The sequence below is a fragment of the Lipophrys pholis genome, assembly GCF_963383615.2.
Source record: "Lipophrys pholis genome assembly, chromosome: 4".
Taxonomy (NCBI): domain Eukaryota; kingdom Metazoa; phylum Chordata; class Actinopteri; order Blenniiformes; family Blenniidae; genus Lipophrys; species Lipophrys pholis.
The window spans coordinates 25,924,600-26,068,778 of NC_137637.1; the positions used below are offsets into that span (position 1 = coordinate 25,924,600).

At 41.4% G+C, this 144,179-nt stretch overlaps 4 protein-coding genes across 7 annotated transcripts in view; 3 read left to right on the top strand and 1 right to left on the bottom strand.

Moving 5' to 3' along the window:
• Positions 1–674: 674 nt before the first annotated feature.
• On the top strand, positions 675–18,007 carry LOC308108177 (CTTNBP2 N-terminal-like protein). Its single transcript, XM_080460939.1, has 7 exons — positions 675–781; positions 5,956–6,060; positions 13,841–14,074; positions 14,685–14,792; positions 14,989–15,177; positions 15,291–15,461; positions 16,286–18,007. The coding sequence occupies exons 1-7, from the start codon at positions 743–745 to the stop codon at positions 17,216–17,218; spliced, it is 1,779 nt and encodes a 592-aa protein (XP_080317065.1). The 5' UTR covers positions 675–742; the 3' UTR covers positions 17,219–18,007.
• Positions 18,008–23,820: 5,813 nt separating this feature from the next.
• Positions 23,821–36,007, top strand: LOC308108173 (protein Wnt-2b-A-like). Its single transcript, XM_080460933.1, has 5 exons — positions 23,821–24,440; positions 27,199–27,419; positions 28,154–28,428; positions 30,187–30,451; positions 33,820–36,007. Exons 1-5 carry the CDS (start codon positions 24,259–24,261, stop codon positions 34,047–34,049), a joined length of 1,173 nt encoding a protein of 390 aa, XP_080317059.1. The 5' UTR covers positions 23,821–24,258; the 3' UTR covers positions 34,050–36,007.
• Positions 36,008–41,054: 5,047 nt separating this feature from the next.
• Positions 41,055–62,366, bottom strand: LOC308108907 (suppressor of tumorigenicity 7 protein-like). The gene is made up of 15 exons (XM_080462216.1): positions 62,173–62,366; positions 61,725–61,807; positions 59,364–59,523; positions 59,230–59,284; positions 59,001–59,116; positions 58,231–58,309; positions 57,573–57,661; positions 56,898–56,998; positions 56,683–56,797; positions 55,286–55,358; positions 55,084–55,186; positions 47,320–47,470; positions 46,998–47,090; positions 46,773–46,912; positions 41,055–43,410 (listed from the first exon to the last, which is right to left on the bottom strand). The coding sequence occupies exons 1-15, from the start codon at positions 62,339–62,341 to the stop codon at positions 43,315–43,317; spliced, it is 1,623 nt and encodes a 540-aa protein (XP_080318342.1). The 5' UTR covers positions 62,342–62,366; the 3' UTR covers positions 41,055–43,314.
• A 36,320-nt stretch (positions 62,367–98,686) lies between these two features.
• The window catches only part of tox2 (TOX high mobility group box family member 2), a 97,215-nt gene continuing 51,722 nt past the window's right edge, over positions 98,687–144,179 (top strand). For 2 of the 4 annotated variants that reach the window (XM_080461013.1, XM_080461014.1), the window contains exons 1-2: positions 98,923–99,045; positions 131,934–132,026. In XM_080461013.1, coding sequence (XP_080317139.1) covers positions 98,953–99,045; positions 131,934–132,026 — 186 coding nt within the window. In that variant the 5' untranslated portion in view covers positions 98,923–98,952. Of the gene's footprint in view, positions 99,046–131,933; positions 132,027–144,179 lie in introns of all 4 variants that reach the window. The other 2 variants (XM_080461015.1, XM_080461012.1) reach the window with 2 other exon arrangements.

Genomic DNA, 144,179 nt, shown 5'->3' on the forward strand with positions numbered 1-144,179 from the left:
TAAGAACTAATAAGATAACCATAATATAATTATATGAGAAGAGCCTTTCAGAATATTAAGACATACTTTTGGAAAGGAATCAGATCAATTAAATTGAATATTATCCTTATAGTAAATGAAAATATAAATATACTTGATCATGCCAGCTGATTGTGCAGAATAGCGCCCTCTAGAGGGCTTTGTGAACATGGCACCGCTAAGTTTTACTGTAATTCTCTTCCTCGTTATGAATACGAAACTAATTTCACACTTTTTTTCTCTTTTACTGATGCCAGTGGTACAAAACTCGAGAGTCAATGTTGTCTTTAATCATCTTGTTTTATTTTGAGAAAAAATAAACTATGATCACAAGTGAATACTGGGTTTATTACTGTGAGATTAGGCGAAATGACAGGAAAACCTTTAACTGTGTGAAGTTAGGCGAAGCAAACGTTTCATATATTAACTTTTTTTCCTGGGAAGAAATGTGTAAAGTCGCTGAAATGTGCGCGTGAGAACGAGACTCTTGAAGAAGAAGCAGGAGGAACTCCAGAAACACTAAACAAAGAAACCGGGACGGCAGAGGCTCCGCCCATCTCGCGTTAATCTGGCCTCTGATTGGTTAACACGCACGGCTCCTCCTCCGCTCATTGGTCGGTTGGGCTGCCACTCAGCGCCGTGCTCGGCCGTCCAGTGTTTCTCTCCGTTGGGATCAGAGGACTCAAACCAAGTGAAGGAAATCTTCTGACAGCAGAAAAAGTTCATGCTGGAGTTTCCAAAGACCTCAGAGGACCACATGAAGGTAAGACGACCCGCTGACGACGCTCTTCTGTCGGCTGCGAGAAGCTCGCAGCGTTCCACCGCGTATTTTGGTCCAAATAGAGGAAAAGAAAAAAAAAAAAAAAAAAAAAAACGAGTAGAAAAAAGATGTAGCTGAGGTGGTCCAGGCTGCAGGCCGAACCGGACTAAGAATCGTAACATGTGTTTTAATTCCTGCAGAAATAAATAAATAAATACTTTTAATCTTCAAAAGAACAAGTTTCCTGCTCGTCACAGTGAGTCAGATGACTGCTGGGTCTTCTTCTTATGATTTCACACGTTCCAGTTGTTGAGTAACTTCCACACCACACAACAAATACAACCAGTCTGAAGACCCGCAGCCTCCCTGCTCGCATTTCTTCTGCCCGCGTTAAAGATCAGCCGCTCAAAGTCAGGAGAGGAGCAGCAGGCTCAGCGGGGACAGTCAGCAATAGGTGGCCTCCGCAAGAAATTAGGTTGGCGACCAAATCCAATTTAGTATCCAGACATGCTGCATCTGCTGCGGCTCCTGCTCAGCAGAACCAGGAGATCCAGCAGAGCTGTCCTGTCCATGCTTACCCTCAGCTGACCCCACCAGGCTGGGGTTGTGGTTTGTGGGTCACAGAGGCTCCTCAGTCCTGCACCACTTCTTTTAAAAAGGGGAGGGGGGGGGATCAGATTCACTGACTCATAAAGCACCTCTTAAAACAAACTGCTTCCACGTGATGCTGTTTGTTTACACCCATTTTTACCTTTCTACATTGATTTTCTTCACTGGTCATTTATTTCATAGTAATGTGTTTTAATGTGTTTTCTCTCTTGAATATTATGGTTTTGTATCTTTTAAAGAAAGCCGAGGCTTTTATTCAGTTGGTTTATATTGGAGTTGGTGTCGAAGAGGTTTAACAGTCTGTGGCCTGAATCTGTTCTTTTAATAGGGATGCAGATTGAAACCCCACTTTTATAGAGTTGCTTTCATGTGATGTTGTTCTTTTACCATTATTCTCTTTTGTCACTATTCTCCATCTTTTATTGATTTGCTATTATTTCTATTCCTCTTGATTAGATTGTTTTAATTGAATCAGATATTTTTGCCTTTTCCCATATTTTCAATCACATTTATTATTAAGAAAACTTTTTTTTTTTGTTGCCATTATTCAATTAGTTTATGACAGAGTTTGTTTGGCTCTCTGTGGCCTATATCTTTAGATATATTCTATTAAAGGTTTGCAGATTGAATGACTTCTTGTAAACTTCCTCTTAAAACTTACTTTTATAGATTAAACTTTGACATTCCATTCTTTTGGCATCATTTTTTCTACTTTTTATTTTCATAAGTTGTTGCTATTTATTATGATGCTTCCTTCATATTTAAAACCCTAATTATTTCCTTTTATTCACTTGAATGTCATAGTTCCTCTTTTATAGGAACCCGACGTGCTTCTGCTATTGACTTTGTTTACGTTGGCTCGATGTATTTTGATGAGCCTGATTTGCCTTTCCATAAACATAGTTGTTAAATGCATTTTCTGTACTGCCTGTTTTCTGTCGGTAAAACCAACTGGAAGCCATGGCTCGCTTAAATCTAAGTAGATTTGGTTTCTCTTCAGCAACTTAAACAAGTTAAACTGCAGCCTGACATATCTCTGGAAAATTGTCAGGGTGACGTTTTCTGTGATTCAACAAAAATTAACAGCTCAGACGCTCCTCTGGGACTTAAAAAAAAGAGTGAATATTTAATAGACGTTGATGGGATTACAGTGAGGGAGAAGGTTTTTTTTATTCACAGGGAGTCACAGGCAGCGACTCTTGACTGTTGTGAAGTGTATGTTTTGGAGGTAAACGCCGCTGTGTGTTTTTAATGAGTTTACAGTGTCGCAGACGAGGCGCACGCCTGACCGGGTTTAAAACAAACATGGATAAAAGGATTACGGACACGGGGCTCTTCGTCATCGGATGTGGAGCTCGGAAAACGTGTGGGAATATTTGTCTTTCCCATGCTATCGCTCCATGTTTGTGTACCGTCCTGATAAGCAACTCTAACTGGAGGCACAGGGGGGGATTAGGTGTAATAATATTAAAATGATGAGGATCTAGACAAAGTGACACATGCTGGCTCCCGCTGGACCAGACAGTTCTAATAACACGGCACACACTCGTCTCTCAGTGATTACGGTGGCCTGTGAAATTAGCGAGCGGGCCTGTAAACTGAAACCAAAGGGAGGTGTGCACACTGTAGTTTAATTAGCATTTTACCCCTGCGGTTAAGCCACAGACTGCGAGTGCTGGCAGGGGCAGAACTGAAACGCTCTAAGCCTTCTTTGTGAGAAGACGCTGCTGTAGGCCGAAGTCGCAGAGCTCGACTCATTCGCCTTTTCACTTCTGCATTTACACGCTAATCGAGTCATGTGAATGCGGTGAGTCAACACACTGTCCAATCACCAGCTGCTGATGCTTATTGAGAATGATGGTAAGATACTGTAGAGGTTTTATTTCTTTTTCTTTTTGCTCACACGTGAAAGGCCAGGGGCTTCTGTCTCTCATTATGCAACCAGAGCTCAGAGACAGGATGACTTGATGATGTGGAAGGTTGTGGTGACCACAGAGCGCGCAGAGCGGAGCACGACTCCCCTGGGTAAACGCTCAGGTGTGGATCGCAGTCCAGTAACACGGTTCAGATGCTGGAGGTGGGGCCTGAAACACTGAGCGGTTTGATGGCGGACTGTGGTGGAGCGTCTGGCCGTTTGTACAATCTATTAAAAATGTTTGCACTATTCTAACAGAGCTTCTTTACTGCACTTCGAAGGGTTAATGGCAAACACCAGCCAGCATCAACCGAAGTTAGGAACGGCGTCCCAGACGTGTTTCTTTTGGGTCTGAAACATGGTGGAAGGCTCCATGTCATTTTCCACCTTCTGTGAGGTCTGAAGTGGCCGTATTCTTTATTGGGTAAAAGTCTACTACATGGTCTGTTATCTGTTGAACAAGATGATACAAAATAGATAATGATCTGTAAATGTCTATATTTATTAAATGTCTGCATTCTCTTGTAACTTGACTGTTGTGGGCCCAGTTTCAAGGCACAAGAACTTGTGGCATCCCCTATTGAAAAGATACATAAACACTAAGAATTATTCAATGTTTCTTCATTGATGTTGTCGCTATTAGAAATAACTTAAATATTTCCGAAGAGACTGATCCAAAGATTACACTGGATGGTGTATTGATTCCCAAAAACAGTGTAACTTGTCATATCATTAATTACCTCATCTGCTGAGTTTAATGTTTTCTGAGCCGCTCATCAGTTTCTTGCTATTCCACTACTTCAAATCCAACTTGGTTTGACTTCCTGCCGTCTTCACTAGAAGAAATGGCTTAAGATGTGTTCGAAGAAAACCCACAAAATGTTTTTCCATATACTAATGAGAGCGTGATGCAACGCAGGAACTTCACAGAATGTGCAGCAAGATATTAGCAAGTGATAAATAATGAAGCCATCAAAACTAAAGTGACTTGCATTTGTGCATAAAAAAAAAAAGCATGGTTGAGTTTGTTAAATATGGTTGAATTTGCAGAAATGATTAAGAAAAAATGAAGCCAATTGATCATAAAATGGAATATTTCCCTCTGTCCATCCCAGTTTACTGAACATTTTGTTCTTTCTCATCAAACTTAACCGTACTGTAATGTTTCATTCATCTTGTTCTGGTTAAAACTGTAATTAATTTAGTAAGTTTAATATTTTTTCTTTTGTCTTGTTGGCCACTTGCCATTGAAATGGGCGACAGTAATAAAAATACATTCCTTGCTTTTCCTTTTGCAGAAAGTGACGTATTTAGTCACATTTTTCTTTACTTGTATCACAATATATCGCAATTATCGAATCATAAATCCTGTGGTCTGATATGATTTGTAACCGGATTCTTGCAAATACGCGGCTCCTTTATTACCAGTTCATGTGTAATGGTTGGATTGTGTGGGACTGAGGAGGAAAAACTACTAACACTATTTATTAATAGAATGCTAAATATCACTCAGTAGTATAAACGCTGCTAATTTTGCAGTTTTTCTTTTAAAAAAGAATCCTATACAATGACGTGAAACAGCACTTTTTAGCACTACCAAAACACTGACAGTGAATGTGATGATTATCTTTGAACTTTTTATACAGTCACATCTGTAATCCAGCCACTCGGAAGGACATTTAATCGGTTCAAGCTTCAGCCGAGTTTCCGTTTGTTATCGAGACGCCCGTCGGTGGGGCGCTCATCTACCCTACGCCTCCCTTCTGATGACTCTCATCCGAGAGGCGTGCTTATGGCACGGTAACATCAACCGCTTTGATCTTATTTCAAAGCGAGGCCCGCGTACGTTTTCTCGGGCGGAGTGCGGTTGGATGTTGGGAGACAAAAAAAAAAAAAAGACACCGCAGGGCTCGTCAACAGAACCAACACAGCTGTGAGATTAGAGCCTCGAGGCTCCACAAAGAAAAACCACATCACAACTTCTGACACTCAACCAGTGACTGTCGCAGCAGCCATTATGAGCGTGACACGCAGCGGGGGAAACAAAACGAAGCGATGTTATGTTGAACATTAGAAAGTTTCTGGGCACGTTGTGCAGACGGAGCAGTTTGGAAACTTGACTGTGAAAAGTGGCCCATTTGATGTGTGTGATCTGTCAACATGTCCGCTTGTTTATGAGCAACTTCAGTGGGAAGACGTTGACCTCACATCTCAGTTGTCGCTTGAGCTGTTGCAAACCACTTTGCCGAAGACGTTGGTGTGCATTCAATGTAAACACACTTTTTCTGAATAGGGAGAAAATTGCTCAACATATTATTCACGCTGACTTCGTCTTGGAGAAGGACTCTTTCCTGAGATAATAACTGCATACTCGCAGAAAGCTCGTAAATCGGTGGACCGGATCAGATGTCTGTCTGGATGTCTGATTTGGGAGAATTATGGGGCTTTGTTGAAAGACGAAATGAAATAACTGAGGATTTTTTTTTTTTTTTAGTGTCTTGAGAAAACACAAAATGGATGATTCATATTTTTGTCTGTGTGTCCTCTTCTGGAGATGTGCAATAATCTCATTAAACAAAAAGGAAAAATGTTACAAAAAGTAATTCTTCTCTCTCTCTCGCTCTCTCTTTTTTTTAATCCTTTTGTCTCACAGTCCAAACTGAACATGGAGAGTTTGACCAAGCCGGAGCTGCTGATGCTCTTCAGCATCCTGGAGGGAGAGCTCGAGGCTCGTGATCTCGTCATCGAGGCTTTAAAGGTACCCGTCATCAGAGCCGCTAACGGAGCTGCACATGATAACATGGCTCGCCGCACAAAAGCGTCCTCTAACATCAGACACTGAAAGAGCATCTGTTCAAAGCTGGTCCTCATTAAACAGCAGCTGCGATCGCATTAAAAAATATCAAGTACATGAAGAGAAAGCAGGTTTTCACATCAGCGATAAATTCTTCATGGAAGTGAGCCAAATCAGCAGGCATCACTGCATGTTGAAGATCAATTTTGCTCCGTTTGAATTCTACGGCGACTACGGTTTGAGGCAGAAAGGATCCACCTGGAATACTCATTTTGCCAACTGTATGAAAAAAAAGTGTACCTCTTGAGATACTTGCTTGAAACTTTAATACCAGAGCTCCGTGATCTGTATATGGCAGTCTCGTGTAGTGACAAATCTACAGAAATGTAGTCATATAAAGCTGAGGAAAGTAGTAAACAAAAAAATGTTTGGCAGACTGTAGTAGTGTATTACATAAGTTGGTTCAAATGGGTATTTTATACATTGTGTTTGTTGCATCGCAGAAATTCTTTGAAAATCCCCCGAGACTATTTATATTACTACCAACTGAAATCTGAACACAACACGGACCAAAGACCTCCGTACAAACCAGATAATGGAGAGATCCTAACTGAGGAGGATATCCTGTTGCTATTCAGATGCTGAGGCCAATCCCAGACGGTCACACACACTCACAATAATAACTCCGGGCAATTTGAAGTGACCAATCAAACGTAAACATACGTCTTTGACTGTGGAAGGATTACCGAGTACCCAGACGAAACCTAGGCATGCAAAGGGTGATCATGCAAACTCGAACCTGGCAACGTTCAGTATGAGGTAAAAGCACGAGCCACTACATCACGGTGTGGCCTGGATGTTTATATAGATGTTCTCATTTATTTGGGAATTGGTGTAAATACTTCCACAGTAATGTTATTACCAGTGTGCCCATGTGAGTGTATAATAAATGAAACCTGTCTCAAACGTAGAGAGAGTATCAAAGAAAAAGACCAGGCAGGAGCAAGATACCTCATCTGTTCCAATCTGCTTTGCCTTCATCGCTTGTGCTAAAAAAAAAAAAAAAAAAAAAAACAACCGCAATTTGAGGGCATGAAAATGATCTGTTGGGAAACGATGGGGTCCTGTTGGGAAACTATTCCAAAGCTTTTTGGACCACCTGTCTCCCCCACAGAGTTCATAAATCTCTTTTGTTGGGCTCAAATCATTCTTTTTGCAACGTTGTAGAAGTAGTTTTTGCCTCACAGAGAATCCCAAACCAACAAATCAAGGAAATGAATACAATAAAGGACTAATAACTTTGTACTACATGAGAAAACACTTCCATAGAGTTGCATGTATCACGATATACTTTGGTTTCACCTTCATGTAGGGCAACCAGATCACGGGCCTTTTTTTTTTCTTTTTTCTTCTCGTCTTTCATTGTAAATAATGCCTTTGTTCTTTGTACAGTGTGAGGAGAAAATGGCATTTATCCAAAGTGACTGTTGAAGTGATGGAAGCACTTTGTCATAAAACGAAGTCTTTCATAATGTGCAGAGCCATCTGTCTGTGACCGTAGAGCTAAAATTCCTAGGGGCTTCTTCAATTTAGTCTCGGCAAAATACTGTCTGTGCCTCCAGAGAACTGAGTGAATCTATTCAGGCATTTTCTCATATTAATGTAAGTCATCCCTTTCATGAGCCGGAATGAGTCAGCGCACCAGTGACCTTGCATGTATTAGAAATAACAGCAGCGTGGAGCGGACATTGTCAGTTCGACACAGAGCAACCAGCGTCAGCGTTAAGATGTCTTACTCTGCAGGATTAATGCTGCACTTCAATTAAAGGATTGTGAGGCTATGTTTCTTGTGCTGTGCCCTTTGCTATGTCACGTCCTGCAGCGGGCCCATTCACCAAGGCTTTCTTCAATGGTTAAAGGTGAAACCTTCAATGGTTTTCCATGGAGTGAAATGATAGAAAGACACTGCAACACCATGTCAGTGTGACGTCCCACCACATGTTTTAGAAAAGCAACTGAGATGCATTAAGGTTTTTGCAGGAAATGGATGTATTTCTAAAACTTGGCTCATTCTTTCTTATGGCTGTACAGCCGTTACATGCTTGGAGCACATTTCACTGTTTTAGTGTGAAATGCACCATTGAAAAACCAGAGAGGACCAGCCAGGGGACTAGAAAAGCAGTCCGTCTCCGAGATCCTGCTGCTGAATGCTCATGTGTTGTGTCTAGACCACATTCCTGCATCTCCCCCTGGGATCTGACCATCTAAGGCAAGAGGAGTTGCAGCACTCCCGAGTGCCTGGTGACTCAAAAGTGAGTGAGAGTAGGAGTGAACAAATAAACACTGGCCTTAACCGGAGCTGGAGGGGAATAGTGCTGTCCTCCTTTCATAGTTCCTTCTGCACAAAGTGTTAACCCATTCAGGACTGCAGCACTGCTGGGTCAAATCCTCCTGTGTTTTATTGGAGAGGAAATCACAGATCAGCAGGAGAATGAATGGTTGAGATGGATGAAAACTGAAAGTAAGATTTATATAACCAGTACCAGTCTTTTTTTATTCATGGTGTTTTAATCACTGCACATCAGAACGCTTATTTTCTCTTTGTCCAAAAGTTCAAAACGGCCCCATACCTTCCTGCACTGTTCTGCTGTTAAGGAATTTACCGTGGAGAGTCTTTGGTCTTGCCCTCACATGAAAGATTGTTATCACTAAAACATCGCCCGCCGATGCTTCTGTTCAGAGAAGAACTAAGGGCATGGAGCTGTCGTCACTGTTATTGATGGTGTTTGATACCGAGTTAGAAACTGACATTCATGGTCATCAGGGAACACATTCTTATTTGTTAATACACCTGCCGATAAACGTTTTGCCTTATGTAAGTAAATATATAGATATGCAACTTCTGGAAGATCTGTCAAAGTATATTTATTGAAGAGTCCCTCTAAATGTATAGCCATAGAAAGTGCACTGGTTATGACACAAGCCTTGCAGGTCACTGCAGTGGACACCGTCGTCCTCCTGGAAATGTGGAAAACACCCACACTGATGCTGACATGTTTTACTCAGTGAAAAATGGCTTCTGGCCTCTGACACGGCAGTTTGATTCAGTTGTCGACAGTCACACTGCCACCTATTGGTGACGTAAAGTGTCTGCCATGTTTACATGTTGAGACCTAAAGCACAAAGGGGATGGTGGTGCTGGCCCAAATATGGTAAATGCTATCAGCCCAGATCGATATGGACGAGCAGAAATGGCGGATCTCTTCATTGGATCTCTATTGGATGTCTTGCATGTCAGATATAACGGAATGGACAGAGCAAAGACAGAAATGCATGACAACCTCTGGATGTACCGAGTCACGTGCATAAAGGAAGCATGTTTTAGGCTTCAAGGTCGGGTTGACTGGCGCTTACGTATATTTCATGGCCACAGTGCTTCATTGGGTACCGTGGGTCATCCATAGTCCAAAGTGTCGTTGAACAAGACGCTGAACCTCAACTTGTTCCACATGGAGGTCGAGTACGATGCCCAGCATCCGGTTTCCCTTCAATGTGAGTGTGTGCGATTGTCTGTGTCCATCTTGTGATGGACTGCTGACCTGACATGGTGTAACCTGCTTTATCACATCGTTAGCTGGTCTGGCTCCAGTGTCCCACGACCCCATGTTGGATTAAGTGGTGCAGAAGATGGACATATGGATGCGCTTTTGGTTTATGGCCTCTTGCTTTCAAAATAAATGACTTCAACATCAGCCTCAGCTATGATTTGTTTCGCTCTTCTTTGGGAAATGTTAGCACAGAGGGACTAAAGAACAATTATAGACGTTTGTTGAGTCGGGTCGCTTTTGTCTGTCGACACTGATGAGTCATGGCTACCGTCGGTGTCGTGGGATTAACGTTCATCCAGAACAGAAATCGTCACCCTAATGACAAAGTGCAGCTTTGATTCCTTTTGGTGAACTGTCACGTGTGATGAAGCGTTCACTACTTAGCTTTTGATGTCTTTCCCATGTGGTTTGGAGTAGAGGAGGCCAGCTGTTTTCATCTGCACTCTTTTCTCTGTGTTTTTAACTCCCTGAGATTCTTATTAGTGATTCTCTACCAGATGTATCGTGAGCGCAGGATGTGAGGTTGGTGGTGTGGGTGTTTTTTTAAAAAAAATTTTTTATTGGTACGCTATATGTAATTACGCTGAACTATCAATGGCATTCTAACTATCTGCTGGCACCCCCCCCCCCCCATGTGACTCACTTCTGCAGCTGCTCACACTAGCTTTTTCAAAAGGAAGTGAGTCTCTGGCAATGCTTGTATTTGGCACGCAAGTTTCTGCAGCAGTCCAGGGCTCCTTTTTGGTTTGGGAAAGAAATAAGAGTCTTGACTTTAAGTTAAAAGTGGACTGAAATATGGAAATGAGTCTTTAATTAGCTGTCGAATTCAAGTGATGTGGTCGGGTAAAAAAAAAACGTCCACATTTTCATCTGCTTTAGACAGCCTTCCCTTGTGCCCCGAAATAGACTTTGTTTTCCAAACCAGAGATGCATCAGCTGATAGGATTCAGTCTCAGTTAATGTGGCATTTTATCATTATGCTGGATAGTGTTTTCTCAATATCCCATGCCTTAGCGAGAAATATTAATTACATGCGTGAGGATTTGAGACTCTTTAGCGGTTTGCCAGAGCAGCTTTGAAATATACAGGACTCCTGGGTAAGAAGTTCACATATCACCTTCCCTCGGTCTTAAAAAGATCCCGTTGCCAACCTCGCCCAGATGAAAGACTCCAGGCATGTGTCAGATGAAGATAAGCTGGATTGGAATCAGTGCAGCCATGGCACAAAGACGGCTTCCCATGCAAAAGCACACAAGTTGCCAAGAACTGTATCCAACAGACAAAGGCATGAATAATGAAGTGAGACTGTGATGCATAACAGTCATTCACCAAACGGTTATGGGTATTGCACACGCACAGTATGATGTAATGAATGCGCTCCGGTAGATTTGGGTGCTAAGTATTAAGTAACGTTTGCTGTAATCCCTCATTTCAGTTGCAGGGCGCTCTATTCGCAACAGTGAAGGATTGATGCGGAGGAAAACAGCCTCCCTTTGTGGAGCGGAAGTGCACATCATTCTGTCCGCTGAAGGGCCGGGGCCCGGGGTGGGGGGGTGGGGAGGGGGGTCAAACTGAGAAAGAGAGGACCTCAGTCTGTGTTTATGAGTGAACTTTTGTGTAACGGGTCCTCTGGATTTCGAAGGCGGGGGGAAAAAATCCTGATAATTTCAAGGCCAATTATCTACTTATAGTAATGTGAGCACAGTGCAGAGTGAATAAATAGAAAACTACGAAGAAGGCAATCATGGAAGAGGGTAAGAAAGGGAAAAAAGCATCATAAGGTTTTGGGCGTGTGGGATCTTTGCTCGGCGTTGGCTTTAAAGGAGCATCTGCAGGTAAACAAACAGGCCTGTAGTCACAGGATATCAGTCAGTTACTGATGTGTTGACTTGTGACGGGGGGGGGGGGGGGCTTTTGACAGCGCCCACATTTCGAGAGGCATTTTTGAACTCTCCCGGGCGCCCCGCGTTTTCCTGCTTTGCCCTCCGCGTGCCGTTTGATCCGCCTTTGCACCATCCTCAGCAGACTGGATCAAATAACGGCGGCAAAGCCTCGCGGCCGTGCCCTCCTCTCTTTGTGCCAGATGAAGCTCAAGATGTAGAAAATGACAATCACAAAGCCTCTGATGTCTCGTGAAAGGTTGTTTGAACTCGGCTTTTCTATCCGAAGCCCTTCATCAACGCGCCCCGCGTTTTCCTCCCAACAACTGTGTAGAGTTACCTTCAGCCTGAACTTTGTAAGAAGTATTTTAATTGGCTTTGGCAAGCCTTTCTTTTTCTCCACTACTACACAGTCGCAGTCAGTATTTTTAAGGGTATTTACCTGTGAGGCGTGCAGATCGGCTTTCGTCTCAGTTATCACTGCAAGTGTGAGCTCACTTTATTAGAGGTGCGCCGATATACTATGCACTCTTGTGTGGTAGCTGGTATTTGTCATGTTGACCTATCGACATTATATTAATCATGCTGTCCGTCACTGTATCAGTGACAGCAACTTATTGACTTAAGTTATGCTATAATAAATCATTTGAATTGGTTTTGGACATTTCACATGTGTGCTGTGTTTGACCTCGACGCTCGCTGAACCGAGGTACCAGAATAAATATTAAAACAAAAAAGAAGATTAAAACACATGGATCTGATTAAATATGGTGCTCTTTTGGGGAGGAGACATGGTGTATATGTGGGCGCTCAGCTGCAGCAGTGACCCACTCGGGCTGTGTGGGAACAGGAATAATGTCGGCCTGTTGCTCTGCGGGCCTGTCCACACTCTTGACTACACTTTTAACTTCTCACGTAATCTTGGTATCAGTCATCAGGAGCTCTGTCCTCACCCTGCCAGAGAGGATACTGTTCTCTCTAATCTCCTGATCCTCTTTTGTTGAAACCTCACGAAGACATGCTGCCAGCTTTACTACAGCCCTTCTCTCTCTCTCTCTCTCTCTCTCTCTTTCTCTCTCTCTCTCTCTCTCAGCCAGCCTGAAGGCATCTGCTGAACCTGAACAGTCTTGCTGCCATTATCCCTCCTTTGTCACGAGTTTAACACAGAACAGGTCTGCATTGGCCAAGGAACAGTCCAGAGCAGCTGTCCTGCTAAAGATAGACACACACACGCACGCACACACACACACACACGCACCATCTGTTGCTCCTTCCTCCGACAAGTTCAATTTCCCCCCTTTTTTTTTTTTTAAAACAGTTCCTCTCTCTATATTCCCTTTTTTTTTCTATCTACTGCTAATTTACTGTCTGAGTATTAGAGACGGTGATTATGTTGTTTCCTGATTATACAGGAGAGAAATAACAGCATGCGCCAAATAAAGTGTCATAACTGCCTGGGATTATCATGATTATCGAATAATAGTCACAGTCAGTGCCGTGGATTTCAGTGTGTTAGTTTTGGGAAATGCCACTTTGAATCAGTTTAGCTGTGATTAGATATTTCCACTTGATCCCGCATTTAAAATAAACCACACGATTCTTATTCTGGTATGCAGACATTTACTCGATGTTTCTAAAAGTTATTCCAAATTACAGACTCCAGTGTGTCACAGATCAGGTGGTAGTTGTTGGTTCCCCACAATTAGACAGAGTGAAACTTTAATCTGTGTTGCGTCTTTGTAATTTGCACGGTTAATCCTCCTGTTAGTTGGGCAATGCAGTAGTTAGTTCTCTTGCCTCACAGTGAGGAAAAATCTCCGGGTTGACTGAGTCCAGGATCCCTTCTGTCCGTATTGTTAAACTGTTCAGGTGGAAATAACAGTCCACTTATAAACATCCTGGTGTTCCTCCTGGACTGTGTCTAGGAAGTCTGACATTTTAATCTGAACCTGAAAATCTGATTGTACGTTTATCAGTTTACTGCATTCATTCTTCCTTATTAAAAGTGTGTGTTTTATGGTTAAACCATCACATTTTACGCAATGTACAGCATCTCGAGGATCAGCTCAGGTAATATTGCTAAACATATCCAACATCCGTTTATTTAACAGCAGTTTTTTGGCTGAATTTCTGGAAATTTATTTGACTCACTTGATACCAGAAGAATCAGAATCAAACCTATATTTAAATACAGTAAGTGTAATGAAACGATGATTTATGAAAAAAAAAACAACTCTTCTCTTATCACCTCAACAGGCGCAGCGAAAAGAGCTGTTCATCCAGGAGCGCTATGGGAAGTACAACCTCAGCGACCCCTTCCAGGCCCTGCAGAGGGACAGCGAGGCTGTGGGGGGGCAAAGCAAGGACCCCAGCTGTTCCCCCTCCACCACCAACCCGCTGGTGGTTCTCAAGCTGGTGGTGAGCCACTGCAGGAGGATGCAGGAGAAGATGCTGACTCAGCTGGCGGCTGCTGAGAGCAGACACAGGAGGGTGAGGCTCCTCGGTTAATAAGCACAGTTTCATATGTAGATAACAGCCGAGCAACGAAACAACATGGAGTCGGCGTTTTCGATAAGGAAACTGATAAAGCAGCCGTGGTCCAAAATTAATAACTAGCAGGATCTACATCGGGACCTTTTGTTCTCTGTGGGGTTTTTTTTTTTTTTCCTCTTTAACAGAAGAATAACAAGTTAAAATCAGCTTTGTATTCACCATGAGCTGTTTCCAAAAGTTACACATGCATCTATGATTACTTTACAGGTGGTAGGTAACAGACCTGAAGAAAGATAAAATACCAGAAGGCTGATGTCATTAATGCAGTCAGGCAGAAACTTTTTTTACATTTTTTAATTTTTAATTTAATTTCAAGTTGGTAACCCAAACCCACAGCAGGAAAGAGGCCTTCGTTTTATGGTGTTTTTAGTCAATTGACTATAAATGAATTATTAGGTAGTAATAATCAAACGATACACTTAAACTTGGTGAACCTGCCGACTTCACATTCTACTTGGTAAGTTGTTGGTCTCGCTGACCATCGGCTTTCGTAGTAGGCGACGCAGAAGATAAAACTTCATTCCTAAACCTGCTGTGTTGGTGGCAGGTCATTGCAGACCTGGAGGAGGAGCGGAGGCGGCACGCCGAGGACACCGCCGAGGGAGACGATGTCACTTACATCCTGGAGAAAGAGAGGGAGCGCCTACAGCAGCAGGTGGACGGTTAATTAACTACTGCAAGGCTTGTTCTGCTAAATATTTGTCCAGCGGTGGGACTTTTAATGAGTGGACCACTGAGGAATTTGGTGTGAACTGTAATCGTTTATGTTTGTGCAAAGCGGGTGAAAATAACGCGTCCAGGTAATGAGCAGCTCGCTGATTGTGCGTCCGGTCCGGTCCCTGTGATTGTAGCTGGAGTTTGAGCGGAGCCAGGTCCGCCGGCTGGAAAAAGAACAGCGGCGGATCACCGAGCAGCTCGACGAGGAGCGGGCGCAGCACAAGCAGCTTTCCTGCGCTTTAGCCAAAGAGTGCAAGTGGGCGAGCGCCCGGGCTCTGGAGGAGGGTCACCGGCTTACCGAAATGAGCCGCAAACTTGACAAGGTAGTTGCCCTCCTAGATCCGAGCTCGGAGCTTCATTAACTCCTCCGGGTTATCAGGCAGTCCCGTGCTCGGGCTGGGATTCATTCTGGGAAGTGTCTTTGTTTCCCGTTCAGGAAAAGGAGGCTTGTCAGGCTCTGAGGAAGGAGCTGGAGGACGAGAGGACGAGAGCTCTGAGGATGGAGGCGAGGGTGGAGGAGCAGCTGGCCGAGTTCGACACGGAGCGGGAACAACTCCGCTCCCGGTTAAAGAAAGAAGAAGCTCATTGTTGTCAGCTCCAGCAACAGGTGACCATTTTAGACACAGTCACACTGATGACGGCACATTTCACGCTGTGTGGATCCGTTCATCGGGCTTCTGGGCTTCTTTGTTTCACGTCGGGGAGGTCGGGGCACCTGGTTCAAGTATCAGTGGATTAGTGAATGTCTTCGTCAAATCTGTCCAACTTAAAGTTGCAGCACTTCATCACAGGGCAAACACAGAGACACTATTTATACCGATTGGACAAATTTAGAGTGAAAATGCAGATTTTTTTAGACTTCAACTGATGTCAGAGTTTGCAGAAATACATAGAGAGGCTCCTTAATCAGTGAGGTAAGGCGAGAACGCCAACTAATACGCAATCTGTAGGGTGCCTCAGGAATTTTTTAACCCGTAAGTTTCCTACTAAGCCTCGCCCACCATTCAATGTCTCATAGCAAACTCATCTACAATGGCTTTGTGATGCAGCAAACATTACAAACATTTATTGTTTCTATTCATTTTTATCATACTTTACATTTTACAATTTATTCTTGAACTCTTGCTGCTGTATATTATATTCACTACAAAGTTGGACAGTTATTTTGATGATATCTCCAAATGAAAATAAATAAAGTTCAGGTTTTGAAGTTAATTTGTGGTTCAGAAACTGTGTGTAGGTGCGAACATGATGGACTGGAGACATTTTTATTAAGCAGTATGGAAAATGATGGAGGGCTACGATAACAATTTTATAGGGAATCTTAATTCCAGAGCACAAAAAAACTTGTCAAAAACTAACTAACTTAACAATTTCATTGTGCTGCTGATTAAAAAGACTTAAAATAAAAATGGTCCATTTTGTTTTCAGGTAGAGGAGCTGAAGAGGAACCTGGATGAGGGGAACGTGATGGAAGAAACCAGAGGAGCTCCGACAGCTCCTGTGGAGGAGGAAAGAACAGAGTGGGCAACGAAAGTTGCTCCTGGAAAGACAGTGGTGGACACTATCGAGGTGGAGGACATGGAGGCAGACGGAGAGCAGCCGGAAGTCAATGGCCATCATTGTCCGACGGAGACAAACGGCTCCAACGGCGCCCTCTCAGAGAAGACATGTCTACAGAACGGGAGTGAGACTCCAGCGGTTCATCAGGCATCATCGCTCTCTCCCACTCTCCTTCCCCCCTCCCCCTGTGCCTCCCCCGTTCTCGCCAAGCACTCGCCCGGCAGCCCGAGCCCCGGGAGCTTCCCGTCTCCCTACCAGGCCGGGATCAACCAGCGTTTCCACGCCGCGCGTCACAAGTTTCAGGGAACGGCCGAACCGGAGCTGCAGCCTCAGCCCGCCCAGCCCGCATCCCCCCTCCCGGTAAAGGAGGCCCCCCCCGTGAGCTGCGGCCCCTCCCAGGAGGCCAGCCCGGTCAAGCAGATGGCTCGCAGCACGGTCACTCAAGTCCTGTCTCGTTTCACCTCCGTCCAGCAGAGCGCCGCTCCAAAGCTGGCCGCACCCAACAACTCGCCCTTCGGCACGGATTACCGCAGCCTGGCGGCGCCCCTGTCTCCGGTCATTGGCAGAGCTGCCGCGGCACTTCCCCCGGGCATCAGGTCGCCCACCATCTCCAGGGCGGATCGCGGGAACCCCCCACCGATCCCCCCGAAGAAGCCCGGGCTGGCGCAGGCCCCTCTGTCGCCGGCCGCGGTGCCCAGGTCTGCCAGCCATTACTCCGACAGCCCGCTGTCGGGCAGCTGCGGCCTCACATCCGGCCAGGATGGAGTTAAAGAACTGGACATGGTGGTCTCCTCCAATTAGGCGATTCGTCTGTAAATCAGTCAGCTGCTGCTCCGCTCCGCTCCGTCACGGCGATGATGATGGGGATTTTTCTTCTTGTACATAACAGGATTTATATCGTTTTCTTCTCGGAGCAAAGGTCCCTTCAAACACTGTTGTACTATTTGTATTTATTAGATTTATATTAAATGTGTGCAGAGGCACTATTTTAGGTAGCGATTCAAGGGCTGGTACTAATAAGTATTTAGTTTTCAGAAGGTTCCACCAGTGCGTCTAGCACACTGTACTGTTACTTTATATCTGTTTTATGGAGTCGTACTTCCAAAGAATCATCTTATTACCTGAAGAGATGTTTTATTCCTTTATGTATTCCAGTATGTTCCTCACTGTTTATAACAAATAATCACCTTTGAAACAATCTATCCTACAATGTGTTTGTTTTATCCGATACTGTTCAGTTACTTTTTTATAAACGTTTTTTTTCTTCTTTTTTTTTAGTTATTCATGCAAGAGAGTTTTACACTATGATCGATGCCGTCCAGATTGTTAGCCCTGAATAGTTCTGATAATCAAATAGACCCGAGATTAAATGCAGGCACTGATGGGACACTGATGTTTCAGACTGACCTGCCTTTGGTACCTGGAAGAAACTGTTAAATAAACCCGTTTCTTATTGTCAGCTGTTGCTTTGTTTGAAATCATAAACCAGTATTGGTGATCTGTTTTTTTTTTTGTTTTTTTTTATCAAATAATTTCCAGTACTCCATAGGTTGGAATGTGACGTATTTAATAAATCTATCCTGGATATTGTCTGGTATTCATCTCTTTATTTGTTACTCCCGCGGCAATAACAGAGGCCTGGCTATTACTGCCAACAGTGGTAGTAATCCGATGAGATAAAGCTGCTAATATCTGTGAATGTAAACGATTCAATCGCTGGAACAAACGTTTATTTATCTTCTGGACAAACTTTAGACCACAGGGGAGAGCTCAGCACTGACGAGAGGCGAGATTCAGGGTGAAGCCTGAACAATCCGCCAGCTTACCGCCGGGTGAGGAGAGAAAAGGCAGTCGCATGCACACACACACCAAATCACACACACACAGTCAAAATTTCACAAACAAGTCAACTGAACATACGTGTCCTAGAACTGGTCTGGCAAATGGCGCCTCTCTGAGTGAAGTTTGCACATTCTTTTAATCCCATCCTGGCACTGCTGACAGGATTTGGCACGGACACACAGAAATATTAGATCATCGCCACATATTGCAAAGTTTAAGAAAGAAAAAGCTGAATCCACAGCCATAAACTCTAAATAAGTCTAAACACTCAGTTCATAACAGGATTTATTTGCATAAACTGGTTATATTAGAAAGGATTATGGGAGAAAAGTAAATTAACCAGGGAACAACATGCAAACTACATACAGACAAGTGAATCAAAGATTCAGTCACAGGGATCTTCTCCAGTGCTTTCTATTATTTATATTGAATTTTAAAAAGAAATAAGATATCCCTTTATTTATCTCGCATGTGGATAAATTTGCATACATGAATACCAATAGATATTTTGGTTCAACTGTGAGATGAAATCCTGTATATTTTTTTTAAACAACTTTACGTTTGATTTAGGTCGTGATACTTTAAATTGTTTTCTAAAATCCCCAATACATTCCGTCCTGCACTAGAGGCACTGTGCTTCTCCAAACTGTCCACCAGAGGTCAGTGTTCAACAAGATGAAGCATCCGCGGCTGTCTCCATTCTGCCAGTCGTTTATTCATTCATTACACATTTTATACAGACTTGGGATGCATATTGGTGAACATAGATATTCCAGCAACACACCTTAGAGAAATTAAGAGCCAGGTACTGTCCTTTTTTTTTTTATGATTAACAGTTGGAGGAAACTGAAGTCCCCGTGAAAACCAACGTTGTGCAAATATCGTTTACATGTTCTTCCTGTGCTTGAGATTGCAGTGCTCACCGCTTGCTTTCTGTTCCACTCATGTTTCTTTCATGCATGCAATGAATTACATCATTATCTAATCTGTTTGTACTCTATTTACACAGCTAATGCAATAATAAGTGTGTAAAGCAGCAGTTCAATATGTTCCACTACTGTGGTGTCCCGACTTTGTCCTATACGGGTTTTCAATATCTCCCTGCTTCAAGTCATCAAGAAGCTCCTAAGAAAACTCAATAAAGAACCAATCACTGAACTGAAGTACGTATAATGAAGTTTAAAAATAAATAGCATTGGTCAATATCCCCGTGAGGAAAACTTATCAGGAAACGTAACATTGAAACTCCCAATCTTCTTGCTGTGAGACAAGAGTGGAAACCACTTCACCTCTGCTCCACAGTTTCTCCTTCACCTCAGAAATGGTTGTTCCTCACACATTTTAGATACTTATATCTGCATGATTAAGTTTGGAATCAAGGAAAAATTATAAAAACATGCACAGCACATTTATATGAATATAGGACTGTTTTGGAGGAAACATTTTGTTCCCCCCCGAGATTCACAGAGAAACAATAAAATCTTTAAATGATCTGAACAGTTTGTTATTTTCCCCTTCCATGTTGCTTCAGCTGTAAACAGCCTCCTTCTTGTTGGAATGATGCAACGTCAGAGAGAAATTGCCCGAGTGATGTTTTGCAGTTGCAAAAGTTCACACAAAATACAGAGGGGTTGTTAACTTGATGGATATGCTTCTCAGCGCAGTGTGTCTGTCTCTTTAACACACACACACACACACACACACACACACACACACACACACACACACACACACACACACACACACACACACACACACACACACACACACACACACACACACACACACACACACACACACACACACACACACACACACACACACAAAGTCAGGCAGTGTGGAGTGACATTGAGGGGCTCGCTGAGGAGGCTTTTCCGTCACACTAACTTCCCCTCCTGGTTGTTGGGGAAGGGTTGGCCGGTTAACGGGACGGGTCACCTCTCCTTTGCTCGGCTCACCTAATTAACATTCCAGTGTGGGACAGCGGAGCTGCATCCCAAATCCAGCACAGACACGCCTGCTCCTCCAGCAAAGCCTCGTCTTTCTCAGCCTCCATAAACACGGGCTCAGGTTGATGAGCTGTGAGGGGCCACGTCTGAGCCTGGAGTCACTGCCGACACGCTCACCCTGTGCTGTGCATCGCCGTCATCCACTGCCGGAGGACGCGGCGGAAAGTATCTCATATCCATTGTGTAGAAGATAAGATGAGTTTTGGTGTGTATGGATCAGTTGTATAGGCTTATATTAAGCTTACTTTTTTTTTTTTTAAATTGAACCTGACTTTCCAGTACTTTCAACTCTTGGAAGTTTGACCTTCTTATAATGTCCTGAAAGTTTATTTTTTTCCTCTAACGTTGATATAGAAGAACTTAAAAGTCTAATTTCAGTATCTGAACAGCAAGATTTGCATGAAAAATGACTTAGGTTCCAGTGACATGTTGTCGTCCCAATGTGGCCTTGAATCTTGAGATGGATCGACCCCCCCCCCACACACACACGCTTTCACTAACGCTGTGTGAATAATGCTTGTGTGGAAACAAAATATATATAAATGCAAATGGTTGAAAGAGATTGTTCCGGCCCATCTGAGCCCGTTTGACGCTGCACTTTATTCTAATAGCAGAGAGGACACGTGTCTGCAGTGTCATGTGTAAATGATATGAGGAAACTGAGGTCAAGGAGGGAGCATATAACCTGTCAGGTGTTAAACCACAAATTTACAGCTTTCTCACAGCACTCCCCCCTCCAATCAAAGCGCAACCTGCCCACTCGCCCATCCATTTCCTGCACTTCCAGTGTCGGCGGTTTTTATTTTGGACCCACAGCAATGCTTAAATGTGTGACCTAGCTTTTATCTGCTCAGCTTGTACAAACCCAAATCACTTTCTTATTCGCTTTTTTTTCTTCTCCCCCCCTTCTCCCCTCTCCCCTCTTGTGTCCCCTTCTCTCCATCCAAAATTAGCCCCGACCATGAGAGGGGCCCAGAATAGGAGTTCAGGCCCCCACACTGAGCCTCCCAAAGACCACAGCTGGAGCTGGCTCAAAGCGAGACAGAAGGAGAGGGAGGGCTGGATGATGAGTGTTATCGCCACCATCACCTGCTCCTTGTAAAGCAATTTGTTATTGAGTTGTCACTGTAAAATCCAACGCTTGTCCTGGGGTAAAGAAAGACAGGGTCACATGTAATGAGGATCTGAGCGTGGCTCCAAATCCAGATATGACATAACTGAAGGACAAACAGCTGGGTTGTGTTTGTCCGTCTGTGAGGCGGAAAAGTGGGGAAACGGCCCGGAGAACCACGGATTTCATACTCACCGCTACATCACGGCGCGCAGCCGCTCCGTGTGTGTGTTTGGCTCTGATCTTTTAAAACTCTCCTGCATCAATGAATAATTTAGAAGGTCCCCTCGCGTTCTTAAGACGATAAACAGTTTCCATTCACGTTGGAAACACACCATTACATTTGCCGTCTGTGTCGGGGTATTTTTAGACAGCTGCATTGTTACTGACCTTTACTTACATCCCTAACTAACACCCCGAGATTTGTGCTGATTAGAATGACCTCACACACGGCGTCTAATCTGTGCCTTTACCCTACCTGCTGGAGACACACTCTCACACACACACACACACACACAGACATAAGAGCCATGCCAGAAGTGTCCTTGAGGTGGGTCAGATGTTTCCACATTGGCTCGATGAGACAGACCGGTTTCTGAATCGGGACTGTTGATATGAGCTGAACTACAAACACGCACTCCGGTGGCATTACAGGAGCGGTTGAAGTGCCTGCAGCCGGGGACCGAGATGTTTTTACTTTGTCACTCCGGGTCACATTGGCATGAGAGTGACTTCATTAAGTTATTAATCATTTTCGAAACGGAGGACTGAACCCGGTGGCATACCCAACTTGGAGGAAGCAGACATCACATCACAGGACAGCTATGAGCGAGGTCAAAGGTCGAACGCGACGTGAGGGGTCGACGTTACTGGAAGTGGAGGCGTCTCTTCAAGCCTGTGACAAGTGACACACGTCTGATCAAATTTATTACACGGCCAGTGCTTTCTTTTCCCGTCCACTCTTTCCATCTCTCCAAAATAACCCTGAACTTTAGTCTCCAGCTTCACCCGCTGTGTTGTGAATGGAGATTCTTCTTCTCCAGAGCACACGGTTTGTCATCCTCATTGTGAATCCTACTTTTCAGGAAGGAGAGCAGTCTTCTTTCAGGGTCTTGGCTCTGGAGAACAGCTGTTGTATTTCAGGCCTGGACATCAAGCCGGTTTTTCTATTGAGTTCGTAAAGAAGAAAAACAAAAAGCGAGCCAATTATTGGATATGACCTCACTTTGCCCTTAACAAATCCTGTTTTCATGATAGTGTCATTTCCTTTCCATACGTTTTCACTCAATTTCATGTTTTAATTCAATTATAATTATTGCCATATCTATAGAATGAAAATACGGCCAGTACCTGTGTTGTTTTTTCTGCATGTTGAACGTGACTGTGATATATCCCAAAGACAATAAAGCTATGTAAACAGAGAGAGTAATTATTCTACACCTTATATTAATCTTTCCAAAGCGTTTCTGTTCACAGCATTAATATCTGGATAGTCATGCTGCATTTGTGTGACTGAAACTGCTTTTAAACAGTTAAACAGTTAAATTGCTCTTTAACCATTTAAGAGCAGTCAGCGAAGGTAAAATGTGAAAGTCTCTTGTCTGGGTCATCGCTGGAGGACTTCTGTTCTAACATTTTACTTGCAAATCTTTCTTACTATGATTTTATAAGATAAATTGTACACATTCAATGTACACTGCTGAGGACTACTGTACTACGTTATGACAAGAAAGCCTGACCTGTTTCCTGCACCAACTTAGTTCGCCATTGTTTATTATGTCATATTTGAAGTTTGCAAAACACAAAATAATCAACACCAACACCGGATACTGATATACTGCAACACATGGGAGTTCAGTTTTATTTCTTTTAACGAGTCAGCTCTCCATCCAAACTCTGAAGGTCTACATACCAAGGTGTGATTTGTTGGCTGGGTTGCATGGGGCTCTGTTTCCCACCTTACTGCTTGGAAATGGTTCAACTGCATATGTCTCTTCTGCAGAATGACCGCAGCTGCTTTTTCCAGCCGAACAGGCAAAGCACATAAAGTCAGAAGGAATCATTGCACACCATCACATTTCGGTGGGATATCAGAAGTTAAATTTTTAGAGCTTTTTACTTTGAGAATAAAAGCTATCTTGTATCTCAAGTTGCCACCTGTAACGTTTCTACTTTGTTGTGCGCACTGATTAAGACTGAAACATCTTTCTATGTCTATGGTGTTATTGTCAAATTACATGAAATAAAAAGGGAGGAACAGGCAGTACTGGGGTCGGGAAGCTTTGTGTTTCAATACATTACCACTCCGTACGGTGTCCTTTCCATCCAGTTGCGTGACTCTCAGTAATGTATTTGTCTAAAGGGGAGGGAGCGCGCGCTGCAGAGGCTCCGGGCAGCTGACGCACCGGAGCTGCGCGCTGCGCGCTTCTGCGCGCATCTTCATTCCCGACTGCTGGAGGAAAAGGTGAGCACAGCAGTAGTCCCATCCTCGGAGATACTTCTACCACTGATCTCTATCAGCATTATCCTTTTCTCACCCGTTTTGATTTTCATCTAATAGAATTGTTTAGTTGATCTCTTTCAGTGTTTTTTACAGAGTGCAAAGAAAAAAAACAAAAAAAAAAAACTGCGGTTAAAAACGTGCATCATAAAAGATTTCTATCACGGGGAAAGGGGGGGGGACTTATTGGGAAGAGAACCTAGAGCCAATGAAGATTATGGATGTACCCGCACACCATCCGCTCTGCAGAATCAGAGAAATCAACTGATGGAGTTTATCGCCACTTTCGCTGCGTGTGAAGTTGCTTTCCTCGGCCGATGATGGACGGCGGACGGTCGTCCAGGACTCTCACACCTGATTGTGCAGCCTGTGCCAACACATGAAGACAGGACACATGCTCGGTCTGCTGAACTCTCGGGGCTCGTCAGACGGCACCAGGACGATGGGGATCCGGAATAGGGCCAAAGCGCGACACCATCACCCCAGACCCATCTCCAAAATGTACTTCAGCTTCATCCTGCTCCTGCTCATTTTCACACCGAGGGTGGACTCTTCGTGGTGGTGAGTGCGAGCTTTGGAGGGCATTTGTTGATGTTTCGTGTGGCTGATCATCAGGAATTTGTTAACCATTTAGAAATAAGTTGGAGCGGTTTAGATGCGGCGGAGTGAAGATGCGCACAGGGACGCTACAGATCAGCGTTTTGCTCATAAGAAAGTCGAGTTAATTTACTTACCTTTCTTCAATTTTTAAACCTTCATAAATTGGAATTGCGTCTTTCTATTTAATGACTGGAACATTTCTCCCGTTAAAACATCTGCTGTTTATTGCCAACATTTTCTGACACAATTGAAAAATCCTAAATGTTTGTCGAAGATAAGAAAACACTTTCTTCACCTCTGTATGGGAATTTTAGGAACTTGTACTGGTCTTCAAACTTTTTTTTTTTTTAACCCCGCACATAGAGTGAGATGTTCAACACAGCAATGTGTGTTACAAGGTTATGAAGATTAATGGTGTGAGGGAAGAAGGGGGTGGGGGCGGGGGGGCTCCCCTATCCATCTATCTTGCCCAGGGTAAATGGCAGGTGCAGGCATTGGTGCATGAATAAATGCCCCTTGATGATTTCTCTTGAGGTTTTTAAATGCCCAGAGGAGAAGAAAAAAACAAAGAAAAAAAAAAGAAAAAAAAAAAAGAACAAGGGGAAGAAAAAGAAGAGAATTAATTCCCCTGTAATCCCTCTCACCTGAAATAGTTGCTCTCATCTTTTGGGTCAGACTTAAAAAAAAAAAAAAGACTTTGAATTCAACCCAACGAAGAATATTGGTTTTCTTCTTCATATCCTGCACCCTCTAACAGTTACTCTTTTTCGATAATGAATTTTGATTGGAGCTGCACCCATTGTCCTTAATATTATGTATGGATGGTAATTTCCCAAGAGGGACGGAAGCATATCTTATCCTACTCGCCATCTGTAATCTTTTTGTAGAAATATGCAAATTGTTGCAAGAACAAAAGAAAAGAAATGCTCAGAAGCTGTATTATTGATACTTAAATGATTCTGCTTTGTGGCTATTTTTAACCACGGTGACCATTTGGATGAGCACTGTGTATCTTCCTGAACAGAACCCACTTTTCTCTGTGTAAGTGTGTGTGTGTGCATGCATGTGTGTGTGTGTGTGTGTGTGTGTGCCCTCTTGGAGACAGTCAGGGGTCCTTTGGCATGGCCGGTGTGTACAACACACAATAAACACAAGTAGTGCTTCTGTTCTGCTTTACTGCTCAGGCAGATAGTCACAGTTCGCCCGGGACTGGGACAGCCATAACAGGAGTGGAAACTGCCTGCTCCGTCTGTTTCTGTCTCGGTGGCCAGGCGACACAAATGTGGCCGCGATTAGGGACTATAATGATATCCGGATGGAGAGTAGAGCGTGCAGGCTTAGAGAGGGAAGAAGGCGAGGGGAAGGGGAGGGGTGGGGTGGGGTGGGGTGGGGTTGGTGGGGCATCATATGGTTGATCTGTGAGGCTGAGAGGGGAAAGGCCTGAGTGCCCACTTGTACTGTAGATGACTGTCCTAATGTCCTGTTGTTAAAGAGACCCCCTCCCCTCAGTGTCACAATACCAGCAGCATGTGATCCACCCCCTCCAGAGTTGGTAAAAAGTTCAGGATTATGTCTGGGAGGGGGGGTGAGCGAGAAAGCAGGAAACAAAGGCTTTCCACTGAACGTGAGGAATTTAATAATCTCTTCTACATCCTGAACATCTGAGACTTCAGTGGACAACAACAGGAAAATATGCACACATAATCCAGTGACATTATAGGAAAAGCCTATTCTATTGTGCGGGGCTCATGTAATGAATGTATTTTGAATCTGAAGTTAGTAGACTGCAAACAGCTTTGCGCACTCCATAGAGACATTACACAAGCTGCGAATGGTAAAACAGTGGGAGGGACAAACAGCTTGCCAGTTATTCTTAGATTTGGAATTGGCTTCATCCAACACAATATACGTTTTAGTAACTTTCTTCACTTATTCATAGTCTCGCAAATACATGCTCATACCACTCAAGATTGACTTAATACATTTGTGGCTTTGCAGATTTTAAACAAGGTATACATGTGTACGGCATTTTCATGAAGTGTCACAAGATAAAAGCGACAGAAAATATTGGATCCTTCAGTTCCTATAACACAAAGCCAGAGACTGTTTTTTGTTGCCATCGTGTTGCAAATTCCATCTTTCAAACGTTTCATCCGCAGACCGAGCGTCTCTTTCTCTTCTTTTAAAGCCTATTTCATATTTCACTCGCTTAGTATGACTGAAACTGAGATATTCTGAGTGGCTGTTTGAGTAAACTGCATTGGTATGACTGCTCATTTAGACAATATAAACTTTGGGTGTGGTATATTAGCCTCTTTAAAGTGCTCCGTCACTGTTCTTGCACGCAATGTGTGAGCGGTGTCCTGAACCATATGCTGCTTGTATCATTTTAATTGCCAAGTTTAAAAAAAAAAGAAAAAGAAAAGAAAAACAATATTTGTAGACTGAGTGGTTGGAGCCCACCCTCACTCAAACTGGCTAGACGTTGCAGCGCCTCATCATTTTGTGCGTCAGATCAGTGGAACTAAACAAAAAAAGGAAGAAATCATGACTCACTCTCAAGAAGCTGATCAAGAGTCATTCTGTTAAGTTTTAAACGTTTCCAGTCTCAGAACCCGGGCCGCATAGAAGTGAAATCGACTTTATGTGAGAAATTCATGCAATTCCCCCTTTAACTAACTGTGTGTGTGTGTGTGTGTGTGTGTGTGTGTGTGTGTAGGTACATCGGTGCGCTGGGCGCTCGAGTGATATGTGACAACATTCCCGGCCTGGTGAACAAGCAGCGGCAGCTTTGCCAGCGGCACCCTGACATGATGCAGTCCATCAGCGAGGGAGCCAAGGAGTGGATCAGGGAGTGCCAGCATCAGTTCAGACACCACCGCTGGAACTGCAGCACGCTGGACCGGGACCACACGGTGTTTGGCAGAGTGATGCTGCGAAGTGAGTGTACTCGTGTGTGGCCTCCGGGTTCGTGCGTTGGCAGAGGTTGTTTATGTCCGCGACACTCGAGTTAATCGTCCTCGTAAATGTCTCCGCTGTTTCCCAGATAAGCAGAGAATGAATAGGTGTCCCATTAAAATCAACTCCGCTCGGGGATACAAACAGAAAGAGAGCGCGTCGTGGGCTTTTTATTTCTTAAACTTCTGTGGAATGAAGGGAGATTGGGAAAGTGGACATTCTCTGAAAACAAGTAGCAGATTGAGAGATCCACACTGGCGATGTATAAACAGTAATAGGAGATGTAAATATTTGGGTAGATGTTTCTGGCAGCCAGACAAAGCTTTACTCCCTGACATATCGCCTGTGTTCTGCTTCGTTGCGTGAGCAGGAATGAGAACAGGAGGAGGGTGGGACGGCCAGACCAAATAACCCCCAAAATCTCCTCTCATCTGAAATGAAAACACTGCTTAGGGACTGAGAAAGCTGCCATCTGTGCAAATTAAAAGGTGAAAGGAGACTGGACCGGACCGGGATGCTGCAGCAGCTTCTTCCGTCTCTGCCACCCACCATACATGGACTGATTTTGAATATTCTGATTAACAGCTGCCCGGCTTGATAGCAACATGCCAAACATGGGCACAAGAAGAACATCTCCAATCTCTAAAGTCATATAAATAAAAATGATTGCAATACCTTTCATTCCTCCCCCCTCCCCCATCCCCCCCTTTCCCCAGGCAGCCGAGAGGCAGCGTTTGTGTACGCCATCTCTTCAGCTGGAGTGGTCTACGCCATCACCAGGGCCTGCAGTCAGGGGGAGCTGAAGATCTGCAGCTGCGACAACAAGCGCGGCCAAGCCAGCGACGACAAGGGCAACTTCGACTGGGGCGGATGCAGCGACAATATCAACTACGGCATCAGATTTGCAAAAGCCTTCGTGGACGCTCGAGAGAAGATGGTGAAGGATGCCCGAGCTCTGATGAACCTGCACAACAACCGGTGCGGCCGAATGGTGAGCGGAAGTATTTCTGAAAACACAAACTGAATCGCAAGCCTGCGATGTACGTGAATTTATGCGTTTGGAGAGAAATCTCCACATTTTCTGTTTATATCGCGAATACTTTTTTGACACGTTTTGCCATTTTGTAGCTGCAAAGCATCAGTTTGGGTTCAGCAGCAGTGTTGAACTGATCAGTGCGTCGTTTCATACTGCATTTCCATTGGTTGATGGAGACGCAGCGGCAGTCATAATCACCCCTCATTTCCGACAGAATTTTATCGCAACTATGACAACGGACGTGCTTGAAACTTGTCTCAAAGTGTTCTCTCAGATTCTCCCATGGTTGTTATCTTTCATCTGGGATGGCCGAAAATCATTATGCATGGATTGTCACACACCGCCACTGGTGAAACAGGGGCTCATTTTATCGGAACGCTTAAACAACAAAGCAACCCAGACACAGAAACCCAGACGACCCAACAACCAGAACACATAGGAGACGCTCAATATATACCACAGCCAGCAGGTGAAGACAATCACACACTCAGGCACAGGTGAAACACATCAGGGCAGCAGTCGAACGCGAGGAGGGGAAATCAAGGGGTGCCTGAAACCAGAGACAGAATCTCAAAATAGCACAAGAAAGAAAATGTGTACGATGGCAGCACTAAACGGACTCACACAGATCATGACGCTTTGAAATTGAATTCCTGCAGCGTCAGTCTGGATTAACTGTTACTCTGAATCGTCCTCAACAAGGGTAAAACCATCAATAAAACAAGTTTTAAGAATATAATAAGTGAAAGAGATATTCTGCCTCATGTTCTAAAAACCACTTGATACTGATAACTTGTGTGTGTGTGTAGGGAACGAAATGAAACACTGCAAATACTTTGGAGCATATACATAAATAGTTTTTACTCGTGTGTAAGTGTCCCTAGACAGAGTTTAAATGAACAGTTTAAACAGTTTAAACATTTAATGTAAACCCGCACACGACGTATGGAACAGTATTTTATCTGCTCAACGCGGACACACAGTGGCTGTTCGGTTAAACGTTGTGAGATTAAAAGATCTGGGAAAAGCTTGTAAGGCGTTATTGAGTTTGGTCATGAAAACAACTATATAAAGAGTAGTTGACGTCCACCTTGGGAAGAGTAAGAGGGACTATTTTCTGATTCTTATACAAATAAGTGAGAGAATGATTTGGTTTTTCAAACTAGTTTTTTAATAAGTTCTATTTAAATGTCCCTCTTTTTGTTTTTGTTAAACATTTTTCAGTCTCACTAAATGTCAGATAAGGAAAAGTACCAATTGATTATATTTAAGAAGTTATGGAATTGCTCTTAAATTGAGCAAAAGATTAAAAAAGCCTGAATTCAACCAAATTCACAGGAAATGTAATATTTCTTTTGAATGAAAAATACAGTACATACGCCATGATTCAAAATATAAATGTACTGTTGACAACCTGACATTATTTGAGGGAAAAATAAATAGAATGACCATTTGTGCTCATATTAAAAAAGAAAATGAACTACGTGATGAGGAATTTGTTTCGGTTTTAGATATTGTGAATTAAACCCTCGATTAAAAAAAAAAGAAAAAAAAAAGAGTCTGTGACGCTTTTTAAAGTAGAATAGAGTCACAGTAAAAAAAATATTCATCGGTGTCTGTCTACAAATGTGCGAGCTGAGCTGATCGGACTGACATCGCGCCACGGGCAACTTCACAGGTTTAACACCCGCTGACCTCTGACCTCTGCTCTAGGCTGTGAAGCGCTTTATGAAGCTGGAGTGCAAGTGTCACGGGGTCAGCGGCTCCTGTTCTCTGAGAACCTGCTGGCTGGCCATGTCTGACTTCAGGCGGAGCGGAGACTACCTTCGCAAGAAGTACAACACGGCCATCGAGGTGACCATGAACCAGGACGGGACGGGCTTCATGGTGGCTGACAGGGACTTCAAGGGAAGCACCAAGAACGAGTTGGTCTACGTGGAAAACTCCCCAGATTACTGTCTCATGGACCGCGCAGCAGGTGCGTCAAGGAATGATGAATTTTACTATATACAATGCAAAAATAAGGGATATTTTAAACTCACAAGAGGTAAGCAAAAGAAATTTCTTTTAAGAAGTGTGGAAAGGGTTAAATAGAATTGTTCAACACCCCCCCCACAAAAAATCTCATGAAATCTTTTTTGTGCTACATTGTCAATATGCTTTTATTTCTGTTTTTAAATGACTTGTGAGGTCAAGTTGAGAGCAGGATCCACTGTATTATCCTGATCAGAAGTCACTTTTCTTTTTTAGTTGGCTCGTCTTGTGACTTGTATTCAAAAGCGACTTATATATCCGAATATACTTGTATACACCATCTGGGACCACTAGATGTCACTGTATGACAACAGAATGCTGCTACAATACAAATGAAAACCCTCCATCATTGCGATATTTAACTGAAGTAAAATGCCACCAAGAAGAAATGGAGACGTGAAAGAATTGAATCTACAATTTATATAGAGTTCAAGTTTCGGAGAAACTTGTGAGGACTGGCAAAAATGAGGGAAACTGTCACAAAAACTGTTTAAAACAATGGAGGAGGATTATTGATGATGCAGTTATGTCTTGGCGTGGAAAAACAAATGCAGCTTTTATATGTTTCTTTCTCTTTGTGACACATTTTTTGACGGATGCGACTTGTAGTCTGGGAAATACGGTACACCACCAGATTGATCTCAGTTGGAAAATTCAACTTTTGTTGCCTCTTTGCAGCAGAATCTATTGGACATCAATATATTTTTTTTTACTAATTCTCATTTGTGGCCTTCAGAAAGGGCTGTATGAAACAATTTTGTTTAATAATGAGGGAAGAATCTTCAAAAACAATTAGAATCCGTTTTATATAGTGCCTCTATAAACATAAGATTTCATACCATCAATATCTTACATCCAAATCCTTGGTATCATGGTGAAATACTGTATGATTTAAGACACTTTATTTGCTCTCCCGTGCTTTCAATTTCCATTTTTAATGACATTTCTGTGCATTGTTATGACAAGGTAAACAGATGTTTGACCTCGAGTTAGTTTCGCTAAATCTGTGAGCGCTAGAGTCTCGACCACCGAAGGCTCGCATTCCTTCACAGCTTAAAGTTCAGTGATTTGACCTTTAACATCGCCTTTAATTCCTGATGTTTGCTTTGCCTTGTTAGGCTGTGTCCCCCCCCCCCCCCCCCCCCAAAATCCAGCCTCTTCAGCAGAGCGTGAAGTTACTAACTCGGTGGTAATAGGTGCGGAGGGATAACAAGTGCAGGCGACTGCTCGCGTCTCTTCTTCCACTCCTCCCTGCAGTTAGCTTGGTTGCATTTTGACAAGCGAGGGGGTAATGAAGGTGTGTTCGCTTAAAGGAAAGCCCGTCTCCCCTTGTTAAAAAGGTGATCTTAAACAGAGCCTATGACCCTCCTCATCACTAATCTCCATTGTATAGGAATTCACAGCCCAAGGATACATGCAGGCTTAATTTTCAAATCCTTCCTTTGGTCAGTGTTAAGCTCCACTCCCAGGAGCCTGAGGGGAATAGCTCCTCTTATCCTTTTTTCTTTACATCAGGGATACTCTGTCATTAAACACGGCATCTGATCTAAGGCTTAAATTTTTACACCTGAGTACATGGAAACAATCACGCTGGGATTTTGAGACAGTTCTGTCTGGAAGACTAAAACCCTGCCGTGAAGAGTGTGAGAAAAACCGTTTCGGGTTTTCAGCGCGGACATCTCGATCCGCTGCTCAGTGCTGGTCAACGGCCAGCATCTGCTGTTCTGGACATCCCCGTCACCACTGGAGGTTTTCCAAAACATAATTAAGTGGAGCTGATATGCGACCAGGGCCACCAGCAGACACCAGGCAGAGCGAGCGAGAACAGAGAGGCTGTGCGTGTGACGGCGAAGGAACACATCATTCTGACTGTGTAAATAGAAGTCAGTTGTGGTTGCTTAAAAGTTAGCAATATTTTATACTAATGTTATTCCTGATAACTGTGTTTGTTGTGAAGAGGGGTCGGAGTGTTATCACTGTGTCCCGCTGCTCCTCGATCCTGCAGCCTGCTGCCTCACTGCGAAGGCTTTCTGGTTCTCGTCACTCTCGGCTCGGGCAGCTGCTTTCCAGTAAAAACATGCGCTCGAACCAAACACTAAACGTCACTTCATTTCGAAGGCATGCCACTTTATTTTTAGTTTATCTGTTTTTTGTCCAATGATGCAGCAAAACAGTCCCCTTTATGTCAAACACAGTTTTGCCACTGTTTTGTGATGGCGAGTGAAAGTACAAAAAAAGAAAAGAGGAGTAAGTGAATTCACAAAGAAAATTATTATGATATTAAATTGCATCATTTATGTTGTGTTGTGTTCATTGTAACTTGGCCACCTGGCTGAGGGTGTTAGAAGACATATGATCGAGCCCAGATGACTTGATTCAATTGCTTGGAGATGTTTCCTACCTGGAAAAACAAGAATATGCATTGACGCTAATTCAGAAATAATTCAACCAGATAGTTCAATTCTGAAATTTAATTCTCTGGAGAGTAAAAAAAATAACTCCCCCACAATCCTTTTTCTCAATCTTAGTAGTTTTTTAGATGTTATTTTGCTAGGAAAATGCAGGAGATACAGACTAATTATGACAATAGACCAGAGGTGGGAAACTAATTTACTGTCTGGGCCACATGAAAAACCTCAATGGAGACCTAAAGATCTAAGTCAAGAGTTAAAAGACAACTTTGAAGAATAGTAACCAAGGCACGGTAATATTTACTGGTAAAAATGTGTACTTGAATCCATATTTTGTATCTTTGAAAGTTTTCCGTTTATCAATGACCATTTTTCATTTGTCCAACTGAAGTTTTGAACTGCAACTGAAGATATCCTTCGGTCACTGGTTCAAAACTGGCTTGAAGGAGAGTTTTAGGGCGATTATTATTATACATTATATCAGGCAGTACAGTGGTGCGATGTTCAACATTGTCAACAATTTTCAATAAACGATTAAGGACAATGCCAGACATTGCCAGCTTCAGTGCCATCGAAGTTTATTCCAGATCAATGGTGCAGAATAATAGAAATCTGTTTTTCCTAATTCCGTATTAACTGAGGGAACAAAGAAAGTAATGATTTCTGGAGGAAGTGTGTCCAGATTGGATTTATAGATAATGTTGTCCTAGCTGCTCTAGTAGGGACTGGATGACTTGAAATACATACTGTAATTGTTCAAAGCCACATGAACATGACAATAAACAAAGGTGTCATCGGCATAACGTCCAACCCTCAAACTCCTAGTCAGATCCACCTCTGATAGAGAAAACATGAAAAAACGAAATAAACTGTAGTTTTCACTCTTTTCCTCTCCTCACAGGCTCCCTGGGCACAGCAGGCCGAGTGTGCAACAAGTCCTCAAGGGGCACAGACGGCTGTGAGGTCATGTGCTGTGGACGGGGCTACGACACCATGCGCGTCAAACGTGTCACCCAGTGCGAGTGCAAGTTCGAGTGGTGCTGCGCCGTTCAGTGCAAAGACTGCGAGGAGGTGGTGGACATTCACACCTGCAAGCCCCACAAGAGACCTGATTGGCTGGACATAACCTAGGCAGGACGGCCCAGACCAATCACAGCGTGCGGCTTTGTGCTGATGATGATGATGATGATGACCTTCTGGGATCCCGTAACTCTAATACCTCTGGTTTTCTCTGCTTTGACACTTCCTGAAGTCAAGACTTCACAAACATTCATGAAATGGTGGTGAACTGGAAATTAGGTCCAGTTACTGATCATGTGCTGCTTTAAAGTGTTTTTAAAAACAAAATGTCGAGCGTTTATAAAAACAAACTTTGAATCTTTGATACGAAACGGCTGAATATTATATTCTGATGTACATGCACCCTTTGATGAGGCAGATATATGACCCAATGCCTTCATATTTTATAGTATATTAAAACGGTGTGAGCTTAAGAGAAGACCAGTAATACTTAGTCTGACGTGAAGGAGTTGAAGGGATGGATGAAGAGATCTTTTTTGAGATATTGTAAAACCACTGACATCGTATCATTTAAAATGACATCAAGTCATTGTTTGGTACTGCAACAACTCACTTAATATAAAGACACTTGCTGCTAATTGGTGCAACAGTTGTACTAAAACAGAGTCAGAGGGGCGCTTGTGAAAGAGTTCTTTCTTAATTAAAGCCAGATATTCACACTGTGAACATAAAAGAGCCACGGACAGGAGATCGAAGAAGGACTTTTGAGGTAAAGAGTACTGGAAAGGAAAACAACACAGGAAAAAAAAAAAAGAAGATTACATTTCATGTGAGCTTTGAACATTTTTTTTTGTTTTATTTTGAAAGAGTGTTGTACAGTATGCTGCATATCTGACCATTTGTAACAGGTCTAACACATTCTGGTTGTGTCATGGACAACTTTCTAATTTCTACCTCGGTTTCTTTGTCTTTGTTTCAGTTCTCACTCCTCAACTTCAAGCATCTACCGTAGGTCGTGTTCAGAAAGATAACACTACTGCAAGAACTGACGTGGTTTCAGGGTCTTTTTTGTTCGCGCTTTGCTGCCGAAATAATGCCGAAAAGCCAAGTTAACTTTTGAAACAGTGACAGCGGCAACACTACATGGGCCAGTCATGTACACGGAGTCACATATTTGGCGTAGAGGATTAAACTCTGAATATCTCGGTTATGAACAACAGTTTTTTTGACTTATGAGAGGGCTGCAGAGGTAAGCCCTTTCCTCACAGTCGCAAGCCTTTTAGCATCGAGTTTGCATGTTCTCCTCGTGCCTGTATGGCTTCTTACCGGACACCCTGGCTTCCTTTCAGATGAAAGACGTGCATGTGAAGGTAACTCGAGAGTCTAAATTGCACGTATATGTGTGGATTGACAGTCATTTCCTCTGTTGGCTGGGACGAGCTTCAAGCCTGCAACCTTAACTTGGACGAAGCGAGTACGATGGAGGAATTTCATGTCCTTTCGAAGTTGCAAAGTGCAAAGTATTCTGCTAATCCAACCACCCTGGTACCTCAAAAGAAAGCTGTGCTGTGTTCACACTTGTGGTTTATATTTAACTTTTTGGGATATTGGATCAAAATATGCTTCTACAGACAGTTTCTGCAACAATGCTGTGTACGGGGACAAATCAACACTTGGAGGATTTTTCTTCATTTTTAAACAGCTGAGAACTTCTGATAATTTTTGCTGAAGGGTGATGGACGTTCTTTTGTTGTTCACACGGATGTAAACCTGCAAGCGGAAGTCGACGATGTCTTATATTTAGTTCATGTAACACTAACGCAGCTCTTCTGACCTCGCCAATTCCATTAATGTAGTGCATGCTGCTATACTTCAATAAATCCGAACTGAGGTAACTGAACTGAGGCTTCAACAAATTGTAGATCTGAGTTGTAAATGTATGAATGATTCAACGAGAAATGATACGATCTGTTTGCTCCTTCTGCCACTGCCAAAGCAAATCATCATCCCAGATTTGATGGATTTCATTTAAACGCTAATAAAAGAAGCTTTTCTCATTGCTTTGTCTCAAAACGCGGAGCCCAGCACAGCAAGTTTCTGTCATCAACTTGTGACAAAACACTTTAATAATGTAATCTGAGGCAACTCAGCTTTCAGTGCTTCGCACACATATCCACTGGCTGAACAAAAGCCAAGATGCTGCAAAGAAGGGCAGTGAAGTAGCTACAAGCCGTGGATATTTGACTCTAACATCTGGTAATGCAGCCAGACACCGTGTTAGGCCTCCGGAGACACAACCCTCGGCGAGGTTTATAGATCTAAACGAATCTGACAACAAGCTGTGAACGCTGAAAGTCAACAAATTGTTTCAAGTCCACGTAATAAGAGGAGAGAGCCAAGGCAAAGTGGTTTGAACGAGGCCAAATGACACACCGAGTCAAGAGTTAATTGCAAGCAAAAGAGCCTGTTCGGGATGTAAATGAAGAGCATGCTCGCTGTGTTTTTCTTTAAGATTACAGAGGTGAAAGCTGTTCACACAGCGGAAGCCTAAAATAAAACCAGAGCTTAATTACAGTAGTTTATCACCAGGAAACATTGTTTCTCCAATAAAATAAAACATTCAGAAATGAAGTCTGCACATGAATGAAGACATTGGTTGTTGAAGAGTATTTTTCGCCGTATTGTGATATGGTTCCCATGACTTTGCGTGTAGGCAGTCAGGGTTAAGTGCACCAGTGTCCTCGAGTGTGTGACTGTCTGAGGAGGTATTTTCACCTTGGAAATGCAGATCCCAAAATATCTTACTGCTTCTATATTAAACCTTGTCGATCCACCCTCTGTCACTCCTATTAAGAGATCTTCCGTTCTCTTCAGGCTTATATGGTCTGTAACATTCAGATGTGGCATGAAGGGGAGCAATAACGCCACAACAAACCAGGTTGGCGTTGGAATGCTCAGTCGGTTCGATGTTGATGTATGTTTTTTTGGGGGGAAAAAAAACGATTGAAAAACAAATCAAATTGAATGTGTGGGACATCTTGCAAATGAGTCACTGTCCTGATGGGAGAACGTTACTCACTGGGCGTTCACCTGAGCTGTGCACAGATTATTAACGCTCGAAATTTGTCACGGTGCCCGCGGCACGTTGTCCTCCGCTGTGTGTGAGCCAGTTGAAGTCTGTAAAAATAACAGGCGTGGCATCGCAGGCATTCTCTTCCATCATAGTGATATCAAACCGGCGTCTCAATGTAACAACATTTCTGAGCTAAAACAGTCCCAGTGGACGGCGCGCTGCCACATTCAGGCCGAACCTGAACAGCGGCATGAGCTGCAATGAGCGAAGAAAAAAAAAAAAGAAAAAAAAAAGAAGAAGAAGAAGCTACAATTCAGTGTTTTGACGTTTTCGCACCAAACATGTTTAGTTTCCTCCGTTTCTGATGAACCAACAAGGTCCAAACACTGCGCTCTAAAGCGAGACAGGAAAGACACTGAGATGTATACATTGTGAAATTGTTGCTCTCTGGACTATTTAGGAAATGAGTTGAAAATGTTTGGCGCAGCGTCCTCGTAGGTTAACTGCTTTTCTTGGACGTGGAGACGGCCCCTGTGATCCCATCAGGAGTAATTAAGAGCTACGCGTATGCGGACACGGAGTTGGACTTCACTATAACTGCTGCAGTGTAGCATATTTATGACTTGCCAAGTGATGTCATACACATTTGTCACTGCGAGAGAGTTAATATAAATCTCACATACTAGATTTTCCTACAGCAGACTTTTTAATAGCCCAACTAAATATGATTATATTTTATGTGACTAGTCGCCTCCCATGGAGACTCCCATGTAGCTGATGGGGAAATTAGAGTTCAAGTATCCTGGGTACCTCGAGTACATGTACACATTACATGGATAATGGGCAGGTGCTGAAAAATCTCAAATTCAGAAGCCAGCTGACAAGCAGAGGATTGATACTGTACCGGGCATTGTTTCTGTCTCCATAGCCTCAATATATATCAATATATTTTGACACTGCTGCTTCTGATAGACACTAAACTAAACCACCAATCAGCTCTGGTCCATCTCCAAAATGAATCTAACTCTATATAATCCCAATCTAGACAAAGTGATCCACGATTCCTCTTCTCCCACCTTGACTACTGTAGTTCTGCTTTAATTGTTTTTTTTTCAGCTGAACTGGGCTCCTGACATAAGGTCCATTTTAAAACGGTTAAATGGCAAATCTTGTGAAATCCTAACAACTGCAGCTGCCATGAATTCAACAACGACATCAACAGCAACGTGCGCCATTGACACAATGCCCGAGGAGCAGGAGCCGAAACTCCAATCGGGAGTTCGGTGGACGCGAACGACCCGTGTGGAAAAAAACCAGAAGACGATGCCTTGTAACGTGTGCGACAAAACTGGAGTTTGCAATTCCACTTATATTAAACAGAAACAATGTGAATGAACTGCGAGCAGAAATAAGAAGTCATGTTTATCTCCCCTTAAGTAAATATATAATATAACACTGCCAACAGGAACCCACTCAAAACAACAGCAGCCCGAGGAGAGAAAAAAAATAAAAAATGAAATATCCACCACAAACCCTCTGCGGCCCCGAAAACATGAGCGATCATGTTCCCCCATTTCTAAACTATCAGCACAAAGCAGGCATGGTGAATGTCAAACAACCAAACAGTAAGCACATGGGCAGATGAAAGCGGCTTGAGAAACACGAGCAAGTTTGCGTCACATGTGTCGCCGCCGTCCACTGCTGCAGGTATAGAACCTCCTGGAGGTAAAACACCCTCCGTATGAAAACTACCAGTGCTTGAGACCGGCGGCTGTTTACTAATAAGTTCATTTATCTGCTTTAATGCTTTAAAATGAATCAGCCAATGAGACACTACTATTAGCAGCAGGTGGTTTTCAGGAGAGTAAAACAAAGCGAAGGCCACAGTTATATATGTGTAACTCTGATGTGGAGTGAGTCACACGCCAGTGAGGTTATGTCGGATGTGACAAAATAAAAAAGAAAAAAAAGAAAAGTAAGAAAACTGTGTCAACGAGCCAGAAACTGCTGCTGGCTGTTCCCTGAGTATCACCTCCCTGGGTGGTCACTGGGAAATATAAATAGACCGAACCTGAAACACCTCATATTGTCAGGATTCATAAGCGAGAGAGCCGCATTTCGCACGGGGCCTTTATCTTGGAAAGCATCAGTGTGGACACAGTGAAACGGAGCCACGGACGGACAGAACGCATGCAGCCTTGTGCGCAATTTGTTCTTTTCAGGAGACTTCGGTCCAACACACACTACATGTGACCTTCAGGGACACACTTGGCACACGTCCCAGTCCTCGAGAGTTCATTAATTCATCATGCTGGAGAGCTTACGAGGTTGGCAGCAGGGTATTAGAGCCTAATATGCAGTGGGTCAACTGTCATGGCTGCTTCTTTCCACTGGAGAGTTAAAGTGTGTCAGTGTGGGACATCACACCCACGGAGGTATGACACCAACCGCCACCTGTGTGGGTTTTTTTTTTTTTTTTCTTTCTCCCCCCCTACACTAGCAAGGACCCCCGATATGATCTCCTCTTTCTGACACCAAAGGCTGAGCTCATAAACATTTCTCATCTGATCATTGAGAGCCTGCAGAGATAAAAATGAAAATAAAAGTTTGAGTCGTATTTTAATAAGATGCAGAGATGACCTGTGCACCAAGGGGGCAGTTTCAACAGTATTCAATTATCTCCACTGCATACTACACCAGACCAAATAACCTTCAATAAAAGGCTTTAAAATACAAGTTAAGCAGATCTGACACCTCTCAACTCTAAACAGACGACGGGTGTGTGTCCTGCCCTAAACCAGGCAACCGTGAGTTGGATAAAGTGGTATGTAGAAGATGGAAGGATTCCACAGCGCAGAGTGTTAAACTCACTTTAAGCTCAACTCAATTTGTTCTCGAGTGATCAGCCAGATGTTGATCATCTATGAATAATCTGCAAGTACATAACAACTCTGACTGATTTCCCGTCGTTTTGGAGGAAATACAAGTCGATTTAAATACAATAGCTCTACATAAAACTTAAAATAAGCAAAATATCAACATTATACTTTTTTTTGTGGAATGTCAAAATAATACGTCTCCATTTTTGTAGAAATTAAAAGTACAACAAATTACCTTTTTTTTTTCTTTTCTAAATATCTAAAGTATGAGGTTTGTATTTATCTTGTCGTTTTATCCTGCTGGTTTGTGTTTTCTTTGTTCTCTCGTCGCATCGCGTCGCTCTGACTTTGAAGCTCCGGATCCGCCGTGGAGGTCAGCCAGCAATCCCGGTTCCGACAGGCGGCGTGAGAGTGCGCTCTGGCAAACACTCGACGGTCCCGTCGACGGCCCTCAGCAGCGATTTTCATTACCTCCGCTCACCACTTCAGCCCGAGAGCTCAGAGCATGATTATGGCACCACGCCACGTAAAAGCATCTGCCGGGGGCAGCGGAGTGGTATAATCACCGCGACGGGCGCGATGGCTCCTCTGCTTTTTATAGCAGCAACGGGATGCCGGAGCGAGTCTTTGAACAAACTCTGGAGACGAGTTGAAATTACATCCACGCACTAAAGAAAACATTTAGATCTCTTCGTTATGACTCGATGAATGTTACCCTCTGCCGTGTCGGTCCTTTTTAGCTCCCTAATCGAAGCAATGCTGTCGTTATAAAGCGTTGAGAAATACTGAAGTTACAGGCCCGCTCTTACAAGCAGTTTTACTTTTTAAGTTGGTAGTTTTAAGTGAGGCAGCGTGACATACCTGATGTGTGAACGAAAAACATTATGGAAGGTTTTTTTTTAACATGTTGTAAAATGAGTAATATTCGACGACATACTGCGCAATGGTGTGGCAGTGAGCACTCTCACCTTACGTAGGTTATGGGTTCGAGTCCACACTGGATTTGTTTCTTGAGTGGAGTTTGCATGTTGACTTATAAACTTGAGCTTGTCTGTATGCTGGATACAAAATAATTGTACATATAAATACATATGCTTTTGGCATCTTTAATACAATAACAAATTAAAGAGAGAAACCCCCCCCAAAAAAACACACACGCAAAATAAACTGCACCAAAGAGTAATTTATTGAAAGTTTTGCTTTCAAACACATTCAATAGAAGTTACAGTTTGCTCAGAGAGTCTCCTATCTTCAGCACATACTCTTACATTTCCGCTGCTCTTCATGATCGCCTCACTGAATTCTTACACGTTATTTGATCAAAGTTTGGTCCTGTTATGAACTCACCACCGATACTGATAATGCTCATCGTTGGACAAATTACACTTTTTCATGGTGGCATGTTTCACACTTGTATTGTATTTGCAGGAACTGCCAAACAGGAGTAATGTGACGCACTAAAAGGCACTTTATTATCAGCACATTTCTTTCTGATCACAGATGTGAGTTGTCGGTTTAATGAAATGAGCTCTGCACTGATAATGTACCAAATCTTTCGAAAACGCCGCGGTAAAGTTGGAAGTACTAATATTAGTTGTTTTCAACCGGCAAATTACAAGAGCACTGTGATCAACAAGATCATATGAACTGGTGAGGCATCTTCAGCATTCGTTTTCAGCACTTTAATACATGACTGTTTATCTGTACGTGATCAAAAGTGAACTCAAAGATGAAGCAGAAGTCGTATGGTGAAGCATTAGTGAGTTTTTATACTCGCGGCAAATGGCTCATATCAGAGAAACATTTTCTACAGAATTAAAAAACAAAAAACAAAGTTGGATTTATATGATTTACTCGTTACTGTAATTTCCGGACCATAAGCCGCTACTTTTTTCCCCACACGATTTGGACCCTACGGCTTATACAATGACTCGGCAAATTTATGGATTTTTACAAGTTAACGGGCTTCATGCCGCCAGATTCCACTTCCGCTTCAGCCTGTGCTGCTTTGAGCGAATTTTCTTCTCCACGATAAATATTTACGGCTTACATGGAAACTTCTAGCTTTCCATTGCCTGTATTTTAATATTGGCTTCAAATTAAAAAGAATTTCTCTCAATTATAGTGTATTTTTAGATTTTTATTTTGCTTCTATTTTAATTATTCCATTTTTACATGACTGTTTTCAAATCAATGAGCTATTCTTAATGTTCACTCTATGTGTGAAAAGTGCTTTCAACATACATACAAACATATATCTTTGTATGAGGTTAAGGTTGTAGATATATGGTTATTTCTGAAAGGCTGTTACATGATCAGTGGTTTCTTGCTCCACCTGGTACTTTGTTTAACTAAACAGAGGGAATATCTTTACCACCAATTACAGCAGAATTTCTGGGAATTATTTTGGCTGTTTAGTTTTTTTAGGTCAAGTCCAGCTCCAAATTCGACTTTGCGGTGAAAGCGACTAAATCTGAGCCAGTGAAGAGTTAAAAACCGCTCAGTGAACTTCTATCTTAACTCAGTATATTTACTGAAATCACATGCTTTCCGGCTATTTATCATGTCTACTGCGCTGTATGATTTTCAGTGTAATCGAGGTTCAGTAGATCAGCAGAAATGAGCGATGCCACCAGAGGCCTCACCGTCATGGTCTCATTCACGCGGTGATGTTTCAGGGGGCGGCGGCGGCGGCGGCGGTGGCGGAGGCCGTTGCCACGGTGATATAGTAATGCGGTGTCATGCCTTGGTAACAACTGTTGAACTGCGGAGGCGATGTATACACACTGCAGCCACTCTGAGGCTGTAAATCACAGCTCTGCTTGCAGGGAGTCTCGCCCTTTTTTAAATGTGACCTGCTGAATGTCGGTGGGACACTGCGGTCTGACACACATTCGCAATTTCAGTTTTCATGACTCCGTCTCACACGTGGATAATTATGCGGAGAAAAGTATTTTTCAACACGAGGCTGCACAAGCTTTAATCAAAGTCGTCCAATTGGAAAAGCGCAGACAGGATTTTTTTTGGGGGGGTAAACACGAGCGCTTCGGACCAAATTTATAATCCGTGTTTGTGGGATGCTGAAAAGTTTTCAATTTCTCTACGCACAAGTAACGACGAGTGGATGACCCTCTGAAATACGGTATTCACCCAAACGTGTTCTTGGAAAAACGAGCGCGGGCTACGGGAACCGTGTGGGAGAGCATCTTAGGAGAGGTAGAGCCGTGTTGATACAACCTCAGCCAACATAATCAGTAACAATGCAGCAAGTGGACAGTAATGCTGAAGACAGGAGAGCAAACACTTTTTGTTCGAGGGCTTGGAGTGGTATCGGGGTGTGTGTGCGTGTGTGTGTGTGTGTGAGAGAGAGAGAGAGCGAGAGAGAGAGAGAGAGAAAGAGAGAGAGAGAGAGAAAGAGATGGGGTCAGATCCGAGTCAGCTGGTGCCAAAAACTGGACGGCATGAAACTTTCCATCTTGTCTGCGAAGAAACCCAGCGGTGCAAAGAGTGTGCTGAAGAACTGAAAGAGACAAAAAGCCGAATTAACCGGTTTCTAAAACTCCTGAAAATGATCACAGCATGTTTAATACTCCATCTTAGACAAATATATACAGCACGTCTACAACACGGTGTCAAACAAGAACGGCAGAGAAGGGGGGGGGGGGTTACACTGGGTCTGTGTGAAGACCGCACAAAGTGTAAAAACACCAAAGTTTATATTTACTGCATTTTTTATTTTTTGAAGGATAAGAATCTATCCGCTGGGGATTGCACTGGTTCAGTAAGAGTAGAGGTCAAAACACAATGTGGACACCCACATCTGAACAACAGCGAGCAACAAATCTCGCAGCTGAGAGATCGGGGGGACTTTTCTATGAAACGTGCACTAAATGTGAAAATAGAAATTAGCTGCGTTTTTCTTTCTTTTTTTTAAACAATCAAACTGAACTTTGAAGTTCAGAGGAGATCAAGTTCACCTCTCTGCAAGTTTTACATCAACAGTACAATGAAAATAATGTACATTAGGCTGCTAGAAAACAACATTTATAACGATGGGATCAGTGCGAGCGAACGCGTGAAAATGAAAAAAAAAAACAAGAAAGAAATGACATGCGTGTGACATGACATGCAGAAATCCTGCTCAGCGATCCAAAAAGGAAACGCGGAGCACGACCTCTCCAGTTGGGATAATAACAGCTGAGCAGACTTGTTCATGTGCCGCTAAAAGAAAGCCAAAGCGTCACTATACAAGTATCATCATTTTTCTGTTTGTAGAAACAACGCAGACAGCTTAACGACATCGACATGATCTGTGAATAAACTTTATATTTAACGTGGTTTCGGCTTGCCTTTATATGGCAAAATCTGCAGTTAGGGCTTATTTTTAACTCCCAGAGTCTAAAGTATAAAGACAGTCACTCGCTCAATAGCAGAAGCACCATTCAGACATAAATGTGGCAGGATGAGGTTTATGGGATATTTAATTCAATTTTTGCCATTGTTACATATTTGTTATGTTTTTCATGTCTGGCAACAGCAAGTGTGCGTCCATCAAAACAAACAGGAAAGCTAAAGCTGTTATACTGGAACAATAACAGAAAAGTAAAGTTATTCAAAGTATTTTAAAGTCCACAGCTTAAGTTTTAGTTTGCTCTCATTCGTTACCGTAATTTCCGGAATATAAGCCGCTACTTTTTTCACAAACTTTGAACCCTGCGCCTTATGAAATGACTCGGCTAATTCATGGATTTTTAACGGGTTAACGGGCTTCATGCCGCCGGATTTTACTTCTGCGGCTTATATATGTACGTTTTTTCTTTTTTCTTTTTAAATTTTGCCAGTGTGGCTTATATCCAGGTGCGCTCAATAGTCCAGAAAATACGGTAGATCTTTACTTTGATGCGGTGTACGTTTGTCTGTGGCCAGATCTCCCCGTTTCTTCAATAATATAAAGTTACTCAACCGCTTAGATTAAAAACTGATCATGTATCAACTCAAAGTGACTATTAAAGGTGGAGGATGTATATACGAGGACATGTTTAAATTACCAAGTAACCCCGGGACACCCTCTAAAATTATGATAATTGTTGAAGCTCCTCGAGGTGGGCTCGATGCTCTTGACACTTTAATGGTCTCATAAGTGGGTCTTTATCGCGCAGAAAATCAAGTGCAGTTTAATCCCGTTTAATATATGAAACAAAGTCCACAATCTCTGCAGCGCTGCCCTCCATAAATAATCTGAAGTACGACTGCCACCGCCACTGTCGTGCTTTACTTCTGAAGAGCAGCAGATTCAGAGGAACCTGTTTTTCCTCAGCAGGCGGCGAGGACCTCGGTGTCCCTCCTCCCTCCAATGCACTCTATCTCGACGTTACACAAACCAGGCTCGCTGGGCCCGCCGTAAAATCGCAATCTGCACCCGATCTTTCTCATAACAAAAGGACGAGCACTAGATGTTCTCCGTGGCCTTGTTTTCGCTACAAGTCTACGAATCCATGTAAAGATAGGCCCTAATAAACAGGCTGACCATAAACAAAGGATTAGACGCAGTACGGGGTTTGCCAAACCGGCTAAAAACAGATAGCGCAACACTTCCTTCATAAATAAACACGGAAAAAGAAGCCACACGTGCATTCAGAGCGTCCAAGCCTTCACGGACGCCGCGTTTGCGGCGATGAGGCGCTCGTACTGTTCCGCTGTTGTCACTGATATCTGAAGTTGGACCGCGGAGTGTTTTGGTAAACAGAGACTTTACAGGCCTTCGGTTCCCATTCAGTGTTGCTGACAGTGATGAGAGACAGCAGCGACCACAGGAGCTGAAAGCCTCAGCTTCGCAAACACAGATGTAATCGGGTGTAAATTTAGCATCATGACAATCCTGGCCCGAATGAGCACAAGTATCACTGCAGCGTTTGTAAAATGTAGACATTGTAAACACTGCAAAAGTACTGGGGGGAAAAAAAAGAAGGATCATTTAAACAACTTATATATTTCAAATAAAATCAGGCACACTTGCAAGATTAAAAGCATCTAATAATTCAATATATGTGAATACTACGATTAATGCAATATTTCAGGTGAATAAAAAAAAAAAACAAGGTCTGAAAGAAAATAAAAACCCATTGAACAAAAGGAAAAGACAAAAGCTGCCAAGTCTATAGCTATGGAGTGTATCTCCACACAAAACATGAAAACCATTTCCTTTTCATAGAGAAAACAGAAACTTCATCATACCGTTGATAATGAAGCCTCCTGGTGCAAAATGACTTGCCTTGACAACAAGGCATCAAATGAGTCGACTCTTGTGTTTCCAATTGTGCCAAAAGACCCGACGTCTTGTTTACCACAGCGTCTCTCCGCGAGCTGATGTTAACGAAGGTCTGTCACTTCTTTGGCAACATAACTTCTGCCTGCAGCGTGACTGTTTTTTTACAAAGAATGGCCGCGCTAACGCCTTTTCACCGCGGCGTCACTGATCGCTCAGCTCGGGGTTTGGCGTTGTGTAATGTCAAGATGTTTTTTTTTTCTTTTCTTTTCTTCTTTTAAATGCGACACACAGCAAATCAATGCAAACAGTTTCTTGTCTCCTAAAAAAAATATACAGTTTTAAAATTTGCTAAATCCTTTTGTGGGTTTTAGGCCATATGTTTGGCAACAGAAGGTAAAACGCAACGTACACAGTGGGCAGGTCAGCCAACACGTACTTCTATATTATCTGTGTTCATCCTTCCTTCTTTGATCGATTCAAACAACTTAAGATCGCAGGATCTCGAGTCAATAAACTAAACGGGACAGTGTACGACACAGGAAATAACTTTTGATTCGATCTGGCGCCATAGCAAACGCCGCAATCTGACACATCTATGAAATAGAAAGACTTACTGCTTTGGCAAAGACACCCATGAGCTCGGGGAACTGATGTGTGAGCATGGCCAGCATGGCAGTGAAAGAGCAAAGGCCTGCTGTGAAGAGGATGAAGAAGGGAAGCTCTTTCTTTGGGTACACAGACACCTCGTGGAAAGCTGAAGCGGAAAGAAGAAGAAGGCGCGGTCATAATCGGGGCAGATAAATATTCCAAAAGTTGGAGATTGAGGCGACTGCACTTACAGGGCAGTAGTTCCCTATCTGCTGTTTCTGTGCATCCTGGGTACGGGTAAAACAGGTGACCCTTCTCCAATGGATAGGGAATTATTCGAAAGGCTGCAAATGAAGAGAAATAAAAGTGAAAATGCATCAATGAATGGGAATGTGTTCCATGACTAACAAAGCACAATCTTTTACAATGAAAGAGCAGCTTGCGATCGAGTTCTTACAGCATCGGTGCATCGACAGGATAATTCAACATGAGAGAAAACTAACGCAAAAAAAAATTACATCTGCAGCATGTCAAGCTTTGGTAAAACACTGTAGAGATAAACATGACACATACTGCCTTCCCAGGTGCAATGTAGTAGGTTCAAGGCTCCTTCTGCCCTCTTCCAGTGCTGCAGGTGGAAGAAAGCATACGCTACTGCCTCGCTGTCCCCCCTCTTCAAGATGTGCTCTGGAGGCAGGATCAGGCTCTTCATCTCTAATAAGTACTGCAGGCAAGAAGGAGAAGAAACGTGAAGAGTTGTTCTTCCACTTACACAGTATGTTGCCACCAGCTTTCTGCTCAGTCATTTTTCTTTGTGCTTTAAGCAAAAATTTTGCTTTTTTCTTCTTTTTTGAGCGAGCACTTTTCAACTGATTAATTTGGAGTTTTTCCACACACAGTCACACAAACCAGAAATTCGAGAGTCACCGATCAGTCGCAAAGGCATGTTTTTGAATCATGGCCGCAAACGCCACATAGAAAGCCATTCAAAGCAGATTTGAACTGTGAGGTGAGATGGCTAACCATTAAACGACTGTCTCATTCATCTATTCATACTTCTTTGGCCATTTTATCCACAATAAACTTGTACTTTTGACAAAGTCATGCAATAAGAAGAGCTCCCAGTTCAGGATGCACTTCATCCAACCAAGCACTGACTCGGAATTCTAAAAAGCACAAGGACCGAAGAAGATCTGGCACGTTGAATCGAAAATGATCTACTCTGAGGGACTGATGTGTTGCTATGGTTACACACACACACGCTCTGCATGACTCTCTTTGGTTCACTTCCTGTATTTGGTCCACTAGTGTTTCACACTGTAAACAATTTGCAACAGAGTTCACTTGCAAGTGAACTGAGACATAATGTTTTCAAAGTGTGCTCACTTTGTCTGTACCAGAGCGTGACGAGCACCTCGACCCGCACTAAAGAAGCAGACTTACTGAAACTGGCAATAACTGAAGACAACAACAACAACAAAAAAATCATGTTATAATAATGCCAAGGTCCACAGCTGGAGAAAGATTGGACAATGGAAAAGTTGCAAAAGATTGATGAGTCGTGCATTCAACTGCATCCCAATGACTGCAAATATTGCAGAATAAACTACATGGGCCCGAGGTTCACCTAAAAAACAGTCGACTTGCTGAAAGAAAAAAAATGATGGTTTGGGGTTACATCTTGTATGGGGGTGCTAATCAACAGGCTGAAGTACCAAGAACTTCTTGATACCTGAAATACTAAAACAGAAGGGTCAGATTCTGCATCAGGGTGATGCCCCTTCTCATATTTCAGTCTCCGCTTCAAAGTTCATGAAGCTGAAGAAGGTCAAGGTTCTCCAGGATTGGACGGCCTCGTCAAAAGACATGAACATCATTGAGTGTGTCCGGTTTACAATGAAGAACAAGGCTTTGGAGAAACAGAAGAAACTTGTTGAACTTTATCAAGAACTTATTTGAGTAATTGCTGAATTATGTTATACAGTCCCCCGAGCTCAAGGGAATCACAAACGATATACATTTTTTTCTTACAATGTATAAAAACACTGGGAAAAAAACGTATTGAACTGCACTTGTGTTTTTCCATTTGACAGGTGCTGAGAAAATGAACACACACAGGATGTTGCTTTGTTTGTGTTCAATGAGAAGCAGTGATGCGAGTTTGGTTTCGGAAAAAAAAAAAAAAAAAAAAAGTCTCCTTGTGGACCAAACCCCCTCCTTGTAGCTTTAATGGTTTCATTCACATTAGCTCCTTGTTTCTCAGTCAGTGCTTTACTTAATCTATCTATTGTGCAATTCCCCCTGGCGAACTCCCTGCAGACTGAAAACATATTTCCTTCATGTGAGGTATTTGTTGAGAGCCTTATTTTGCAATTGTTTAAAGGTGGGAGGGAAAGAAAAGCTCTTCAGAGCTGTGTGTGTGTGTGTGTGTGTGTGTGTGTGTGTGTGTGTGTGTGTGTGTGTGTGTGTGTGTGTGTGTGTGTGTGTGTGTGTGTGTGTGTGTGCGTTATTGTTACAGTACATTCATTCCATGAATGCGTAACCCCCCCACCCCCCACCACCCTTTGCCTGCTGTGTAAGTTTGTCCCAGTGAGTCAGTCAGGTCACTGTGCTGACAAAGACTCACATCGCAGAGTTACAACTCATAGAGTGGGACAAACTTTATGAAGTAATGCAACCGTTACTTTAAAGAAACACGGAGCGTTAGATTGTTGGATTCAATATTTCTATAATTTGTCAGCGGAGACCACACGAATAGACCAACACCGACTTTGATGAGCCTGCCACTCTATGTAATTTATGTCTGCGGTGCCCCGTGTGGCAAGTGGGCTCGGTTAAACAAAACCCATGTGCGGGGCTGGGGGGCCCCCTGGGCTGGATTCCCAGGCGGCCAGCTTCACGGCATTCTGGATCTCAGACTGACACTTTAGGAAGGTTACCCCACAGCTAATCCTGTCTAATCCCCTCCATGGTCACAGGCTCAGCCAGGCAGCCATCCATCCATCTATCCCTCCAGCCAGCCAGCCGGACCACGCCGCTTCACCCATCTCCCCCTGCCTTAGCCGCCGTCTCTACCCTTGCCCTCAAAATCACAGCCCGCCCAGGTTCTCCAGCCGAGCTCATCCCTCCCTTTCTCCAGCTCGTCTTTACAGGCCATCAGCCTGCCGGACATAAGGACAAATGTCCACATGTTTGAGTGTATTTACAACGACTACATCAACTAAGTCTTTTATGAAGAAAAAAAAGCGTGAAAATCATGTAAACTAGAATCACTTAAATCAACAGCATTTGCAATTAAACTACATACATTAATTAAAGTTGTTCATTTTAAATTAAGTCTCTATAAATTGGTTTACATAATGACATTATTTCCACCACTGATCTTTCTGCATATTCTGGAATTGACTATAATCTTGACTCCCCCCCTAATCCCCTCAAACAACCTCACACATGCGTCTTCTCCCTCATTGTGTTATTTGTATCATATCATATCTTGAATTGAACGCTTTGGTTGAAAGATTAAAACACACAATTTATTAAGACATACAGAAACCTAAGAAAATGTATTAATATCTAGTCTATACAAACAATCTTCAGCTTCCCACCTGTGTTACCTCTGCTCCTAAATACCTCATCTACATTGTGAGCATTTTGTACAAGAGAGATCAAGCTTAAGCTTGAGGCTAAAAACCTGATCTCAATGTACTGTGACAACTTGTGGCTAGTTGGAGACACAAAAGTGCTTTTCACACACTTTTCACTTGGCATCACACTGAATCTGTACTTCTCATGTGTCGTACAAATGTTGCAAAGTCGGGTTAAAATTTGACTGGACTTTGCATGAATGTTGCACAACACTCACTTGAGGGTCACACGATATAAAGCAGATAAAAATGTAAAGACTGACACACAACAGTAATGAATTCTTGGCTGTATAAATGCGGGGGTCTCTCCTCGGTACAGCATTCAGTCATTGTTCAGACGACAAGCTAAATGCAGCTCATAAGTGCAGAATCGGCTCAATGAGGACGTCGACCTGGATCAAGACCAGACTGACATGGTGAAGGCTCGCTACTCGCTTTTGGCAATTTCCTATATACGGAATTCTTTGAACACATTCAAATATAAAAAAATGACGTGCAAGAGCCTGTGACTCACACGAGGTAGGAAATGTTTTGTGTCAAGACTATAGATATAGCAGCCAGCTAAACCCTTCACTGAGGATACCTCGGATCACTGCTTCATTGCGCAACCATTAAAATAATGTACATTTATTTGGTGTAACATCATGCAGCAACCTGCACGCAAGCCCAGTTGGTCGTAACTGGATATTTTACAAGTGACTGCAGATATTTTACACATATCTCTTTGTTTATATGAATCTGTCGCTGATAACGAGCGGGCAGCACGAGGCACGCATGTAGGTGTGGGTCCTCTGTGTTTTAAGATTAACAATTTAGAGGGACTGGCTGCTCAGCTGTCCTTCCTCGCATGCCACAGCATTAGACCTGGTGACACCTCAGTCCCCCCCCCCCCCATACTCTGCAGTCTGCTTCTCCACTCCCTGTCGCCTCTTTGATGAAGGGATTGAGTTTCATGTGTTCTCCTTTTATCCCAGGGCAGTCATAAGTCCAGAGCATAACTCATAAGCCTCCTTCTGATTCTAATCAGCAGCACTTTGCCTCTAACAATGGGACACACAGGCAACAATGACATCAGCACTTCATGTATGTTTCTTTGGATGAGCACGTGTGCGACGTGAAAGATTCTTAGTGGAATCTTTGTAGCGTTTCGAGACGTAAATAAAAAAACTATTCCAGCAACACTGAGACGAACCACTCCTCGCTCTTCAACGGGAAAAGAAAGTAGCAGAAAAACCCACTACATTTGTCCCTAAGTGGGCAAACCCTAAACCACAGTGATATTCCTTTAACCAACTCTTTTTTTGAGGGGGGGGATCAAACCTCATCCATCTTAATTCAGAGCAAACCCTAGACTATTTTGCTGTCTCAATTTACAAACCAAATAGCCAATTTCAGAGGGTACACTAAGAAAAACTCTGAGCTTTTCTGAGCCTTGACAGGCAATCTAGATGAGAAAATGTCAACCAGAATGGGGTGAGATAAGAAACTGCAGTCCAAAGTGGCCCAAACTAGCAAAGTAAATGGGATCTGGTCGTCCTGGCTGCTTCAAAATGAGCCTGTAGGAACGCGAACAGTAGTAAATGTAAATGCAAAGCAGATTTAGGCAGCAGGAGCACTTGATCAGCGATGCAAGCATCTGGGAAACTGTCAGATTCTTAACCGCTGGTCTGTGGAGAGGCTAATTGGAATGGACAGACAGATGGAGAAAAGGGTGGCGGATAAATGGGAGAGGACAAGAAGATGAGGAGGAGAGGAAAATAGAAGGGAGTGAAGCTGAAGAGGAAGAAATTAGAGGAAAGATGGAGGGCTGGTGAGGAAAAGAGAGGGGGCGGCGAGGGAGGAGGTGTGCACTGAAACAGCTGTGGAACTAAAGTGTGTGTGTGTGTGTGTGTGTGTGTGTGTGTGTGTGTGTGTGTGTGTGTGTGTGTGTGTGTGTGTGTGTGTACACAGCCTTTTGAGCTGTCTGAATGAACTCATGTGATGTAGCCTAGCATGATATGCATATATAATCTGCTTGGCATGCTTTATAACAAACACACACACCACTTAATGCACCGCCTGATGTTTGACCTAACAATGTTCCTTCAGTGCTCAATTGTGCCACAGACTATAATTTATTTCTATTTATTTTTTTAGAACTTGTTACATCAATCAGTCCGAAAATGTGGAAATAATTTCACAATTTTGCATTTTTGATTCCCTTGCCCTCCAAGCAGCTTGCTGTTCTTACTTTTGTGTTTTTCTGTTACAAATTGAAATGCATCGGTAAACTTTCCACCTTCCACAAAGTTAAAGTGAGCGTTCAATTCCAAGCACAGCCTCAAAAACTCTTGACGAATCGATAGTGGGGACGTAAACAGTTTGTGTCTGTGCTTCACACATTTACCCGTGGAAGCTGCCCAGTACAAACTGTCCGATCTCCTCAAGGAGTTTGTGCTGTTGCAAAAGGGGAATCACAGTGGTAGTAATAAAGGAGAGAACTGTTGTTTTGTTTGATTCTAAATACAGCAACAGAGTTCAAACTGGAATCTTTTTCCATCACATTTCAGTAAACTTTGAGCCACTTACAGAGAGACAAATATAGTGAACTTTCCATGGGTGTTTCTTAAAAGTCCCTTTAGTCCAGTTGCCTTGGTTCACTGTAACATTGTAGTTGTTTGGAATTTTCTACAGTGACACAAACTCTGTTATTAGGCCAGCTGAGAAGCCTGCTCTGAAGTCTAAAACAAATCAAGAGATTTTCTCATTTCTAAGAAGCGGAAAGTCCCAGAATGAATCACGTTTCGTGGTTCACTCTCCCGACTCACAGCAAGAAGTTTGCCTGTTCTCTATGTACGTGGGTTTTCTCCAGGTTTTAACCCCACAGTCGAAAAACGTGAGCGACTCTGAATTGCCTGTATATGCAAATGTGACTGTCATGAACTGGTGATCTGTCCAGGGTATAACCTGTCTTCACCTATAATCTGCTGGGATTAGCTCCAGCCCTCCATTGCCAAGAGCTGGATGAAGCAGTGCAGAAGATGGATGGATGGATCTTTTGCACTACTAATTAGAACAAATGGTTTTAGATTCCATTCTGCTATTCGACAATCTTTTCTCAACTGAGCAAAAACATAAATCACAATTTATCTGACAAAAAAAAAAAGAAGGAAGAAAAAGACAGGGGAACTATTAAAGGTAATTTAATCTAAACTTTTCAATGTATTTTCTCTCAAAGGAATCAGCTCATCTCACAGAAGGTGAATTATAGACTGATTTCTTTATTGCGAGTAAAAAAAAAGGGAAACAAATTTCAGCAATCAAAATCAGTGTCAGTGTTCATATAAACTGCTGCCTGTTGTTTTAGGACTGACTCACTGATTGAAGTATTCTAGTTGATGGATTCTTGACTGTGTGACCGGGCCAATTCATTTTTTTTTTTGCATTCAAATCTTTGCCAAAGCATGAACTGGTCTCCCGCCAATGTTCATTAAAGACGGAGTTTCACATTGGACATGAGGTTTGCGCAGGACTCCACACAGTGATCCTGGTGACAGCAGCCGTGCTCGCCTGAAGAGGCCAGAGTCACAGGTGCACTCATCATTCAGACATGCCAGACAACACAAAGCAACGGCCCCTCCCTCCCTACTGTTGCAGTTTCATGCACCGGGTATGCGCCAGATTCCACAGTGGAATGCTGAAAGAAGAGCCTTCCAGTAATCCTCCATGAAAGGTGTGTTAAAATTTCATAATGTCATTTCCCTTGTTCGCCTAAAATCAAAGAAGTCATTCTGACAAAGTTGGCATTGGCGGTCTGCCTGTTTGGCTCAAGCTGGCGGGATGAGAAGGGGATAAGGCAACATGAGAGGATAAGAAAGGGAATGAGGGTACGTGATGAGACGAGAGAGCGCGGCTGCCTCTGGAAAGGACGGGGAGGGAGCAGCCGGACCGTCACTGAAGATGAGGGCCCTCACTTTAAAATGAAAGCCTGGATCAAAGTGCTGGTGGACGTCTCCCACACAAACACGCCGATTCTCCCTCACCTGCTTCAAAAAAGAAAAAAATCTACGAAATGAAACGCCAGCACACGACAAAGCCCAAAGTGGGACAAAACTCTCCTGCAACTAGTTGTGCATCAATCTGTGGGAACTGATGTTGAAAAGAAAGAGAGAGATTATATGTCAAGATTACAGTTGACCACAGGTGAATCAATAATGTATGTCTGAAGACCTACACTGACATCTCCTGGTGAGGCAGGAGCATATCCAGAAATACAGGCTGTGACTATAATAATTTGATTATTCACCTGGCTGCTGGCTGTACACAACCCATAAACAAGGCATTTACATTATCTCTTCTTTGTAATTGTGACCGTGTCATTTCTAGTTGCAGGAAAGCAGATTCATTAGGGGGAAAAAAATAAAAAATAAGAGAAGGAAGCCAGATTTACAGTTCAGATAGCACTGTCAGAAGAAATAATCTCTGTGTTTTAGATATTAAGTGACTCATTAGCAGTATGAATACCACTAATCATTAAAGCTGCTCAGCTATTTATTTATACTCAGACGTATCGTCATTTAACACCAGATACATTTGAGGTGCGATCGACTCCCCGACGTGTCGGGTCACACTTGTTTTTTTCGATTACAGGCCACATGACAAAGCGATCAATACGATTTAAAGGCTCACAACTGCTGTCCAACTATTGACTGACCTTTGGCACGTGTGGATTGAACTCCACGGCTCTGTGTATGGCCTCCACGGCATTCATCTCTGCAGTGCTGAGCCCCCGCCTGGACGCTGCCTCTGGAGAAAACCTGAGACGACACGCCGCGCATGAACCACCGCAGCCACACTCGCTCCATCGTGCATCAATGTTGGTGTTCGGACGTTGAACAGACTCAGGGGTGACATACTTATCTGATACAGCCCGAGCTTTCAGCAGTGCAGATGTGTAGCATATAGTGGCTGATTTTGGCAAGCTGATGTCTGAAGTGAAGAGAGAAATTGTGTGCATGTGAGACACAGGATTAATTAGACTGTCAAACATTTGGCAAATATCAAATAAGCAGAAAGTCCTTTTACTAAAGGTGCAATACAGAATTTTTATAGTGCAGTGAGGTTTTATGGAACTAAATGGTTTCATACATTTATTTAGAATGCATTCCAGTTTACGTTATTTATGTCCCTGTAGAGCAATTTGTGTTGCAGCAACATATATTGCAGGAAAAAAAATTGTGCCAATTAGTTGTTGTTGTGTTTTGGTCCAGGAATCTGATTGGCCAGCATGGCTTTATGCTTCTCGTCACACTATAGGTGGAGGACAGTCGAAGTAACTCTTAACGGGGTTTATCTGCGGGTTTGTGTAAATTACATTTTTGGGGGAAAACGTAGAGGTGAAATAAACGTTTTTGTAAATACCCGGCTATGTGTAAACGTGGCCTTATGTTATCAGGACCCAGGCTTTGTACAATTCAATTTATACAAATTTTAAATATTTTTCAACAGACAGACCATCGAAAAGAGGATGACTAAAACAGGACGGTTTGTTTTTTAAAGATTTAAAATTGCATGACTAAATTCAAAGCAGTCAAACATGAAATAAAACGTATTCAACTTGTGACCCAATTGGAGTAAAATACAGCAAGAGCCACCTCTCTTTTCTCTTGCTTTCTGCATCAATGACTTTTTTTTTTTTTTTTAATCATTCCAAACAGAGCCCAATTTCTTGCTTACCAGTTGTCCTTGAAATTTGATTTAGCCTTTTTTATTTCCTTCTTGATCTCCCTTTTAACCTTTTCAGTGATTTTGACACTCATTTGGAGTCGCACAGTCTTCACAGTTTATTGAGGTTTTTTTTTTTTTTTTTTTTTAATTGGTGTCAACTCTGACTTTGTAATTTTATTTTGAAGTAAAACTGTTGGCATATTAAATAAACCAGAAGTCAAATCCTACTTGATTGAAAAAGATTATTTTTTAAAAGAAGAAAAATTTTGTGTTGAAACACATAATATATATATATTTTTGTAAAGAGAAAAGGTGAATGTGTTTTATCTACTATGGTAAACTCTCATAGATTATTATAAAAAAAAGAAAGATAGCAGATTTGAGGATACATATGATGCCTTTTCCTGTTTGTTTTTTTTCCCCTTTCCCTTTTAATATACAAGAATTATATGTATTTTTCTATGTACATGAAGTCCATCAATATTTGTATATGAGAAAGGAAAAATCCCCCAAATAAAAAAAACTTGTTTCTTCTTCTCATTTATACCTGAGGATGTTAAGTTGAAATGTTTGAGTTGAATCTCACCATCATATTTTGCAAGCACTGCTTGGACATCGGCGTACGCCTGAAGCTCCAGGAGCGCCTCCAGAAGGTTTTCATGTATATTCAACATCCCCAACAATGGGAACTCCTTCATTAACTGCAAGGACACAGAGTATAACAACAACTGTCAAATATCCTCCCAACAGCTGTAGTTATCACAGGTGGACTCTCTTTCAGGTCTGTGACAGTAAACTCACGTCTCTCATCATTTTCACCGCCTCTTTGATCCGTCCCAGCTTGCGTGCACACATCGCAAGTCTGCGTTTAATATATACCAACAGGTTGATATCTTTTCCAGCTGTTGCAGAGAGAAAATGTGAGGATTTAAATAACATAATAATAACCATCAGTCAAGAGACGTGACAAGCAACATCACAACACATAACATTACCACAAGTAGAAACAGTTCTGATATGTTGCAGGTCATATTGTGTGGAGGTGTTGACAAATTCAATATACCTAAATAAATGAATACAATTAAGCAATTTGGACAATCAACATAGCAAAGGTCTTGGCCTCGCTTTAAAATATTGTGAAGTGAAGAGTTACAGTCTTTTCCAGACATGAACATAAATATGTTTACAAGTTGTGCCAAAAGTACAGAAAATAATGCTATGTGGCTGAAATTGTGATAAAACTAAAATATTAATCAAAGAGCAGATTTTTTTTTTTTTTACATTTTTTTTCTCAAAATAGTGATGTGCAAATTGTTTTCACTTTTGGATTCTGAAGGTTAGGATGAAATAGAAACAGAACGGGACAGGCAGGCGGGAAACACAAACAGTCATTGTGGGGAAGACTATGTGACGTATTTCAAAATAATGATTTGAGTGAACTTACTGAGCACCAGTAACAAAGATGTAAAGTCTTACCAATACTTAATGCTTTTTTAAAGAGGCGCTCAGCTTCTGTTATAGTCGTGGCTTCTTCTTCTGCTAGAAGCACGTAAGCTGCAGCACATCTACACACACACACACACACACACACACACACACACACACACACACACACACACACACACACACACACACACACACACACACACACACACACACACACACACACACACACACACACACACACACACACACACACACACACACACACACACACACAGGATCAGATTCGAAACTATTCTCATTCACAAATATAGCTCACAACTACAAAAACTTTAGATTAGAATGCAAAACAAGAGACAGTGTAATCAGTAACTTGAGGATAGGACAGCAGATAAAATCCTACAATTTAATTTTGATGCATTTATGCTTTTAACATTCAAAAACTTTAAGTTTTATCCATGAAATATTACAGTGTGTATCACTGCTACAAGAAAAAATAAAATAAAAAATTCCTCCAGATTAATATTTCCACTCATCGAAATCACTCATGTGTTTGATGTTATCTGCAATTTGATGTAGGACAATACTGAAGCAAGCAAACGCTCGTATTTGTCGAAATGTTTTTGTCTTTTCTGCTTATATCTGTCACTTCCTCTACTTTACGGGGGGGATCTAAGGGAGCGGCACTTACTCGTGGTTCATCTCTATGGCCTGGTACGCTGCTCTGATCCTGGCTTGAGGATTTCTTTCCCTCCAGGCCTTCTGCATCACTGTGGAGAAGAAGAAGATGATGAACTCTGGGGCCGTATTGATGTGACTTTGAAAACACTCCACAACATCCACTATTTCTTCAATGTCTTTTTTCTTCATTTGTTTACCAATTTAACCCTTTGAAAGGTGCTGACTAAAATACTTAATAAAGGTATTTGAAGGGTCAAATTCTACCCGACACTTTTTGAAGTCACAAAAGCAATCAAAAGAGACAATTATCTACTTATGTGGAAAAGATTTTAAACTGATCAAGACTGAACATATGCCATGAATTAAAGTTTAAAAATGTCGAAGTGGGGAATATTTCCAATTGTGTCAGAAGTTATAAACTGTCATTCGGTAGCACTTTCCTTCATTGTGAGGAGTTCCCCAGTCAGGGCCACAATGTGTTCAATATCACCGATTCAATATAAGGTGAGAGTTCTTTATAGTTGAGACCCATTTATCACGCACACATTCCTTCCATTCATACCAACACACACCTTCAGAAAACTTGTGGAGATCTGTGATGTGTTTTTTGTGGGGTTTTTTTCAAAGTTCACAGAGTTTCTAAACTTCCCAACACAAGCAAAACCAAGTCCAACATGTCACACAACTTATTTATGTCTTCCGCAATGGTCATTAGGTTCTCATAGTTCGTTGGAAGAAACTGGAAAGTTACCCAGTGTGCCTGATAAAAGTTGAACTCACCAGCATCTTCAGGCCTCAACTGCTGAGTGTCTCCAGTGAAGAAGGTCTGATGGTCTTGAGCAGACAGGTTCATATCATAGTACGTTAAAGGCTCTTTTCCCGTCACCCAGGTGTACCTGCAGTACACACAGTTTACATATAATATGAAGACACTAGACTATTAAGAAGCCAAGGGTGGTGTTGACAGATTTAACAACAGGAATTAATATTTTATCTAAATTATACGTACCTGTTGTATTCTGCTCCTCTAAACAGGTTCAAGGGGTTCCTCCAGACTTTACATTCTACCAAACCAAGAACAGTATTGTTAATACTCAAAGTATCACTGATACTCTCTTTTTTTTGCCTTATTCACATGTTTACCTGAGACGCTGGGTCGAGGCTCCGCCTCCCCGTTAACTGACGAGAAGAGACCAGTGGTGGAGCTGCTCTCCACTCCACCCAGCAGAGGGCGCAGGTGGCTCACCGACACTTGCTCGATGAACGAAGTGCCATACTTACGGAAATACCACCACTCAAAAATCTGCAGGGCGAAAACACACAGTGGAAATACTCCTTAAAAACGTGCAACATAAAGTCTGTAACAGAGCAGTCACCAGTACACTGACGGAGTTCTAGAATCTGGACCTTTTGACTTCTTATATTCTCAGTTGCAATCAGAGCTTCTGTTTTCCATCACATATTCCAGGTTGAGGTTTAAGGCACAACTTGACATTTACCCTTAAATAGATTTGTTAAAAAAAACAACATATGAATGAGTTGAAACTGCCAAAGCTCTGTACATTCAAATCAATGATATATTGATACATGGTATAAGACTTTGTTAATTCGATATACTAAATGGTGGCTAAACATCTTACTGGTTGTGATTGTTGTCTTAATGCTTTTGATCAATCTGTGCCTTCATTGTCTTGATGCAACTGAAAAACTGAAGGTGTCATTCAAAATGTATAAAATGTTATTGATGTTTCAGTTTATTAAACCTGTACAGGGGTTAGGGGTACTAACTTTAAGCAGGCAAAGCCAGTTATGTCTAAAACTCTGGTGACTGACAGCCTCCAAGCCAATTACCAAAAAAAATCAATGAATGGTTAATTTGAGAGATAGTGGGAGGAGAAAGGTCATTTGACCCACATTTAAAACGGACAGCAATTGTAAATCCTCAGTGAATACTTTATTATAAAATGTATTTTAACGTCAACATGATTAAGTGCATGTATATTGATATACAGTTGTTCTTTTTAATTAAATCAGGAGTGATACATCTGGTGAATCTGTATGTGAGGGGTGCTGTGTCACAATTTGGTCTTCTGTGGCCCTGCTAGAGCCCAAGATGTAACGACGACCCAAGATGTAACAACGACGCAAATTGTTAAATATAATGTAATAAAACCTCAAAATGTATTAACTGGTCAATAATGTAAGAAAAATGTAACAAAAAGTTAAATGTGATTTGTTTAAAGCATGTGCATTAATTTGGACTGATGATTGGACAAATAGATTTTTAGATTATAGAGAACAGAAGACTATAAATGACTTGGGCAACAACAATCATACATAAATACCATATCGATAAATGTTAAAAACAAATAGTCTAAACTTTTCTCATTCTTTCAGTGCTATTCAAATTGAAGCAGGTCAAGTTCAAAAAATATTTTGCCTGCCCCATAATTTAATATTGGAAAGTTTTTAAGTTTTCGGCTCAGTGTCTTGTTGCATTATTGGCCAGTTATTACTTTTGGGTTTTATTACCTTTTTTTTTTTTAATTTACATTTCGGGCTCAGCATTTTTGTTACATCATCGATCAGATATTACATTTCGGGTTTCATTCCATTATATTTCATAACAATTTGAGTCGTTGTTACATTTTGGATCATTGCTACATATCGGGCCCTCAAAATGAGCAGTTCTGAGCGAAAACATAATCAAAATATCTATTCATCTTCCATACTGCTTCATCGAACCTGGCATTCTGAGGCAATGGAGTGGATCCCAGCTGACTACAGTTGAGATCACAGCCCATCCTAGCGCAGCCTCCGCATGCTAGAAACAGGATGGGTTAATGCGGAAGAAAAGGAATTTTCCTCAAGGGATCAATAAAGTATGATTTTTTTTTTTAATTTTAATTCTAAAATCTCAAATGCAGGTTTTAGGATTGTGGGATGATACCGGTGATGCATGGTGGAGCAGTGGTGAGCTGTGAGGAAAGTGTGCGAAGCACCTGGGTTCAAATCCCTGCTCAAGCCTTTCTGTGTGCAGTTTGCATCCTCTCCTCCTGTGTGTGGTTTCATCCAGGTAACTCAAGTTTCCTCCAATGGTCAAAAAAAAAATGCATGTGAGGTTCATCTGTGACCCTAAATTGCCCTGAAGCATGAATGTATGTGTGTGTGTGTGTGTGTGTGTGTGTGTGTGTGTGTGTGTGTGTGTGTGTGTGTGTGTGTGTGTGTGTGTGTGTGTGTGTGTATGCCCTGTGACGGACAGGCGGAATAAGAACCTGAATAGGATAAATCTGTATAGAAGATGAATGGATGAAATCAGAGTCCCTGATTAAAACCATCACACGCACAGTGAAAAGAAACATGCAAACTCCACACAGAAAGACCCAACGTCCACAGAGGACTATTCTTGTTTACCGCCACATCATTATGAAGCCCCAATGACCCGCAATTCAGTGGATCTATCATGCAGCCAGCCAGCTGACAGTGAGCCAGGTGTTAACTTACAAGGATGAGTCCAGAGATGAGAGAGGAGGTCCCAGTGAGAGCCACATAGAATTTGGGTGTTAATGTGTTCAAAAACACCGAAGCTGAAACAAAGAAAAAGGCAAAGAAACTTAGTGGAACCAGAGTTCTGAAAGTGCAGAGAGAAAAACACAGTGATGGTGAGCTGACACCGAGCAAACGAGATCAAGTTTATGATGAAGAGGAAAAAAAAAAAAAAAAAAACCCTCACGGCTAACGACTGCTAACAATGAGCGCTAAAGCTAGAAAACAAAGCTGCCACCTACAACCTGCTATTTACGCCTCGTCTCCGAGCAGAAAGAACCCCGTGTTTTTGTGAGCGGTCCCCTCCACCGCCAGCTGTCACCGCCGCCGCCGCTCCGCTGCTGCCACAGAACCGCCGACAGCCCCGGAGGCTAACAATAGCTAGCCGCTAGCAGCACTAACTGACCTGAGGTGACAGTTTCCTGCAGTTTGAGCGGACTCCACAGCACGTACACCATGATCAGCACCATGCCCAGCCAGATGAAGCACACGTAGGTCCATGACCAGGACAGCCACGACTTGAGTTTCTCTGTGAATCCGAGAGATTGAGGATTACTGCCAGTGGTGTCCTCCATGTTTCCCCGGATGTCTGTAAACAGAGGAGTCACGTGACCGCGCGCCGATAAGACTTCTACTTTGAAAGAGCGGCTGAAAAAAAAAATAAAAAACACGTTTCCGGAGGCTACGGGGGAAAAAAGAAGAAGAAAGAAAACGGTATTAATTCATATTAATAAAATTAATTTCTGTTTCTACACAACGATGTGGAAATTCACGGTCGGGGACGATGCGTTTAGTTCAAGTATCCTGTTTGACTTTAGTTTTTAAGTGAATTTTTTTAAGTGAATTTTTTTATTTTTTGTGTTTTGGTCTTTAATCGTTTTTTATTGTATATTGATTCACATCGGTTTATTTATTTTAGGGAGAAGTTGTAACTTCCTTTTCTGAAATTATGTTCCCTATCTATCTATCTATCTATCTATCTATCTATCTATCTATCTATCTATCTATCTATCTATCTATCTATCTATCTATCTCTCTATCTATCTATCTATCTATCTATCTATCTATCTATCTATGAAGGAATGGCAAATATAATGACGATTTCTTTTTTAAATGTTTTTATAGTTGATTTATTTACGTTTTTCATACATACTCTTGTTTTTTCCGAATGCCAAACATTGTGAAATGCTGAGGATACCCTTCACAGTTTACACGCCATATAAGGTTGCACCGGGAGCTCCAGCCTCCTGCAACATTAGTCAAGAAGAGGTGAGTTTTTTATACAGTTCTTCCACAGGCGGTATTTTGCATGCACAGAAATGTGTACAATATACAAATCAAATGCACAGGGATGTTTGCGCTGATGCTTTGGAGGCTGTTTGGAGGATATATCTGTCTCCCTCCAGCATAAACTACAAGTTTGATTGCTGTGAGTCTGAATCTCTTGAGGATATTTTGCTGACATTTATCATCTGATCCGTAAATGAGGCAAAACCGAAGCCGAGATCCTTCAAAAAAATGTGCTTCTCTGCCTATTATAGACTGTAGTACTGTTTATGGCCAGTGAGGGGGCCATTGTACCATAAACCCCGCCACATGTGTTTTCTTCTGCAGACTGCAGGTGGAGACAATGCTCAGGTTTATTTGCTTTCTCTTAATCTCTCCCTCTCTCTCCTTATAACGATCCCCTAGAAATTCATGTTTTCAGGCCTGGGAGTGTAATTTTCCCCTCTCTTTTATCATCCTGTATGTTGGATTTATATGACTTTTTGCAGCTCCTCTCTGAAGCAGGAGGTCTGAATTCAAACGTTATGGTTTTGTTTAAAGTGCTCGTGAATGTTAAGTCAGTTCATTTTCCATTGCATACATGCTCTGAGATTTATGCACACAATGATGCGCACATATGAACGTGGTGGATGCATATTTAGGAAAGGTAAATCCTGCAGCAGTTCTCACCTTGTGTGATCGACTCACATCTCCACACCAGGCAGGAATAAATGTGATTTGTTGGAGTGCATTCGACTTGGAGGTTACAGGCACTGAATGACAGAGAACCAGATTTGGTCGTACTCACACATGCCCTTGGGTGTTTTCTGCCTGATGCTGATGGACACGAACACGCAGGGTTAAAGGCCTGTCATATAAATCAGGTACAATCACTTTAGAGGTGAAAACATGCATGATGCCACTGACAGGGAGGAATAGTGAGGCTGGAGAAAGAAAGGAAGAAGAAGGAAGAGGAATGAGAAAGAGGTTTGAAAAAGTTCTGTGGAGAGTGCATGCTGACCTGCATGTCTAAATGTATTTTCAGATGAAATGATATTTCTAAATGACCTCGACTCTGTGACTCATTCGCTGGGAACACAAACATGCACATACAAAGCACTGTTATCCTCTCTTGTATTTACACTGCGTTATTTATGTCTGTTAATAATCAAAAGCAAGTGCAGTTGGATTCAAGTGAAGATACCTGTAAAACCCCCGCATGCACCATCACAAATTCAGAATAATATTTATTCATTTATTTATTTATTGAAGCAAGAATGGCTAAAATGTAATATAAAATCTCTCCCCCTGCCATAGAATTGCAAACAAAGGACAGTGCCTCGGTGCAAAATGTGTCTTAACCTGTACACAGCCAGGCAGTGTGCAGCCATGCAGAAGCAATATCCTTCATCATTCTGCAGTCACCTGTATACTTAAGGTTCATTTACAATTTCACATCTGGTATCCATCCAGCCATCCTGGACCTCGTGTTCTGTTTATGTAGTTTCTTTCTTTTCTCTCCTCGAAGCTTTTAAGAGTCCTCTAATCATACATAATTAATCAGGGTTTTCACTTAAATGCACTGCATTTCTCACTCTCATTATTACTTAAGAGGCTGTTCTTTAAAGCTTGGAAATACCTGGTGTTCTCTTGATCGGATTGCTCACAACACCGCAGGTTACAACAAAAACAAGACGTATTTTGGGGCATTTTAAGCCGATGGCATCATTTTACTCGTCGTCACATTTCTAATGAGTCTGCTTGATATAAGTGAAACATTTTAGTACAATCCAAGCAAGGATTTAGATTCTATGTATTTTTAACGAGTGATCAAGTTGGCTTTGTGTAAACTGTACACGTACATGCGAGCTGAGTGGTCGTTTGTCAGCAGTGCTTTTGGTGGTCTATGCTGATGGAAACCTTCAAACTTTATGAAACTGGCTCATGTCTCCCACACTGCTTTCTCTCCTCTAGTTTATATTACTTGTCTCCATTAAGGGACTCTCCCTCCACCACCCATTTCTCTCAAAACACTTCATTTTCAGAAAATGTGTGTTCTTTTTTTTCTTCTTTTTTTTCTTTGCATCAGGAGACCGTGCCGTTTGACCACATCTGAAAGCAATGGTGCCGCAGAAAAATGACTTCCTCTATGACAGAGTCAGACGCCATGGAGCAACAGTTCAACAATTTTCTTAGTAAATCTATGAAGGGCAAAACTCACCAATCAAACAGGAGCCAGGATATACAACATAAATATGACTGATGTGCTCCCATCGATTTATCCCTTTTTAATTTCTTAATAGCCCTGACTCAAATGAAACAAAATAGAACAACGAATCAGGTTTCTGAATAGTTTATGATCTTTTTGTGTGAAAATATATAGTAACATGGGAGTGGAGGGAGAAAACATGGCATAACAGCATGAGTGGAGCAAGCTCTGCTTGCTTTTATAGTGTATACAACTACAGTCTGCTTTAAGTATAAATGGAAGAGGCAGAGATGAATAATACATAAGAATTACCTTCATGCAGTCGGGGTCTTCATTTTTAGGAAAATCAAAGGCAAGGTGCACTGATAAAAAAAAAAAAAAAAGACAGAAATTGTAGCTAAACAGCAGTGCGTCTGTGGTTGCAGGAGCTTGAAAGGTATTGCAGTACTTAAAGAAAAGCTTTCGCCAGTATGCAACGGCAAAAAAAACAGGCATAATAATGGAGTCAGAAGAACTGACTGGATAGAGTAAATCTTGTCTTTTTTTAATGATAATCATACTGCTTGTAAATGTAGGATTAAATGTTGGACACCATGTTGGAAAACAAAGATCACATTCTTCTCATTTGTTTCCAATATTATCTTTAAATAGGAAACTGTTGCGAATACATAGACATAGACATAGACATAGACATAGACATAGACATATAGAATACATTTATTTTGTGTTATTATTATTACTATGCAACATATGACAGCAAAGACTTTGCAGATTAGTTGTGCTCCTAAATAAAACAAAAGGCCACTTTGTGTGAGAGAAAGTAAAATAAAAGGCCTCCGTTATAAACTGTGGTCTGGAACTGACACGATTATCTGAAGTAACCATAAACAACACAACAATCAAGATTCACTGTGAAATGTTTAAAGATGAAAGAAAGAAAAAAAACAACCCACAATGACGGCACTGTGATGCTGTCCTAACCAGTACAATAAGGCTTTATGCTAAATGCTAATGCTGACATGACAAGCCGAGCAGGCAGATTGTCCACGGGGATACTCTGGTACCACTTGATCATGTTTGGACACAAATGGAGAATAATGTGGTGTTTGTGTTAAGTCCTGCAGGTACTTTGACATGGACCATTAAAGAGTTATGAGAGCACCAGAGTGTAAATTTACCTTCAGACGGCAAAGTTTAATGCCTGTTTAGACATCACATTAAAATGTTTAAATGTCATTGCGGCATTAAGGGGTGAGATTAGAGACTGTGTCATTCTAATCTATTGGGCTACTTCTCAGCCTGTCCATACAAAATGTAATAACCCGGTCAAAGATGACCAGGGATATATTCAAAGAGCTCTGTGGCCAAAAAATAAATAAATAAATTGCAGTTTACCTCTTGATTCTTTACAGAATAAACAATTAACCAGATATGATGGACGAGTCACTGACTCACTAACCCCCGTGAACCATCAGCATTTCATTGAAAGTACCTGAGCACTCTCAGTCCATTCACAGAACCTCATGAGGTTTGACTGAAAGCATATGAAGAAAAAGAAAAAGCCCGACACAGCAGCGCTCGGGTCTGTGGTTGAAGTCCTCCATCACAGTCAAAAGGCCTTGATTGCAGTTACTGCCGTTGAGAATCATGCAACCTTTATGGGATGGTTTCAAAGATGACTCACAGAGCAAGCTAATTTTAGAGAGCTCTGTGCTATAGATTGACCTTGAAGTGTACAATTATGAAACCTGAAACACTGCGAGAGAGAAAGAAACTCACGAGGGCTTCTGTGCACAATAATAGTTTTTCACATCTTCAGTCGCTGAGGGAGAAAAGAAAAGAAAAAGAACAGCCTTGAATTCAAAAGTGTGTTTTGAATATTTCGATGTGCTTGACATGATTTACAGGATCGCATGCTTCATGAATGTCTTGTAGTAGTTTGACTTCATTTTTCTGTAAACCCAGCAGCTTATGCAGAATTTTAAAATTGGTAGGTCCACATTGCCTCTAGTGAGAGTAATTTATAACAGATGTAACACGACCAACCCCCACCCTGAATGCGTATGGCTTTGCAAACTGGAATACGCAAAGTAAAAATAAAGCACTTTGCCCACAAAACAAGATGTATTTGTCAGGAAGCACCACAAGTTACAGGTTGGAACTAGTTTTTGTATCCCAGTGACATTGGCTTTTATATTTACTCCACAAAACACTAGCTGGGCCAGAATCACATGGATACATAAAGCATTGAAGTTCATGGGTTCACCACCATTGTGGCTCTGTAATTAAGCTGCAGTTTATGAGCTGCAGGAAACTCCTGGCTTGCTTTGTCTTGAAACATTTTCTTATGAATCTGTCATGTGTACATTTGAGGTTTTCTATTTTTTTTTTAGGGTTTTAAATGAGCTTTTTTTTTTTTTAGATACCGAGACAATGTTGAAATTCACTCAAAACTTCACAAGATTTTAAACCAAATGACTAAACCTTTCGGACAACATTCAAAACTGAAAATACCCTTAACAGTCCTACAAGATGTATGGCTGAGCAACAAATAATTTCAGTAACAATTATGATGATGAAGATGATGAAATGCATTGTGGGCTCATGGTGGTGCAGGTGCTTGTTGGACATTCATCTCAATTTATAATCACTGAACTTCACACGGCCGAGCAATATAATGTGGGGATTTCACTTTCAACAACAGTCATGGTCAATATGTCAACACTGTGTCCATAAAAGCCAAAAAATACTGTGAATTGTCCAGGGTGTTTAACAACCATCAATGCAATAATAGCCAATGTTGGCCTTATTCAATGTAATGAAGCAAATAAGATATTTGATCCTTAACGGTCATAACATTTTGCCAGTAATATCATAGGTCTTTTACTTATTCAAGTAGCATTAAAAGAATATTTTCTAAATATATTAACTACAGCCAATAATGTAGCAATAGGTAGATGGGGCCGCATTTCTTGTGAATGAAACTGTGAAAAATGAACCATGTTTAATACATGGGCAGGACAGAAGCTGGATGGACCGACATCATAGGATTTTTTTTGTTTTATAAAAAAAATTGTAAAGTTAACGTTGCAAACCTCAAGCTGAACTTTGGACCGAATATGTCATTACAAGAGATTATTGTGTTATATTGGACTGACCTTTTTATAAAAGTGCCAATTAATGTGACACCGTTCATTAAAGTTTCATGTGTGGGTCTTAACAGGCTCCGGCATCACAAAACATAGAATAAAGATCACGAGGATCCTTAGATTCTGGAGGCATTAATAATGTTTTGACATAATTTCTAAGTATATATGGTAAATCATTAAAGCTACAAGCCTGACAACCCCCCCCCCCCCCCCAAACTCCACTGTCAGCAGAGGAAAACACAGTAGCTGCTGCAGGAGGTTACCAGCCAACAAAACTGCCAATTGAACTCCAGTGAGCTTCACTGTTGTGTGCTTGACCTTTTCCAGGGAAAACAAGACATGTTCATGTCACCAGGAGAAAACACCGCTGATTAACGTGGTTACTCCCCCTGTCCCTGACGTCACTACAAATCAACGTTACCTGGCCTCTGGTATTTGTAGTCGAGTACTGACTCAGACGTCGGGAACAAGCAGATTCAAAGTGACAGCAGTAGGCAGAGAGGCCACCTTTCATATTTGAGGGAGTAATTTTTTTGGGGTTTGTTTGTTTATTTAAAAACCAAAGTTGGGGGCATTGTAAAGACCATGCTTTTTAAGGTCAATGATGACATCTCTGAGCTGACATTGGTTTTTTTCTGGGTTTTGTTTTTTTAAAACCTTTTTAATTGCAGATCTTTAGGCGAAGGCAGTCAGCTCATTAAAACTCAGCACGGTTAATCAGATGATTGCATGAGGGCTGAAGTGAAACACATTACATCATTCAGCATATATAAAAAGCATAATGGGAAACGAAACAGACACTGGAAATAACTAATGAACATTAAGAAGTGAACGAAAGTTGTCACATTATGAGTGTTGGAGCTAAAAACAGAGTCACCCATCCCCACGAAAAGGGGGGAATGTTTGCAGCCCTTGTGGAGTGCAGAGAGCCCAGTGCAGAGTCATAATAAATGTAGATGACTGTGTACTGTCAGGGTAATGTCGGTCACTTCTGCAGTAGAATACGACATGATGATGATCTCAGCACAATGACCATCACATCTCCTGCAAGGGTCTCCAGTAAACCTCATAAAACACATATTAAGGCTTTCGCCATGCAACTACTACATCAGCTCCACTATAAACTGTATAAGCTTCTGCCCATTAAAAAAACACAGCACAGTGCGATGAGGAACACGTTTTAATTATATGTATATAAACCTATACATTATAAAAAAAAGGACAGATTCCGTCTTTGAAGAGATTTCTTCTTTTCCCGTGCACGTTTTGTGATTCACAGTTAGCCGTGCATTTCCAAATTCCTCGCCATCTGTATAAATGTGATACCTCTCCTTAGTACAATGAACTGGAAATGGAAGCTGTGTTTCATATAATCCCCAAATCCATCCAACTCTCACATCCTATCATGCAAATTTGGTTCAGTTTGAAGAGAATCCAGTCTCCCAACCATATGCTTGAGCCGTGTAAAAGATACAACAATTTATTATGCATGCATTGCACCGGGCTTATGGTAATAAGGTATTAAATTAGTGCTGGACATTATTGCTCCTCTATATCACTTCTGCTCAAAAGATTTTCATATAAGTCACAAAACAGAAAAGAAACTGAAAAAAGAGATTGCGATTTTAGAATAGATTTGCCAGGAGGGAATACCTGTTATTGATTTTTTTTTTGTGGGAGGGTCCAGTAACATTGGTTCATGTAGATAAAGTTTCCTGAAAGCCCTTAATCACACTTGTGTTTAACTCTGCCACCGTTCGCTTTGTCATGGTGTTTCAAACATAGTTTATTTACATGGAGAAGCCACCATTTGCTCAAGTGATTCCGCAATGTAATTAGCTTTTGTCGCTGCTTGTTTGCTCAGAAAATATAGTCACCATAGTTTGTATTGTTCCACTATTACTTCTTACATTTTAGTAAATGCTAACAGAAGGAAGGTAAATACAGACTGAGTGGCCATTTCTAGACCGAACACAGTGACCGAAAACCACAACATAAAATAGCAATTAGTTTACACTATGGTCCTTTTTCTTGAAAGTGATATACCCTTATAGTCTGATAATATTTGGAGTCTCTGGTTCAGTTTCCTGTGTTAGTTTGTGACAGTGACATAAAGTGGCAAAGACTGCAGGCGCAACTCGAAATTCTATATATTTAAGGTGGTAATTTGCATGGCAGGAAAAAAAATAAAAGCTAGAAATCAGCCTGGAGAAAAGGACACAACGAGTCTAAACGAAGCAAATAACTTGAAAATTATAGGATTCAAACAAACGGAAGAAACAAGACAAACCGATGAAGACAAAGGGACGAAAAAACACACCACACTCCACGGAATGTCAAAGCAGACGGGCAAAAGAACAAAAACCTCAAACTGACCACGAAATGTGCAGAAACAAATAAATCAACGTTCAAACATTCAATATAAACATGACATGAAACAAGAACATCGGTGACAAAACCAGAATCGCGAATAGAAAAGGCGAAGTGACCAGAAACACAAGAAACCGTGAGGAAATGACATATAAGGGGGACAAATGAAAAGCTTGTGAACAGGAACATAACCCGAGAAAGTGATATTATTGTTTCAACATTAAAGGTATCACAGGTAATATTTTCATCCAATGCAAATCATAAAAGCCCAAATGAATTAAAGTAACAGTCCCGTTCTATATCAGGTGTGTGATAACGATCAGAGTCAGCTTTGTTTTTCCAACTTGCCCTTTTGTACAGCCTGTTGACTTGCGCAAGTACAAGTTTGCACCTGTCATGGTCGGATGTCGAAACTTATTGTGAAACATTTTCTGTGACAGTTACTCTCTATATTTATGAATTTTGAAGTGATTTTCTCAGATTTTGACAAGGTGGATTTTACTTCTGGAAACATTTATTTGCACATTATTGCAGAGAATACATTTAAATAAAAGTTTGTAACGCCGCTTTTTAAAACAATTATTTTATTCAATTATTTTTTTTTTAACGAAGCATTAAACTCTCGCTGTGCTGGAACAGCTGCATGGCTCGTTTTGTGTTTATGAAATTGGAAAGTTTCATATGTCACCTCTGACTAGCGGTTTTTCACAACTTGTTTTGGTGTTTCCCCTGGAACAAAACAACCAGCATGCAACTCTTAAAAAAAGAGAGAGGGAGGGACAAAGAGAAAGTGAAAGAGAGTGACCAAGCTACAAATAAAACGGTTTAAATTTTCATTGCAAAACACTGAATTCCTGCAGTGGCCGTGGAATGCACACAGTCATTTGAATGTGGAGCGCATACGCGAGTGTGGAGATGATAGAGGCCAAGGTTTATCTCGGTGTGAAGCCCCTCCCTGTGTCACTTTGTTACATGAATGTGCAAAATGTGAGACAACACCCACATGTTCCTCACTACCCATGATGTACGTGCTTGGTTTTCTACCAGCATAAACAGCTACCCTGCGGCTCCCATGGTGCGGATACACCGTGCAAACTCGTGTTATGCGACGCAGTTATTACTGATGCCACACCATACCATTAAAAATTGCGGCCGCAGCTAAATCACCATTAGCTGCCGGTGCTGCCACGGCTGCTATTGTTGTTGATTTTGTTATTGCAAATTTGTAATGCATCGTCTTGGAGCCATAAATCTTGTACGGGATTACTGTGTATAAGTCGTTTGTATGGTCTTGACTCATCAATCAGCGCGGGAATGTTTGTGTTACAACTGCCACTTTTCATGATGGATGAAGATGGGTGTTTTCTAACAGTACAGTAGCTGTAGTCTGTGTGTGCGTGTGTGTGTGTGCGTGCGTGCGTGCGCGATAAAGCACAATGTAAGCGGTGACACTCATTATTCCATCTGCAGCCTGGAGTGATTGAACACTCTACATATTAACTGTCTTTGCGTCCTAATCCCATTGTGCTCTGCGAGATTAAATTTGAACACTAATAAAACCTTTTTTTATGGCTAATTAATGTTTCGCACCTTGCCAAGAATCATCTTCTTCCACCACTAATTCTAATTGGTCCAATTAATCATGCAAAAGGTAATTAGCACAGTTTGATGTGCAGTAAAGCCACTCTGGAAGCCCACTGGGGGGATTCGAAGAGGTTTTGTTTCTTGATACAAACAGAAAATTAGTCAAGGGTAGTACACGCTGGATGCTGAAGCACCGTGCAACACAATACTAATGAGTGTGTTCTTTTGTGATGGTCTTTAAGGGACTGACAGCTATATTCATACCAAAGGCAGATGTGCATTGGAAGTGAATGAAGAAGACTCGTTCTGGCTGCCTGAGAGATCTATGTAATGTCCTGGAGATGTATGGTTAAAAAATAAAATTACAAAAAAGACCATTCACTCACACACAGACACACAATGAGGCATTCAGGAGCTTATTCTCTGGTTATACATAGATTTCCAAAGGTCTCTTGCTATGTTGTGTAAGTGACAAGCCTTTCGTTTATCTATGCCTGCAGCTTGAGTGTCATTTCAAATAAATACCAAAAGTATTTTTAGAAATAGAAAAAAAAAAAAAAATCGAAATATGTTCTCGTGATTCTGGAAATCCTTTAAAATTAGTGTTGTAAACGCCCTCATGTGTCAGTTATATTCTGTAAAGTCAGTTGAGAAATCAACGAAATTGAGAAAAAAAAAAGAAACACCACACATTTTAGCGTATAACAATTTGGAGATGATAGAAATCTCCACATATAAAAATGTTGTGATCTTATCCTAACTTTTCTTTACAAGATTTTCTACAAACTATTGAGAGCCAATGGCATAACTTTTAATGACACACACACACACACACACACACACACACACACACACACACACACACACACACACACACACACACACACACACACACACACACACACACACACACAAAACACCTATGTTTTGATCATTTTAAAGAAGAAGAAAAAGCACGAGCTACACAATAATAATCCTCGCTTTTCTTGGCTTTGTATGTGACTGACGGCTGTAGATGCTGAGAGAAACACTGCTTTCCTAATCCGGCCCACCACAACATGTACAAGTTGTCCTCTAGTTGTGAACTTCTGCCTCGCCTCACCACAAAAGTTAAAGCTGAAACCTGCTTTCATTATCAGACTGACAGTTCAAGGTCCTCCAGTGCAGATCTTTTTTTTTTTTTTTAAAGTTTAAGAAAAACTTGCAGAGGTTTCAGAGAATCATTGAATAAATAATCAGATCTGTTGTTCGTGTGATGAGCTGATGTTTTTTAATGGCCAGAAAAACTCGGCCAGGTTTTCACTGTGTCTTTGCTACGGGGGTTTGTAGTAGCTGAAGGGAAAGTAATCATCATGCAGTGACTCAAAAGCAATATAAAATGTGATAACCTGCACTCCTCCAGCTGTGATTTATTTATTTCTATGCAAGTTTGATTTATAAAAAAAATATCGTGTAGAAAACAGAATATAAGAAGTTGCCATCTTCTCATCTCTCAATGTACTTTTGAAAGTGTACATCTTTCTTTCTTTCTTTTTTCTTTCTTATTACAAGTATTTGTTGATGTGGTCACACAGAAGGTTTTTCTTTCATATACGTAGCAAAGCACAGCTGCCCTGTGTGTTATGAGTGAATTAATTATCCATTATCAGTCATTATCACTCCGACTGTACATGTTTTGGGCACGTTGCCCCTGGTAGAATTTATAGCAACATTTACTGGCTGCAGTAATTATAAGAAGATCAATGTGGGAAATCAGATGGAAAAGAGTGGCAAAGGTAAAATGTAGGTTGGGGATAGGTGAAGGGTGAGATGCATGTTAAAGTTATATACACAAATGGCTGTTTCCAGGTAACTTTAGCTATTGTAAGAGATCTATTTGATGTATGGAAAACATTAATTTCACAACAGCTGCACGGTTTGCAGAGTAAATTCTCTCTCCGTCAGAGTTATTCAAGTCATTAAAAATGCAATGATAAGGATCAAACAAATGTATCTGAGGCTGGCAAAGCAGTAAAACGCATTGAATATAGTAATGTTTCATGTGAAATGAGTGCTCTTGGATTAACCCTAAGGTCAACTAATTTTGGCCCCACAACCTGTTAACTTTCATTTTCAGGTTGACTGGTTATCAGGACACTTATTTCCTTTGCGTTGGCGTTTCTTTCGTGTTAGTAAAGGTGGATACAAACTACAACAAAACAGACATTTATCACCTTAAGGTGCAAAAAAAAAAAAAAAAAACACTCTGTTATGCCTGCAAAGAACATTTCATGCTACACGAGGAGATGGAAAAATATTTATGCGGCGTGTTTCACTTCTCCACCACAAGAACCCTGAAACAGGCAGCGTGCACCATTAGATCCACATTTTGTATCATAATGTAAGGTTAAGATTAAATGTGCTTTTGATTAATCGTTTGTCAAAAGTCTTATGTGGTGGAGGTTCAAAGATAATTTAGTTGACGCCATCAGATAGTTTAGAAAACACAATAGCAGCCACTGGGGCAGGTCTAGATGACCAGAGGGTACGCAGTCACACATTTATAGTAGCTATTCTCTCCCTTAAAAAAAACATCGTAATACTTGTATAAATATGATATCACATGATAAAACTACTTATTGTGTCACTTAATATTAGTGTAATCATTTTAGTTTTAATTGTCCAAATATAGAATTGTCGACTGTCACGTTGCCCCCTAGTGGTTTCCAGTATAACAGCGACTTAAGCATTGTAGAATGCTCTTTAAACCCTTTACAGGGTGAGTGACCTTATTTGGTAACTTCCACTTTTCTTCCTGTTTATTCCAAACTGATTTCTGCTAATATAGAATGTAATGCTATCTTTAGCATTTAGCATTTAGAATTTAGGTCAAATTGTGTACCTTTGCATTGGGAAGGCATATTTTCCTCCCAATTCAAAAGATTTATTTTTTTTATGCATTCATCTTAAAATTATAAAGGAAATATATGGTTTTGGATTAGATTAGTGCAAGAGAACTGTTGTCAAACACTCCGACTGGTTAAGCATGTGTAGGGCGCTTTCTATGCAAATAACACATTAAATAGTACGATGGAGAAAATATAAAGTGTGGAACTAAAATGTTCAGGTTAAAATTATGACCTCTGGTCAGCTCAGTACTATTCAATTTCATTATGATGTTTATTCACACTGACATTAAGGTCTTTGAATATCATTTAATCACACTGTTGAGTTGAAAACCTTAGGCATTGTCCTGTAAAGGGTAAAAGTATAAAAGACCTAAACTATATTAAACTGGTGTTTATTTATTTATTAGTACAGGAACAGGTCAAATATATTTATTAAATGAAACATGACAATGTTCAAAATCTTGTCTTTTTTAACCTTAACGGGGCAAAGTAACCAGGGAGATACGAGCCATGACATTATTTCAATAGAAAATGATTAAATCAGTGGCCTTTTTTTTTTAAATTGTTTATAAAAGAATGAAAATGTGATTCCCACTATCTCAAACTGATCAATAGTTCTGAGCACTAAATTAACTAAAAATGAGCACATTTAACATCCTAAAATCAAACCAGAAAAGAAAAAAAAAATCAGCAGTTTTCACAATCTGCCCACGCATATTCCTTGTCATCTCTCTCATCTTCTGCACCACAAGGAAAAAAAAAATAAAAAAAATCTATGCACAGAAAGAGTGTCAGCGAAAATAGTTGGCCCCTATAATATCCGTCTTCAAGCTGAGGTTGATTATGATAGTGAAATTGGCAGCAGAGCGTGGAATATCCCTCCGGTGATTTTCAAACTCCAACTCATTTCACGGGCCATCTCTGGGTCCCGATCTCTGGTGACTGGGTTCACTCGGCTCGGGCCCTCTGCGCTACTGATGTCTTGATTGGTGTTTCATAGACTTTCACGTGTCAGTGCAGCAGAGCCGAGGGGACCTGCGAGGAGGAAGTGATGCAACCGCAAAGACATGTAAGAGCGGCTTGAAAACACTGAGGCTGTGGTTTGTTGACCTCAGAGGAAGGAAAGAGACAGACAGAGAAACAGAAACAAATAGAAGAGGAAAGACAACGGCTGTTTAATAGATTGTCAGAGGGTCTAAATGTCAGGTACTGACAGTTTGGAGCCTGAATGTCAAAGCAGTGCGGTGTGTGTTTCTGACCGATGCAGTTTGGTTTCTGTTGCATCTGTCAAGGCTGCAACTACCTGCTGTGCATTACACTGTTTAAACTGAATTAAAAAGAAAAACTGGACAAAAGCACCACAGGTGAAATAAAGTCAGACTGCTGTGTGATCTAAATTCTAACCTGAGCAGAGACAATGTAGTTGCTGCTGCCAAAATATTTGATTTAAAGTAAATTAGATCAGTAGCAGAAAAAAGAAAAAAAAAAAACAACAGTCTTGGTAAATGGAGCTTCATCTGTAAGTCAGGGCCATTAACAGCCCTAGTTTGAGTTGCCCTGGGTTCTGTAATTAACTCCGCTCAAGCGCAGCTAAACATTTTTGACATTTTTCCTAGTCCAGAATTAACTGTCACAGCAGAGGGAGAAAGTAACCATCTTGTCACATTGAGTTTATCGGAGGATTGTAGAGCGTTGTCCTCTTCTGTTTCTCTCTCTCTCTCTCTCTCTCTCTCTCTTCCTCTCTCTCTCTCTCTCTCCCCGTGACACACAAACACACACACACTATCCCTACATGGAGCTCATTTCAGTAATGTCTCATGATGGAAAGTGTGACTGCACCTAATGTTATGAATGTTTTGGCGGCGCCATCATCAGGTTACATTACACCGCTAATTGTGAGGTGAGCTGTACGACAATTTATTATGTTGTTCATTCAAAAGGATGCTATACATTAGAAATGAAAATCTTATGAAGAAAAAAAAACAACAAAAAAAACCCCTCAACCTTTAAAGCGTATAGCGTTGGCACACACATGCCCGCACACACACCCACTGCACAGAGATTGTGCAGATTCACCTGATTGGTTTAGAGAAACAGAGAAATGAGAACGCTGATGTGAGCGGAAAGGCCCAAGGTACCGTAAACAAGCATGTCGACTCCCGAGCCAACCAGGAACTGCCAGTACTTCCAGTAAAGAATTATTTGTGTGTCACCACAAAACAGGGTTAGCGTTTGATGCACCGTTCTTGAGATCAATCAGAAGTGGACAAATAGGAAAAATAGGATGATTTGCGTAGTTGTGAATTTGCGCCATGATGAGTACACATAAGATGAATACATGTTGTCAGCTTCTTAAACTAATCTAAATATGAGTTGTGGAATCAAACATAGAAAATTTGATATCAAAGAGTGATGCTTTATTGTGATTTAGACTAAATAAAATGCTCAATCTTGACACGAGCCTTTGTACTCTGGGAGTAAAAAAAAACGTATCGTCATCAAGTGCTGGTTCACTTTAGGCCAGGGGACTCAAACCAATGACCGCTCCACAACCCTCCCACTTCTGGACCATGATTTAATTCAACAAAAAGAACACATCGTTCAGTTAAATTGCTGTTATTATTATATATTACACATTATTATTTCAACAACTGTTGTGCAATTTAAATGAGGAAAAACACTTCAAAGCGAATGAATCTTTTGAAATATTACCAATTAGATTTATTGAAATGAGGGGAAAATTCTGCAGCTGTTTGCAGTTATTAAGCCATAACGTTGTAAAAATAACATTTGACTTTAGACACCTCTTTAATTTGTGAGTTTTCCACAAATTACCACCTGTAGATTAAAGAGCGTCACGAAGGCGTCAGACATTATTGCTATTACTTGAACTGTGAGTGAATAAATGACTGATTCTACCTTTCCTGTTAAGCAGATGGTAAAATGAAAGTGGCTAATAAGCTATTGAGCAAGGAGCAATTTCTGCTCCAACGGCAGAGTTGCGTAAGAGGGTTTTCAGACTATTCAAGAGCATTTTAGTGTTCGGTAGAGGTGATCTTAGACGTCGCCCACATGAATTACTCATTTGGCACATAACAGCCGATTTCTGCTAAGTTTCATTTATTGAGAAGACAAAGTTTTCAATCACTCCATCAACCCGGACGGTCATAATGAGTAGCTGGGAGGTTATGAAAGCCACGAGATAATGTCTGACGGGCACGAGTGAAATACCACCGGAGAAAAGTCACAAGTCAATATGGTGCAAATTTCCCCTGATGAACACACATTAAACCGATCGCCGCGCGTTAGCATTTCAGTGGTCCGCAGACCATTACCCGGAGCTGTAATTATACCACATATTCCATATATTACTTTGAATGAAAGAATGCCAATTACAGTCCTTTCACTCCGTCTTTCAGTGCGCTGGCTGATGCCTCCATAAAAGTCTGTGATTAAATTACTCAGGGGAAAGCACTTACATTTTATATGACAACCCCTGACGCATCGCTCCGCCACGAATTCCCCAACCAGCAGCAAATCTTTTAAGAGGCTCTGACTGTGGACAGGTGGGTCCAGATGACTGAGACAGACGGAGAGACAAGTTCTCCAGCTTTATGCTTGGCGTTATGTGATTCTCCATCCATTCCTGTTGATACAGAGCTAACATACCAGGCATATATAAATATATATATTGTGTCATCTGACAGGAACATGAGGCAGTCGTCTGCTTTCTTCGCGTTATGTGTGAAAGAAAAGTGAATGTTTGGGGCTCTCCAGACAGACTCATACCTGAACGGGTGCTTCTTCAGGACTTTCTTTTGTCTGTGGAAGGTTTTAGCAGCAGAAGTGAAGCAGCCCCTTCTCTCAGATGAAACGCAGTCAAAGGCTTAAAATAAACATACAGTAACTACACACTCCCACATGTTTCACCCAGGCTGAAAATTCCCATATCTGAGGCGAGCAACTACTGCAGACTGTAGGTGTTTCTGGACACTGCAAGAACTTTACATAACACTTAATTGAGAGTTTATTCCAGAACTTTATCCCCCTCCCCATCTCCCATGTACGTTCGTGTCATTTTAGTGGTGCGGTGTGAGTAGCGGGGCTGCGCACATTTCTTGCTTGTATTTCACAGACTGAGCGAGAGAAAATTCAGAAGTAGCTGGAGTCACGCTGGAATGTGAAATGTGAGTTCTGGGAAGGGGAGACAGACGCAGACAGAGGCCCTTCTGACAAGGAAGGAAACCTTAACTTGTCAATCACGTCACTTCTCTGTCAATAGCTGTTTAATCCCCGGCTGAGAGCCGGTGCTGGATGTAGAAGCAGACAGGAGGTTAAAGGTGAGCTGAATGACAGCCAATCCCAGATTCTTCTTAATCTGTCTGAAAGGTAAGGATTTGAACCATCTCTTTGTCTTTTTTCTTCTTTTTTTGGAGGGGGGGGGGGTTGTTTTAATATCAAAGCTGCAGCTTCACTTGTGATACAGATGAAAGTGATACTGAGGGTGGAAATGCAAAAATGGCTGTTATCAACTTTTGCAGATGGCATAAAATGTCTTTGCCTGAGAGCAGACCCCTCTAAAATAAATTAAAAAAACAACCCTGTATTTCTAAGACTACTTGTTTTACAAGGAGTCCATCTGAAAAAGACAGAGACAGTTGAATCAATTTACCGTTACATGTGTGGGTATAAACAAATCATAATGAAATGAGCACAGTGAAGACAATGCACTTGTTTTGAACAGAAATACATCGGAGCTTATATAAGCCCCATCATCTCCATGGCGACGGCTTTGCTGGTAACAAGGAGACGTATTATTTGTGTATGACCACAGCAACATCTTCCAATTGAATTAAGCTGCACCTGTGCACATTATGGATGGGAATAATAGACGGGAAACAAGAGTGAACCCTTTGCAGACGAGAGGCGAGCAGCAGACCGTTTGATTTCCAGCTTTTTCGCTCACATGTGAGGTGGATCTTTGTGATCCAGCGACGTACAAGTTTAATATAACCTGATGAACTAAGATTATGAGGGGAAAATGGTTCATCTCCGTCAGTTCAACTTCCTACGCATAATCCGTGAAGTGACAAAAAGTTCCTTTTTTAAATTTTTTTTTGGAGCGATTACTCATACAGAAGAAAAAGACTGAGATTGTTCTGTTATGACAACGCGTTAATAACAGTATGATCGAGGTTCACTCTCCCCCTGATTCGACATTTCTGAAGCGGACAAAACCAAACAAGCTCTCAAGCCTGCCTGACAAACAGCAAACAGCAAACCGGAGCAGATACACACAGCAAATGAAAGACAACAGCACTCAGAAAAACTCGTTCTGTGGTAAACTTTATCCCATTTTGTTCACCGCTGGGATGTAAATTAAACTGGGGATTTGTTGGATGAGCACCAGACCTGAAACACACACACACACAGGGAGGAACACTTAAGATGTGCTATAGGAACACATTTCTCGGCTCCTTCGCAATAATTGGACGATGTTATGCTGGTTCTGTCAATGCATTTTCTCTCAGGATGAAAATTTGTCGGAAAAATATGATGTTTCTTTCTTCAGCAGGCTGGTCATATGAAATAGATATTACAAAGAGAGCTGATTTGAATTCACAAATCTTAATTTGCGCTGATAGCGACCATCAAATCTCACTCAGCACTGTGCTTGTTCTGTAAAGGCGCTTTCTGCAGGTAGTGCGTAATGTGCTGCTTAATTCTGATAATGTAAAGATGTACTTCCTTGTAATGAGTTGCCACAGCCAACAGTTATATCAGGATGAGTATTCACTGTCATTATAACACCGTGCCAGCAAGTTTTTTCAATGTGAGATTGTCTGAAGGCAGCGCCACGCAGCTAATTGTGCTTTAGATAAAGACTGAAAGCATTCAGACAGATTTATTAATCCAATGATGATTGCGAGCATGGTCGATGGCAAATATACCACCAATTTTACAAAACTGTTAAAAATAACACTTTTTTTTTTTTTAAGGTTTTGTGCTAAGAATATATACGTGGCGACATACTGAGTCGCAACAAATACAGGAAAGAGGTTTGAGTTTTTCTCTGCATACTCCAACATAAACACAAATGCACAGTCTTTGTCACTGAAGTTGCAATAATAAACGTATGGCTGCAAATTACAGGAAGAATATAGCAAATGGTAAAATGTACTGTGAGGTCAAAACAAACAAAGAACACTGTTACATTCTCCAAGTTCTCCAACTGCGTTGTTTTTCACCCTGCTCATTTTGAATGAAATTCAATGAAACATGTCAATCCACCTGCATTAACCGATGATGCATTTTGTTTATAGTGTAGGATTTAACAAGATATAAAAATACTAAAAGCAGATGAACTGTCAAAATACAGCCAAGCTAATTAAGCGAATCACATGTCGGTTATTCTGACTCGCATTGTCTTCTGACACATCATATTACAAAACTTTTCCTGCTACGAAATGGAAATGGCAGAATTTAAAGGTCGACACAGCACAAAATTTTAGAAGTTTCACATTTACGCAACGTTTTGAATATGATGTCTGTTTCTATGGAAACAGTAGAAGTGCTGAAAATGATGTAGTTAGCATGCCAGGCCACAAGTTGGCACTGTTGGTTGTTTTTGTGATAAAACCACATCCACACACACACATGCACAGAGAATGACACACTGTAGACTTTAACGATGGTGACATTCGCATGAAGAGACAAGGAAGTGGACTGTTATTACGGTGACTCTGCACTGTAAAACTCCCAAGTCCCACGAGAATATGGACTCAGAGTCATCACACTTTGGGGTCTGCCATTGTGGTATCTATACGCACATGTGCAAAAGAAGTATTCACTATGGCCGTGATGCACATGTGCAATAAGAGAGTTTCAGAAAAGTTGCGTTTCCCCCAAATACAAAGAGACAGAGTCAGAGCATTTTTGAAAAATTCCACCTTTTAGAGCCATTTTCGAAAAGTTGGCTTTTCAGTGGCTCCACAAACACCGTTGTCATGTATACAGACACCCAAAACCTTACGAAAGTTGTTTTTTTTTTTTTATTTGAAAACACGTCTTTTAAATGACACCTTGAAAACAGCTGAATTTAAACACAACACATAAATAGAAACCAATAATTAAGTTGGTCAAACAAAAGCAATTTGTGGGTGAAAATCTGAAACAAATTTCCTTTACTTGCTCACAATACAGACAGCAGTAGAACAAACATTGCTAAATAACTTCTTCAAGTCAACTTGTTTGACAACTTGTGAATTGACTTAATTAACATACAGCTACGATTGTATGAAAGCTACTTTAAAAAATGCAGTTTTAGATTGTTGTTGTTGTTGTTGTTGCTTTGTTTATGTATCTAATGCAGCTACATTAGTGTAACTGTTAGGGAAGATGCCGGTTCCTATGGCAACATAAAGTCCAGCTGTACCAAAATGATGGCAGGAGACCTGATTCACATAAAAGGATAATGAGAAATCTTAGAGGCAAAAAAAATGAAATAAAATCAGTTTTCTTAATGCCATCGTTGATTAAATTAGATTTCTTAAAATAGCCTTCACCTGTAGCCCACACATTTGATTTTTCTTCTCTCAATGGGAAGTCATAGTCAACAAGCTCTCCAGCACCAGTTCTCACTATATAATTTAATACACTTACTATATTTTAAACATCACAGCTTTTATGGATTCATAACTCAGTGCAAAAATGGGAATTTTATATACAGTCAGAGATGTCTCACCAGCTAAGGTCAAGAATTTCTCCTCCAACATATGCTCATCATAAATGATAATAAAATCCCACACGTTGTGCTCTTACATATCTAATCCATAACAAGAATGATTGTAAACACACTGACACAATATGTGAAGGCTCATTAGCACAAGACACTCAGAATAATTATGGTGATATATTATAGGGCTGTACGATAATATCCAAACATGTGATTATAATGAGGCGTATAACATTACGGGTGTCTACAAAAATTAATATTTAACACAATGTTTATGACAATAATAATGTTTTGAGCTTTGAGAGTTGTCTTTTCAAATAACACTGGTCTTTCTCTTGCCCCACATTTACACCAGCTATGACTGAACCATGCTGTGGGATTTCCCCCCCCCTTGTTAATAGTTTCCACCAGTTTCCCTTTTAACAGTGTTGTTTTTATTTATCGTTTTCCCTTGATTTTTGTACTTTTAGCTTCTGCGCTGTAGTGGCCAGATGGGAAATAACTACTTATTAATTGATGATTCATTTCTTTTCATTAGCCAGACTGTTTGTGGATTAATCTCACTTTTATTTCATATTTAAAACTGACGATTGGATTTTGCAGAATGTAACGAGAGAGGACAAATTATTACAGGTCAATCAGTTTGTTATATGCACATTGCACTTGTTGACGATGCAATCACTTTTGCGATATATTGTGCAGCATACATTTAATGTCTGAATTGAATTTGAAAGAAAATTCTTTGTGCAATAGATAAAACAAATTTCAAAGTAAAGCTGTTGCAAATGGGTGATTCTTTCTGTTTTTTCCTACTTTAGTAGAGAATAAAGGGAAAAACATCCTTTAAGTGCTTCAATCTTGCGTTGACATTTACACGTAGTATAAAGATGTCAATTATAAAGTCAGTTTCGTCAGTCAGCTCAAACCTGAAACATGCTGTATTTATTTTCACATATGAAAAACACAAAGCAAATTGTTACATCTCTGGCACATTATAATGATTTTTTTTCCTTTAAAAAGAAAATCAATGATCAATGCAAATCCATATAGAGTAGCCTGTTTGTTTGTTACCGGCATCAGAAAATGTACCCTTGCAATGCAATTTTTCACTTGATTGGATCTGTTTTCATTATTACATCCATAAAATAAACAGGGACGCGCTAAACGACACGCACTCTGAATTGTGAATTAATAATAACGATGCAGATCGAGGCATTCTAGGTAAATGTTGTGATCATAGAAGCAGAAGGAAGGCGAGACAAACAAACCGCCTATGTCTTTTAACACAAGTAGAAAACTTAATTTATCATTTCAGTGGAGGAGAATGGGGTGTGCATGGAGGTGTGTACCTGGTGCAGGAAGGAGAACCAAGCAAGATAAAAGCAAAAGCCTGTAAATGGACTGTGACACAAGGCTCGCATCAGAGCAGCCAAAAGAAATGGTAAAAATGTTCGTCTGATAAAAAAACCTTGTTTTCTGTCAAATATTAATGACTCCATGAAAGGCTTTACTCATAACAGGCACTATTGTGAATTTATAAGAGGGCACGGTTACACGGGATTGTGATAAATAACTTCTCCCAGCTCTCACAGCCCCACCTCTTTCTCTTTCATAGATGGGTACACAACACAGGCAGTCACATCTGCATGTCCTCTCTCTCCTTTTCACTGACACACTCAAAACAGAACCGTGTGTGTGCTTTTGTGTTTGTGCAGCTTCGACGGATTTTTTTCACTTTTCCCTTCGACTTCCTGTGAGTCACCAGCAGTGGAGGGAAATACAGCTGTACCTTGATTTTTTTTTTTTTTTTTTTTTTTTTTTAATGTGAAAACACTGCTTAAAACACACAGAGAACAAAAGCAGGAATCTGCTGCGATGTTTTGCTTCACTTGTAAATTCCTGTGCACCTACTTAATTTGCTTTGCTGCTGGATGGTAAAGTGCAGTTATAGAGCTGTTACGTAACTTTGCTTATTTAAGTATGTCATGAGCCGAGAGTGGCTTATGTAACTTTACAAGATGGTATAAATCTGTAGATCCTCTTCCCCCCCTTTTCACTTATCTGAAAAATCCAAGATACGTCTTTTGTGCTGATGGAAATTCGCTCTCGTGCAGATTCCCCGGGAAAAACTCTCCTTGATTAGGATGCACAAGATTAGCCTCTCTAAAGTGACGGTGTCTCTACAATTAATGTGATGCATCTGCAAAGTGTTGCCTGTCACCAGTGAAAGGCAGAGAGCGAGAAAGAGAGAAGAGAGAGAGAGAGAGAGAGAGGAATAAGCTGTTCTTTATCTGGGATCATAATGTTGTCCAAGTCATCACAAAAGCGCAAAGAGCTTTGATGAAAGTCGAGCTTGACGGCTGCTTGTTCGATTGTCACTCAGAGCTGCAGAAAGAGATTACATGTGTGCAGAATTTGGCCTAATAAGTTGTTTAAAAAAAGAAGAAAAGAAAAAAAGTGGTTTTCAAAAAAAACACCACCTTTGCTTGGAGTGTGCTATGATACAGTGGGATAAAGCGATCACAGTGGATGCTGGAGTGGTTGGAGTGCAGCTCTGACATTACATAACCACCAGCAACACGCAGGAGTGTGCGAAAAAAGAGGGGTGATTCACCTCTCGCATTAAAGTGTACACAGGAAAACGCTCGGGCTCTTCATGTTAATGAGTATCTAAGATTTGTTTTTCTCAATAAGTCGACGCGGTTTGTTTTGTAATTGATGATGACTTGATAGCGAGATTAAAAACATGAAAATGCCTCGTGCGAATTCTCCTTTCCGAGAAAATGAGGTGAAAAAAAGAACGGACCAGTGTTGCTGCTGCAGCACTATTTGTTTAATCAATCAATAGCTTGGATGTAATGAGTGATTATTTGAGTCACTGTTTCTGACGTCGGGAACCAGTCTGCCTCTTCTCCTCTGACTTCAACAAAGCATCTTAGCTTTGACAGTTTCCTCTCACGGAATGTGTAATTGTCAGGAAACTTTTGAGAAATAACAGCAATTGGTGATATACTCACAGCTCTATCACACTGAAAGTCCCTTTGGTAAGGTTGCCATGACAACATTTGCATCAGGTGCGTGCAATCGTGGTCCTGAAGGGCCCCTGTCCTGCTTGTTTCAATTGTCTCCCTGCTTCAAAACCCATGAATCTAATGAGAAAGCCGTTTAATCAGGGTCGAGCCTAAAACATGGAGGGCTGAGTTCCTCCAGGACCAGGGGTTTGGACACAGCTGATCTACATACTGCTCTGTGATTGGCTGATTAGATATTTGCATTTGAAGAGGTGTACCTAACGTTCTGGCTTGTAAGTGCACATCTCAGTGGATAGGATTAAGGGGTTTGGTTGAAACGTAATGAGGTGTTTTTTTTTGTCATTACCACTCACACAAAGATTTTTGGAGCAAAGGATTCTCAAAAATCAATAAAAAGGAGCTATTTGCTATATGCTGACACTGGTGGGCTTCCTGGGCTCCTATCTCACCTTCAGGTCCTTTTCTTTTTCATCCATGACAGACATGTACAGGATAGTTGTGGCTGTGGATTGACGTGTGTCTGAATAGAGCTCTATAGATAGACCTCTTTTACTTTGCCTGTAAGTAAGTTTTGGACCTATGCCCCAGGGGGACACGTAAAGTTGTCAAATCTTGAGTTGTATTAGAATTACACAAAGAAATGGCACTGTGATGCAGTGGTTATTACTGTTAACTCAAGCTTCACGATTTTCTTCTGTGCAAATCGCTTGTTCATGTTCTTGCATGATGCATTTGATTTGGTACATTTGTCGCGAAAAGATAATAATTAAGATTTACCAGGGTGGTTTGTACACCTTCAGCAATTTTCTGCTAAAATTTGACATTAATGTCTTATAAAAGACTTATTAAAATCCCTGGTTGCTTTAATGGCACTTCTTCTATCATACACTGTAAATAAATATTTTCAGCAAACTTACTTGGCTCTTTCTTCAATGTACGTCCTACTACTTCTTCTTCTTCTTCCTTATATTCAAGCCTCCCACCCCTGGCCATTTCTAGCTGTCAAATCAGGCTGCAGTCTGGGACATTTTAACATCTTTTAGTATTCGTCTTTTTTTGGCTTGCGGCCTGACCCACAGGTCGACTAGGCACCAGGAAAACTCCAGGCACTCCAGATGGCCGATCTGTTTCATGAAAGCAAGTTAGCGAGCCCTTTTTAACATCGGTGGATGTTTCGTTTCAAATTATATTTGATTGGTTTAAGATTCGGATATAATAACTATGCTGCTTGATGGTGGTTGAAGTACTACTGTGTTGTTGTTTTTCAAATGTGTTTATGTCAGCCAATGTTCCTCCTGCTTCGTACATATTCCTTAAACCTCAGCTATTCAATATAGTGCCACAAATCAGGAGCAAAAGACACTATAAAGCCGGAGGTTACTGAGTTCTTTGCTTACTGTAGGCTGCCAGTTGTTGTGATGGTAACTATAAAACAATCAGCATAGTTGTGTAGCAGTTCCTGAGTGGGATCTCATCCAAATACATTATAATGTGCCAACAAAGGGCCAGCCCATTTCAAAGGCTTCTCAAAAATGCAGCTTTCTTTTGTTGAAATGTAAAAGAAGATTCTTTCTTTTTTCCAGCTCTTACTATGCCATAATAATTCATAGTGAAGCAGCCTGTTATTCCATATGGGTGCTGAACTGAATCCTGTCATGCACTGTGGTGTATTTACAGGCCGTTCGGGTTCAGATAGTAATCTCACTGTCACATGTACAAGAGCAAGGAAAACACTCCTACAGCGTATAAATAATGAAAAGCAGGCATAAACACCACAGCTCCTAAAAGCTGTTTGGAGATTATGATCTATATTGTAGAGGTTATTTTCTCCTTATCGGCTGTACTGTTTGGCAGTTGTTTATAATGAGATTTAGAAACATTTCAAGCTCTTTCTGTAAACTTTGGTATTGTGAAACCTGTCCCAGTCTACCACTGGTACGTTTCATTTTTCAGCTTTTTCGGGGGAAAATATTAATGCAGACAGGAACCATCTGAATTAGTTCTGGGCTCTGTGATACGAACGTCTTTGTGGAGGTTAAGACGCAGGTACAACTCGACCTTCAGGTGTTATGAATGAAGAGGAAAAAGACAGCCTGCAGTGAAACTGGGACAAATCTCCGGAGTTTTTTGGAAAATACACCGTGTTGCTTTGGATGATGAAAGTGACGTGGTGGTACACGAAGTTATACTTTATGTCACATTGAAATTATTTCTTACCAATGACCTAGGTATGTAGAGATGAAAAGCAAAAAAAACCCAAATTTTTTTTATTTTCCACCTTTGCTGTATTGTTGCTTGTAACTTGCGGGGTTTACAGTTGAGACTGATGAAGAGACAACCAGATTGATTATGTTATTGTTATTGTTATGCTCTTTAGGGCTTTTTCTCTTTTCTTGTTTATGGCTATTTGTTTGTAAGTTGCATATATTCTGGTTATTCTGGAGAATGTATAGGATAGGCATAAATAAGCGACTGGCTTCAGCCTCTTCATTTTCTTGGTTATTGAAAGTGAACAGAATGTCTTGAACTACGTTCGAAAACAAACCATGCATTCATTCATTCATATACCAGAAGTGCAGTCAAACTGGGGTGGGAGTTTATATGCGTCAAGAACAACCTTCTATTCAGTGAGTGGATGGATCCCATGATGCTTTTCATCGCGCTGTGACACGGCATGATTAAACGTGCCGCTTTACCTGAGAGCCCTCCCGTATTAAAGATGGATTTGTTAGCAAGACGAACCGAGCTCGTTGCTTCTATTTTGAAATTGCAACGCCAAAGAAATCTTCCCCTTGTTCAGAGACGGTTCAGGACTGAACGATCACAACAGCGTGCGTCAAGCGTCACATGGCGACGTTATGTAACTGACGTGTGCATTAAGAACTACTTCCCTCCACCGTGAAAGGAATACTGGGTACGTTCACTCCGTTGGGAATAAACCGTAATGTCTTTCGAAATGGACGTTGTCGGAACAGAATCTTGTTGTTTACGTAAAACATTTTCAGTCTGATCAGGCTTTTGTGATGATTATTTACGTCCATGTAAACACAGCTATTGGTCACAAGATTATCTCAGGTGTCTAAAAGCCCCTTCAAAGTGTGACGCAAGACTGAAGGTTCAATCAGAGATTCTTTTTCCAAAATGGCAACAATAGCACATCTTATTTACGACCATTAAATAGACGTTTCTCCCAGCTGCTTTGCTGTTGCTTCTTCTGCTAAAATGTATTTGTCTTTTTTTCGCAAACTAAAATTGAATGAGTGAATCAGACTCATTTTCATGGCGGGCAAAACTCAGGAGACGTGTTAAAGCAATGCAAGAAGACGCTTTCCTTTCTAATTGTTAAAACTAGTCAAATAATATCATGTGCACATGAACCCGAGCCTCACTGAAGGTTAAACAAATGCAATAAATACAAAGGCCTGTTTTTCACGTGCGCCTTCATCTTATCTTCTCTGCAGTCGCGATGTTTCTCGGTTGCTTACATCATTTCTATTATGACCAATAGGGGACGCTACAAATTCAAATCAAGGGTATTTATATATTTTTTTTTTACACCCATCAACGGTTAGCTGATTTTTCTTTCTAATATGAGGACGAGCTGGAGCGGAAAAACTCATAATGTGTCAGTATCTATATAAACATACAATTTCTCAAACATAATCCTCTCCTTACAAAGATGTGAATGTTATAATAAACCTAATGGATGTGGATTAGATTTCCGGGTTTGAAGGCAATGTTTTTCAGATAATACCAAACCAAAGTAAAATTAATGACTGTTCCATTCTTATGCTCAAACTTAATTTAAAAGCAATATACTCAAAAATGCCGACAATAAGCTGAGGAAGAAGAATAGCCGTATAAGATACATTCTCCTTCTGTGTGCTTTGTTCGAACGGCCTTTGTGAGTGTAGTCAGGATAAAATGCGTTGATTTCAATTCAACAGTGAATTAACATCTATGTAAAATCCTACATTAATAAAGCTACAGATGTTACAGCGCAGTCATTTATTGTGAGTGAAAAGCATGAATGAAGGGTGATCATTTTTGTTTTGTTGTGTTATTGCAGGCTTGTGGGCACGAGCACGGTGAGTGGCAGCTAAATCGCTGATTCCAGTTAGAGAGGACATGTAAATTAATAAAACAGAGCTTTAATTGCAGCAAATGGAGATCATTTGCGAGGCGCGCCACAGAGGGAGTTTGTATTTCTATGTTAACGTATGACCTCAAATTGAATTAAATTACAATATTTTATTTTGGTCTGGAATTAGAACAGATGTTAAGGCCGGCTTTTAGTAGCTGCAAGATTAATAATAATAATTTTCTTTAAAAAGAAGAAGAAAAAAAACAACCCCAAAAAGACAATATCCCGAGAAGCAGCACGTCTCGGATTCAAGGTCTCCTGAACTATTTGTATCTTCCCTCCTTGCTTCAGCACCTTTCACATTCAAATGACCTCTGAAGGCAGCGCGGGGATTTGCCTGATAGATATTACAGTATTTTGTCTGCGTCTGGTATGTGTGAGAATTCAGTGCCACCCTCCCCCACCAAGCACGCTGACCTTTCATATTTAATATACCATACTGGCTAAAGGTCACCACTGTTTTGGCTTTTCTCCACTGGTTTTGTTGTGTGATTGGAAATGCCTACAGAATCTTCAGTATATAAATATTTTCATGTTGCCGTCAAAAAAACATGCAAAGGCCAAGCAATCATGGCGTATTTCAGTCTGCGATGTAAAAAGATAAATAAATAATTTTGGGGTTTCCAACCGCACCCGGCTTGGCTGACACCTGACCATACCGAGCCGTAATGTCAGGAGTTTGTCCTCTGATTAATTTCCATTACTTCAATTCAGCCATGATCAGCTCTGTGCTCCCGTGGCCTCGGATTTTGTGCGAGGGAAGCTTGAAATTACTGTAAGACTTTTTGTATCATGTGTCATGAATCAAAAAAACTAAGCTACTTTATCTGGGAAGGGATCAATTGTTCAAAGCACTAAATTACTGAGGTATAAATATACATTTTCTCTTTCAACTGCAGATTCAGTGTCACTACCCCACCACCACCACCACCACCACCACACACTGCACTTTCATTGGAAAGGCTATGGATTTTCTTACATTAGATTTTGTAATCACATAAAGTGCCTGCTGCCGGCCGCCCATGACAGGTGCAGAAACCTAAACAGTCTCTTTGAAAAAGGAATACCTTGTCGCTAAAACCATATACATTATTTCATTACAGGGAGCGCCCACAGTGGTGGCTGGGACACGGATCCGTGTCGCTGTTGAGTATCGCCGAAACAATTTCGACCTTCAACGTATTTTACTCATCTAGAGGAATTTCAGACTTTGTTTCATCACTCAGTCTTTCATTCTGTCATCATCTCTCTTTGTGGTGGTTCTGTTTTAAGACTGGGGGAATGTGAAAGGCTCCAGTTAAGCTTCAAATGCCCCCCCTCCCTTCTCAATGAGATGGAAACATTAATCAATTAGGTTGGCCCTTAAAGGATCTGAAGGAGATGAAGCTCCCCTCTCTCTGAAAATGAAATGCCACAGACTTTTAAATCCAGTCAAAGGGCATTTTTCCCAATCTTGCTCTCTTCTTTTTTTTTTTTCACCCCCTCCCTTTCATTCCCCACTCCCTGTTTCATTCATCTTGCCTCCCATCCCCCTCTCATTTTTCATGTGCAACATAAGTAGAAGGTCGGGGAATGAGAGGATGATGAAGAGGAGGGTTTATTCAGGAGTGGAATGGGAGGATGAGGGGATGATGGAGCCGTGAAAACAGGAGTAAAAATAACATTTTCTGAAATTGCATTCAAAGCTTAAAAATAAATATCCGTGTGTTATGTCAATCAAAAGACCAAAACATTTGGAATCGTTGACATGCATCTCAATCACATATCAAAGTCTATTTTCATTTTTAGAGATGTTTTTTTTACTCGTTTGGATTATTTGACTGAAGATAAGGCAAATAAGTTCAAAACATGTTAATCTTAACAGTGGTTAACAAGAGAATGCATAAGCTGCTGAAAGGCTGCACATCTAAATGAATTATAAATATGCAATTGGGTTGCATCTGGTGGAAATGCAACAGCAGCCAATTACTAGCATGCAAAAAGGGTCAGGCAGAGGGTGGAGCAGACTCCATTAATGGCAGTTGTTTCAATGGACAATTGTCCAAAGGAACAAGAGACGACACAGTCCCATTATTGAATGTCAGTGGCTAGAAAAGGTTAGCAAAGGTTCACCAGTGAAGAGGCCTTTGTGGTGCGCCTGCCACGGCCTCACACAGAATTTATTCACACGGGCTTTGATGGAAAACTCAACCCTGCTTTGGTAAAAGAGAAGTGCAAGGTCTGCAAAGCATCATCCCCATTTGTTTTTTTGTGGAATTTGCATGAATATTTGTTCATTTGCCCGTTTTGAATTCAATTGATTCCCGATCGCAAAATGGTTGTGCGATAATGATATCCGGCACTCACTCAAAACCTTCGAAATAGAAAAGTGAATGACTTCAAAGTCAGCGAGAGTGAACATCCTCATGCGCCTGCTGTGTATAATAAATCTCTTGAAAAGCGTTCGACTGACAAACGAATGATCAGGGTCACCTTAAAATTTCACTAAATCGGAGAAACGTCTCAATCTATTTCTGCAAAAAGTTTGGTTTTGAATAAAACTGTCTTGGTAGTTATTGTGACATCCGCAAAGAAATACAGGTAGCCCCATGACTAACTTGACGCATTGGGTATATCTTTGAAAATGGACATACTACAGTCACGTGCGCTGCAATTATTTGCACTACTTATACATTTTAGCCAATTTTTCAACGTAAATACATCATTCAGACTGGAAGGAAGAGATACTTCGCTGCAACAATGCAAACTAATCACTGTCGAAGTATCTGAACGCCATGCATCTTTTGAAGAAAGCGGGAGTAACTTTTTTAATGAGAGATAGGTTTGTGTATGGTTGCGGGGGGGGGGGGGGGGGGGGGGGGGGTCTCTGAAGGGGCCAAATGTCCCAAAACATGCTCCATATCAATATATCTCTGAACACACTTTCCTAATTTTCAGTCTTTATTCTGTATCCGTCGAGTTCTCTCTGTGTTTGCATGTAAAGAAGATTTGAATTTGAGTTCTTAAACCAAGCGAGAGCCTGAAAACTACGCACACAGCTTCACTTCTGACTTTGTCAACAGCTACTCAGAGGTCATCGTTTTCAATATCATAGGTAGACCAGATCCCATAGCCAGAACAGTGGAAAACGGCAGGAACTACATACAAAAAGCAGTTATTTCACAAGCATTGTGCACATCCTTTGATTCACAGTTTATCTTTGACTGCCAGGGACAACCAAATGGCCACATGTGGCCCGTGGATCATACAGTGCCCAAGTGCAAACAACATGGCCAACTTTCTGCAGTTACAACATTGTGCGTTTGGATTCAGGAGCCACAACAATGTCCCACCGAACTCCGTCATGTCTCTAATTCCATTGTTTTTCTCTGTTGCTTGTATTTTCCCCCTGCAGCACCAACTAAATTCATTTTCTGCTCTTTTGTACATAATCATAGGACACAATGTTTGAGCAGATGAACAAAATTTACCGAACGCACACGGTTGAGAGGAAACAGCCAAACTTACTGACCTGAATGGTTTTTCATTTAGGTAGCCGGAGTTAAGTGGAAATGTGGAAGTGGGAAATTAAGCACCTCAGTACCAGTCAGATGCAGCTCAAATTGACACAAAATGGAATTCATTGTATGAGAAGCAAAGTCAAAGGCAAAGTCATTTACAAAGCATTTTCACAAGCTGCTCTGTAACAAAGTGAATCTCAGAACACAAATGACACAAATCAAAGCAAAGGTGAGTCTATTTAGCATAATCAGTTTCTATGAGATTGTTTTTTTTGTTTTTTTTTGCTTTCTTGTTTTTTTTCAACAGAACTACAGTGATGTGTCTTTCTAATGCTGCAGAAACCGCGTGTTTTCTGCCTAAGTCCTGGTCACTAATGAGTCGTCTTTCAGCCTAATGGACCTATTGAACTATTTCCTGTTTACTATTACTCTGCTGTTTGCTGTCCTCAGGACAGCCTTATATGGAATTGCCATCAGTGGACCAAGGCAATGTGGTTATAATATTTACATGAGTCCTAAATCAAATCAGAGGGAAAGGCAGCAACAAATAGGCCTGGAAATTTGGGTTAAAAGCAAAGTAACCTGGTGCATCATGAAAACACCAAACAGCCTTGCTGTGCTCGGATATTTGTCCAGAAAGCACTTGACCTACAAAAAAGTTCTGCTGGTAATTCCTGACACTGAAAGCTTTGACCTGATTTAAAGAATAAACATTAATATTTCACTCAAAATGACCGACAAGAAGAATCCTGTGTCTTCTGACGAGAGCGCACCTTGAAAACGTCCCTCCCAATAAACCCAGTTTCTTATTATAGTGACATTAAATAACACTTGCATAACTCTGCTTGTTTGTTACAGATGAAGGAGTAGGCTAATGTGTATTCTCTCATGTGGAGGAGGAGACCACTTAAGAAATAAGGATTTAGTGTACAGTAGGTCCTCTGAGATACACTGGCTGAGACGGTTAATGGACATTTTTCTCTTCGTTCAGGTTATCCTCGCTTTTAATAGATGTTTGAAATGTGCTCAACACGATCAAAGATGGTGTTTTTTTTTTTTTTTACATTGTCTTCAAACTCTGACGATTACGATTCAATTTACCCCGGCAACTTTGAGATCTTATAATTCTTAAGTGCAGTCTGAAAACCTGAGAAGGAGGAAGAAGGAGAGCTAGAGAGAGAGAGAGAGAGAGCTAGAGAGAGAGAGAGAGAGAGAGAGAGAGAGAGAGAGAGAGAGAGAGAGAGAGAGCAGGAAGAGCAAGTTTTTTTTTTTCATGTTTTATCCTGATGCCGAGTTTCTTTTCTATGGAAATACAAAAGAAAGTTTGATTCACTATTGCTGAGACCTTTTGAAAAAAATTATATAATTTGCACTCGACGCAAGCTGCGGCTCAGTTGGTGGTTGAATCCCTGATCCGATCCTGTTCATATGTCATTGGGTAAGACACTAAACCCCAAAAGGCTTGCAATACCTTCGATGGAAGCCTTCGCCAGCGAGTCAACATCTTTGTAATTGTCAGATTGGACGTGTTTACATGAAGTCCAGGAGTGCCATAACCGAAATATTTAACTGCATATTTTTGTCCATTGTCTTATTTTAGAGAATATACGAAGTGAGGTAGGGCTCAAAGTTGTTATTCATGAAACATCTAGTCTTGCTGAACATGACGATGCCTATGGTTCTGTTATTAAAATGAATCTCATCTACACGCTGCACTACATCACTTCTGTTTTCTACAATTTTATTCTACAATACCGCTTCATCCAGATATATCTGCACGGAGCCATCAGAGTATTTTGGGTAAATCTCAGTGTCTTCGTCAGCTTCTTCGTGGGCAGATTACTTCTATTATTTGATATGTCATTATTAGCTCTTTCGGGTTATCATGTAAACAGCATAACTCCAGAAATTGGATAATGATCAGGTGTCTCGTGTGCATATAAATCAGGAGTTTGCGAGTGTGTGCATGAATAGGTAGATGTTGCTGAAAAGAACTTTTAAAGCTTCTCAACCACTGAAAATGTGCTCTATAAGTAAAGTGCATTTCCCATTTATTGAAAAACAAAACAAAAAAAAAAAAAAAAATCTCTTCTCTTTGACAAGGCCCGGTCCCTGCAGGGCCAATACTTGGTGTTATGTCAGAGAGTGAAACACAAAAACTCCACGCATTCCTTTGCAGTGAAGCCATGACTCCACTTGTGCCAGATACCCCCGTGTACTGTATCCTCTGCTGTAACAGTGACAAGGGGGGAAAAGACTGAATGAACAAGTGAAAGCAAGAGAGAGAGAGAGAGAGAGAGAGAGAGAGAGAGAGAGAGAGAGAGAGAGAGAGAGAGAGAGAGAGAATCACTGACACTGAGGTACAGACTGAGTACAAGTCAGTATCCTTGTGACAGTTAACCTCATGAGCTTGGAGTCAGGACAGTCTGAGCTGGCAGCTGATGGCAGACCGCAACAGTAAGCCCATGGTGCGCCCCATCTGTGCCTGGTATTAAAGCAGGCTCACACCCCAGGGCCAGAGCCACCATGCCGTGTAATAGCTACATGGACATAGGCACAGTCCTGAGGGGGCCAACAAGTCGCCCACTGGGATGACAATGGCAGCTTGGTTAACACAAACACAGTCCTACATTCACACACGCAGACACACAAAAACTGCCACATGTGCACTCAGAGCGAAAGAAGGGGAGGAAATACACACTTGGGCAGGAGCATACATGTAGCTCTGGGTTGTAAAAACACTTTAATGACACACAGAGTACATAACACCATTCCGCCGCGGTCTTAAAAACAGCGTGCCGCTTATTTTCCTGTGAGCGAGGTTAATTTTTGTCTCGATTTCTGTCTCACATTCGGGTTGGACATTGTTCTATGTGCACATCCTGTTGTGCAGCTCTGTGAGTGTTTTGTTTTTGTCCAGAGGTGTGTGTGTGTGTGTGTGTGTGTGCGCGCGCGCGCGCGTGCGTGCGTGTGTGTGTGTGTGTGTGTGTGCGGGCATGTGTGCAAATGTATGGCTGAAAACTGCCAGCACGGTAGCAACGTTGCAATCGGCTATTTTCCGTGTGTATTTTACAACCTTCAGCCTCCAGACATGCTTAAAATTAAGTGAATATAAGTGAAGAGAAAAAAAAAATGCATTCCTGAAATATTTGTGGGCAGAAGTGGAGTAAGTGAAACAGGGAATAAAATGTATCGTAAGATTAACTTTACGGGCTGAATTACTCAAGTAAGCATAGCCATTAATATGAAAGTGATGTGACTATGTGTAGATCAAGGAATTTCAAGAGTATCTCCCTTTTCTTTGCTTTTACAGCCTTTTACAATCTACACAGTCAGGAGATCACATATCACCGGCATTCCTGCTGTATGAAAATATACAAACTATGGACAAAATTGGCTTCTTTCTAGTCCTCCGTGTTATTCTTCACTGACTCTCTGTGTCATTGCTAATATTCCACGCTGTCGCATCTGTGTTAACAGACATCTTGACAGACCAGTCAGTGACATTATGAAGGCACAAACGTGATAGTAATTTTAGAATGCACTGATATTTTCCATATTCGGTTTTGTAACAATTTTCAGTCAATTAAGACTTGTTCCCACAGGAGACCAATGGATTATTTAATCATTTCAGAGTATAAAGCCTTATGACAAGGTCAGAGTTTTGGGGGTTTTTTTTTGGTGTAGAAAACAAACAATTAGTTCTTAATTGAGCCTGATTAACCTAATGAGCCTGAGTTGAATGGACTTCAAATCTAATTCTGCTTTATTGTCATTCTTACCATGCACTGAAGAAATACAAGAAAATAACTGATGCTTAGCAGGAGCAGATGCACATCAAAACATTGGTTTTCAAGAGATATGTCCTGTGTTGGACAGGTTTCTTGTGGTTACCACCCTTGTTTCACAGCAAGACGACCCCCGAGTTTGAGTCTCGGTTTTAAGGCCTTTCAATACAGAGTTGCATGTTTTTTCTCCTGCTACCCCGGATTGATCCCACAATCATTTGAGCTTAAATGATGAATGTGACTGTGATTGTCTACGTCGCTGTATTTGCTCTGTGGATGACCTGTCCAGGGTGTACCCTGCCTTCATCCCTTGTCAGCTGGGATCAGTTCCATGACAATGAATTTGATAATGCTAGGATGGATGGACATTCATATCAGATTAGATTAGATTTTTTTCGCGTGCGCGCGTGTGTGTGTGTGTGTGTGTGTGTGTGTGTGTGTGTGTGTTTGTGTGTGTGTGTGTCACATATGCATACAACAGCAGTGAAATGCAGCGACTCTCCACCAAGGCTTTATGAAGATGAAAAAAATGACAAAATATGCAAAATATGTAGAATGTAAAAAAAAAAAAACACAAACAATACAAACAGCATAAACAGGTAAAACTCTAGTACATGAAGCATCAGATCTGTGTTTGACAAAAAAAACACAATATTCTTAAGTAAAAATCAAAAACAGGATCGTATTGTGTACCAGAAGAGATAGAAACACACGGTCTATATCTTGGAATCGACTTAGATTTGAATTGCGCTACTGGCTGATCAAACGAGAAGTCACTTGAACTAAAAAGGCTCCTTTCTCCAGGGCGCCCTGTCAATCCTCACAACCCCACTGACCCTCCTGCTGCCGTTCCCTCTCCTGGCCGGTAGAGGTCGCAGCCGAGCAGGCGCTGAGTGGACGGGAACGCATGGATGGATCAGAGCGCTCCCACATGACAAAGCTACAGCGCGTCTGGAAACCAGGAGACGGAGAACGGGCGTTTATATTTGTTTCATTTTTTTTGTCCGGAAAAACAAACAAACAAAAAAAAAAAAAACCGCGTCGACAAGATCAATTCTGCATCTTCACCTGCAACTCGGCTGTCAAACAACTTGCCTCCTAGTTTTTGTGAGACTAGTACCGAGGCGCGCCGCACCTCTTGCGTCCTCCCTCCTCTTCCAAGTGAACTTTACAGGGATGTTACACAGTGAGCATCACCGTTGCTCGATGTCCAGATAGTGGAGGAGTAACTGCAGGGCGGATATAAAGACTTGAACATCTGGAGAGACTCGTTCACCTTCCTCGTCTTCTTCTACTACTTTTTTCCCCTCCGTTTTAAAAAGCCTGCACAGAGAGAGAAAAGGAGACGAACCGAGTGTGTGCGTGCGCGCAGGAGAGCGAGAGAGCGAGCGAGAGAGAGAGAGAGAGAGAGAGAGAGAGAGAGAGAGAGAGAGAGAGAGAAAAGTCGCACAGGTTTTTTCTTCTTTTTTTTTTTTTTTTTGGGAGCTACGCTTTCATGCCGTCAGTCTTGCGGACTCTGAGATGGACGTCAGATTTTATCCAGCTCCCCCTTCAAGCGTGGGTTCATGTACGTTACCGACTGACTCCGGTTTGGACTATTACCACTCCAACAAGGTAAACTATTACTACTTTCCCTTGACGACGCAGAAGTGTATTGATTACATGCTGTGCTCCACACACCGTCCGCTGCATGCGATCCGGACACAGTGCCACTGTTAGTGGGAAGTGATGCACTCTTTTGGTTCCCGTGGGATGACTGAGTGGAGCGAGCTGCTTTATCAACCAACTTTCTTACATTTTCGTGTGTGCTTGCAACCCCAAAAGGCTCCACCGACACCTGCTCCGAAGGCAGGTTTGTGTTTGTGTTAGTTAAACAGAGCGACAACAACAACAACAACACATTTCGAAAACAAAACTGTGCATTGTGCAGAAGCATGTCCGGTGCGCAGACTTGGAGCGCACGAGTCTCTGTGGCGCATTGGGATAAACTGGCAAACGCTCTCCGACTAAACCTTTTCAAACGGATTGTACAATTTTGGATTGTTAGATATACACCGGCAAGTTGTTACTTGTACGCCACAAAAGAAACATTTGGGATTGAAATGCAGAAGCATACTTGGGGGCTTTCTGCTGCGCACCATGTTCCCACATGGTCAGTTCACAATCGGGCCAGTCAACAATTATCACGATTGCGCCCAAAATGTGATACGGACAGCTTGCAATGCGTCCAGGGCCATTCATGACACCTGAAACGTGTATTATTTCATCTTGCGACGGAACAGTCTGCATCAAAAATGATATCTCACTTGTCCTCGTTAGTTGAAAAAAGTATTTTAATGAAGAGTATTGCCTTTCCGATTCGTGCACGCTTGGCTGTCAACACCTTTACGCACCAAAGTCCAAAATCACTAGAATAGACTTAATTACCTTTTGGGGAAATGATTATTCACTAGACACCTAGAAAAACATTATTCACGATGAGCTTTATTCTAAAGAATTATACAATTGACTTTTATTAGATAAGATTTTGTTTTCATATCGTGTCTGACAGGAGAACCTGCCTCATGAATTTCCCCTGAACACACGAACCAGTATTTATTATTGATGGATTCTTTTATTTATATTTTGAAGTGCAAATACATGCTATGAATTATTTATTACTCACCAGCTTCTATTTAAATGAAAAAAAAACAACAACAACAAAGTTTTAAAAAAATCTGCTGGACTCAGCTTTTGTTTAGCGCCATGAATTAATTTTTTGAATTGCATAGTTATTGGGAATGCAGTTTAAAGTCTTCAGGCCTCCTGTAAAAGATTCCCTCGCCTTCACTGTTTTCTATAGTGGAAATACTTTGCTTTACAGAAAACAAGGCTTGGCAGTTAAGCATTAGAAATGTGCGCACATGCCTGCTATATAGTCCAAGTCAGAGGCAGTAAGGTTTCTTTTCCTCTGGTCAAAGTAAAACTTGTGTAAACATTGGCCAGTGACTACTGGGCAGTGCTGGAAGGAGGCATTATGCACCCCCTGGCCATTCAAAAGGGTTTGCTTGCCTTTGCACCTGGAGGGACGCCAGCAGGCAGTTAACATTTACTGATGACAAAGTGAAACGTTATAGCACAGTACAATATTTGAGTTGTTAATCTCCTCTGTTCATACACACAGGCACCTGTATGTATACATGTTACACACACAGTGAGCTCTACAGGCACACACACTCTCACACCCACGCTCACAAAACACTCGCCTGCAGAGGGGGTTTGGATTACAATGCACAAGCACTTCACATCCACTACAGTCATGCCTTAACTTCTGAACCTGCAGCTCAAAGAGAACCTCATCATTACGTGACTTCAAATCGCATCTTTATTTTTGCCCATTAATTGCAAAATCCCCTCTCAAACAGCTGTTTTTCTTCATTCCGGCCCGGATAAAGACGCTGTAAATTCCCAGTTGTGTGTTAAGACGCACACAGCCACACACAACGTTGCTGCAGATGTGTAAAGATCACAGGAAGACCTGCTGCTTACTGACAGAGGCGATGCCCCGGGTCTCGTAGTATTAACACAATGAACTGTACCAGTTATCATGATTCAGGGAGCGTAGAGCCTGTTGGCCCAGTGAGAAGCAGGTTTGGGTTTCAAGGACAGAATCGTATAACGTTGTCATTACTAAAGTAACAGCTGTGACTAAGATGTAAAGTGACACATTATCTGCACTGCACTCCTGCTGCTGCTGCACATAGCTGTTGAATAATGATACAGGAGCCTCATATGACGTATAAACACTCGTTCATCAATATGATAGTTTCATTTCAGGAGCAGAATACAGTTGATTGCATTGTGTTTGAAAGGGCCTCATTGGTTTCAATCATCCTAACTTGCAACAACTAGTATTTGATTTGATGATACCTGTGTTTTGAAATATATGTATTATTTATTTCTAATAGCGGTTGCATCAGATGTTTGTAAAAAAAAAAAAATAAATTGATTCTGTTGAAATTAGTTTTGAAGGTAGGTTATAATCTAAGTGTACATCAGGATAAGAATACAGCACATGGATTAAGTCCATGCGTTTCCTGTTTTATCCCGCATCATCTTCACTTTACACAGGCTTAATAATTATAGACAGTGGAAAAAAATAGCTGGTGTGATTGTGTGCTACTTTACAGTATGCGTGTACCACACAGCACACCAGGAAGTAAGCACAATGCTAAGTACATAGATCCATTTATAAAAGCCCATTACTTCCTGTTCTCGAGGTGTCAACTGAAAACACATCTATCTGAGAGTGTGACCGATGGATGACTGTGAATTATTTTGCATAAACAGTTTTCAGACGTTAGGTCATTCAGCTGCGCACCTGAAAGGGTTAAAACTGGAGGCACGTAAAGAATGTTTAAGCTGAAAATGGTTGGAGCCGATTGACAACATTCACAGCGATGGCTGATTGATGCATGGCAGCTAAATAGATCATTTTGACAGGGAAAAAAAAAAAAAAAGAAGAAAGATACAGACGCATGAATGCACCTGACCTTTTTTCATTTAGGTAAGAAAAATCAACAAATCACCTCAGTTTGAACTTGCTCAAGTAAATCTTGCCTCACACATTATTGAATGTTTTATGCTTTTTGTGAACTTTGATGCGTCATAGTAATCGAAGTGATCCTCAGTTATATAGTTGTAACGAGGAGGATAAAACATCAGAAACACCTGTCAGCGCCACACAATTCAGTTCAGCAACACCGCAAAGTACATCCTGTAGTCTTAAAGTTGCTTCAGCACCTCCCTGAAACAACACTGTAATCTTCATGAAGGATTTATCTCACGACTACTGGCTGTTATCTCCAGTCATACTAGGTGTACCTAATAAGCAGGCATTTAAGTATAATATGATTATTTTTCAAACAAATCCAAATCATCTTGCATAATCCAAACACACAATGAGAGGGGGATTATATTTGGACAAAAAAGGGGGTTAATTGTACTTCTCCTTATTTCATTGTGAAGCTTTTCATAAAACAACCTGTGAGTCAACATTTCAGGACAATGCAAAGAACAACACATCAGAAAAAGCATCGATTTGTGTTTCGCAGAGAACCCCACGGCTCTGTTGCTCTTCTTAACTCCGTCCAACTTGCATTGTCCTGCACTTGCACAATCACTGTGAGTCATCTTTACTTTTCGCCCAAGATTTCTCCTAATCTTTTTGAAGCCTCTCTGTATCTTTCCTCGCTGAGTGGGAGGCTTGTTTGTTCAGCGTACACTCAGCTGTGTATACCAGCGCTGAAGGCCACTTCTTTGCAAATGCCTGTTTTAGTGGGAGACTATTTGTCAAATGCATTATGACTTGTGCATACCCCCGGGCAGAATCACTCCGGTGAAATGAAGTTGGATAGATTACTGTAGATGTTCCACTTTCTCCTCATTCTTTTTCTCCTCTAAGAGCACAGTGCCCAAGAGAGAGCCTCTCATGTAATTATACTGTAGTTACAAGTAGGTTTATAATCCAATGGTTTGCAGATGTTATTCTTTACATCGTTGAAGTCTCCTCCAACTGACTGTATTTTATTTATACGGAAGCGTATTTTGTGTAGGACTAAAAATGCCTGCATGTGTGAACCCCGGTGCATACATAATTGCTAATATGCCTTTAGGCGAAATGCGCAAAGCATGTTTAACAAGATAGCTCTCATTTATACATGAAGTTGATTGTCCCTTGTTTTACTTTGTGCACTGCTCCAGGAGTGTAAGTAACAAGCAGCTGACATTTGTCCACTCAAACACTGATGATGCCTGCTTTTGCAGAGCACGTAACACCCCCCTTTCAAGTGGTCCATTCCATTTCCAGTACTGTCCAAATCACTATATTAGTCATGGGATACTTCAAAGTATGGACAGAATAATTTTATTTTCCATGTTGAATTCTCAGAATTAGATTTTTTTTTCATATATATATATATATATATATATATATATATCCACCCTATCTTTGAAACATGACTGTAATAAAAACAGAAAAATAAGGGTTATTCCAGCAGTGCCTCATTCTGTACACAGAAAGAAGTTAATTACATGGAGGAAAGCATTCTTGGGTCGACGGCGTGGAGTTGGTTTTTTTTTTTTTTTTTTTTTTCTCATTGTGCCCATTCATAACATTCTGCTGACTGGCCAGTCCGAGTTGCAATATCCCAAGCATTCTCACTGGGAAAAATGTTAACCCATGCATGGCTCAAATGCACACTGGAGGGGAGAAAATGCAGCTTATGTCGCACTGCACTTCACTGGTAACTCTCAAAAGTGGTGCATTCATTGTTCTAACGCAGCTGCAGGTGGTTAACTCAAAGTGCACTGGCTTATGTAACGAACATTATATTCAGTTCTCCCTTATAAAAACCATTAAAGACTCTGCGCTTTGTGATGTTGTTTTCTGGTCTTTGCCACTTCCTGGCACTCTTGGCAATCAAGTCTTTCGGTCCTCTCACTTCTCCCCCTCTCCGTATCCAACTTCTTCTCTCATTTACCTTCCCAGCAGCAATGTCAAAAGGTTATGGAGGGAAGCCGGATCGCCCGGGGCTGATTGTGTCTTTGAGTTAATGATAAGTAGCTACAGTGTTATTCTCTGGAGCAGTTGGGGCTCAGATAGCGTTGTGTGCACAGGCCATTACAGTAGGAGGAAAGTGAGCTATTTACGAGGGTTTTTAAATCACATGTTAAATAAAACACAACAAAGAGAGGAGTGAGCGATACAATGCTGACTGCATTTATTTTTCAGGTGAAGAGGAAAAGGGGGAGTTACTTGCAGAAGTCGGCATTCTTTATCATTAATTTGTGTTTATTCAGCTATGTTACTGTATAGTTACAACACAGGAAAAACCCCCAGTACTCCCACATCAATGATACTGTAGTTTCTATTGTATAGCTGCACTTACCTCAGATTTCTAGGGGTATTTTAAGGACAATTGTCTGTACGAAGAACAAACACACACACAAAAAAAAAGAATGCAGCTGTCCATAACAGGGAATAAACCCCTGTCGGCTTGAGTTTAACCTGCAGGACAGTGAAGGTTGCGAAGCTTCAACCGGACTGTGCAGCACTCTCGTCTCTCTGCACCGTACTTTATAATCTAGACCAGACATGACTCAGAGCTACTAGAGGTGTTAAGAGGGTCATAAGTCATGTATGGCTGAAAATAGATACTATAGTTTATCCTGCCTGGTTAGCTACTTAATCACCAAGGCCCTTAGAAACAGGCTATTTATGTTGATGATTGATTTTAATAACCACCAAGAATTGAGTCATGACAGTGCATTTTTTAAAACTCTTCCCATTATACTTTGGTGATGTAGTACTGCTACGCAAATCATTTCTGTGCTGGTTTCACACGGGAATCTATCACCCAGTAAGTGTATTATAAGAAAATCAGCAGGCTGCTTGAGGGATAAGACAGAGAGCAGGTTTTTTTTTTTTTTTTTTAAAGCTTGGTGACAAGCACAGTAAACTGGAACTTACTGCAAAACCCAGCTGCATCACAAGATGTCAGAGTAATTTCAATTTTGACGTTGACTGTGGATCTTAGCTGCCCGGACTTTGCCAAACGCGTGCCCCTCATTAAATCACATTAACCCTAATTATCGTCACAGCCCCTTGAACGCCAAAATAGTACAGCCAGGCTTGACTCCTGGATCCTCAGCTGGGTGTTGGGTGTGTGTTTCAAACCCTTGTGGCTTTAGTAAAGTCCAGTCCATTGTGCCAAGGTGGTTTAAACTGTCTTCACCTCAGGAGGCCAGTGGTTTCTCAGTAGCAATCGCTTTGACTGGCTCTCTCTCTCTCTCTCTCGCTCACCCCCCTCCCTCTAGCAGCCCAGTTTCCTTGTGCTGTTTTATATTCACTTCTTGATTGGTTGGGGGATGGGGTGGTTGAACAGCGTTTGAGAGGTTAGCTGGTTAGTGAAGGGAGGGGGAAGTAGAACTGCTGTGTGCATAAAGATAGAGCAATGAGTGAGAGAAAGAAGGGCCGTGGATGGAGGAGAAATGGAGAGATTTCTTTTTTTTTTTTTTTTTTTTAGGGGTACTTTATTTTTGAGCTCGCCATTGAGTCTGTAATGTCATTCAACGATGTGGAAACCAAAATGAGCCCTGCCACCAGATGTGTTCCAGTCCAGATAGCGACTTGAAAGACAGACGTTTATTGTTTTAGTGCATTTGGTGTGGTTCAAACCCAAACTGCATGAAATGCTGATTGATGGATTTCACTGAAGAATGTGAGTGCATGTATGTGTGTAAGAGAGAGAGAGAGAAAGAGGGAACGAAGAGGAAAGTGAGAGAGAGAGAGAGAGATCTGCTTTATCTGATTCATTTAACCATTTCAATGGCCTGTTCATTGCCCTGGCTGCTGATGAGAAGTGAAAACTGACTGTATTTCTCTGTGCTACTGGAGCATTTCAAAGCAGGTTCGTCTGCTTTCCATCAGCACAGAAATGGGGGAAGAAATACCCCCTCTAATGCAATCCTTACTGTATTGCTGGCTGTGCTGTATGAAGTGAAGTGTCCCTTTGACATCTACACAATGTGGTCTTTATATGTTAAAAAAAAAAGAAAAAACCCAAACAAAACAAAATCATATAGCGTAAAAACATTCCAAAACAAGACAAGAAGTCGTTGAAAGAGAGGCTTTTTCTGTAACCATAGGTCAAAGTCAATTCGATGATTCAAACTGCTCTAACGTTTTGTTCCACAACTTTTTGTCTTTGATTCACTCAACAACCGAATGTATTGTTGCTGCTGACATTTAGCAGAAATTCACATGCTCGGTGGTTTTGACACCAGGTCAGGAAGTGCACTGTTGAGACTCTTTGTCTCTTTTCGCGACGGTTTTAGGATCCCAACTGTGAAACGCATGTCCCAAATGATCGTACTGTGGCAATTTGTCTTGTTCCTATTGTTTTATGATTAAGGTATCAGCATGCCAACATGGAGGCAACAAAGGCAAAACATTTTCACTGTGCAGAATGCTGCAATTCCCCCAGCAAGAAAGCCGATCTTCATTAGGATAATTGCTTCATTTCATTCATAAACAAATAGACCACAAAGTGATTATTCGAGATGCAGGAGATTATGAGTGCTGTTATTGGCCTTGGCAGATTTGTGTAAAGCAGGCTTTGGTACATAAATTAGCGTAACCATTGTATGAGAAAACCATATCAACATTTCAAATAAGCACAGACGGAGCTCATCATCTCTCGCTTTCACACTCGCCATACTGCGGGGATCTCACAGTTCATCCAACAGTTTGTTTTTCATTTCATCTCACTGGGAAAGTCGATGGGCAGGATATGAAACACAAAGCAGTGGAAGAAAAAAGGGGCAAGGGCAGTTTCTGGGGCATCTTGACAGATTCGGACTGTGAAAGTTTGGACAGTTTGCAGACACAATAGATGATCGGTATTCTGAATATCACAAGGCTGGAATGGACAGACTTTTTTTTAATTTTTTTTATCTACGTTAGTTTGATTTGTTGACACTTCAAATGAATGTTTGGGGATTCATCGTCAACTTTTTTTTTTTTTTTTTCAGAAGGAGACAGTTGGCCTAATCCTTGTTGTATTGCTGGTTTGTTGTGTGAAATAGTTGACGCGCATAATGTTGCGCTTTACACAAGTGTGCCGTTTGAGGTGTAACACCTCTTTTCTTTTGACTCCTCGGCGCGTTGGGTGTTTCTCAAGAATAGGTCAGCGAAGATGCGGTGATCCAGCAGATTCCATAGGATGAATGTATGAAAACAGCCATAAACACGGTGTCGAGGAATGCAGCTGTCCAGTGTATTAAAAGAGGTTCGCAAGCCTGGGCAAACATGAACAGTTGTCTTAGCTTCCTGAGGCATGTCCTGTGCAAACACAACTGGAGACGGCTGGTCCAGGTCCACAGTCAAAGACCATGGGCCCACTGAGTACACACATTCAGAGACATGCACTCTCTCTCACAGGTAGTAGACACACACACACACACACACACACACACACACACACACACACACACACACACACACACACACACACATGCAGATGCAAGCATGTACACACATGTCTGCAGTATAAATAAACACAAGTGGTAATGTGAACACAGACCGCAGAAATGCAGCCTTGTTGTTGCGCAGCAGCAGCCCACAAATTACTGCACTTTATAGCAGTATAGGGTTTGTTGAGTATTAACAGTTGACGCTGTGTGTGATCACGGCCATTCTTTTCCGAAGGTACAGTATATCGCGAAGACGTAGAATTAAAAAAAAAAAAAAAAAAAAAAAAAGTGATAAGAAAGACAACGAGCTTCATTTATTTTACTTTTTCAGGGGGTGTTTGACATCTCTAAAGATCACGATTAGTTGCTTCTGGGTTGCAGAGGAAGTTCGTCAGCTAGTGAGGCCGCCGAGGATTGGTGCTGTGCCATGTGCCGTTTGTCTCCGAGCCAAGTGTGTGTATGACTCCCCTCCCTATCACTACAAACCCACAGTCCCCCCAGGCCCCGTTTTTGCCTCAGTCTTGTAAACCACCTCTGGCACTTTTGGGCTTTGTTCATAATATTTTCATTGTAGCTTTGCCTTTCTCTCCAGGAATTTCTGTCTCTGTGACTTGATAGTCAGCCTTTGCAACCCAGTTATTTTCAGTGACAACCTAGTATAATACGAACACTTAATCTTATAGAAAAGCTACCCTATACTTAGATGCAGATGTAATTGCATTTCTCCCCCCCACCCCCATTTTTTTTTGCATATCAGTGCTGAACCCAGATTGAAAAAAAGCTTTTACTCCTATCTTTAACTTGAGCTTGATATTACCCCTAAAATGTTTCAAGTTTTTTGCTCCCAATGTGCATGCTCTCCTTATTATTAGTCGTGGTGCAGGAGCGACACTGCAGAAGCTGTGTCAGGCCTCTGTGTGTTGACTGGTATGTGATGTGTTGGTGCAGCTGAAACTGAGTGTATCCACTGTGCAAACACAGCAATGCTGGCAGTCCTGGTTTCACTTAATCTTTGACACAAAGGCACTGGCATGTGGCTGAGCTCTCACACCGATTCAATGATACACAAAAAAAAAAGTGCAAGGGAGTGAGAGAGGTGTGGGTGAGTGTACATAAATAAAGCGATAATTGCTTAAAGGTTCACAGATTTCACATGTGAAATGGTTTGTTTTATAATATCTATTTATTTCAATGGAAGGACTACCTTGTTTGAGGGATTTCTGTTGCCTTTTACAGACAGTTATTAGGACTTCCTGACGCAAACAAGGAAATGTGTGACTGATGCCATGCCTGGTCATTGCAGGACCTTATTCTGGGCTATAGTGTACACAGACATGCACACATACTGCCTGTCTGAACACATGATTTATTTGCCTGTCATCCCATAATTACCCACCGGGTAGATGGGAGGGCCTCTCTGAGATTATAGTTTGTCTGTGCCATAAAAATAAAAAAAATAGAAAGAAAGAAAGAAAGAAAAAAGAAAAAAAACCACAGAGACTTTAAACGATTTGCCAATAAGCTGTTTTAAAGCATCTTTTGATGTTTTATCAAAGACGGACATATTAATTGGAGAAATATTCATCATTGCTGCAGTGGTGGGAATGTGGGAGGCAAATAATTTGAAACGTTTCAAAATGGAAAACCTTTTATTTATTTATTTTTTAATGTATTTATTTATTTATTTATTTTTTTTTTTGATCCAAATTGTCATGCTATCTGGAGCTGTGTGCTTAATTGCTACCGTTCTGGCTCTTTTTTTTTTGTAGTGAAACATTACCTCCTGGCATCACAGGCTGTCGTTTGCATAGTTTGATCGTTTTCAGATGCAGAAGCGTCGCATTCTGATTCGTAACGAACGAACAATTTCACATCAAAAGGGTTGTTTCTGTGTTTTTTGGACGTGACTCGTGGCGAGGAAAACGAATCCAAACTGCACAGTGGTGACCTCTCATCAGACTTCGACAGGATTCCGCTGACACCAGACGTTGGGTAATAACCAGCACTTTGGCAGGAGAAAGGCATCGGTTCTTTGTAGGTATACACCACCTAATATCCTTTTAATTGACTTCACAGAAACTGTATCAAGACGTGCTGATGAAGTTACAAATTGGCTAAAGCGGCTCGCTCTGAGCGCCAGATCTCCTTGTTCCTCTTGGTTTGGTTTGTTGTACTTTCTGCTGCTCAGCATAATGACGCGAGTGGAAGATTTCAATTACTTGGAGAAAGTCAAGGAGGGTGTTGAAGTTTGGGAAATACAACATGAGCTGGTCCCTATGTTGAGATTGCGCCCATTTGGAATATAATTAAATTGGTTTGGCTGCTTGCCACAGAAAGAAAAAAAAAAAAAAAGTAAATTTCTTTTTCTTTTTTTATCATCTCAAATGAAAATGTATAGAGTGTTTTGCTAAAAAATACCTGGAGGGAACAGTGGGCTGTTGAATTTTTGTAATACAGCTTGCATTGTGCAGTTGAAATGAGTTTTGAGATGAGTTATCCGTTGTGGTTTCCCCTTTGACATTTCAAAGGTATGCAGCTTTTGAACCATGGATTTACTGTAATCTATTTTTTTTTTTTTCATTATTAATGTGTGGTTGAGTTATAAACTGTAGATTGGCTCCTCTGCCATTTCACTGGCTTTGCCACATCAGAAACCACAAGGCCACGGTGGAGGAGCAGACTTTGTAATAATGCTTATATATAGTCACATGTAAACCTCAGTTGTTGGTCTGAGAGACTGCTGTTTACCATATAGAGTGTGTGAATCTTTCAAAAGGCTCCTCTGTCACTCCACAATGTAACCAGCTCTTACTGAAACGTGCAGCAGACGATACAAACCGCTCTAATTTAAAAATAATGACCCAAAAATAAAGCCCGCATGTGAAAAACATTAAAGGGTGAATGTAGGATTTAAGATTTTGCACAATAGTGATGGACTGCTGAGCATTACCAAGGTATACATGTGTGGTGCCAGTGTCCATCAATTCATTTATCTTCTATTTACATCCAACTGGAACTCAGCTGACAGTCCAGCACAGCGCAAACACAGAAATACAGCTACAGGAAATTTTATGTGATCACTTATTTGCCTCAAATGGACATTTTCTGTAAGATGCACAGGGAGAACATGCACACTCAACAGAAAGACCCCCAAAGTCCGCATGTATTCTCGCTATGAGGCCAGACTGCACAGTAAACATTTCCATTTACAAAAACATTTCTGTCCACACAAAACCGGTTCGCATGCTGTACTATATCTACCAGGCCCGTATGAGCCGTGTAAAATACCGCAGAACCAGAGAAGAACAAGAAGACATGCTGGTCGTCAGGGGAAAGATGGAGCTTCATTTTAAATACTCAACAATTTGTAGTTCTGTTCTCCTAAAACTCCAGCTTCATATGGACTGAAAGCCTATCCCATACAAAAGTTGCAGGTACATCGAAAATATTGTCCAGGTAACCATAAAGCCAATAAGAATATTGGCATTGCAGCTCCCTTTCCTAAAATGTTTATTCACTCCGCATTTAATCATAACACATAGAAACTACTCGATAGATAAATATTTAAAAAAATAGATCCGTATTCTCACTTCCTTCCTGCTGCGTCTGATAAAATGAGCCATAGTTGACATTTGAGGTTGTTTTGGCTCTTATCAAGTACGAACTGATCTTCCACTTCTTCAAATGACCACCAGGAATAACCACAAAAAAGACAACATTTTCTCAGGATTATCTTTTTCTCTCCCCTTAGAAATTGTACCTTTTCCCTTTCAACAGCACTTTCGTGGTTTCCCTTCCAGCAATTTTTAGGCTGCATAATAATAGCAATTTCTGATTGGTCACAACAGCGTGGAAAATGTCTCGACAATTGTGTTATGAGCGAAAGAGAGAGACGGGGGAACCAGCGCCGAGATACGGAACCACAAATGTGAGTTGTTGACTTGTTGTGCGTTTGCTGTGTAGTATTAAAAAAAATCCAGCCGCCTCTGATCCACTTTTGCCTGATCTGCAAATGGATCGAGCTGCCCAGCGGAGCCGTTCTCACAAAATCAGCCTGGCATGGCGTTATAATAGCTTTTCCTTGTATGTGTTCTGTCAAATCAACTTAGCCTCTTTGGGTGCTATTTTAGTGTTAGTCACACAGTCGATAGAAGAACTTCTGTGTGTTGCCACTTGTCCCCGGAGAGCGCCGGCAAATATACTTGTATGTCCGATGCCGTAATCCCATCCTCATACTGTGACACTTTGGGGAAGTCTTCTTTGAAACCAGATCCACCAAGCGAGGCCGATGATGAGCTAATTAGCGGGGGTCTACCACTGTCGTGCTAATGGCTGTTTGTGGGTTTGTGGGTGCTGTAGCATGCATGTGTGTGTGTGTGTGTGTGTGTGTGTGTGTGTGTGTGTGTGTGTGTGTGTGTGTGTGTGTGTGTGTGTGTGTGTGTGTGTGTGTGTGTGTGTGTGTGTGTGTGTGTGTGTGTGTGTGTGCGTGCGTGCGTGCGTGCGTGCGCACTCATGCAGCACAGTTGATTTTTAGAGGCTTAATCCAGCATGCACATGACAAAGCCTGCTAAGTGAATCAAAAAGCTGTGTATCAGTGGAGACAAGGCTGCTCAGTCTTCTCGATGGTGCTGCAGAGATAGAAGCAATGGGCACACAACGTATGCCAGTTCACCTCCGGGGCATTGACTCGGCGCCACGATGCTTTCATGCTTTCATGTCTCCTGCATGTTGAATGTAAAGTCACATCTTAATGGAGCGTAGGCTTTATTTTATTATTTTTGTTTCTGTGTTGTTTATATGCCGAGCCAGATACATTGAAGCAAAAGTGTGTGTGTGTGTGTGTGTGTGTGTGTGTGTGTGTGTGTGTGTGTGTGTGTGTGTGTGTGTGTGTGTGTGTGTGTGTGTGTGTGTGTGTGTGTGTGTGTGTGTTGTGTCTGAACCGATTCTTTGAGAAACACCGTATAATGATCTGGGTTTTCTACTATAGCAGCTCGTAATTGTGTAAGGAAGGATAAAACAAACACGTGCACAAGAGGAAGCGGCGATGGAAAGATAGATCTTTATCTAACAGACAAAAAGAGGCGGATTGAGCAACTGTGCAGGCTTACAGAAAAACAGAAGAATAGAATAAAGTCAGTGTACACGCACACACACACAGACACACACAGACACACACACACATACACACACCTCTCATTTGTTCTAACGCACCTGCAGAAGAGTGAACCTTATCACATGACAAATAACAGGCTTCAGCAACTGAATGAGAAGGATCTTGCCAAAGAAGTTGTAAACAAGCCACATGAGCTGCTACCAGAGTTAAATTATGGTTCTGATGAGTGGACAAAAAACATCCGTGAACACATGGGAAAATTTGTCAACGTGGTGGAGGAAAATTGTAGCTGGATTGCCACATTTTGTCACGATCTGTCTGGAGGACAAAGGAGGGAAGAGCACACACACAGTTTACACCTAAAAATACATTTGTTTTATATAACAAAACTAAAGATAGAGCACAGCCAAGCCAGTGTGAGTATGAAGCCAGGGGGAGAGAGAAATATGGCCGTCTGCCACCACCTTCTTCTGCAGCCAGAGCAGGTGAGCTGATAACGTGTCTCCACCCACCACATTGTTGCCGTCGCAGCTGATTGTCAGTGAATCGGCTCTATTATTTCATCATTTAACGCCGATGTCACGTAAACACGAAGCTCTCAACTGGGATTTTTCCAAAACGTGTCAATACTATATGACCGCTAGCTCATTAATTCAGGAGCCACATTTTATTCTCAGCTGTGCAAGACTGGTAAAATAATGTAAAGTAACCTGTAAATGTCAACAATTCCAGAGTTTTTCATGAGTGATATACTGCAAGGTACTTGCTGAAAATGTTTGTGTTTTCGGCACTTTCTGCAAAATCTGTCATCGTCAGAAGGGAATTTTCTAAAGAAAAACATGAAATTCTGCATGTAGCACAAAAGTCGGGGTGCGTTTTCGTAATTTGACTAGCATTACTGCAACAACACCAACCTCTCGGCTACGAACTACGCTGCCATCTGCTATTCAGTTCCGCATGTCAGTGGTACTTGATGAATATTACTGAAAACGGTGCCGCCCCCAGAGGACAAACCAGGTACATTTTGTGAACGCTCGCATCTTGGAACGCATATAAATCTAAAGGTTGCGTCACCTTCAAGGGCTTACGAAAGCACAACAACATGCCGCTCGGTGCAATCAGATGTGCTGGAACAAGAATCTGAAGGATAGAAATGCAGGAACGTGTCCCTCCACTTTGCAGAGTCGGATTGATCCGTCCTCTCGGCCGGATTTTGGACCATGACCAGCATGTTTGACACCCCGGCTTTAAGCTGTTTGAACAAATCATCAGTGGTGTCCGGCGAGCTTCAATGTTTGTGAAAGTATTGTGGCTTGGACCAAGAAGGAGGACGGTCCGCTAACCATCCGCCAGCTTGATCTTTCCGCAGCACTTCCAGGTTTTCTCACGTTATAAAAACATTTCTGCTTTTTGCTACAACCTTGAAGAGTCCGCGCTCTTTCTGGTGTAAACCGGCTTTAATTTGGCTCATGCCGCCCGGTTGTGTGCCGCGTGCATCTGGAGGTACTCAAGTTTTTTTTTGTTTTTTTTTGACATCCTTTAATAATTAAGTGAGATTTGCTGAAGTCGCTCAGACTTGTTCGGGGTATTTGGCAACTTTTACTGCTAAGCTGCACAAACAAACCCAATCAACAAAGCCACACGAAGGGTAATCGGGTCTCATGTTCAACACAGAGGTGACAAATGAGCTAATTGGGGATTAACTGGTAATAACTGAAAGAGGAGAGACAAGTAGAGCGTCAAGCCTTTTATTTTTTTTTCCGTGCCACAGTCTGTGGTAACATTTTTTTTTCTTCTAAGTATTTCTCACCTGTCATGCTTTTGTTTCTATCTCTCTGGATTCTCCTTTTCTCTGTCTCAGGCTGCTGGATTTCTTTTTGCTCTTCTCTTTTTACCCCCCCCACCCCTTCTCTCTTTCTCTGGCTGATTCTCATCAGCCTGTATTAGTTGCAAATGCAGAACTAAGTAGCTGTGACAACATTCTCAGATGCTCCAGCTGCCACGGATTTATTGAGTTATTAAAGTAATGTACTGTGATTAAAAATGCAAATTTTCCTTCTAAATCGTATGCCAGCTTACATAGCTTTTTTCAATAGCTGATTTAATTACATGGAAAATGAAACAAGGGCTGATGATTCAATCTTTGCAGCCAATTGCCTCTCCATGCAAAAATGAATTACCTCGTGACACAGAATTATTGTTTGAGCTAGAAAAAGTGTGATGACAATGGCAATCTTCTGGACTGAATAATCAAAGCTTTCGCCTTTGCTGCCTGCGTAGCTGTTGAGTGCACGGGCAATTATATTTGAACCGTCACATAGTGTAGCTTACATTTTGTTTATATATCTTACCTCCAGGCCATAATGTTGAAAACGAGACTTTGAATTTTGTGAAGAAGCCGAGCCCTTTAAATCCTTATCTTGCTGCAGAAGTGCTCTCAGTTCATGTGGGGCAGTTTTACATTTAAAGCGTGGATTTTAAATGAAAAGAGAGAAGGAGAAAAGTTCCCCTGTTTTCAATATTGTTATGAATTGTATCCTCGTCTATTCTGCATAATTTCCTCTCCCCTGAGGGATTTGTTCAGTGTGCTTTGCTTGGCTCATTTTGGCCTCTCATTATGCATTCATGTATTTGTTTATATAATGCACAACACTGCGGCTTCGTTGGACAAATCTCTGTCTTCTTGGACAACATTGTCTATGATGCACATACGGCCACATTACTTTTCCTTAAATTCTGTGTTTTATCTTCACTTTTACTTTGTGCAGCTGCTTTCTGCTGCTGCATTTCTGTTCGCAGAATATGCAAGGCCCCTTTAAAACATCATGGGACTGAATCAGCCTCTTAAAAAAAAAAGAAAAGAAGGAATTGTCATTCATAAAATGAGATACAGCTCCTTCGCCTCGGCCGTGGTGGAGAAGTTTTGCTGAACGGCAGATAGCATCTTGCTGCGCCTCTAAAATCTCTGCGAGATGACCGGAGCACCTTTCCATATTTTTTGGATCTCCTCCAAATGTCTCAGTGTACTGTAACAGAGCCCCACCGGTATCAGCAGCACTTTACAGCCCTCTCCTGTCAGTGGTGGCTATAGGTGAGCGTGTGAAATATCCATGACCATGTCAGACGTCTTTTCCTCCCCGGACAGGATTGAGTCGTGCGCGGGGGGCTCAGCGGAGTGAGCGGCTCCGGCCTTCCAGATGTCCTAGACATAACAGAGGCTTGTCAGCTCTGTAGCCAGGCTCTAAATGGGTCACTCTCCTTGATATCACACAGCTCCTTCACAATGACCCCACTGTTCTCCTGATATTACAGCACACCAGGTGGCTCACTATGAAAGTCACAGCCAGACAAATATGGTCCTCGTGTATTTGTGAACAGTCACAAAAACACATGGCGGCTGATTTCTGAAATTTTGCTCCAGGATATAGAAACGTTTATAATACAAACACGTGAAGTATTGGATTTTTCTCTCACTGTATAACTTCAGGTGTCTAAGGATAGAAACCTCTATGCATTTTTTATTGAGTTGCTCTCCACTTTCCCTCAGAATAGTATGCATTGCTGTATGTAATGTGACGTGGAGGGAGCTCTACAGAGAGAGGCAGAGGGAGGAGGGGGGCGAGTAAGCAAACTGAGAGAGGATTGGGTGGATGGCAGTTCAGTGATTTCTGATTTATGGTTTGATTACAGTCTTTTCCATTCTGCTGAAGACTGTCTGCATTCATCTGCATCACGTGAACTCTTCCTCACATGGCCTCGTCATGCACCGAGCTCCGGCGACTCGTTCTGCCCCTTGTCAGAATGAAACACGTACGACGACACACAGCGGTGGGATGGCAGCGGTCTCGCACGCCCACAAACACACTGATTAAGAGATAAAATGGAGAGAAGCTCTTTCAGTCAGCCGAGTACCCGCCCAGCCCCCACCCTGCAGCCTGGCAACCATTCAATACCATTTACCTCCTACTGGGAAATAATATTGATATCCACAAATGTACCAAGTAAGAAGACAAAAAATATCGACTGTGTGATATGAGCACAGGTGTCCACCGTCTTGGATTCATGATATACCGCTCAGCAGAACCAAAGTCAGCATATTTATTACTACAAATATGAGCCAGGAGCCAAAGTCGCTTCATCTAGAATGTCAATGCCACTGCTTTGTAAGAAGACGAGCCTTGAAAATTAGACAATGGACCTTTTTTCACCTGTTGCTGGCTGGATATTCACGACTGAGAGCTGCATTCCATTAATAGGAGTGATCAGACCTTGGCGTGAAAGAAACACAGTCGCTGAGTGTGCTCCCTTTTTCAGCCATTAGTGTTTTTAACCAGCATCGATCCACCTGCATTTAGACCATGTTGGTGTATGAATAGGATGAAAGCAGCTGAAAGAGCCAGCCACTGATATCATGTCTCCCCTGGCATTCATTAAACTGTCATTCATTCTTGTCTGTAAGGCCTCTTACTTTAAATTCTTTAACTTCACACTCTGTTCCGAGAACTGGAGTAGATCATCAGAGTTCGCCTTGTCACTCAGGCTGATTGTGAACGACTTCAGCAAAGCTGAAAACCAGCAGAAGATCTAAATCTAGGTCTTAATTTGTAATTTCAATGCCTTTATAGTTGCGTCTTGAAATCCGGGACGGAACAAGGCTGTCAACGATTCACTACTACATACTGTTTCTGACATGTGTTTAAAATTCCATATCTTAATAGCGTTGTCGATAGTATCAAAAGTACCAAGCGATTAAAGAAAATGGTAGATTTCAACTTAATGCTGCCCAGATTAAACAAAGAGCAGTAAAGACTGATTAACACCAGTGCATGAAATGCTGCATTTTCCTCAGACTTTTAAATAAAACATAATTTCCTTCACATTCATCTCAAGTTCAATTTGTTTTCAAAATGCTGTGAAAAATCCTAGTTTATGAGCCTCCGGCATGTTTTTCATATGTGTGTGTGGGTGTGTGTGTGTGTGTGTGTGTGTGTGTGTGTGTGTGTGTGTGTGTGTGTGTGTGTGTGTGTTTATTATTGTTTTCCCAAGCCCATACGCACAGTGTCCCGTAGGGACTCATGTCACCATATGGTGATTGATTGAGCTCGGTTATACTGAGGGTTATGGTGAGGAAAACAGTAGAATCATTTGAGTCAACAGTAAATACAACATATGCTTGTTTATGTGTTTAAAACTTAAAAATGTTGGGAATTCAACAGCTCAGATTGGTTATAGCTCACTTGGCTCTAGTAATTGTGCCCAACTTGATGTAAAACCATCAGATGGCATAAAGAAATTGTGGTTTTCATAAATAATTTATTTTCACGTTAGAAATATGTGACATATTGTACTTACTGGATTCATGAGGAAAGTGAAAAGTTGAATTTAAGATACATTAGTTAAGTAGAAATAAAGATGCATTCAACTTCTTTACTTAAGTACAAGTAATTAAGTACAGTTTGTGCAAAACACTATTACAAAAAGTAACTTTAAAATTTTATTTTTTTATTCCTGTCAAATAAATGCTGAAGTATAGCACAGACACCTGGGAAAAAAAAACACCTAATGTACTACATTAACAAAGTACAAATATGTGATTACTGGTTTTGATTTGGTCTGTAAGTTATCATTGACTGAAGTCAGCCTGACAGTACAGAAGCAGCAGAGAGGAACTGATTATCTCTGGCAGCACACAGGAAGATCTGAAATTAACACCTACTGAAAGCAGATGTTACAATCCTATGAATACTGTAAAAAAAAAAAAGGTCCGATCAGAAGGTTGGCTGAGCTCGCAGCAGCTCCTTCGTCGGCAGGTACATTTGAATATGAACGGCTCCGACTGAAAGGTTGTGACCCATAAAGAGGGGGAACGATTTGAGTGAATCGTGCAGAGGGGAGAAATGTCAGAGTGAGAATGGCAGGAAATATGTTAGTGACAAGGAAAAAGCTGCCCCTGGTATACTAGAGCCCTGATGAGTAAAAATAGGGCATTGGGCAAGAAGGCAGGAAACCAGCCGAGCGAGGCCTCTAGTAGGAATTTCTTCTGGGGAGAAGAGATAAGGGACTTAACTCCCTCCTGTCTGGGCCGGCCGACTTTTACATGCGACATGTGATCACTGATCATTTATGTAGAGATGGACAGAAGAAGAAGAGATTGAAGAATTGAATACACGATTTGAGCACTGATGATGTGCGTGTGTGTGTGTGTGTGTGTGTGTGTGTGTGTGTGTGTGTGTGTGTGTGTGTGTGTCGGCGTGCTCCTCTGGGCTCTCTAATGATTTATCCGTTATCGAGCATTGACAGTTTTAATTAGGCCAAGACTTATGATGGAAATTGAGGATCATCTCAAGCTCTCTCACACAAATGCATGCACACCATCATGTGCACTCACAGGAGCACGCACTTATACACACGTGCACGTGTATATATACATTTACAAAAATATGTACAAACACTGTGGGGTCCAGCTTTTCGATTGGTTGTACCCAATAATGTAGTGACCACTCAAGTTAAAGTCCCCCAAATGTGACCTAAACAAGAACACCTACACACACGTTACACCTCACAATGACTGTACTCATTCACGCAGACTTACTTTCACCTCAACAATGATTACTGCCCGTCTGACTTGAACTTTTACAAGTTAAACCTGATCTTTTTTTTCTTCTTCTTTTTTTGGGAGCATTTGCTTTTTGAAGCCACAAGAACAATTCCCTTATATTATGGCTGAGAAGCACGCACACACGTTGAGGTAATGCCTCAGAAGTGGAAAGTACCGCGTATGAGAGTTCCTCAGGTTGGAGAGTGGAAGTTGGACAATAAACAGTGGCCTTATCAGACTCGGGGCAGAGCTTCCAACCTGATAGCCCGACATATCACTTCAACTCTTAGAAACAAATATGACCTCTACAGCAGCGCTCGCCTCGGCCCGCGAGCTCTCATGAATAAGTGACTTTTCTAGAAATGACCCTCACTTACAACTTTGCCCTGGTGTTTTCTCAGATTTTAGCCTGCTGCTTGCATTAGCTTCAACCCTGTGCTTCTTCACTGTCACTTTACCACACTGATCACGGCGCCTTCATTTGATTTGCTCGTCGTTACGTGACATCACAGGCACAAGATTTATCAGGATTTCCCACAAATCAAATTTCCAGGCCTGCTGGAATGTGAGATTGATGGCCAGGAGGAGGCGAGACAACAAGATGATTATCATATCATTGATTATAGTAATTTGTACATGGGGTGGCAGTCGTTTGGCTGATGGGGCGTTCACTGTCAAGTGCACAGCCGACAATGTGGCCAATTCTGAGAAATTGTGGGCGGTTTGGGAGTTCCTGGTGTGATCTTGAGCAGGAAGAAAGTGAGAAGTTGCCAAACATCTTGTCAAACAGCTAAGAATAGTGTACAACAGCTTAACATCAACATCAACAATAGAGGTCACTGACATGTATTATTTGTTTTTAAGTATTTCATTCCTGTGCTGAGAGGGGGTGGGGGGAAGAAATTATATCTTGATGGTGTAGATCAGTTAGAACGTTTTGCTTTTCTTCAAAGTACCCCCACACAGATTGTAAATTTCATGCACTGAAATAGGAACTTATCTTTTTCCGTCACGGAGGAGCCTACCAGCCGATCGTGTTGTGCTCCACAGACGTTGTGTCAAAACAACAATGGCAGGTCCTCAGAGGGGGCCCCACCTGTCCGACAAACACCCAAAGTGTAGCGGGGGGCGGGGGTCAGGGGGCATCCTTTCTATCAGGGGTATGCATTTTGACATAATACACGTCATAGCTCCTGCACAACACAAACAACCTCAGTGTCGGTTTGTCCACCCTATACCACCAAATCTTAGGCTATAAAGACAAGAGAAAGTCAAGCGCGGGAGATAAATCCGTCTTTTTCTCTTTTGAAGTAAGGAGCTCTCACACCTTTATTTGCACTTTTGGTGTTGCACTTTTGGTGTTGCTGTCCATTGTCGCCAGTATAAACAGTTTACATGCAAATTCTCACATTTTTCACATTTTTTTTATAATTTTTTTTCTTAAGCCTCAAGAAAAAAGAAGAGACTTTCATGAACTGTTGAAATATTTAGGTCAGAAATGTCCAACTCATTTCAGTTCAAAATGACAGCATAATGGTCTATAAATAATCAATACATAACAAGAACCTTGAATGTGTCCCTTCTGACTTAGTGCACAGAAATATGAGTATGTGGGGATTTAGTTCTCTATTTCATGTATTTCACCTTTAGTTTACCTTTATTGAAAACCAGTTCTCAGGCCTATTCCGGCCTCATGTTAGAATGAACTACCGTAATAATGTCAACTTCAAAATGATTTTGTTCCATTTCTTTAGGAAGGCTAACGGCAGTTAGTTGGAAGGAAGAGATCATGTACGTATTTGAGATTTGAAAGGCACTGAATTACTGCAGCCATTTGACAGAATAATAGTGCAAAAAGAAAAAAGGTCTGCGATGATTGGAGTTTAAAGACAGAGGTGTTTCTTTTTTTTTTTTTTTTTTACTTTACCCTGAGGAACAGTGTTGCATAACCGTCCTTATCTGTCCTTGTTGCATCCAGTTGCTGTCGTATCGAGGACACAGCCTCCCCTCCAGCAATATTGCTGTATGAGACAATAACCTAAATACCTGTTGGATTTTGGCCTTTCTTGCTCCGTGTTTTTTTTCCTCGCTCTGTCTTTGTGATCCCATTTCGCTCTCACATTCACACTTCTTTTCTGTCTCCTCTCTCTGCCTCTTCCTCCACATGCGCCCCCTTACCCACACTCCCTCATGGTCACTCTCTTAAGTGATTGCTACATTTCATCTCATGGTAAATCGGCCGTCAGCCCGGTGAGCTATCATTATGCAAATGATGGGCAATTCAATTTCAGTTGGTCGGAGGGGGAATTTCTAATTAGGGTGAGGCACAGCACTCAAGATGGAGAGAAAGATGTAAGGGCAGAAAGACAGTAAGGTGGAGGAGTGCTGTGAAAGGATAGCGGAGGTAAAGCAGGGAGAGTTTGAGGAGAAATCCTGGAGAGAGAGAGAGAGAGAGAGCGAGAGAGAGAGAGAGAGAGCGAGAGAGAGAGAGAGAGAGATGGCTGGAAGAGAAGTATCCATCCACAAAATCAACACCTGGATTACAATTATACCCTCCAGTTTTCAGAATATTTGTTGTTTGTCCCCGTTGTTCTGTTTTTCCATCCTTGACCAGCTAATTTCTATTGAGTACCGACTTATGAGTTCTTAAACGGTTTTCATGCTTCCCTCCATTCATCTTCCACACCACTGCATCAAATTCAGGTTCGAGGTGGCCTGGAGCTTCGACCAGCTGAATATTGGCAAACCCAGATTAAACCCTGGACAGATCAAACACAGAGACAGTCACACACAATCACATTCAAATCTACTGGCAATGTCGAGTCACAGATTAGCTTCAAATACATGCTTTTGAACTTAAACCGGAGCACCTTGGGAAAAAAACCAACAATCCATCCATCCACGTCCCAAACTCTACTTGAACCACAAATCTAGGAATGTTGTCATTGTGAAACAACTAAACTACAGCGAAGCCTCGTTTGTGAAATACTATATATATATATATATATATATATATATATATATGATTGTTAATCAGGCATTTATATTGATCTATCTTTTATATATACAACAATTTGCATTTCAAACGACCTACTTTAAGCTTGAATTGCCCTACAATGCGCTTACAGAAAATTTACTCTGTTGAGTATAATCAAAACAACATAAGGTGTTTTGATATTTATTGTGATGACCACAGTTAATCTAACCGCAGCATTGGCAAGTTTGTGAATTACATTTTTACCAATGATTTTTCTTGATGTCACGCTGCTGTCACAATGGAGCCGCACTGTGCAGCGGGTTTATTTTGATTGAGTGTCTCTTTTTCCTCCCATTGCTGTAATGAAGCATTGCACTTGTCTGTGTTTTTTATTTATTCAGCAGCCCAGAGGGACACCGTGTTTCCTGCAGGGAAAAGACGAGGGGGGGGTTAAAGAAAAAGAAAAAAAAAAGGAGTTGGTCAAACTTTTTCATCTTCATTAAGTGATTTCCCTGCACATGTGGGATGGTTCGTATCCTCTAGTAGCTTGTTATTGCTTAGTTAACCATCATTTATGAGATGATTTATGTTAGTTCATCTTCCCGTTCCGCACATCCAGATATATCTCAACACGTGTAGGTGTATGAACGTGTTGGGGACACACACACACACACACACACACACACACACACACACACACACACACACACACACACACACACACACACACACACACACACACAGAACAGAGGATTCAGCTGAGATCAGCAGCTCACCCTAGGCTGTCAAATATTCTGTCAGCACAGCCCAAGAATCACAATTGGACTCTTTGGGAGGCATTAATTCAAAGCACCGTAACAATGCTCTCTGAAACCAAATCAACTGCCTGTAGTCAGCATATCAACTCTCAGCTAACTCCCTCCCTCTATCTCTCCATCTCTCTCTCTCTCTCTCTCTCGCTCTCTCGCTCTCTCTCTCTCTCTCTCTCTCTCTCTCTCTCTCTCTCTCTCTCTCTCTCTCTCTCTCTCTCTCTCTCTCTCTCTCTCTTCTGGCCTCCGGTGCTGCACACACTTTCTCTGCTGTCTTTGCTGCAATGTCTTTTTCTATTCGACTCTCCTTGATTCTCCGATGATTGAACTTGTGAATATGTTTCTAAAGCTGTACAAGATTTCCTAACTTAGATACTAACTACGTTGGCTTGTGCAAAAGTGAAGGCGTTACGTCGGAAGATTTGAACCCACACAAAGTTTTTGTGAAATTTGTGATATTTTGACACTGATGCGATGCTTGGAAGTGGTCACATGTGACTGCGGTGTTTTGATTTTAGAATCCTTTCACCATTCCTATTTACATTGGGAGCCATATTCAAGATTAAAACACACAACCAAAACCTAACATATTCATTTTACACTATTGAATTACAATTGTGTGGTGATGAGCACTTTTAGCTCAGGCTTAGTTTGCATGTTCTCCCTGGGTGTCTTCTAGTGGTCTCCAATAGTCCCAAAGCACACATTTGAGGTTAGTTGGTGAACTGGCCATCTCTCTGGGGTGTAATCTGAATTTTCAAAGATCGAGGGATGGGAGTTTACAATGCTACCGATATCCTGTTGTGAGCTTGTTTAGTCCCGCAGATAATTATTTTCATCATCGAGTCGCCGATAAGTCTATTACAGGTCAAAAAATAAAAGTAATATAATGAGACTGTCAGGTCTAAGAAGACATAACTGCTTATCTTGTCAAAGAAAATCACCCAACTAATTCAACTGATTATGATACTAAATGGAGAAGGCAAGCTAAATGTCATTTCTGATTAGAACGATAGGATTTTTTGTTTGTTTGTTTAACAGGGAATTAATAAATACAGATTTTGTTACTGATATTAAAGCCAGAGCCACAAACATGTTATGGATTATGTTTAGAATTTAGATACTTTCAGCAATCCCTACGCATATGTCGTCCAGTGTTGTCGTTGTGGCTTTCTCCTGTTTATAGAAACAGTGGATTACAGTCACAGATCCTCTCATTCAATCAGATGACTGATACACTCTGACATTTGGAAGTCTCTGCTCTCCACAGCAATCCCAATTTGTCAGGGAATCATTCTGCTCAGCTTCTGTCTGTATTAAAGTAATCTTGCTTTTGCATGTATTGCTTGTAAAAAAAAAAAAAAAAGAAAAGAAAAAGAGAGAAAATCCACAGTTATAGTATTGGCTGAAGCTTTTCCCAGCCATCTGTTTTCTGCCTGTAACACAGTAGTTGTGGTCAGCGCACAGCCATGGTGCTGTTTCTGCTCGTCAGCTGTTGCTGGTAAGTTGTATTGTTATAACAACGTGTTGTTTTGTCTTCAGGAAACAGCCTTAAAAAGATGATGGGTTTTGGAAATAAAAGAAAAGAGATAAAGCAAAATGAAAAGTTTCTTTTCTCCTCTGAGTCGGTGATAGCAAGGGCACTGACTGCACTTTATTAATGCACTCCATCTCCCCCACTTTTGTGTCAGACGTAATACAAAGGGCAGAAGTGTGTGTGTGTGTGTGTGTGTGTGTGTGTGTGTGTGTGTGTGTGTGTGTGTGTGTGTGTGTGTGTGTGTGTGTGTGTGTGTGTGTGTGTGTGTGTGTGTGCGTGTGTGCGCACTGTGAGAGAGACGGTAACAAAAAAAAAAAAGTGTGAGCAAATTTCTTTAATCAGGAGTTTTTCCAGAGTGCCTTATCCTTGGCAAGGCGTGTAGTGCTATAGAGGGCTTTGTGACATCTTTAAATTGCATTCGATGCAAATACGAGGAATAATTTATGAAGTGATTGCTTGTCTCTCACTTGCTGCTTTGTTGTAGATAAAGCCTGACTACTTTTTTTTTTCTTTTTTGAAGTGAAATTAAAGCTTTTCAGTCTACAATTTTTGACATTCTGTTCATCCCGATACCAAAGCATCCTTGACCTCGTTCGACTGAAGCAAACACTTTAATTGCATCTATCATTTTGTTTTTCTGTATCCCCATGTGGAGACTTGAAAACAGCAGGGTCTTAATTCGCTCATTAATCTAGTGATTGGACTATATGTAGCATCACAGCTTTTGTGCAAGTGTATAAGGCGCTGTTGGATCTCCTTTCACACCTGAAAACAAACCAAGCCAAACTCGACTTTTGTTGTTTTTTTCTCCCTTCAGATACTTTTGCCTGTGTACCGTGCAGCTTAAGGTACAAATACAAAGTGGCGTTAAATAGAAAAGACAAACTCAGCACATCGTGAAAACAAGTGTGAAAAGGTATGGCCAACGCTCTGCAACTTTCACTGTTAATTTTATACCTAAAAAAATAAAAGTAAGCAGTTCCCATATTGTATAATGGGTGATGCTGTTGAGTAGTTTTTTGTCTTCTTTGTGGTCATTAATTCCAGTGAGATTTAAAATAGTAGGTAAATGGCTTTTAGCTGCTTATCACATGGACTATACAAATTTATAATAGCCTGAGGGTTCTGTCAAAAAATTCCTTTTGCTGCTTTTTTGCGCGAATCAATGCACCCTCTTGTGGTACAAACTAGTATTGCAAGATTAGTTTGGTAATTAACTAGCTGACATCACTATTCACGATACACCCAAAAAAAACCTTTGTCTGACTTGGATTATTATTTGTAATATTGATTTATGGTACATTAAATTTATATGCAATACCTTTATCTATGTAATGGCAAAATCCAGTGTACATCTGTGGCTGGCCTGTCTATAAATTATTTGCGAGTGCTTTCATTTAAATGGAAGATTCTATTCTGAAATGCAAACAGGAAGTTTCTGCCTTTTGTCAAACCAATGGGACAACCTTCATTAAAACAGCTTTAATGCACAGATATTTCCAGCTATTGGGTGTTGTGGACCAGAAAAGATAATTTATAGAAAGATCACTCAGTAGGCTGGAATAAATAATTGACTCGTCAGTGTACAGAAAGAATAAAATATAAAATACCAACAATCTTTTGTATGTCTAGTTGATGCGTTGTGCATCATTGACATTTCTGATCTGGATTGACTTGTGAAAAAGATTTATTGGCGATATGTAGACTTCAAGGCAACAAGAGTAAGGGGAACCAGTATGAAGTGCAGAAGATAAGTTGGTAGAGTGGGAAATAATGTACACATTTAAAAATGTGGTCCATTCAATTTTGAATTAGAGTGCTGATGTAAATTACGCCGCTTAATAGGAATGCTGTGCATTATTTTTAACTTCTTGGTCGGTGGTCTAGGATGAGTTACATAGTAAACATCATTGTTTTGTGAGATTCAGTCAGTGTCGCGTTTCCTATTTTTATTTCTGCTTCACTGCATGACTCAATACACCACCTTGTGGTGCAAACCTGTACTGCAAGATGAAACAGGTTGGGAGAAACTGGAAAACCTGATTTTGGTAGGTACGCCACGAGCACATCATACAAGTGAATTTGAAATAACGTCAGGAGTGATTCTTACCTTTAGTAAAGGTGGCGTGGTTGGATACTTGTTGTATAACCAAGTCCTTCCACCATATTTGTACAAGCTTAAGCATGCATGAACATGCAAACAGGCATGTTTACACCAGGAACGGCCGAGCAGTCCCTGGAAAAGCTGGGGCCGGATATAAATAGCCACGGCTCAAATGCTGGAGTTGGTTAGATATTCCCAACAGTGTTATCAGTGGTTTGGGTCTCTATGAAGGCCTGAGGTTGCTTCAAGCTTTATGTTGTGGTGGCAGTGGAGCTGCTCGGACCTTTTCCATCACATCTCCCTCTTATCGAAAGTGGTGTCTTTTTTTTTCACTGCAGCTTTAGCAAATATATTGTTGTACTTAGATCCACCTTTTTATACTTCATTAGTAATTCATGCATCACTAAACAGAAAACAATTACCGTAAAGAAACATATGCCACGGAAAATATGCATCATTAGGTTGTTATATTTGAAATATATATGTATATATCAACACATTGTGTTGTTAATCATGATTAAATATACAGGGTTCGCAACAGACTCATTGCTACACTTGGACCTTGAGCTATATATTAAGTGTATCTTATTTTAATATACTATAGTTTTAACTATGTCCTTCACTTTGAAATAAACAACACTTAAATGTCCGTGTCTTCAAGGTCCATAGGCGAGAACTCACAGATGGTAGCAGAGATACTGAGGATAAATTACCACCTAAATATGTCAACTAATCCTTCCCGAGTGCCTGCAAAGAAAAGTTAGTTACATAAACTTGAGGGGTGTCAAAATCAAAGTAGGTTGCTCTGAAAATTCTTGTAGGATTACATCACACACAGCCCCATAAACCAGGACATGTTCCAGGTTTTGTTTGAATATCGCATTGAAGAGTCACAGATGTAAAGCGGGGAAGAAATAAGCGTGTCTTTTCCCATCAAGCCAAATTATGTTACATTCAGTGAGAATTGCACACAGGAAACTGATTCATCACAACACAATAATAAGGAAACCGATGTGATGCTTTGCAGGCGGTTTTGTTACAGACTGATGTCTCGCTGAAAGCCACTGAAAAAGTGAATCATACTCTATTGCTGACTGTTAGACCAACACTGCTTAATATGTGGCTGATATTTGTGTATAACAACCTGATAGGTTTTATCTGTCGACTACCAGAAAGAGCCGCTTTTTACAGGAGCGAAATAGACTCATGATTGATCTTCTGACATCATCGCGCATGCATTGTTTGGCGCATACTGTACATAGAGTATAGAGCACTGTCTCTGTAATGTATAAATACAGAATGTGTGTACACGACTGGGTGTGTGCACACATTGTGAACACTGTATACCATAGATGAGTGATAGGGTTTCCCCCATAAGCCCGTCTAGGCCTTGCATTCCTCTCATCGGTAGAGTCTGATGTGTGCAGGCTTTCAGCTAATCTGGGAAGAATGTCGGTTTCAGACACACATGTGTTCCATTAAGTCCAGATCGGCGTAAATAATATAACATGCAACAGCTAGCATTACAGGTAACTATACCCCCGCAGCTGCGCCTTTGACTTTACAGTGCCCCAGCAGCCCGACCTATAAAAAAAAAGGGAAAGCCAGTGTTGGTATCTAATGAGAAAACACAGGATTGAACTGAACTGTGGGAAAACTGCTGATTCATTGAAAAGATGGCGATAATTAAAGTTTATTAGGTGACGAATTCTGGCGTGTATTAGTTATTGTAAATCGTGAAAATCTCCAGTTGTTTTTGTGTTTTCGCACAAAACATTGGATAAAGCAAGCAGAATATATATATGCTAAAAATATTTTTGGGGAAAACCTTTTGAAACTAGTTTCTATAGTAAACATAATGGAATAACTGGATTGTGAAATCTTTTTTTAATTAGTTTTATCCAATTTACAGATTGTTATATACCAGGAAGTTGTGAAATACAATAGTATGTTGGTCCCTTTCCTTTATTAACAAATAACATTTCTTCATTTTTTGCATTTATTTCTAATGACTTAAAAATGTTATGAAACAAAAAAATAAATAGATTAAGAGTTTTACGTCATCATACATGTTTATATCAATATATTTGTCTAATCTTCATTTCAGTTAACATCAGCCTGCCAATTAGGCTGTTGGCCTAAATTAAATAATGTGTTTGGCAAATACTTTAATTACTGTGATTTGCCACGTCGCCCTTTAAATTATTACAGCGAATTCCACTTCTTTACATCTGAAACTGTCACATGGAAAAGAAGATAAGTGTAAGCGGCAGTGTAAGTCTGCCAATTGTCAGGAGTCATGTAAGAATGCAAATCCCTCCTCCTATTGTTAAAGGTTGTGTGTTCCGACGGCCCTCATTGGCTCATTGTGTATATTGTGAGTTCGCTCCACTCGTGTCGATTGGCTCGGCCAATGTTTGCTTTCGCAGTCTGCCAGGGGAAGTCCCTCTTGTCCTCAAACAGGCCCACATAGTACAGTAACCAACACAAAGTTCAGAGAATGCCAACATTTTGCATGGTCCTGTGGCAAATCACCAGTTAGTTAGAAGCTGTGTGTGAGTGATTTATTTATGTATTTACTGTTTCAGCAAAGGATTACCACAATGTGAGCAAACAAATGAACTCCAGTGAGATTACTACTCCCGTTTTGGCCAGAACGAGTGTGGGTGTGCAGGATTATATAAAAAAAAAAAAAGAAAAAAAGAAGTGAGAGGTTAGACTCAACATGATGTTGAGAAAAGATGGTAAACGGCTGGTTCAGTGGAAATATCGTAGGAACTCAACGCCAGCCAAACAGTGAGAGAGAAGTGACAAGGGCGAGAGCCTCTGAAGTGAGGACTGGGAAACAAAAGAAAGGTGTCAGAGAACAAGTGTCGGGAAACGATGCTTCTCGCACTTGCAAACTGTTGTGAGCCAGCGAGGAAATGTGAGGAGTTTGGCTGTTGCTGTTCTGGGTGCCAGCACTCCTAATGAGTCTGTCAGGGCCAGTTAGCACAGCCAGGCCTGCTTGTGTCGCCTCCAGGCCGCAGACAGCTGTTATTAGCCCCGTAATGGAATGCCACAGGGCCAGATTAGCCTGGCACACTGGAGAAATATCAAACATTCACTTACTGTGGCTCCTTCGCTGGCTAAAGCAGCTATTCTGCGAGGCATTCGTTTAGCCGCGATGCTGGCAAGCTACCTAACAAGCCTCAAAAGAGAGAAGGAAAAAAATAAAAAAATAAAAAAAAGTCTCCATAGAAAGATGGGAACTAGTGCACAGTAGCTCCTCTGCAAGGCTGGCAGAAAATGAAATGTCAGACTCAAGCATGTTTAAGACAGTATATCAGGTCACAATTTATTTATTTTTTTAAACTTAGTATCATTTTTCAAAAAACATCTTCAGCCGCACAGAGAAATTTCACATTCATTTTAAGATACATTACCCTGGACGGCAATATGTTATCTTTAATAATGCAGAGTCGCCATTATGCAAACTATATTGACGAGCTGGCCGCCGCTGTCTACTCATCTGTTTTTACCTTTCATAATGAGCACAGGAAATCAAACCCTTACACAGCATGTGCTTTGCCTCTGCCCTGGGGAATAACCTGCACAGTGTACAGTCTGAGATAGTCTGAGTCTCCCACCATCAGATCAGCACACCGCCGACACGTACACTTATCTACAAAGAGTGGCGCTAATAAGATAGAAATCACACTCTTTGAGCATGCTTCTGTATTTTATTTAATGTGTGCTCTCAAGCTTTTTGCATGCTTGGTTTTGTGGCTTTCATGGTATTGGTAATCGCTCTGCATTTAGACCCATAAACACAATGTGCAAATGGTGTGTTTATGGTAAAAGAGCCGGCTGCACTCATTCGTGCACTCCAGTGTGTTTGGGTGCATCGTGGGACTGATTACGTGTGAACAGCAGGGCCGGTTTTTGGTTAGTTGAGGGATGTTCTCTCACTTACTTGTGAAATATCTGTCAATGTTGTATGTCTCACTGCATAGTAATCTCAAGCCCTGCCCTTGAATGTACTTCTGTCAGTGTGATTGCATGTGGCGTGCGCTTTTGTTAGATGACAAATTAACATTAGGAAAGAGAAAACTGGAGGTTGAGTACAGCAAAGGAGTTCACTGTAAGAGAGAGAGCGACAGAGAGAGAGAAAGATAATGTGATTTTTGTTCTAAATTGCCGTGCTGCTTTTTTTTCCTTTTCCCTCCTCCTTCAACAATCTACAGCCTATGCTCATTAGCGGACTGTATGGATCAAGGGTGGCACAGTCATTATGCTCTATACATAGCACAGAGCAGCCATTTCCAAATATAAATTAATGTTGTGTCCTCTTATCTATGAGAACGCGTTTTCCACATCACCAGTTGCAGGTTTCATTTTTACAACTGGCAGTATACACAAGCTGATATAGCTTCTCAAACACAGAGACTGAAAAACAAAAAAACAAACAAAACAAAAAAAACATTGCTTGTTTTGTACTTTAGCGTTCTTGCAGAATAGGCTATCATTGTTGTACGAATCAGATGACAGCAGACTGTTGACCAGATGATGGTGATGTTAATGTGAGAACAACAGAATATCAGTAAGTCACCGACCAGAAGTGTGTGTGTGTGTGAGTATGTGTGTGTGTAGCTGAGACTGAAGTGAGAAGGAAGATGAAGACAAGGGAGATAAAGAAGTCGGGATTTGAAGTGAATCCTGGGAGGTGGCCACGCTGTGACTGTGGACCACGGTGTGAACCCCACTGAGCGACACTGTCTCTCCCTGGCAGGGCTCACGTTTCGCAAATCATTAGCTTCCCAAGTACTGAAGGCTCCTTCATCACTTCTGGAGGTGGTGCTACACAGCTGAACACTTGCGCGGGGACGCACAGAGAGGAGATGACAAGCTGAGAACCTACTAGACTGTAATTATCAGCTGTGTAACGTATAGAAAGATGGAGTCAGTAGAGTGCGGCGGCGCTCTGGACCCCTGGCTACCAAACACAACAGCTTAGTGCCATTAGTGCTGCATGAGCCAATCTTATCCAGTTATTATGTGTGGTACATCACCATGAGGCGATGTGATTTAACATGGCAGCCGATGTGCAGGCTGTGCGACTTGGTGGAAATTAATGAAACTAACACTTCTTTGCAAAGTGAGGACCATAAAAAAAACAACCTAATGCAAAATGAGTGGCCTGTGCGATCACTTCATGGTTGGGGGAGGGCATAAAAGTTGAGTCGCTTTGAAGCGCAGCTGAATGTTTGACTCAGAGCTGGATCTTTTATTGCAAATTTACTCCAGCGTTTGATGAAAAAGTGATGTGGACTTAAAATTTTCTTTCTCTTTTCTTCCTCTGCCCCTTCAGAGCAGATACGGTGCTGCAGATCGAGGCGTAAGGCTCTACAGTTCCCTGCCCATGCGCCCAAACCCTGACGGCAAGAGACTGCCCTCTACTGGGGTAAGACACTTCTCTCTCCCCCCCCCCCCATCCCCATCCCTCCCCCACTTTACCTAATGGTGTACACCAGTGCTAATGTACCACACCGAACCTAAAGAAACCGACTCGGGAGTTTCTTTTGTCCTTTGAAGTGCAAGACTGTGCAAACTCCAAACCAAAAAAAATAAACGTAGAAACAACCGACGTCTGGAAACATCTTTTCATGCTTGTACCTTCTCTACCTGCTTCTTCTCCGAGCTGACATTGACTGGCAGGCAGCATGTACGTCACAGTTCTACACATGTTCTCACCTGCAGGCACTTTACAAACACCCGCTAAACCAGAGCATGTCTTTTTTTAAATTTTTTTTATTGTGGGAAGACGCCTACGTCCATGCACACGGAGAACATGCAAACTCCAGCCTGTAGAGCATCACTCAAAATCTACGCCCTCCTCAGCTCCTCTTTACCCTTACTCATCCTTTGACCGCTTGTCTCACCCTCAAACTAATTCCAACCACATAAGTCACACAGTTCGGCCCACTCCGGCTCGTAAATTATTGCCGGCCACCACAAAGGCCCTGGGTGGTTTGTGTGGGAGCTTCCCCCCTGCTCACCTCTCGAAGAAGCACATTGCTGTCTGTGATAGCCCAAACCACCTGCCTGCTTCTGGGTTTCTATCCACACAGAACGCAGGCTGAGTTGCTTGCTGGGTAAACTGCTGGAGCTTCAGAGCGTTTTAGGTGTCTGAAGATATTGGCGAATGTTGATTAGGTATGAACATTTAAATATTTGGGGTCGCCTTTTTTTTTTTTTAACCCCCTTTCGCTTATTCTTTCCTTGTAAAACAGCTGTATTTGGACATCAAAGCTCCAGTTCCGAGTTATTTCATTTATAAGTGCTCATGAGGACACTTGTAAAAAGAAAAAAGATTAGGCTTATTGAAGTTAAATGATGCAGCTCTTGCAGTAGTTTGACTTTGACAAAGTGCTGGAACAGTCAGTCTACTTTGTTTGTGAAACCTTTCTTTCATTTTGTTAATAATAAAAAAAATAAAAAAATCTTTCAGTATTGTGAGAATCATAATTAGAATCGGGCATGCTTTGCTTTTATGCATTTACGTAACAAAGGAGGCAAAATGAAAGAACAATAGAGCGAAAAGAGAGAATTTAATTTCATATGTCTTCCTTTTTCATGTTTCACTCCATGCAAGTGCTTTTTGAATTATCTCTTCACTGCTCCGGGGCTCAATGAGAGGAAGAGTGGGTGAGTGAGGAGGAGAGGAGGAGAGACAGACTGAGGGAGGGACAGACAAAGCGAAAACTGTGTAATATTGTTGGTGCGCACCTTTTTTTAATTACAGCAGAGATTGTATTGATGTCTCAGGCCACATGTCCTAAATCATTTATCAAGGGGGGAGAGTGCTAACAAAGCATTTCTAAGAAACCCATCCTCTCCTAGGGCCTGGAATCATACGTTATCTAAAGTGAATATTGTTAATGCCTTTCAGTGGAGAGACCCACTTACAAATCATGGGAATGAGTTCCTTGTCAGGACATGCTTGAGGTGGTAAAGATATATATCCACTTTTATCCAATCCTCTGTTGTGCAAATTATAGTCGGCTTCCTCGACGCAGGAGTTGTTTGTAAAATAAAGATGCTCAAAGTTGCGGGCAAACATTAACGCAAAGGAAAAGAGCATTTCTAAATTGCTTTGTTGCTCTGTTCGACAGCAATTTAAAGAATTCATCATCTCTTGTGCCGTGAAGGATTTGACAGGGAAAAAAAATTACAATGGCGAGAGTCAATGCTATTTTCTTCCTCCTCACTCACTCACCCTCTGGTTTCCTTTTACTTGCCTTTGTCTGTTATTACCTGCGTGTAGCGTCAGTACAGTAGCAGACTGTATAGCTACAGGCTGCCTGGAGAGGAGGAGAATATAAACCACTTAACATGCAGGAGGAAACCAGACGTTTTTCCATTGCACTTATCAGGTGCTGCGGTGAGAGCAAGTGTCAAGGTGCAGTAGGTCCCCCCCCCCCCCCCCCCCCCCCCCCTTCCTTCCCCTACACACCCCTTTTTACTTTCCCCTGATCTTTATCTACCCCCCCCCCCCCCCCCCCCCATGTCCCTCACCCCACCACCACCAACACTCACCACCCTCAGTTCAGTTAAGAGTGGGCTTGGCACTTCCGCAGCATGCCCCCCCCCCCCCTCCATCCTCTCCACCACTTCTTTTCTCTCTGTCAAACTAACCTCCAACTCCTGCTCTTCACCTCTATGTTTCCTGTCAAGGTGCACTGCCCCCCCCCTCCCTCCCCCCACAACCAAGCAGCAGCTCTGCCCCCGCAACCTTTTCTCTCTCTTTCTTTCAAAATCTATTACAGTTCTAAATGCCTACAGTTCATTTTTTTTCTTTTTTTTTTAAATGCTCAGAGAAAAGGACGTGACCCCCACCCCCACCCCCTACCTCCACCTCCACCCCCACCACCCCTCACCGCGCTGCCGTGATCTTGTCATCCCCACATGCACAGAGAACAGAGGAGGGCTTTTGTTGTATTAAGTGACTTTTAGTGGAAACCTGCATATAAAATTGAACATGCACTTTAGTGTTAGTCTAGAGTGTCTGAAAATGTCCCAAAGTCATTGGTGCACACTGTATATTGTCAGAGCCTAACCTCTTGGATCCGGACCTCTCCAGCCCAAACCTTACCAAAGTGCAAGGCCTTACAAACCTTGCAGGTTAATTACCTTTTACTGTGACACAAAAAACGCAAAAGAAACTTTTATTTACCTTACGGTGAGGATATCATGAACATGACGACAACACAACTTGTATACCAGAGGGAGGGATGCAGGAATCCCACGGTTCTTCTGATTTGATGCCGAGGTGGCCCGTTAATGTGAATTTAGTCAAGCACTTTTCTATCACACACACAGATTCTTTGGAAAAATTGTCTCATTGCATCAGTTTAGCACATTGTTATTCCTGAGGTTGGCATGACCGTCCCGTGTTTTCCAAAAAAATCAATGCGGACAATTGGTGCCGAGGCTCCGTGTCTTGACGTCAGAAAGGTGCTGAGCAACACTTTCTGATCATACTCAAACATTTCACCATGCAGCTCAGACCGTGCGGACGTGTTGCAAAGTCACAAGTTTAACCCCTCTCCTCTTTTCCCTTCATACCTGCAGGGTTTTCTTGTAAACAAAGTTTCGGTTTCAGTCTTTCATTCTGTATCCTCGAGGTTAAAAATGCTCAGAGTAGGGTTTTTTTTTTTCTTCTTCTTCATCATGGAACATTTGCAAAAGCCGCATCTCTTCAATATTTTCAAACTTGCAATGTTTACATCCATGCTCAGTAGCTTGCAGGCTTCCTCTGCCCCGCGTTTGCTGGCACGCCGCTACGAATCTGGGCGCTTTACCACCGCGTACCGACGAGTGGAATGGTGTGAAACCATTGGCAAAAATTTGTATTGCATAAGCCTTATGTTTGTCTATGTTCCTGCATGTGTGATGTTGCATACAGAAGAACTGATAAAATGGAGACTTGCTCGCAAAAATGTTGCTGCATTCTGCAAAATCGTAGTCCATGAATCCAGAGAGTACCATTGCATGTCTGCGATGTTTAAAATTCACCCCACTCCACATTTGACAGTATATGTTCTGTAAAATATCTGTCAGGATACATCAAATAGAATATGTTTAGTGCATCATTTTTGCATATCTTACATCTCTGTAATTTCATGTCAACTTTAGTGGGTTGGAGCTGTGTTTGGCAGCAACACGGCTGATCCAGTAGCAAATCAGTCAAACTTACTCGATAAGTTCCTTCCCTACAAAATGCACAGCGAAATGATTACGGTGCAGATTTTAAAAATTGTTTTAAAGGATGCATAATGACTTGAATCAGGAATTGTTTGAGCTCTCGTTGGATTATCATCAATGTGCTCTTTGTGAAGAGTCAAAGTGTTTGTGCTGCTGCTGTCGCTGTTGTTGTTACTGCTGTTGTTGCTTTAGTTCCCCTGTCTTGACTGCAGCACATAGGTGAGGGTTCAGGATCTGCTGTAATGCAGAGATGACAGGATCGTTTCAGGAAGGGTTTCTACAGCTCCCTCTCTCTCTCTCTCTCTCTCTCCCTCTCTCCCGCTCTCTTTGTCTCTCTGTGTCTTTTTCTCTTTTTCCAAGCTGATTTGGAGCCTTGCATAGTCAATTATGTAGGGAGTGAGAGATGGAGTGGGGGCTCCAGCTTCCATATTTTGGTGTGATATTAATATTGCATGAGCGCTATTCTGTAGCGAATATCTAAGAGACTGCCTATTAAGGCAGCAGCAGGAGGAGAACATCACACACACACACACACACACACACACACACACACACACACACACACACACACACACACACACACACACACACACACACACACACGCACACGCACACACAGAAAAGCCAGAGAGCACAGAGTGCAGGGGTGAATCAGTCAGGATCAGGCACAGGTCGTTATAATTAGTGTTTTCCTGATTTATTTTAGTTAGATAATAAGAGTGACTCATTTTCCTGTTTAATATGTCATGTTTGTTTATCTTGACAGGGCTCACATCACACTGTACAGTGTGTGTGTGTGTGTGTGTGTGTTTGATGTTGGCAAGAACTGAGTGATGTTCCACTGTAATTGTGCTAAGAATGGAATATTCTAACTAACCAAGTGAATAAACAAACAAAACACAGCGGCACAAAACAAATTCATGCTGTACGAAAAATAAAAAAAAGGCAGGATAATTGTATCATTGCATACAGTGAAACAGGAGTGATCTGATGGCAGGCTATTTATTTTCTGCTGCTGGATGGGTATCAATGATGCATACAGTGAGTGTCAACAGTGAAGGTCTCCGGTGATGACGGAGATGCTCAGTATGGACACTTACTTTTTTCTTTTGGGGGAGAGGTGTCATGTGACATCACATATGATATCACTGGGTATTTCACAGTACATTAAAACAATTATATATGATTTTAAAAGGCTGATGGCACATATGCACAGTAAAAATGTCTATAATTTGCATGTAAACCTGGAAAATCACAGCAGGAAGTGCCATGGTTGAAGGAAATTTGGAAACACTATATATCATGAAATCTAAATTTATGGAAGCAAAGGAGTTAAAGAAAAGTAGATCCTCATATTTGCCCGATGTGATTAGATAAAACCTAAATAATAAATACACATTTTCTCTCTTGCACCTACATTATTTGGCGAAGAAATGACCTCTTAGTAGGATACAATCCAGAAACTCTATATATATCACAAGAAAAGCTCTGTTGAGCTGTAATTGAAAATACTAGTATTGTGTGTCAGAAATACTGTAAATGGGTTTAACTTTCTCTTTAATTCACTGCCCATGTTCATCCAGTCATTTCTCTTGCAGTTGCCAAGTCAGGTAGAGACTGCCGCGTATCTTCTGCATATCAAACATAATAATCAGTAGATAGGATTTATCCCACAGGACTTGGTCTTGTAAACATGCTGAAGTGGCACTCCTTTACAATCTTTTCCCTCTTGCAGCAGCATTGCCAGGCGCTGTCAAAAGCCCAGAAAGCCTGGTCTGGAGTTGACAAAGCCAGTTAGCCCTGAGCCCAGAAGCATCACGCTGGGCTCAACGTTGAACAAGTGCTTGGTGACCTTACAGCACCAGCTGGAGTTTAAAGAAGTCTTTAAAAGGCCGATTCTCCACAGTAATATCATCGCACATGCCTCAAAGAGTCTGGATTAAGGCCCACTTTCCCTCCTGAAATGTAACAAATGTGTGAAAAAACATCACAGCCAAATCCAATGTGTAGAGTAGTAGTGCTGCTGCTGCTGGTGGTGGTGGTGGTGGTGGTGGGGCTGGGAGCAGATAGGAGATGCAAAAAAAATAAAATAAAACGGGGGAGAAAGAAAGTAAGTAAAGGCAACTCAGCATCTCAACACTCGCCAACCCCCCCTCCCTGCCAGATATATCAATGTAGTTGGCTTTCTCTGAAATTCAAATGGCAAGAGGGAAAAAAAAAAGCAGATGAAAAAAAGAAACCTCTGGCTTTGGATGGGGGGGGGGGGGGGGGTGCTGAGAAAAAGACCTGCCATCTATGTATTAGTGCTCTGTAAATATTACATGAGCTCCACATTCGCTCAGTTGTTTGGCATTACTTCCACTGGATGGGTATATTATTTTAGAAACCATGCCTTGTTTATGGAGAGGCATGACCTACTTCCAGACACTCCTCTCTTTCTCTCTGGTATTTTTTTCTCCCCCCTTTTCTCTTCCTTCATGCTCTCATTCCCTTCACCTCTCTTTTCCTCCTTTTCTCTGCCCCGCTGTCTCTTATTCACTCTCAGCCTGTGCAATCTCAACTGGTTGTCCCTGCTGAACAATTACAAGGCAGAGAGACCCAAATGGAGATGTTTGTAGAAAACAACATGTGTATAATTAAGGTTTAATGAGCTCTTGTCAGGGTGGAATGTGCAATTAGATTGGTAATAGAAAATTCTGCCTGAATGCAAGTGGCAGAGACTGGATATGGAGTCAGCATGGCAGTGAATGAAAGAACAGTGAATTATTTTGAGCCCTATTGACAGAAGTAGATGGTTCTTCGATGCTGCATTTAGATTTAAATACATGGTGAGTTCCCAAATGGAGAAAGAACAGGGTTTTTTTTCCCCTCGGTTCTATATTGTGCACTTTAAAATTACTGTACTTGTGCACACCAGGTTGTTTTCTTTGAGGGGGAAAAAAAACAAAACTGTTCTTGAAAAGTTATGCTTTTACTGCAGAATGAACAAAGACAATAATAGTGATTTGAATGGAAAACTTTCACAGAATATATGGGGGAAAGTTGTATTATAAAAGCTTTATTGTAGGTCATTCAAGGTTTAAGTCTCATACTATGATTAACTTTTAAAAGTAGCCACTTTTACATTTATTTAAACAAGACATTCTGGGCCGCATGGCGGTTTAGTGGTTAACACTCATCTTACAGTATTCTCACCTCACAACGAGAATATATCTCCAGTTGGAATCCGGGCTCGGGGAGGTTTTCTATGTGGAATTTGCACAGGGTTTCTCTTGGAACTCCAATTTCCTCTCATAGAGCAAAAACATGCATTTGAAGTTCATTGGTATATCTGTGGCGTTTAAAACACCAAGTTATTAACTTTTCAGATTCACTAACACAAAGTTAAGGCGATAAAAATTCATAATGTTATTGCAGCAGTAATTACTGGTGAAATGAGCACCACAGGTAAGGAATATTTTAATTCCTGACTCGCTTGCCGAGTATGTTCTTCGTGACTTCTCGGGTTATATTTTTGACAAACATGTTTCTTTTATCAATATGAGAATAATAAAAAATAAAAAAATAAATAAAAATATCATGATTTGATCACCATCACGTTATCAATAGCTTTGTGTTCACAAATGACCAGTTTATCTATAATAGAAGAAGCAGGTCAAAGAAGAGAAATTACATCAAACTTATAGCTAGAATCTACCTCCATCTTTAGCAGAATGCGACTTGCTTTATCTTATCCCTACTATTCAAGCACTTCACCACACTATCAATGTACAGGTATTACAGAAAGCCAGGAGTTTATACATTCTTGCCAGTTGTTCCGACAAATAAACACATTTTAAGAAGGTTTGAAGGTTCATCCAACGTCTCCCACCTCACGTCTGAATCAAATCCAACTTTAAAGATGTTGCATCACGTGAGAGGCTTTATCAGTTCTCTAAGAGGTGACACCATTTCTGATGAAGCCTGTCAGAGGAGAGGTGAAACATCTTCAAATCTTAAGCAAGTGTAGTCTATTCACACAAGAAACAGGCGTGTACCACCTTTTGTGTAATTTAGTCAGACTGACAAACTAAACTGAGAGTGTTACCTTGCCGGTAAATGTTACTTTAGCATATGTTAATAGGTGTGAGTGTACGCATTCACTGGCAGAAGATCATAAATCGCTGCCTTGTTGTTTCATCTCCACGTCTCCAATGTTACTGCAATTTTCAATAAGAACAGGTGTCTTGTTGCTTTCTTTTCTTTGTTCTCTCGCTTTTATTTTTACTTACTTTTTAATTTCTTGACTTGGTGCAGTTGTGGTTTGTGAGTCTGGTGGAGAAGATCCGCACCCACAAAATTGTCTGGCTCTTTCTGAACGACTTGACTGGTCCCTGAAAGAGAGGGCCCTTTGTTGGCTTCCTCTGGGACTGCCCTTGAAAGGCTCCTATTGTGTGGTAAGCACTATGATATAATGCTATGGATTTAATAGATGTAATGGAACAAGCAGACGTGCTTCTCAAACCCTTGTGTGATACGCGGCAGCCTGTTTAAGGTGATCGGAAGAACATATTCAAGAATTGAAATCCTACTATATTCTGCTGGTTCAGACGTGTGTTAGTTTCGGCTGTGTGTTTCAGACCAAATATGGAGATAAAAGTCCAGAGCACTTTTTTTTTTGGTATCTGGTTTGTCAAATTTGTGTCTGTATTGTGCAATTTTTCATATCTGAGTTCCACCTGAGTTGTGTTGGACGTCAAGGTTAGGCCGAGTGGGGGGAATTGAATGTCAGCGATGTGTTAGCTTTGTTTTCATTGTGTTAACAGGAGCACAATGGTATGATTGTGTGGCCATCTGAAACCCTACACCTACCCAGAGCTTTCCGGGGTCAGAGGTGGGGGAGATGTGTGTGTGTGTGTGTGTGTGTGTGTGTGTGTGTGTGTGTGTGTGTGTGTGTGTGTGTGTGTGTGTGTGTGTGTGTGTGTGTGTGTGTGTGTGTGTGTGTGTGTGTGTGTGTGTGTGTGTGTGTGTGTGTGTGTGTGTGTGTGTGTGCCTTTGGTCTGATGAACCATGCATTTTGAAAACCCCAGAAACTGAGGAGTAATCCATCCAGCATACCATCAAAACCATTTCTGCTTCACCGGCTCTCGCTCGCATACCAGATCTGCTCATCCTTGTAAAACGCTCTCATTTTCCAAATATAAATGATGTTTTTTCATTCTTCTCTTCCCCTTGTTGCTTTGTAATCTGTGTCATTATTTTAAGGTGCCATTTGAGGAGTGTCCTGCCTCTCGAAGCCCCTCACTGTGATGGACAAGACCATAAAGCCAAGCAATAAACCTGAGATGAATGTTATATCTTAACACTGATAGAGGCAATTAAGTCCATCATAAGGGAGAGAGGGAACACTCTTCTCCGGGGACTCATTCGCTTGCATGGTTTAACATGATCCCCAGCTAAATGCCTTATTTTATTTCTCCTCTCAGCTCACAGCTTACAGTCGAGCACAAATTGAGCTGATGTGTTTTTTTTGTGTGTCTTTTTTTTTATTTATTTTTTACACAATTTGGTCTTTCTGTCTGGCCTGCCCTTTTCCGTCTGTCGTCATGTGTCTCCCTCTTCTCCCCATTTCTATTCTTCCCTTTGGCTCTCTCCTCTTCATTTTGTTTTATTTGTCATAGTAATGTAAAAAAAAAAAAGAAGAAAAAAATCTCAGCTGCTTCAAATTATTCTCTGCTCTTTCAGCCGAGAAAGAAGGGCAATTCTGTCTCTCCTCAGTCGTTTCTGTGTGTTGAGGTTTAAAGGTAATGAAGAGCATATTTCATCTGCATGGAGTTATATGACTGGGTGTGGCTGCGCAGGTCTGTCATGGGAAAATAAATATTATGGAAGGGCTAACTTTGTTATCTTTATCACACTGCGATCAATGTGTCTACTATTGAGCAGGATACATTACAAACATGTAGGCCAGCATGGGATACGCACACATCCAGAACCTAACACACAGTGGGCTCGAGCTCTGCCTCAAGAATTCAAATGTGCACACACATCACATGCACGGTATAGTACACAAACACACACATGCAATCCATATCTGCTTTATGAGGTACCGTCCCCATATTCCCTGTGCTTTAGTTACTGTTTGTGCCTGTTTCTGTTTCTGTGTGTGTGCGTGTGCGTGTGCGTGTGCGTGCGCGTGCGTGTGCGTGTGCGTGCATGTGTGTGCGTGCCTGCCAGTGAGTCATTGAATGCTCTAATGACCACAGTCCTGACACAGGTATTTTGACGGCTGCCTCTTTCCATCGGCACATTGACTGACATGCGATTAGTTACGCTGGGCTGGAAAAAAACGAAGGAGGCGCACGCTGTAACCATGAAAAGAGACTATAGTAGAAGGGTTCAATCCACTTCGCCGCATCTCTCCTGCCCCGTCGTTCCTGAAAATCTAAAACATCCCAGGCTGTGGTTACTTGTCCTCGTGATTTGGTATTCAGTGCGTACAGTAAAGCACAGCTAGGCTCGCAGCGACCTTATGAGAAAACACTCTCCTCCAGATCAATGCAGGTTAGCGGCGCTGCAGTGCAGAATGCAAAGCAACCACCGTAGTAGCAATATGGATGGGTACAAAACTGATCTGAAAACGATCTCAGTACGTCGATATAGTATTGATTAGACTTAACCGGCCCTCTTCAAATACACGTGTCACTCATTTAAGTTTGTTAATTTCTAGTTCGTAGAGAGCCTACTGTAGTTGTGGCTGGGAAAAAGAAAAGCAGAATCTGAAAACAGGAGTTGAAGTTGTGGTCACGGTGCAGAAAACAAATCAAATGAAGTCCAGAATTATTATAAATTTGTGTTTCCCAATCTTGTCATGGTTTGAGAAAAAAAAAAACGGTGACAGCGTCCATCCTGCATGCCAGTTCTTCATGAACACAAGTGATCTTTTCCTTGGCGCGGCTTTCATCTTCCGAATACAATCTGCACACAACATACTTGCGGAAGTACAAAATAAGCCCAATAGAAGTCCAAAAAACCCCCACAAAATCTCAGGCGTTTGAAACAAAATTCCATGAAACAGAATGTTTTAGGTAAAAGTGAAACATGGCAGAGGAGTTACAGTGTGCCTGGGTTCTCATGGTTTATTTTTTTTTATTTTTTTGTCAGTCCGATTTGATCCGACAACTGAGGGGGATCAGGTTGTCGTGTTTACTTGAACACTGAATAAATGATGAGATTGGTGTGCAGGTTTAATTGCAGTTAGTGGATCAGTCCCGCAATGTTTTGCAATGTGACCTCAAAGAAGCATTCTCCTTGATGAGTACTAACAGGAGACGATATTATATTCAAAAGTACGAGCCTACCACGATTCTGTCATGTCCTCCAACAATATACTGATAAAAATACAAAAAAAAATTATTTTGAAAGTCCTCTAATGTAAAGAAGAAGAAGAAAAAAAAGAAAAAACAATGGCTGAAGTTCGATAAAACCGAAAGTTTGAGTCCCCGTTCGAAAGCTCTGGAAAACTGAAAATAAAACTGTATATACTGCGTTTCAATCAACGGTTGTTCTGTAACCTCCATGACTGTGGTGCACTTCCTGCATCAAACTGACATTGGTTTGGCTTTACGCAAACAAAGTTATTTATAGCATCTCTCCCGCTTTATTTTCTCCCTTCTATTCTCTCCCCCTCTATCTCTCTCTCTCCCTCTCATGTATTTGCATTTGTGCTATGCAAACAGGAGTCTGGTGTCAAGTGTGTCAGTTTTACAGCCCTCGCTTGTCCCTCTTCTTTCTCAAGCTTCAGTATCTATCTCAAAATTTCTCCCCTTCATTCCCCGGCTCGACACAACTCCCCTCTCCTCCAACCCACTGCCACTTTCCAGCTCTCTCACCTTCACCCTCTCTTCCCTCCCCCCCCTCTCTTTCTCTGTCTGTGTTTTCCTTTGCTCGATTGTTTTGCTGTAGATTTGACCGCTATGATTAATGACCTCAAAGCCTCAGGAAAGCAAACATGGAGAGACACGACAAGCTCGCCCTTCTCTTACAAACCTCCCTTTTTCTCATATGTCAACCGCTCGCTGAGCACATTAAGGCTGCTGCTAAAGAATCGGTGCATTAATCCAGAATCCAGAAAAGCAGCACAATCATTTTTGAATGATCAAAAAAGAAAAAATACATTACTGCACTGCATATGCAGTTGTTGTGGTCTTGACTCTCATTTTAGTGTCTTCTATTTTTCCCTTGTTTTCAGATTGATGGAGCACCTCAGACATCAGAGGCATTGAATTAGCCTTGCACAGTGGTAGGAATATAGGGTCTTTGTCAAGGACACTTCTCTGCTTCGCATACTTGAATGAAGTTATATTAATAT

What these genes read in the sequence shown, in the direction of transcription:
- LOC308108177 (XM_080460939.1), top strand. Translation starts at nt 743, where the DNA reads ATGCTGGAGTTTCCAAAGACCTCAGAGGACCACATGAAG. An exon ending in CCTCAGAGGACCACATGAAG is followed by an intron (nt 782 to 5,955) that starts GTAAGACGACCC and finishes TTTGTCTCACAG; the next exon opens with TCCAAACTGAACATGGAGAG. An exon ending in TGAGCCGCAAACTTGACAAG is followed by an intron (nt 15,178 to 15,290) that starts GTAGTTGCCCTC and finishes TTTCCCGTTCAG; the next exon opens with GAAAAGGAGGCTTGTCAGGC.
- LOC308108173 (XM_080460933.1), top strand. Translation starts at nt 24,259, where the DNA reads ATGAAGACAGGACACATGCTCGGTCTGCTGAACTCTCGGGGCTCGTCA. An exon ending in TGGCAGAGTGATGCTGCGAA is followed by an intron (nt 27,420 to 28,153) that starts GTGAGTGTACTC and finishes CCCTTTCCCCAG; the next exon opens with GCAGCCGAGAGGCAGCGTTT. An exon ending in ACAACCGGTGCGGCCGAATG is followed by an intron (nt 28,429 to 30,186) that starts GTGAGCGGAAGT and finishes CCTCTGCTCTAG; the next exon opens with GCTGTGAAGCGCTTTATGAA.
- LOC308108907 (XM_080462216.1), bottom strand. Translation starts at nt 62,341, where the DNA reads ATGGAGGACACCACTGGCAGTAATCCTCAATCTCTCGGATTCACAGAG. An exon ending in AGAGGAGCAGAATACAACAG is followed by an intron (nt 59,117 to 59,229) that starts GTACGTATAATT and finishes TGTGTACTGCAG; the next exon opens with GTACACCTGGGTGACGGGAA. An exon ending in CGGTGAAAATGATGAGAGAC is followed by an intron (nt 56,798 to 56,897) that starts GTGAGTTTACTG and finishes GTGTCCTTGCAG; the next exon opens with TTAATGAAGGAGTTCCCATT.